The 102596-nt window shown below is 43.4% G+C and overlaps 4 protein-coding genes across 5 annotated transcripts; 1 reads left to right on the forward strand and 3 right to left on the reverse strand.

Moving 5' to 3' along the window:
* Nucleotides 1–5960: 5960 nt before the first annotated feature.
* zbtb37 (zinc finger and BTB domain containing 37) lies at nucleotides 5961–13042 on the reverse strand (the record flags this gene model as incomplete). The annotated part of the gene is made up of 4 exons (XM_084458958.1): nucleotides 12919–13042; nucleotides 7741–8773; nucleotides 7030–7129; nucleotides 5961–6479 (listed from the first exon to the last, which is right to left on the reverse strand). The coding sequence occupies exons 2-4, from the start codon at nucleotides 8751–8753 to the stop codon at nucleotides 5961–5963; spliced, it is 1632 nt and encodes a 543-aa protein (XP_084315084.1). The 5' UTR covers nucleotides 8754–8773; nucleotides 12919–13042.
* Nucleotides 13043–28042: 15000 nt separating this feature from the next.
* Nucleotides 28043–29161, reverse strand: s1pr1 (sphingosine-1-phosphate receptor 1; the record flags this gene model as incomplete). Its single annotated transcript, XM_084459227.1, has 1 exon — nucleotides 28043–29161. One exon carries the CDS (start codon nucleotides 29159–29161, stop codon nucleotides 28043–28045), a length of 1119 nt encoding a protein of 372 aa, XP_084315353.1.
* Nucleotides 29162–46190: 17029 nt separating this feature from the next.
* Nucleotides 46191–68657, forward strand: dph5 (diphthamide biosynthesis 5). 2 transcript variants are annotated; one of them, XM_084459024.1, is made up of 7 exons: nucleotides 46191–46594; nucleotides 47825–47949; nucleotides 52161–52269; nucleotides 55893–56013; nucleotides 57169–57208; nucleotides 59281–59384; nucleotides 68418–68657. In XM_084459024.1, the coding sequence occupies exons 1-7, from the start codon at nucleotides 46460–46462 to the stop codon at nucleotides 68480–68482; spliced, it is 699 nt and encodes a 232-aa protein (XP_084315150.1). In that variant the 5' UTR covers nucleotides 46191–46459; the 3' UTR covers nucleotides 68483–68657. The 2 variants fall into 2 exon arrangements, with proteins under 2 accessions (XP_084315150.1, XP_084315149.1); XM_084459023.1 differs by lacking the exon at nucleotides 68418–68657 and adding an exon at nucleotides 60916–63201.
* On the reverse strand, nucleotides 63347–83896 carry slc30a7 (solute carrier family 30 member 7). Its single transcript, XM_084459022.1, has 11 exons — nucleotides 83756–83896; nucleotides 83211–83312; nucleotides 81962–82075; nucleotides 81661–81748; nucleotides 79630–79762; nucleotides 78160–78309; nucleotides 75879–75926; nucleotides 73505–73640; nucleotides 65163–65253; nucleotides 64617–64766; nucleotides 63347–63751 (listed from the first exon to the last, which is right to left on the reverse strand). The coding sequence occupies exons 1-11, from the start codon at nucleotides 83833–83835 to the stop codon at nucleotides 63704–63706; spliced, it is 1140 nt and encodes a 379-aa protein (XP_084315148.1). The 5' UTR covers nucleotides 83836–83896; the 3' UTR covers nucleotides 63347–63703.
* Between the last annotated feature and the right edge of the window lie 18700 nt (nucleotides 83897–102596).

Consider the following 102596-nt stretch of genomic DNA (forward strand, 5'->3'; position numbering starts at 1 on the left):
TAGAATAAGTGTGATGTCTAATATGCATAGAAAGAAAAAAGCCAGCCATTCACAGTAACACTTAAAGTGCTTTATTTGAGGAGAATTAACTTTAATACGAGTTTCCCATTTGTGAATGATATAGTGGTTATTATGAAGTAACTCTTTTTCACATTATCAAAAACTCATAAATCAAACTTTGGCCTTAAAAAAATACCCCCAAGCAATAAACTTTTTTTCTTCTAAGAACCATGCTATATAAAATGGAACCTCACATATAACCTGCAAGATCTTTCGAGACCACAACTAATTTTGTACCTTTTCTTTAGAGGGGGATTTGTATTGTTGACCCTTTAACTGACCTGATGGTGAATAACATGTTGCTTTTATATCAAATATTGTGATTATCAATGATTTTTCAAGTATGTGTATTTTGTTGTCTAAAACAATATTATTGGATATACATATGCGTTGTACTGTAGAAACATGTATTTATTTTACACAAGACACATTGAAAATAAAGTGAGTAATATCTGATAAGACACAAGAGTTCTCCAGACCGCAATGAATCAGCAAGACAAAGACATAATAGGACAAGAAAATGTACAATATATTAAATGTCACCTAAATTATTATTTGGCATGTTTTGGATCAAATATGTTGATAGGAGAAGCTAAGCCATGTGTGTCATTGAAAGCACCTGATAAAGAGGACATGGGGCTCCACTAAGGGCCCAGCTCGGATATCTGAACTCAACTCCTCTTTCTTCTAGACTTTTCTTTCACAGTTGGACAGATGGGCCATAACAGGTTTTCCAAGCAGTTCAGTAACTAAAGATGGATCAGTAATGATTTCACTGCCTTAGTAAGAAACTTCACAGGACATGTTGAGGTAAGTGGAGGTAATGAGAAGGAACCTAAACGTATGTATTCAAACTGGAGAGGCAACAAGTGTTTGTGTTGTTGATTTGCATTCTCCAGTAACCGTGGCCACACCAGCTTATTCCATTATGTACACTGCAAATACACATTCAATCTTTGTGCATTTAAAGCTCTGATTGAGGAAAATGTTTAAATCATTTGAGTAATAAAAAATAGACAAAATAAACGTCTCTTGAAATAAATGGAGCTAAATCCCATGCGTGAAACTCAAACAAAGCTGCTCTCTGTGGAGCAGAAATACACCGTTCCATATGGTGAAAAGCTTTCTTACGTTGAAATCAGCTGGAAGCTCTTCTGTATACTCAGCTAACAAATGATTGGATAGACAGATGGGTTATATAATGTTTTCACACGTTAAAGTTTCACTGGATTTTGTGATCACTGGATTTTCCCTGGCCATCGGGACGCTCGGGACGCATCCCGATGGGCCGGTTCTCAAGTGGGCCGGTGGGGGCCGGCCTGGTGGCTGTGAGTGAGATATTCCCCCCCCCCCCCCCCCCCCCCGCTCAACAACTTGCCGGCTGGTCGCTAGATCAGTGGGCTGACTGGGGCTACATTGCCTGACCTGCATTATTTGCCCAGTCCGACCTGGTCAAAAGTATTGTCAATTAGCAGATCTCACTACCCCTTTTAAGAGTGCTACTACATGTACTGGAATGTTTCCACCTGTTCTGTAGACATGATCCCTTACTTTTTAGCATACCCCTCAAAGTAATATTGTCTCTAAAAAAAGATACAAAACAAGAAATCAGTAAAAAATCTAAATCTGGTGTCATTTTTGTAACATGTACCCCTTTTTAGAAGATTTCAGAGTATGGACACAAATCTCAAAATAGGACATGGCCCTCAATCCCAGGCATTTGAATTGTAAAGAATGTCATTGTCAATGTTGCAGACATTGTCAAACTTAACTACCATCTTCCAATAAAATATGTTTCAGTATAAGATGAGAAGAGCATCATGGCATTTCTATTCATATCATAAAACATTAATACATATAAGAGCTGTTAAGCATCACTGAATCAAGCTTGATGTGAGATTTGCTGTAGTTCACCTACAAAGGTAGAGGTAAAACCATGTACTGTTGTCAGCTAAATGTAAAGGATAGTAAACTTGTAAAAGTAAACAAAATATACCTGATATCTGAAACAGGTGTCATGTAAACCTGTTTTTGCCTGAAAAGTATCTAGACCGAGGAGTACTGTGATGATCTGTAACGCATTTAGTAAAAAGCAAAACATATAGTCAGGTCCATAAATATTTGAACATTGACACAATTGTCATCATTTGGCTCTGTACACCACCACAATGGATTTGAAATGAAACAAGATGTGCTTTAAGTGCAGACTTTCAGCTTATGATCATATACAATGGTTCAGACCAAAAAGTTGACAAAACTAGCACTTTTGAGAAAGTTGATAATTGCTCTACCACCGTTTAGGTCATACAATGGATGTGGGTGGGCACCTTGAAAAATCATTCAAAAACATGTTAAACTCTCGATTTCAAAGACAAGAAGCTCACCGAGGGGGTAATTGGTGTCCGTTGGTGTTCTGACATCAAATTCGCTGCAAAGTATGAATCCTGTAGGGTTTTATTGATCATTTTATGAAATCCATTGACATGAATTGACGCGACCGTTGTAGATGTGTAGATCAATCCGCAGAGGGGATTCAGGAAGCGGAACTACTTACGGTAGCTATTGTTATTGTTTATGTTGCTAGGCTACCTAGTTTGCACACGTATGTGCTGCAACTAAATAGTTCTATGATAAATATTTTAAAAAGCCTTTCCAGATGAACTAGAATCTTACTTTATGGCGAATTATATGTCAGAACGCCAACTAACACCTCGTGAGTTTCTTGTCTTTGAAATTGAGTTTAACATGTTTTTTTTTAATGATTTTTCAAGGTGCCCACCCACATCCATTGTATGACCAAAACGGTGGTAGAGCAATTATCAGACTTTCTCAAAAGTGCTAGTTTTGTCAACTTTTTGATCTGAACCATTGTATATGATCATAAGTAACCTTAAAACCGGGCTAAACATGATTTTTCCCTTTACTACTCCTTTAATTTGAGGGTATTTAAAATCCAAATCAGGTGAACGGTGTAGGAATTACTAACATTTTTATACATGAGTGCCCCCCACCCTTTTTAAGGGACCAAAAGTAATTGGACAGTTGGCTGCTCAGCTGTTCCATGGCCAAGTGTGTGCTATTCCCTCATTATTTCATTTACAAGGAGCAGATAAAAGGTCTAGAGTTCATTTCAAGTTTGGTACTTGCATTTAGAATCTGTTGCTGTCAACTCTCAATATGAAAGCCTAATGAAAGCAAGCTGTCATTAGAATTAAAAATCAAAACCCATCAGAAAGAGAGCAAAACGGTAGGTGAGGCCAAATCAACACTCTTAAAAAGAAAGAACACACTGGTCTAAGGGTTAGGGTTAGGGTTAACTAAAGGTTACACTAACCCTAACCCTAGCTCAGCAACACCAAAACACCCGGACGACCACAGACAACTGTGGTGGATGACAGAAGAATGATTTCCCTGGTGAAGAAAGACCCCTTCACAACAGTTGGCCAGATCAAGAACACTCCCCAGGAGGAGGTAGGCATGTCTGTGTTAAAGTCAACAATCAAGACTTCACCAGAGTAAAACAGAGGGTTCACCACAAGATGGAAACCATTGGTGAGCTTCAAAAGCAGGACGACCAGATTAGTTTGAAAGCATACCACCTCATCAGTGAAGCATGATGGTGGTAGTGGTAGTGAGGCATGATGGTGGTAGTGTTCTGGCGTGGGCATGTATGGCTGCCAACGGGTTCCCTTGTATTTAGTGATGATGTGAATGCTGACAAGCCCAGCAGGATAAATTCAGAAGTGTTTCGGGCAATATTATCTGCTCATATTCAGCCAAATGCTTCAGAACTCATTGGACGGCGCTGCAGATGGACAATGATCCAAAGCATACTGCAAAAGCAATCAAATAGTTTTACAAGGGAAAGAAGTGGAATGTTCTGCAATGGTCAAGTCGATCACCTGACCTGAATCCAGTTGAGCATTTCACCTGCTGAACACAGAACTGAAGGGAAACCGCCCAGAGAACAAGCAGGAACTGAGGACAGTTGCAGTAGAGGCCTGGCAGAGCATCAAATGAAATTTGAGTCAACGTCTAAATATTTATGGGCCTGACTGTAAGTGGATCAGTAGCTGTTTTTCACTTGCATATACCCTTTTGTTAAAAAAAAAAAAAAACTGTTACGCCCCGTCACCCACAAATGATTCACAGCTCTAGAAATAAAATCACTAACGGCCAAACTAATGTGTTGCCCTCAGAACAGTTTCCAACTTTCTTCAAAGTTAATTAGGTTCTCTTATGCAAACACTATTAAACTTAAATATGCATATGATACACACAACTTTTACATAGTTCTTATAATCAATTTTCTTTCAAACTCCTCTTTTTGCAAGTGCTTGACGTAGCTCGTTCATTTACCCATGGAAGGGCAATAAGACCTTTAGTTAAACCACTCAATTCCTTTGGTTTCCATGAAGCCGCCTAGTTCTACTGATTGATTTCCAGAGAAGAGTCCCACACAGCAGCATGCGTACAAGCATCAGTCTGTCCCCTGGAGGTGATGGGAAATCCGTGGCGTGGGAGGGTGCAGGTCTTATCAGGCCCTTCACCTCCAAATGAGGACTTGCGTTTGTCCTCTTATTACAATCTTGTCTCATTTATACATCCCCCAGATACATTGTCAGAGCTAGATAAAATAGTCAAGCCACAGTAGGCAAAATGTCACTTATCAAAATAGTTAACGTTGTTAACCAGCACATATAAAATGAGGAAAAAAATCACAATTGGAGTGCATCGACCAATCCGCTGTGAGCAGAGCTGTATTCGACCAATCCGCTGTGAGCAGAGCTGTATTCGACCAATCCGCTGTGAGCAGAGCTGTATTGCGTAGTGATGAGTGAGAGGTAACTGAGCTGTATTATAGCTTATCTGAGGTTGAAGACTGTTGAGTTTCCCTGTGTTCTTGAATATAAATATGCATTCAGCAGCTGGTTTCAGAATTTGAAGATTTGATATTTACAATAGGGATTAATACAAACCCATATGCACATTTTTTTTTCCAATTTCATAAAATTATACTGACAATAATCATTAAATGCTATCAATTTTGGCAATATCAAGTCCCTTAACTTATCAAAAAGAAAATCTTTCAATTAGAGGAGCTATCATTTTCTCACGTTATTGTCTTTTTTTTCATAGGGAGTTATTGGCTGATTTTTTCAGCAGCATTTAACAAAACTTTCTGGCACTTTCAAAAGAGCATGTTAAAAGGAGCTGATCATCCATCACTGACTTCAATCACTCCAGATTGTCTCAAGGCAAATAAAATGTACTTTTAGAAACTGTTATTAAACTGAGTATTTTGGCAATGTTGATCAAATTTGACCAAATTCTGACCAGTCAAACTGTTATCTGCATTCTGAACCTGTAATACCAGTAGTACAAAAGTATAAAACTGTAACATAAGAAAATAGACAAGGCAAATAAAAGTTACTGTGTTCAGTGGTGTATGAGGTTGTTGGAGTGTGTGGCTTCTTCATTTGTTAGCTATATCTGTTGGGTTTGTGTTGTGAAGGTAGATGCGTTTTAAAGCGGAAATATCATTTATAAACAACAATATAATGCAAAGTGTTCTATCAAATTACTGCAAACTATTGTTGCATTGCTGTGGAATTCCTGTCTGTTTTGTTGAATTCAGATTTGAAAAATGCTTCTCCCCAACCCAGATGGACTAACCCTAACCCTAACCCCAACCCAGATGGACTAACCCCAACCCTAACCTTTCTAACCATAACCCTCCAAAACACTTTTTCATCTTTTCCTTTCCAAGCAGCTTAAAAAATGAATTCAAAATGAATTCCATCAGGCATCCTCTGGTTGGATAAAACCAAACAATGACCCCCACTTTATTCCATTCTCCATGTCTCTCTACCCTCTATTTCCCTCCCTCGACCCCAGGGTCAATCAGGCCCTGTGGTTGAGACCGAGGCCTGAACCCCTTCTCCAAAGGAGGTCCCTCCACTGCTGCCTCCCTCAGGCTCTTCTTGGCTGGGTGAGCCCTCCTCGTTGTGCCCCCGTCTGGGCGTGTTGGAGACCGTGGTGGTCTCGGGAGAGGCGCTGTGGGACACCTCCTGGGGGGCACAGCCTGGATGGTTCTTGCGGAAGTGCTGGTTGAGGATGGCCTGGAAGGGAAAGCTCTTCCCACAGACGTGGCAGTGGAAAGGCTTGTTTCCTGTGTGCTTGCGGATGTGGTACTCCAGCTGGTCCTTACGCGTGTACTTCTTCCCGCAAATGCGACAGACAAAAGGAGTGATGCCCATGTGGAGACGCATGTGGCGATCCAGGCTGCCCTTCTGGTTGAAGGACTTACAGCAGTAGATGCAGGTAAGTCGTGGGTTGTAGCGGAACCAGCGATCCCCCACCTGCTCGCGCAGATACTCCTCATATCCACCCATGTCAAACACCGCCTGCTCCTCCCCCTGGAACACAAGGAGCAGAACAACACATATAGTGAGTTCTTCTATGAAATGGAATGTGATCGTAAATAGTGGGATTAGTCACAGAAGGACTGGAGTATCCAATTAGGAATTAAACACAGTAACGGAATAATGTAGAGGATCAATTGGGCAGAATTTCTCAGAAAAAATAAATGCATTCCCCTGGACCCTCTGCTACTATTATTAAATGCATTCCCCTGGACCCTCTGCTACTATTAAAAATCCTGTGTCTGGCCTCGGGGGAAGGACGACATTCGGACACATCGGTTGAGAGGTGTTTCCTCGGAGACCCTGATGCATGTGTGTGTGTGTTCCCATGTGTCTCCCATTGCACATGTGTGTTGGAGTGTAGCGCTTCAGACAGTCTTCTTCTTAAAATAGCCTCAAATCTATGGTAGTCAACGCCATCACTGTTATACACCAACGAAAGTGTGTAATAGTGGCTAAATACCGTCCCAAATCATAGCTTTGACACGTGACCCCTAATACCGTAGATCAATGTCCACCTTTGGCTGATGGCTGTTGAACTTACTTGTGAAGTGGGGTGGTGCTGGTCATCTGCGCGGCCGGGCGACTCACTCTTGGCTCTCTGTCGGTCTGGGATGACCACCACACTCCCCGTAGGGCTGAACCTGCCAGGGCACACACACCTCATCTTCAAACCTCAAGTCAATCACAGATTCTGGAGAAACGGGATGAATCACGTCTTATTATCCTTAACTACTCATCCCTAACTACTCATCCCCAACTACTCACCCCTAACTACTCAAAATATGACTGCTTTTTAAGGTCTTTGAGACACATTGCTAGCCTTTTGTTTAAGGTTTAAAAAGCACATGCTAAAAAAAGTACTGGAACATTAAACAGGTCAGAAAAAGAGGAAAAAAGGGTAATATAGTAATTATATAATCTTATATTGTATACACAAAACACACACCACAAATATCTGGGGTTGGGATAGACCAATATAGTTCTATATAGAACTATAGTTCTATTAATACATCCATGGGATAGACATACTGAGCACCAAACCTGGGTTAAATTCGTTGAATGATCAAAATACACTTGAGTTAGTTTGTCAGGCACATTTAAACCAGTCTAATAGTCTATTAAGTGCATAGACCGTTCACTAGATCATGCAAGTTAATAAAGCTCACTATGAAGAATGTCAGAAGACAAATAATGTTCCCACTCAGGTCTGGATGAAAGCATGTAGTGCTGCTGCCTCAGCGCTGTCACCCACCGCTCGGTCTCGCTGAAGCTGCTGGAGGGCTGGGAGCTCTTGGCCCCGGTGGCTCCGGTGACGAAGCCCTCCTGCACCGCGGAGCTGCTGCGTCCCGACGTGTCCATCATCATGGCCGGCCCCTCCTCCGCCCCGCTGCCCTCCTCCGGGGCCTCGGCGCCCATCCACTCCTCCATCGCCTCCGTCTTGATCTTCAGCCCGTCCACCACTCCCACCCGGACGTGCCCCCCCTCCCCCTCCTCGCCGCTGCCCCCCCTCTCGGACTCCGTCCCCGTTTCCACGTACCACTGGCCCGCCCGGTTGATGCGCAGGATGGGCTCCTTGCCCAGCCTGCTGCCCCCCGCCCCGGCCGCCAGCCCGCTGTGCTCCACCATCTGAGGGCTCATGGACTCCCCCGCTGGGCTGCCCACCTCCCGCACCTCCACCCTGCCTCCGGAGCCGCCGCCCCGCGGCCCCACCGCCCGGGGGTGGGTGTGGCCTGGGCTGAGAGAGCTTCTCGAGTCCCCCGACGCGCACGCCTCCCGCCCCCCTCCTCCCCCTTTCACAGACACCAGGGTCCTCCCCGCCCCCCGGAGGCCCTGTGGCCCCCCCTCCGCCCCCAGCTCCTCCTCCACGTCGGCCAGGCTGATCTTCAGGTGGATGCCCTCCAGGATCTGCGTGCAGCGGTCGATGATGTGCTGCATCTGCAGGAAGCTGGCGGCCGTCAGGTAGCTGATGATGTCGGCGAGCTGCAGGCACAGCCTCCCGGTGTAGCAGAAGGACAGGAGCTGCTCGAACACCGTGGGGCTGCGGATAACCGACAGGGACACGGTGCTCATCTGGCTGAGGGACATGTGGTCTCTGAAGTAGGGCGAGCTGGCGGCCAGGACCACCTTGTGAGCGCGGAAGCTCTGGCCCTGCACGTTGACCACGATGTCGCACAGACGACCCTGCATGCGCAGCTGGTTGAGGTGGGACAGAACCGAGTTGCTGAAGTCAGGGATGTCCAGCTGGATGCTGCCTGCTCGCTCCATCCTGGTCTGGTCCCTGAAGGCTGCAGGTCAGGGGATATGGGGAATGATTACTGTCATGTCCAGGAGGAGTTCCTTTAAATTGTGGTACTCGCATTTGGAATATGTTGCTGTCAACTCTCAATATGAAATCCAAAGAGCCGTCACTATCAGTGAAGCAAGCCATCATTAGGCTGAAACATCTAAACAAACCCATCACAGGGTTTTCCTGGCTCAGAATGGGTCTTTGGGGAGGGGATGCGCACAATTGTTTGGGGAAACCTCTGTTTCATGCAGAGTATCCTACCAGCATATAGAGGCCTGTATTCTTCACTGTCCTTCTGACTGAGCTCACTTTTCACAGTCGCAGGAAATCTCCTGACATGATACAAAATGGACATGAAGACAACATGTTTAAGATACTGATAACCTGTCTATTCATTATCTCGATTACGAGTGGTCCAAACCACGGACAATGCAAGAAAGAGGGATGGGCTGCACTTGAAACAAGATATCAAACACATTTGGAGAGGACTTGAATTGCTATTTTTATTCTATATTTTTAGCATTTTGGCTCTGGTGATTTTCCTTTGGCTCTGGCTAATCTCTTTAGGGCCAAAAAATCCTCTATGCAGGAAAAACCCTGCATCAGAGAGATAGCAAAAACATTAGATGTAGCCAAATAACTGTTTGGTACATTCTTAAAAAGGAAAAACACACTGGTGAGCTCAGCAACACCAAAAGACCCAGAAAACCACGGAAAACAACTGTGGTGGATGACAGAAGAATGATTTCCCTGGTGAAGAAAGACCCCTTCACAACAGTTGGCCAGATCAAGAACACTCCCCAGGAGGAGGAAGGCGTGTCTGTGTTAAAGTCAACAATCAAGACTTCACCAGAGGAAAACAGAGGGTTCACCACAAGATGGAAACCATTGGTGAGCCTCAGAAACAGGAAGACAAGGATTATTATTTGCCAAAACACATAAAAAATAAAAACCCTGTACAGTTCTGCAACAACACCCTAATGACAGATGAGACAAGATCAACTTGTACCAGAATGATGGGGACAGAAGAGTATGGAGAAGGGAAGGAGCTGCTCATGATCCAAAGCACCACCTCATCAGTGAAGCATGATGGTGGTAGTGAAGCATGATGGTGGTAGTGAAGCATGATGGTGGTAGTGAAGCATGATGGTGGTAGTGGTAGTGAAGCATGATGGTGGTAGTGAAGCATGATGGTGGTAGTGGTAGTGAAGCATGATGGTGGTAGTGAAGCATGATGGTGGTAGTGGTAGTGAAGCATGATGGTGGTAGTGGTAGTGAAGCATGATGGTGGTAGTGTTAGTGAAGCATGATGGTGGGAGTGAAGCATGATGGTGGTAGTGAAGCATGATGGTGGTAGTGAAGCATGATGGTGGTAGTGAAGCATGATGGTGGTAGTGAAGCATGATGGTGGTAGTGAAGCATGATGGTGGTAGTGGTAGTGAAGCATGATGGTGGTAGTGAAGCATGATGGTGGTAGTGAAGCATGATGGTGGTAGTGAAGCATGATGGTGGTAGTGAGGCATGATGGTGGTAGTGAAGCATGATGGTGGTAGTGAAGCATGATGGTGGTAGTGAAGCATGATGGTGGTAGTGGTAGTGAAGCATGGTGGTGGTAGTGAAGCATGATGGTGGTAGTGGTAGTGAAGCATGATGGTGGTAGTGAAGCATGATGGTGGTAGTGGTAGTGAAGCATGATGGTGGTAGTGAAGCATGATGGTGGTAGTGAAGCATGATGGTGGTAGTGTTAGTGAAGCATGATGGTGGGAGTGAAGCATGATGGTGGTAGTGAAGCATGATGGTGGTAGTGAAGCATGATGGTGGTAGTGAAGCATGATGGTGGTAGTGAAGCATGATGGTGGTAGTGAAGCATGATGGTGGTAGTGGTAGTGAAGCATGATGGTGGTAGTGGTAGTGAAGCATGATGGTGGTAGTGTTAGTGAAGCATGATGGTGGGAGTGAAGCATGATGGTGGTAGTGAAGCATGATGGTGGTAGTGGTAGTGAAGCATGATGGTGGTAGTGAAGCATGATGGTGGTAGTGGTAGTGAAGCATGATGGTGGTAGTGGTAGTGAAGCATGATGGTGGTAGTGAAGCATGATGGTGGTAGTGAAGCATGATGGTGGTAGTGGTAGTGAAGCATGATGGTGGTAGTGAAGCATGATGGTGGTAGTGGTAGTGAAGCATGATGGTGGTAGTGGTAGTGAAGCATGATGGTGGTAGTGAAGCATGATGGTGGTAGTGAAGCATGGTGGTGGTAGTGAAGCATGATGGTGGTAGTGGTAGTGAAGCATGATGGTGGGAGTGAGGCATGATGGTGGTAGTGTTAGTGAAGCATGATGGTGGGAGTGGTAGTGAAGCATGATGGTGGTAGTGGTAGTGAAGCATGATGGTGGTAGTGAAGCATGATGGTGGTAGTGGTAGTGAAGCATGATGGTGGTAGTGAAGCATGATGGTGGTAGTGAAGCATGATGGTGGTAGTGAAGCATGATGGTGGTAGTGGTAGTGAAGCATGATGGTGGTAGTGAAGCATGATGGTGGTAGTGAAGCATGATGGTGGTAGTGAAGCATGATGGTGGTAGTGGTAGTGAAGCATGATGGTGGTAGTGGTAGTGAAGCATGATGGTGGTAGTGAAGCATGATGGTGGTAGTGAAGCATGGTGGTGGTAGTGAAGCATGATGGTGGTAGTGGTAGTGAAGCATGATGGTGGGAGTGAGGCATGATGGTGGTAGTGTTAGTGAAGCATGATGGTGGGAGTGGTAGTGAAGCATGATGGTGGTAGTGGTAGTGAGGCATGATGGTGGTAGTGAAGCATGATGGTGGTAGTGGTAGTGAAGCATGATGGTGGTAGTGAAGCATGATGGTGGTAGTGAAGCATGATGGTGGTAGTGGTAGTGAAGCATGATGGTGGTAGTGAAGCATGATGGTGGTAGTGAAGCATGATGGTGGGAGTGGTAGTGAAGCATGATGGTGGTAGTGGTAGTGAAGCATGATGGTGGTAGTGGTAGTGAAGCATGATGGTGGTAGTGAAGCGTGATGGTGGTAGTGAAGCATGATGGTGGTAGTGGTAGTGAAGCATGATGGTGGTAGTGGTAGTGAAGCATGATGGTGGTAGTGAAGCATGATGGTGGTAGTGAAGCATGATGGTGGGAGTGGTAGTGAAGCATGATGGTGTTAGTGGTAGTGAAGCATGATGGTGTTAGTGGTAGTGAAGCATGATGGTGGTAGTGAAGCGTGATGGTGGTAGTGAAGCATGATGGTGGTAGTGGTAGTGAAGCATGATGGTGGTAGTGGTAGTGAAGCATGATGGTGGTAGTGGTAGTGAGGCATGATGGTGGTAGTGGTAGTGAGGCATGATGGTGGTAGTGTTCTGGCGTGGGCATGTATGGCTGCCAACTGGGTTCCCTTGTATTTAATGATGATGTGAATGCTGACAAAAGCAGCAGGATGAATTCATAAGTGTTTCAGGCAATATTATCTGCTCATATTCAGCCAAATGCTTCAGAACTCATTGGACGGTGCTTCACAGTGCAGATGGACAATGATCCAAAGCATACTGCGAAAGCAACCAAAGAGTTTTTCCAAGGCAAAGAAGTGGAATGCTCTGCAATGGCCAAGTCAATCACCTGACCTGAATCCAGTTGAGCATTTCACCTGCTGAAGACAGAACTGAAGGGAAACCACCCAGAGAACAAGCAGGAACTGAGGACAGTTGCAGTAGAGGCCTGGCAGAGCGTCACCAGGGACCAAACCAGCATGCAAATCATCTGCAACCAAATATAAAAAAAAGTGACAATTTGATTTATGATTGTTAGTTTTCTCCCATTACTTTTGGTTCCTTAGAAAGGGGGGTACCTCATATAAAAAAAAAAATCCTATATCGTTCACCTGTTTTGGATGTAAATATCCCAAATGCTAAATCTGAAAGTCAAGCACATAATGAATGTTTCATTTCAAATCCATTGTGGTGGTGTACAGAGCCAAAATGATTAAATTTGTGCCAATGTACAAATATTTATGGACCTGACTATAGATTAGTATCCACAAAACAACTGACATATGAGCAAAAACATGAAAAATAGATCACAATAATATTGACAACTGAACCTAACCATGCAAGTTGGCTTTAAAACTTTCCCTCTTACCTTAGTGGAATGCAGCAGTGACACTAGACCAGCACTGAAATTGATTAAGCTATAAATGTCAGTACTTCAGCATAACCATAGCAAGGTGGCAGACTAACTAGCATAGGGATGCCATTAGTAATAGAGTGCAACGGAGTGCGCATTATTGCCAAGTAGTGTGAACTGATGCTCATCGCCCAGCGATGACACTCGAATGCTGCAGCCGATCCCTGGCCCTCCTTTCGGTCACTGCAACATACTGCAGCGCGGTGATGAGCCGGAGCCTAGCAGAACATACCCGGCGACAGGGAGGTGGCTGGTTCAACACCATGGAACAGCAAACATGGAGCAAGACTGAATTGCCTACATATGCTTTTCATGACGACTCGTCGCTACAGATGTGGTGATATTCCATTTCTGATGTGTCAGTGTACATTAACTTATCTTTTAATGTTTGTAGCCTACTCGGTTACTTCTATCGCCGCTTTCATTTTCCTCTTTCATGACACGGCAGAGGAGCCAATCTTGGGAAGGGACACTGGTGCGTTGTGGGTAGTGGTGTTCTTCTTCCCCGACAAGACGTCAGCGGGGAACCAGGAGGGGAGAAAAAGAACAGCTGTTCCCAAGATGCATTGGTGAAGTATAAACGGTTATTGTAGTTCCTCTTGCCTCAAGTAGGCTACTTTTTTTTGCTGTGACATCAGAAATGGGGACAGCATTTTTTAAGGAAAGGTTATTTTTTAGAATGTCAGCATTCACAGAGCTATGGTGCCATATGGCCCAGGACGCCCCTAGGTAGAAGTATAAAAAACATGTATTTTGTGCATATGCCTACATTTGTTTACATTTTCGCGAAAATCGACTTTTTAGGACTTTCTTATGGAGGGTGATTTGTGCAAAAATTAAATACAATACACAAATTGAAAAACAATACGCGTGCAACAATAAATACAATACAAAAATGCTTTGTTTTTCAATGTCGGTCAGGAAAATTAGTGCCCAAATAAAAACAACCGTATTGTATTTCGATGTGCGGTTTCGGCACAGGTAACCACGTGATGGTGGGAGTAGAGCAAATGACGCAATTGGACAAATCTCCAACCAATCAGAGCAACGAAACACTATCGCTTTGGAAAAGTCTAGAAAAATGATTGTAGCGTTCCTCTTGGAGACCCGCAGTTCCTCAATTATGAGCAGTAGGGGCAGTGGCTAGTTTTAGCTTGAGCTAAACTAGAATGGAGAATTAAGACAACTCCTTCCCTCCACTAGTCTGGGGGTCCACCTGGGCAAGTGGTAGGCTAGTAGGCCCCTACCCTCTCTAGCCACCCTACCCTACCTAGGGACACGGTAGTAAATCTGCTGCCTTGCAGTGAAGGCCCAGGAAGGCTGACGGCTTTGGGTCAACACCCAGACAGGAAAGACGCTGCTGCCTTGCAGAATGAGCTATGGATGCAAAAGGTTAAGGGACCATCCTTTACAGAAATGGGAGGCTGAAGGAGTTGTGACCCAGCTTAGGCTACTTCAGCAATCAACAAGATAAAAGAAGACAAAGTGAAGGCTTATTACAGGATTACTACAAGGGAAAACAAATCTATAAATTAAATGTTGGCACAGCCAAATAAATTATTAAATAAATAAACAAATCATAATCTGTTGTCTCTTGTTATTGGCTATCTCCATCACAAAAGACACCAACCACCCAGCTACCACCTGTTCACACCATCTCGCCGGAGAGCCGGAATATGGCTGAGCATCAGGTCCTCGGAGGAGAGACGGAAGATGGCTGAGCATCAGGACCCGGAGAGACGGAAGATGGCTGAGCATCAGGACCCGGAGAGACGGAAGATGGCTGAGCATCAGGACCCGGAGAGACGGAAGATGGCTGAGCATCAGGACCCGGAGAGACGGAAGATGGCTGAGCATCAGGACCCGGAGAGACGGACTCATTCAGGAGCAAGCACGACTGATTCAGGAGCAAGCACGACTCATTCAGGATCAAGCATGACTCATTCAGGAGCAAGCATGACTCATTCAGGAGCAAGCACCACTCATTCAGGAGCAAGCACGACTCATTCAGGAGCAAGCATGACTGATTCAGGATCAAGCACGACTGATTCAGCCAGTCTGATACATCGTCGCTTCAGACAGTTTGAATGCAAAACCAGATGAAAGCATTTTCCCTGAGGTGGCTACAGTTGTAGCCTCCCACCTTATATATAAGAAGTAACATTTTGCACTTAAAAAGCACATATGCACCATTATCCACTGAGCTATTATGGTGTCCACTAGCCTGGCTTCGCGACCCTAATCACGTGATTTCACATGCTGAGAGGGGTTGAAGTCAGGCTGGTGGATATGTGCTGTTTAGATAAAAGGTGGGGGGCTGCAGCTGTAGCCACCTCGGAGAAAAAGCTTTCGTCTTTCGAAAAATGTTCCTGAATGTCTTCAGCAACATCTTAGTTGCTTTGATTTGAATGATCATCTGTGGCCAAGGTATAGCTTCTTTGCAGAAGGAACAAGGGTTTTTGGACAAAATATCTTGGTACATGCTGGAGTTCATGGTTTTGTGTATTTTAACAAGGGCCCCAGTGGATGCAAAACAAACCCAAAGTATTCAAAATCCACCACCATGTTTCACTGTAGGCATGAGGAGTCATGTAGGCGCCATCGAATGGTTACCCCAAGATGCCAGGTTGTTTTGGAGATCTTGACCTCGACTGGGATTTCTTTTCGCCCTTTGAACCATCACTCTCACTATATGTGGGGCAAGACAGACTTCTGTCTTCTACCTGGGGCCTCTTCTGGGGTGGCTGTAGCTCAGGAGGTAGAGCGGGTCGTCCAATGATCGTAGGGTCGGCCTCATGTTGAAGTGTCTTTGGGCGATGACGATTGTAGATAAAAATAAATTTGGTCTGAAAAAAAAACGCCATACATACCCCTTATGTTTTTTTTCAGGTGGACATAATTAAATTGTTCACTGCTCGGCCTAGTAATGGACTAGACACACCTGGGTGGCAGATCTATGATCAGAATTGCTTGGCCTACATACCTGTGAATGTTCATGAAGATTGTAGATAAAAATAAATTTGGTCTGAAAAAAAAAAGCCATACATACCCCTTACGTTTTTTTTCAGGTGGACATAATTAAATTGTTCACTGCTCGGCCTAGTAATGGACTAGACACACCTGGGTGGCAGATCTATGATCAGAATTGCTTGGCCTACATACCTGTGAATGTTCATGAAGATTGTAGATAAAAATAAATTTGGTCTGAAAAAAAAAAGCCATACATACCCCTTATGTTTTTTTTCAGGTGGACATAATTAAATTGTTCACTGCTCGGCCTAGTAATGGACTGGACACACCTGGGTGGCAGATCTATGATCAGAATTGCTTGGCCTACATACCTGTGAATGTTCATGACAATTGTAGATAAAAATAAATTTGGTCTGAAAAAAAAACGCCATACATACCCCTTATGTTTTTTTTCAGGTGGACATAATTAAATTGTTCACTGCTCGGCCTAGTAATGGACTAGACACACCTGGGTGGCAGATCTATGATCAGAATTGCTTGGCCTACATACCTGTGAATGTTCATGAAGATTGTAGATAAAAATAAATTTGGTCTGAAAAAAAAACGCCATACATACCCCTTACCTTTTTTTTCAGGTGGACATAATGAAATTGTTCACTGCTCGGCCTAGTAATGGACTAGACACACCTGGGTGGCAGATCTATGATCAGAATTGCTTGGCCTACATACCTGTGAATGTTCATGAAGATTGTAGATAAAAATAAATTTGGTCTGAAAAAAAAAAGCCATACATACCCCTTATGTTTTTTTTCAGGTGGACATAATTAAATTGTTCACTGCTCGGCCTAGTAATGGACTGGACACACCTGGGTGGCAGATCTATGATCAGAATTGCTTGGCCTACATACCTGTGAATGTTCATGACAATTGTAGATAAAAATAAATTTGGTCTGAAAAAAAAACGCCATACATACCCCTTATGTTTTTTTTCAGGTGGACATAATTAAATTGTTCACTGCTCGGCCTAGTAATGGACTAGACACACCTGGGTGGCAGATCTATGATCAGAATTGCTTGGCCTACATACCTGTGAATGTTCATGAAGATTGTAGATAAAAATAAATTTGGTCTGAAAAAAAAACGCCATACATACCCCTTATGTTTTTTTTCAGGTGGACATAATTAAATTGTTCACTGCTCGGCCTAGTAATGGACTAGACACACCTGGGTGGCAGATCTATGATCAGAATTGCTTGGCCTACATACCTGTGAATGTTCATGAAGATTGTAGATAAAAATAAATTTGGTCTGAAAAAATAAAAGCCATACATACCCCTTACGTTTTTTTTCAGGTGGACATAATTAAATTGTTCACTGCTCGGCCTAGTAATGGACTGGACACACCTGGGTGGCAGATCTATGATCAGAATTGCTTGGCCTACATACCTGTGAATGTTCATGAAGATTGTAGATAAAAATAAATTTGGTCTGAAAAAAAAAAGCCATACATACCCCTTACGTTTTTTTTCAGGTGGACATCATTAAATTGTTCACTGCTCGGCCTAGTAATGGACTAGACACACTTGGGTGGCAGATCTATGATCAGAATTGCTTGGCCTACATACCTGTGAATGTTCATGAAGATTGTAGATAAAAATAAATTTGGTCTGAAAAAAAAACGCCATACATACCCCTTACGTTTTTTTTCAGGTGGACATAATTAAATTGTTCACTGCTCGGCCTAGTAATGGACTAGACACACCTGGGTGGCAGATCTATGATCAGAATTGCTTGGCCTACATACCTGTGAATGTTCATGACGATTGTAGATAAAAATAAATTTGGTCTGAAAAAAAAACGCCATACATACCCCTTACGTTTTTTTTCAGGTGAACATAATTAAATTGTTCACTGCTCGGCCTAGAAATGGACTGGACACACCTGGGTGGCAGATCTATGATCAGAATTGCTTGGCCTACATACCTGTGAATGTTCATGACGATTGTAGATAAAAATAAATTTGGTCTGAAAAAAAAACGCCATACATACCCCTTATGTTTTTTTTCAGGTGGACATAATTAAATTGTTCACTGCTCGGCCTAGTAATGGACTGGACACACCTGGGTGGCAGATCTATGATCAGAATTGCTTGGCCTACATACCTGTGAATGTTCAGGAAGATTGTAGATAAAAATAAATTTGGTCTGAAAAAAAAACGCCATACATACCCCTTATGTTTTTTTTCAGGTGGACATAATTAAATTGTTCACTGCTCGGCCTAGTAATGGACTAGACACACCTGGGTGGCAGATCTATGATCAGAATTGCTTGGCCTACATACCTGTGAATGTTCATGAAGATTGTAGATAAAAATAAATTTGGTCTGAAAAAATAAAAGCCATACATACCCCTTACGTTTTTTTTCAGGTGGACATAATTAAATTGTTCACTGCTCGGCCTAGTAATGGACTGGACACACCTGGGTGGCAGATCTATGATCAGAATTGCTTGGCCTACATACCTGTGAATGTTCATGAAGATTGTAGATAAAAATAAATTTGGTCTGAAAAAAAAAAGCCATACATACCCCTTACGTTTTTTTTCAGGTGGACATCATTAAATTGTTCACTGCTCGGCCTAGTAATGGACTAGACACACCTGGGTGGCAGATCTATGATCAGAATTGCTTGGCCTACATACCTGTGAATGTTCATGAAGATTGTAGATAAAAATAAATTTGGTCTGAAAAAAAAACGCCATACATACCCCTTACGTTTTTTTTCAGGTGGACATAATGAAATTGTTCACTGCTCGGCCTAGTAATGGACTAGACACACCTGGGTGGCAGATCTATGATCAGAATTGCTTGGCCTACATACCTGTGAATGTTCATGAAGATTGTAGATAAAAATAAATTTGGTCTGAAAAAAAAAAGCCATACATACCCCTTATGTTTTTTTTCAGGTGGACATAATTAAATTGTTCACTGCTCGGCCTAGTAATGGACTGGACACACCTGGGTGGCAGATCTATGATCAGAATTGCTTGGCCTACATACCTGTGAATGTTCATGACAATTGTAGATAAAAATAAATTTGGTCTGAAAAAAAAACGCCATACATACCCCTTATGTTTTTTTTCAGGTGGACATAATTAAATTGTTCACTGCTCGGCCTAGTAATGGACTAGACACACCTGGGTGGCAGATCTATGATCAGAATTGCTTGGCCTACATACCTGTGAATGTTCATGAAGATTGTAGATAAAAATAAATTTGGTCTGAAAAAAAAACGCCATACATACCCCTTATGTTTTTTTTCAGGTGGACATAATTAAATTGTTCACTGCTCGGCCTAGTAATGGACTAGACACACCTGGGTGGCAGATCTATGATCAGAATTGCTTGGCCTACATACCTGTGAATGTTCATGAAGATTGTAGATAAAAATAAATTTGGTCTGAAAAAATAAAAGCCATACATACCCCTTACGTTTTTTTTCAGGTGGACATAATTAAATTGTTCACTGCTCGGCCTAGTAATGGACTGGACACACCTGGGTGGCAGATCTATGATCAGAATTGCTTGGCCTACATACCTGTGAATGTTCATGAAGATTGTAGATAAAAATAAATTTGGTCTGAAAAAAAAAAGCCATACATACCCCTTACGTTTTTTTTCAGGTGGACATCATTAAATTGTTCACTGCTCGGCCTAGTAATGGACTAGACACACCTGGGTGGCAGATCTATGATCAGAATTGCTTGGCCTACATACCTGTGAATGTTCATGACGATTGTAGATAAAAATAAATTTGGTCTGAAAAAAAAACGCCATACATACCCCTTACGTTTTTTTTCAGGTGGACATAATGAAATTGTTCACTGCTCGGCCTAGTAATGGACTGGACACACCTGGGTGGCAGATCTATGATCAGAATTGCTTGGCCTACATACCTGTGAATGTTCATGAAGATTGTAGATAAAAATAAATTTGGTCTGAAAAAAAAACGCCATACATACCCCTTATGTTTTTTTTCAGGTGGACATAATTAAATTGTTCACTGCTCGGCCTAGTAATGGACTAGACACACCTGGGTGGCAGATCTATGATCAGAATTGCTTGGCCTACATACCTGTGAATGTTCATGAAGATTGTAGATAAAAATAAATTTGGTCTGAAAAAATAAAAGCCATACATACCCCTTACGTTTTTTTTCAGGTGTACATAATTAAATTGTTCACTGCTCGGCCTAGTAATGGACTAGACACACCTGGGTGGCAGATCTATGATCAGAATTGCTTGGCCTACATACCTGTGAATGTTCATGAAGATTGTAGATAAAAATAAATTTGGTCTGAAAAAAAAAAGCCATACATACCCCTTATGTTTTTTTTCAGGTGGACATAATTAAATTGTTCACTGCTCGGCCTAGTAATGGACTGGACACACCTGGGTGGCAGATCTATGATCAGAATTGCTTGGCCTACATACCTGTGAATGTTCATGACAATTGTAGATAAAAATAAATTTGGTCTGAAAAAAAAACGCCATACATACCCCTTATGTTTTTTTTCAGGTGGACATAATTAAATTGTTCACTGCTCGGCCTAGTAATGGACTAGACACACCTGGGTGGCAGATCTATGATCAGAATTGCTTGGCCTACATACCTGTGAATGTTCATGAAGATTGTAGATAAAAATAAATTTGGTCTGAAAAAAAAACGCCATACATACCCCTTATGTTTTTTTTCAGGTGGACATAATTAAATTGTTCACTGCTCGGCCTAGTAATGGACTAGACACACCTGGGTGGCAGATCTATGATCAGAATTGCTTGGCCTACATACCTGTGAATGTTCATGAAGATTGTAGATAAAAATAAATTTGGTCTGAAAAAATAAAAGCCATACATACCCCTTACGTTTTTTTTCAGGTGGACATAATTAAATTGTTCACTGCTCGGCCTAGTAATGGACTGGACACACCTGGGTGGCAGATCTATGATCAGAATTGCTTGGCCTACATACCTGTGAATGTTCATGAAGATTGTAGATAAAAATAAATTTGGTCTGAAAAAAAAACGCCATACATACCCCTTACGTTTTTTTTCAGGTGTACATAATTAAATTGTTCACTGCTCGGCCTAGTAATGGACTAGACACACCTGGGTGGCAGATCTATGATCAGAATTGCTTGGCCTACATACCTGTGAATGTTCATGACGATTGTAGATAAAAATAAATTTGGTCTGAAAAAAAAACGCCATACATACCCCTTACGTTTTTTTTCAGATGAACATAATTAAATTGTTCACTGCTCGGCCTAGTAATGGACTGGACACACCTGGGTGGCAGATCTATGATCAGAATTGCTTGGCCTACATACCTGTGAATGTTCATGACGATTGTAGATAAAAATAAATTTGGTCTGAAAAAAAAACGCCATACATACCCCTTATGTTTTTTTTCAGGTGGACATAATTAAATTGTTCACTGCTCGGCCTAGTAATGGACTGGACACACCTGGGTGGCAGATCTATGATCAGAATTGCTTGGCCTACATACCTGTGAATGTTCAGGAAGATTGTAGATAAAAATAAATTTGGTCTGAAAAAAAAACGCCATACATACCCCTTATGTTTTTTTTCAGGTGGACATAATTAAATTGTTCACTGCTCGGCCTAGTAATGGACTAGACACACCTGGGTGGCAGATCTATGATCAGAATTGCTTGGCCTACATACCTGTGAATGTTCATGAAGATTGTAGATAAAAATAAATTTGGTCTGAAAAAATAAAAGCCATACATACCCCTTACGTTTTTTTTCAGGTGGACATAATTAAATTGTTCACTGCTCGGCCTAGTAATGGACTGGACACACCTGGGTGGCAGATCTATGATCAGAATTGCTTGGCCTACATACCTGTGAATGTTCATGAAGATTGTAGATAAAAATAAATTTGGTCTGAAAAAAAAAAGCCATACATACCCCTTACGTTTTTTTTCAGGTGGACATCATTAAATTGTTCACTGCTCGGCCTAGTAATGGACTAGACACACCTGGGTGGCAGATCTATGATCAGAATTGCTTGGCCTACATACCTGTGAATGTTCATGAAGATTGTAGATAAAAATAAATTTGGTCTGAAAAAAAAACGCCATACATACCCCTTACGTTTTTTTTCAGGTGGACATAATGAAATTGTTCACTGCTCGGCCTAGTAATGGACTAGACACACCTGGGTGGCAGATCTATGATCAGAATTGCTTGGCCTACATACCTGTGAATGTTCATGAAGATTGTAGATAAAAATAAATTTGGTCTGAAAAAAAAAAGCCATACATACCCCTTATGTTTTTTTTCAGGTGGACATAATTAAATTGTTCACTGCTCGGCCTAGTAATGGACTGGACACACCTGGGTGGCAGATCTATGATCAGAATTGCTTGGCCTACATACCTGTGAATGTTCATGACAATTGTAGATAAAAATAAATTTGGTCTGAAAAAAAAACGCCATACATACCCCTTATGTTTTTTTTCAGGTGGACATAATTAAATTGTTCACTGCTCGGCCTAGTAATGGACTAGACACACCTGGGTGGCAGATCTATGATCAGAATTGCTTGGCCTACATACCTGTGAATGTTCATGAAGATTGTAGATAAAAATAAATTTGGTCTGAAAAAAAAACGCCATACATACCCCTTATGTTTTTTTTCAGGTGGACATAATTAAATTGTTCACTGCTCGGCCTAGTAATGGACAAGACACACCTGGGTGGCAGATCTATGATCAGAATTGCTTGGCCTACATACCTGTGAATGTTCATGAAGATTGTAGATAAAAATAAATTTGGTCTGAAAAAAAAACGCCATACATACCCCTTATGTTTTTTTTCAGGTGGACATAATTAAATTGTTCACTGCTCGGCCTAGTAATGGACTAGACACACCTGGGTGGCAGATCTATGATCAGAATTGCTTGGCCTACATACCTGTGAATGTTCATGAAGATTGTAGATAAAAATAAATTTGGTCTGAAAAAATAAAAGCCATACATACCCCTTACGTTTTTTTTCAGGTGGACATAATTAAATTGTTCACTGCTCGGCCTAGTAATGGACTGGACACACCTGGGTGGCAGATCTATGATCAGAATTGCTTGGCCTACATACCTGTGAATGTTCATGAAGATTGTAGATAAAAATAAATTTGGTCTGAAAAAAAAAAGCCATACATACCCCTTACGTTTTTTTTCAGGTGGACATCATTAAATTGTTCACTGCTCGGCCTAGTAATGGACTAGACACACTTGGGTGGCAGATCTATGATCAGAATTGCTTGGCCTACATACCTGTGAATGTTCATGAAGATTGTAGATAAAAATAAATTTGGTCTGAAAAAAAAACGCCATACATACCCCTTACGTTTTTTTTCAGGTGGACATAATTAAATTGTTCACTGCTCGGCCTAGTAATGGACTAGACACACCTGGGTGGCAGATCTATGATCAGAATTGCTTGGCCTACATACCTGTGAATGTTCATGAAGATTGTAGATAAAAATAAATTTGGTCTGAAAAAATAAAAGCCATACATACCCCTTACGTTTTTTTTCAGGTGTACATAATTAAATTGTTCACTGCTCGGCCTAGTAATGGACTAGACACACCTGGGTGGCAGATCTATGATCAGAATTGCTTGGCCTACATACCTGTGAATGTTCATGAAGATTGTAGATAAAAATAAATTTGGTCTGAAAAAAACCCGCCATACATACCCCTTATGTTTTTTTTCAGGTGGACATAATTAAATTGTTCACTGCTCGGCCTAGTAATGGACTGGACACACCTGGGTGGCAGATCTATGATCAGAATTGCTTGGCCTACATACCTGTGAATGTTCAGGAAGATTGTAGATAAAAATAAATTTGGTCTGAAAAAAAAACGCCATACATACCCCTTATGTTTTTTTTCAGGTGGACATAATTAAATTGTTCACTGCTCGGCCTAGTAATGGACTGGACACACCTGGGTGGCAGATCTATGATCAGAATTGCTTGGCCTACATACCTGTGAATGTTCATGAAGATTGTAGATAAAAATAAATTTGGTCTGAAAAAAAAACGCCATACATACCCCTTACGTTTTTTTTCAGGTGTACATAATTAAATTGTTCACTGCTCGGCCTAGTAATGGACTAGACACACCTGGGTGGCAGATCTATGATCAGAATTGCTTGGCCTACATACCTGTGAATGTTCATGACGATTGTAGATAAAAATAAATTTGGTCTGAAAAAAAAACGCCATACATACCCCTTACGTTTTTTTTCAGGTGAACATAATTAAATTGTTCACTGCTCGGCCTAGTAATGGACTGGACACACCTGGGTGGCAGATCTATGATCAGAATTGCTTGGCCTACATACCTGTGAATGTTCATGACGATTGTAGATAAAAATAAATTTGGTCTGAAAAAAAAACGCCATACATACCCCTTATGTTTTTTTTCAGGTGGACATAATTAAATTGTTCACTGCTCGGCCTAGTAATGGACTGGACACACCTGGGTGGCAGATCTATGATCAGAATTGCTTGGCCTACATACCTGTGAATGTTCAGGAAGATTGTAGATAAAAATAAATTTGGTCTGGAAAAAAAAAGCCATACATACCCCTTACGTTTTTTTTCAGGTGGACATAATTAAATAGTTCACTGCTCGGCCTAGTAATGGACTGGACACACCTGGGTGGCAGATCTATGATCAGAATTGCTTGGCCTACATACCTGTGAATGTTCATGAAGATTGTAGATAAAAATAAATTTGGTCTGAAAAAAAAACGCCATACATACCCCTTACGTTTTTTTTCAGGTGGAAATAATTAAATTGTTCACTGCTCGGCCTATTAATGGACTGGACACACCTGGGTGGCAGATCTATGATCAGAATTGCTTGGCCTACATACCTGTGAATGTTCATGAAGATTGTAGATAAAAATAAATTTGGTCTGAAAAAAAAAAGCCATACATACCCCTTACGTTTTTTTTCAGGTGGACATAATTAAATTGTTCACTGCTCGGCCTAGTAATGGACTGGACACACCTGGGTGGCAGATCTATGATCAGAATTGCTTGGCCTACATACCTGTGAATGTTCATGACGATTGTAGATAAAAATAAATTTGGTCTGAAAAAAAAACGCCATACAAGACACTGAACCCCAAATTGCTCCAATGAGCAGGCTAACACCTTGCATGGCAGCTGTCACCATTGGTGTGTGAATGTAAGTGTGAATAGGTGAATGAGAGGCCATTGTAAAGCGCTTTGGATAAAAAGCGCTATATAAGCGCCGTCCATTTACCATTGACCTGGCAGGTTAGCCACTGTTGCTCATTTCCTAATAACTGACACACAGTGGAACAAAGTAACTTTAATTTGTATGGATTTTTTGTAACATCTCCTACTCAACAATATCACCATATAGGGTATAAATAAAGTATCTATCTATCTATCTATCTATCTGTCTGTCTGTCTGTCTGTCTGTCTGTCTGTCTATCTATCTATCTACAGGTATCTATCTGTCTGTCTGTCGTAGAGGTCAATAACCTTTTGCCTGATGCTTTCATGATCACAGTATTTCAAATGTATGCTCCGTCCTTTTTATACTCATGGGAAACAGGAAACCATAGCAGGCCAGTATATAGTTTCGTAACCTTCCTAACCTCAGTGGTCGTCAAATAAGTTGTATATGAAGATTTGTTTTTGTTGGATTGTCTGTTAAAGAAAAGGGGTGTGTATAATTGTTATCCTGGTGTGTATAATTGTGATCCTGGTGTGTATAATTGTGATTCCGGTGTGTATAATTGTGATCCCGGGGTGTATAATTGTGATCCCGCTGTGTATAATTGTGATCCCGCTGTGTATAATTGTGATCCCAGTGTTTTATGGAAGAAAAATATCAATAACAAAAAATATGTTTTTCGGAACAATTGTATTAATATTTTAAATAAGCATAAAAAAGGGACGTGAGGTAGTTCTTACTTTATACTGTTTTTTGTTCATCTTTAGCAAGCGTGTGAATAAAAATGTCCACTATACTGTACAATGACGCGTATAAGTATATAGTTAATTAACAGTTCAATTATTATGAGATTTACAGTACTGTAGTTATGAGGGGTCTACATATATATACTGTCATAAGAGGATGCTAAATAAAAGTCTTCCACTAGGGTTTACAACTACCCTAAAAGAACAGTTTACTTAGTAGTTTTTATTGTCTTTCTCCTTGAAAGTTTAATAAAAACATTTAGGTTGTCATATAATTTCGATCAAGATGAGCTTTCCAGGTATCATGACTTTTTCATGACAAAAATGCAGATGTCATGTCCTATTTCAAATATTTATTAAGAACTAATAAAAATACAAACAAATACACAAATGTTACAATGTGCAAATAAGCCTGGAGGCCACAGAAGAGAGCTACTCTACACATTTGGCAAGAATACAGAAAGATCAGATCAGAAACCCTTTTACTTGGGTGGCCATGGGCAACGTTTGTGATATTTCCTTTCAACATATGGTCAAACTTTGTGTCAAGTTGCTCTTACAGTATGCCTGTGTGAAATGTGAAATATCTGTAATTACTGCAGTGACAACAATATCTCATTACATACGTGATTTAATAATTGCTTTGTGGTTACTTACCATAGAAATACTGTTTAGCAGTTTAGAGCAATAACACAAGTTGAATAGAGACTGTGCCTGTATTCGCTTGTGTACTAACAATAACGCTCCACCATATTTCAATGTAATTACAAATCAATCACAAAATCATTGTATACACACATGTTAACGTGGTTAAAGCATTGTTACACTGATAAAATAGCAACTTCTTGTTAGATGTGCCCAAACTACTACACTTAAGACATCAACATCAGATGTTGCATGCTATGCATCCCTTCAATGTTATGTTAAACTGCTCATGATGATGTTTGGTGACCATTTGCTCTGGGATGACCATATTGAATACTTTAACCTTTAATTTCATTTGCATGGCATTTGAGAGGAGCAGCATGCCTTTTCCTGAAAGTTGATGTGTGTTGTTTTTATGATGTGTGTGTTGTTTTTACATGTGTGTTGTTTTTATGACTGATCCTGTGTTGGGGATGTGGAACAGATGGACAGATGATGTGCTAAGTTGAACACTCTCAGGATCTACAAGAAGCCACAAGGCAGAAAAATAGAAATGTAAAATTGTGAAAGAAGAAAGAACCATAAAATGATTTTCACTGTTTTAAATATAAATTATTACTTCAGCTACATTGCATTACTTAATGAACATTTCACCCAACGAGTCAGAAATGAGACACATTTAAGTACAAAATACATTCTCAATCAAGGGGTAGAATTGGCATCATAGACTTCAGAATTAAATGCAAGAATACAGGCATTTCATTAATTGCGTCTCTTAAATATTTCAATTACAACAATAAGCGTTACAAACTATTACTCTTCCAGCAGTACATTTTAGACAGTCAGCAATGCCTTTGATTTGTTGATGGTTCTTTACAAGCACTTTTACAATAAGTGCTAATTATGCAGCAATCTCAATCTGCATCTGGAAACAAAACATGTTTCAAGTGGTTTGCAGAACTGAATGGTACAAGTGCTTCACTATCTTCCGTACGCGTGAAAACAACTCAGTGCTGTCAATTATTGAGGCATGGAAGACAGACCACATCAAAAAGTCTGTGTGCAGTTCTCCCCCTGTAGTCCAACTCTGTAGCAGTGTTTTCTGGATGTCCAGAGAGATTTACTTTCCTCCAGTTTTAAGCCCTTTGGCATGAGTTTCTTCTCAAGCCTCAAAGACAGACAGACCTCTGTGTGTCTTTGAGACAAAGGTCTGTCTGACAGACAGTTGTCTCTGTAGCCTACACACACACAAACGCACATTACACACATATGTACAGTATATAAACAGTATATATATATACACACACACACGCGCACACACGCACACAAACACACACACACACTCATTATGCAAAATATATACCCAACATTCACAATGCAGTGGCATTTCTTAATCATGTGCAGATGACCTTTTAAGAAGAAGATGTGATATTCCCAGACGACACAATGGTCTCCCTTGGCGAGTACTCGGGCTCCTCTTTATTGGGGTGTGAAGAGTTGTCTGACTTGCTCCGGCTGAACTCAGCGCCCATGATGGGTCTGCTGCACTTCCCGGCGGGCTGTATGCAGACGGTGCAGCACATGAGCGTCTTGAGGAAGGCGCGGCGCATCTCGTTGCTAGTGAGCGTGTAAATGAGTGGATTCATGGCCGAATTGAGTACTGCCAGGGCCAGGAACCACTCGGCCTTGAAGAGGATAGAGCACATGCGGATTTCGCAGGCCACGTCGAGCAGCAGCAGGATGAAAAGTGGCGCCCAGCAGGCAATGAAGCAACTCAGGACGATGATGACAGTCTTCAGGAGGGCCATGGACTTCTCCGAGCTCTTGCTGCTGGCGCTTCCGCCACCGCGGCCGTTGGAGACCTTGCGGAAGACCAGCTTGCGGCTGCGCGTGCGCACCAGGGCGTAGATGCGGGCGTACAAGACGACGATGGCCATCAGGATGACGCTGAAGACGGTGGTGCAGAAGAGGATGTAGGTCTTGTGGTAGAGCGGGAGCACGGTGGAGCACTTGGGAATGCTCTCGATGCAGTTCCAGCCCATGACGGGCAGGCCGCCCAGGACCGCCGCTATCATCCAAACAGTGCTGATGAGCAGGAACACGCGGCAGGTGTTGCCATTGTTGTGCAGCTTCATCTTCAGCATGGTGAGGTGGCGCTCGATGGCGATCGCCAATAGGCTGAAGATTGAGGCGGCCAAGGCCACAAACATGCTCCCCTCCCTAAAGAACCACTGGGTCGGGGTCAGCTTGTAGGTGTTGGCCCCCGACAGCAGGATGTTAGCTGTGTACACCACTCCTGCCAGCAAGTCTGAGAGGGCCAAGTTCCCAATGAAGTAATACATGGGCTTGTGGAACTTCTTCGTCCTCCAAATGGTGACCAGGACCAGAACATTCTCAAGTATGATGAAACAGCACACAATGATGAAAACCACAGAGTCTGCTTTGAGCCTGGGATCCTGCTCAACTTTGCGAAACTTCCCAGTATAGTTGTAGTGTCTGGCTATCAAGTCGGAATACATGGATTCAGCCATGGCCCAGTTCTGTTCAAATGTAATCCCTAGGACCTGTAGTTCGAAATGTTGTCCACTGAGGGGCGCTGAGAGTCCAACGCACAGCAGGCAAAAGTATTCCTTTGCTCTCAACGGCTTGTCATTGCAGACCTTCAAGTCAAGTAGTAATCCTCCTCATTACGGATTATTCTGAGAAAGTTTTTGGAGCCCATCCTGAAAGTCCTGGAAAAAAGAGACACATTTAACATAAAATGAACCACGAAAACTAGGCCTATTATAATTGGCCTATCCTGTTGAGCCCTAATTATCGATAAGAAATAGGCCTACTCTAGTTAAAATAGGCGAAATGCAAATTAGCATTAATTGCTCATGGTGCACCTGATAAGAAATGCTGTTCTGTAGTTTCCCATGATCCTATTTCTCAAACATGAAACATACAAGTAGAGAGCGAACGCAGGGCTCCCTTGAACAATATATTGAATATATATTGAAATAGTTTTTAATAAATGCTATTCCCTGCATAGTGATAAAAAAAACAGGCTGTGAACTAAGTTAGCCAGACATTATGCTACAGCCATTACATTTTGGTAATCACACTTTAATTAGTAAATTCATTAGCCTATAGCTTCTTAAAGATGCATTTTAATGATGATCGTTGATCCAGATCAATTCCTCAAACGATAGGCTAGTCGTGATAGGCCTATGTAATTTTTTTTCTAATGAAAACTCATGAACTTCAAGAGTTTACTCGATCTTGCTGAGAGACATTCATTAGGCTACATTCATGTGCGTTATTAACTTGGATTTCGATTTCATTTGATCAGAAAATATTCCTGTAATATTATTTTATGATTAGCTACTACGAATCAAATGTGTTTGTCTTGTTATCTTACCTTAGTAAACAAAAATATAATAACGAATCCGTAAAATCAAAGGATAGAACAAAGTAAAAAAAAAAATCAATGAATTCAGAACAATAGTTTCTCCGCGTAGAGTGAAAGAGTTATGATGCTCGTTCAGCATCACTCCCGTCGACTAAGTGCGGTTCTCAAGACGGCTGAGTACATTTCTCTCAGTTCAACCCACTAAGGCTGAGTACATTTCTCTCAGTTCAACCCACTAAGGCTGAGTACATTTCTCTCAGTTCAACCCACTAAGGCAATAGGCCTCCCCCTACCTCTGTCGCCTGCCCAATCAAGTTGCTCACAGCCGGGGCATCAATTAACATAGGCTTTATGTAAAGTTAGCCTATACGTATGATAACATGGTTTGGTTCAATGCTAGATGGTGATTCGGTGTGTGTACTCATAAAAGATGATACATTCAAAACTGTCACTTAACCTGTTGTCATACATTCCTTATGTAATAGACAACGTAAATAAATGGTAAATGGATTACACTTAGAATAGACAATGTATGACATTCAGTCTGACAACAGACTTCAGAGACTAAAATGTATGTAAAATAAACTAAGCTTTCTTTTAATGAACATCAGTGTATTACAGAGTTCAGTTATAGATTTATTCATTAATAACTCTTTTGTTTGTGGTGAGATGTCATGAGTCAAGAGGCTCGGACACACAGAGCCTTTGGTAGAAGAGGATCTGCAACCTAAACTATCTGTCCAACATAAAGATTGAATGTGCCTGAAACAGAATAACATTCCAATTGATTAGTGAATATTAGTATATAACAGTTTATTCACATATATAACAGTCGAACCTTACTCAGTTTGTCAACTGACAAAAAAACAAAATTACAGAATGTATAGTGCAGTATGGGCACAAACATAACTTGACAATCTCTAGATCTCAGATGTATTTAACACATTGAGCAGAGTGGCTGGGAAAGCTTTAATATATATATATATATATATATATATATATATATATATATACATATACATTTCTAAAGCAACTAATAATGATGTGAATATTTAATTCCATTCTTAGACATCCTTTTGTTTTCATCTCTGGGAATTGACCAGCTGTGCACACTAGCAGCCCCACCCCCTAACACATTAAGTCAATGTGCTTGAGTAGCCTGCACCCCCCTAACCCCTGCGCCCCCTGCGCCCCCAAACCCCTGCGCCCCCAAACCCCCTGCCCCATCTCTCCTGGCCATTATTCAGACAGGCTGCCCTGTCTACCCAGCTGAGCCGCAGGGGCTGGTGTCAGAGGCAATATGGCATAGCCTTCTTCTGTGTGTGTGTGTGTGTGTGTGTGTGTGTGTGTGTGTGTGTGTGTGCGTGTGTGCGTGCGTGCGTGCGTGCGTGTATGAGTGATGGCTTACTTTATGTGTGTCAATTATTCTAGTGGTTGGTGCATGCTAGTGTTATAGACGATTATGTTGTGTATCCATTTTCTGAGCCTACAAAGAATATGATATTAAGCTGCTTTGACTACATGAACGCCCATTTACATTCAGCTAAAAGTAATGATATTATAATGTTTAAAATAACTGGAAATATTACTGACTATGGCATGTATATTGTGTGACCATGATAGTCAGCTCCATACAAACCTGCATGCATGTGTGTGTGTGCATGCTTACCTGTTTCCTCCCCACCCCACCCCCATATAAGTCACATTTGGGACCTGCCACGGGGCCATGGGGGAAATTGGCACAATATGTAGTATCACAATATGACAAAAACAATGTGTCATTTTGAACTAACACTATTGAATGGGCTCTCAGAGCCCCAGGGAGCACCCAGTGGTCTGGGGCCGGTTTCATGTGAAAGCTAGGATACAGCAAAACCCACCCTGTGTCTTTGTGAGAGGGAGGGAGAGAGAGAGAGAGAGAGAGAGAGAGAGAGATAGAGAGCAGGAATGTGAGAGGAAAATGAGTCAAAGGAAAGAGGAAAACATGAAAAACTAACAAAGGACCCCTTCCTTTATGGGGTCTCTTTGGTTCGTTCTATTATAGGGAGTAGAACATGTTGTAGCTCCACTTAGTTGTCAGTGAGAGGACTTCTGGGACCATGACTGTGAGCTTGGACCACCAGATCAAGAGAGATCAAGAAAGGTTTTTATGGAGGAGCAGTCTTTCATTTTTTGGAAGCTCGCTGCTTCCTCTGTTTATTTCCAAGCCCCTTTTCTCATATTTGTTATCCAGACAAAGGCTTTGCTCAACACTGTCTGTTCCTACTGTAACCTGATGATTTGTCTGCATCCCGTGTATCAACAATGCATGAAAGCACAGATACGTTCTCTCAGCAGTAGCTGTCCAGGAGAGGGGAGGGAACGATACTCTGCAGTATTACAGCACTGGCCACAAAATGCAACGGGAAGAGAGGAGCACTGTTTGCTCACAAAAAAAAGGGTTATTTATGCTAGTAGGAATTTATGATTGCAGCATCCTGTGTAGCCTACCCAACTTGTCGATTATCCTTAAGGTACTGTAGTCTATCTCCTTAAGGTATTGAGGGTTGCAGTGGCCATAAGTAGGCTACACTATCAGAAAACACATCTCTAGTTGATACCAAATATGGGTTCTTCATTTTTGTCCCTGTAGAGGAAACCATTTTAGGGCAGAAAAGCTTTTATTTAGCCTGGTATCAAGCTTCTTTGTAGAATCATGTACTAAAAAAACAATCAAAATACTAACAAAAAAAAAAGATAGGATTTCCTTGTGATAAAGTGCTATTTACTGTAGCACTGACTACAGGGACAAACCTAAGAAGAACCCTATATATAGTGACATGGTTCTAAGTAGCCCCCTAAATGTGTCCGCACACTGTCCCAACCAACATCATGCAACCAACACCAATACTAGATGTTGGTGACTGGTGGCATTGGTTGGAGGTTGATTGGTTTTGCAGCTGAATTTTAAACTTCCAACATTCTAACAACAACTGCCAACTTTGGAATGCTGGGCGTTGGGAGTCAGTTGATTGGTTGGAGCAGTGTGCAGGCACCTAAAGGCTAGCGTACAGCGCAGGGCTGTAGCCATGGAGTCAACATTGGGGGGGGGGGACCCGGAGTTACGGTGGTTTTGCCGTGCGGTCAGGATGTTCAGCCTGAGGCAGCGTTCAGCACAGGTTTGTGAGACTGAAACAGTGGGTTCATGATCCGGTCTGTGAGGTTTGACTGAGCCATAGGTGTTTTGTCTTGGTACCTGCTATGCCTTTGGTGTTTGTAATAACCATTGTTTCCAGGGCTGTGCAGTGGTGTTCGTGCTTGTGGTCAGCAAGGCTGGTTATACATACTGTACGGTATAGCATAGTAAGAGCTCAAGTTTAAAATGAAGAACAAAAAAACAGGTGGGTGGTGGTCCTGGATGTATTGGTGGTGGTGCTATAACCCTGACTTTACGAATGGAGAGCCAGAGTTCAGCGTAACACAGCCTTGATTTACAACTCATTACAAAATGAATGAAAGAATGACCATGTTCTGGCTTGAGAATAGGCCTAGCCTACTTCTGATACCCTGGGGCTGGTCTATGAGCATCATGGTCTCTGGACCAGTTACTGCCTGCTGTGGGACAATTGGGTAGTTAAAAGGTTGACAATAATATTTAGTGGTGCTGGACAGCTTATTACATAGTAAGAACTCTACAACTGTAAAACCAGGGTTGGAGCACAACCCATCCGTTTACCGCTAGAGCAAGAGAATGAAGCAGTTGATTTGACGTGTTTTATGCAGTCTCTATCATTCCAGCGTCATTCTCCCTCCTCCAATACCCATATTACATATTAACTTGTTTCTCAATGGTAAGTACATACCCTGACCATTTCTGAAATTAACTAATTTTTAACTACAGTATAGTAACCTATAATGTCAATTACAAAAAACCAAACATGTAATTTTGCATCTGATTCTGTATTCCATTCAGTTTTTCAAATATTTCCTGATAACCTCCAATCATACCCTCTCTCTTTTTTTAGAGGGGCAGTCCATCCTCCTTGTGGAGTTTACTTTTATACACTGTCTGCCCAGTAGCCCGCCCCGTGGTTTCCCACCAAACCCACTATTCCATGCAGAATGTACATCACCAATGAGTACGATAAGGTTATTCACGTTCTCCTCTCTGTAAAAATGGCCGTCAACCCATACCCCTGTGATTTAATGTGCTACCAGAGTTTTTTGTCCACACGGCTTGTCACCATGGTGCAGAATAAACTATGCGGGGCTTTGAAAAGAGTGAACTGCAGTTGGAGTAAAGAGTCTTTTGTTGAAGGAACGCCCCCTTCACAACTCTCTTCATCTTTTCACTGTTTTTCTCAGTCTTTCTGTGACAAACAGGAAATGGGATTTAGACAGGACATGGGTCTTGGTCTCTTTCTGCACTGCTATGTAAAAATGCACTGTGGGAATTTGATTCAGTCAACCATCTTGAGTTTACCAAGAGTTAATAAGAGTTCAGCTAGCTCCAAACTATCATTTTTTAGTCCATGTTTGGTACTTGATATGTATCCAAGTCCTTCTCAATTGGTTTCTGGGTCAGTGACACTTCAAAACATCAATGACAGATGATCATGCTAAAAGGTCAAGTATCTTCTCTGGGTTCTTGATAACAACTGGTCACTGGAAAACAATAGCCCATCTTTAAAAGCCAAATCACTTTGGGATACTGCCAGCCATGCTGCAGCAATAAGGATATAAAATATATTTTTTTCTGTGTAGATTATTTTTGTAGAAGAAAACATTCAAACAACATTATTTTCTTTGTCAGAATGTTTATAATTGTCCAGAGCAGTTGTCTCAGGATACTGTGGTGACCCCACCTATGACATGTCATTTATGAGGAAAACACATTTTCGCATTATATTGGCTCATATATCACTGTAAAAAAGCAGTAGAGAACAAGTCACTATGTCACTGAGTAGTGTACTGGCAACTGGCAGAAATGTCCTAATAGAAATGCATGCAACATCCGTTTTAGTCAGCAAGGGAAAACAAGCAGGGGAACGACACAGAGGGGAAACTGAGGTCATGCCAACGTTCTGACCGTCTCCTCTTCCAGCCCGGCTTCCTGACCTGGGATCTGTTGGTACACAGTGTCCATGCTGGATCCACAAGGAACCCTAAACAATGGTCTGCCACGAATTGACCGGCTACAAGGTCTGACCCAGGAGACCTGTGCGCGATTGGACAGCTTAGTCAGACAGGAAATGAGGTCACACCACAGACATGTGCCTGAGCCTGATCTCCAGAATGTCTGGAACCTTCCAAGTGGGGAGGAGCAGCTTATTGTTACAGTTACCATGGTTATCATTACCATTCCCTTTGACGTGTCTGATGTTTCCAGATGTAATTTCCTGTTTTGTTTTGTTTTGCTTGTTCTTAGTAGTACAAACTGTACCCCGAGTCCTTTGTTCGGAATATTTGAATAAGAGGCTTTAGTCTATTTTAGTCTCCTTTTTTTCTTTATTTTTTTTCCCCTGAGGGCATTATTCACAGATCAGTCCTTTAAACATGTGCTTAAGCCATTGAAGTTAATAGCAGCAAAGACTGTTGGTATTCAGACCTCTGATAAGCCAGTGCTTAATGCTGTAATTGGCCAGCGCATCTTTTAAATGATCCTGCCCACTAGCCAGGCCTCCTGCCACAGTGCTTCAAAGTCATTTTCCTAGGGTATGTAGGTGGCTTTACCAATAGTATTTTTCTTTCTTTGGCATTTAAATCGTGCATGTACATTGGAACACAAACAAAACATGACCTCATGGCAATATGTCACTATGTTGACATTGCCGTTTTATTCTCTGACAGAATAATTTTCTGTCATTTACCAGGACACTATATACTATATTACTATAAGGAGTTATTAGTCATCTACCATTCTACCATCATGCACAGCATTCATTGACTTTTTTTTAATCAATTTCCAACAGAAACCGCTTTTCTCAATTTCAAACAGGGAATTATGCTGTACCATGCAAATATGTCTGCGTGTTTGAGTTAGGCTGCGCCTGCAGCCGAGCGGACAGGGGAACGCTCTGAGGACTCAGAGGACATGACGGAGGGGACCGGCTTGAGGGGACAGGGGAACGCTCTGAGGACTCAGAGGACATGACGGAGGGGACCGGCTTGAGGGGACAGGGGAACGCTCTGAGGACTCAGAGGACATGACGGAGGGGACCGGCTTGAGGGGACAGGGGAACGCTCTGAGGACTCAGAGGACATGACGGAGGGGACCGGCTTGAGGGGACAGGGGAACGCTCTGAGGACTCAGAGGACATGACGGAGGGGACCGGCTTGAGGGGACAGGGGAACGCTCTGAGGACTCAGAGGACATGACGGAGGGGACCGGCTTGAGGGGACAGGGGAACGCTCTGAGGACTCAGAGGACATGACGGAGGGGACCGGCTTGAGGGGACAGGGGAACGCTCTGAGGACTCAGAGGACATGACGGAGGGGACCGGCTTGAGGGGACAGGGGAACGCTCTGAGGACTCAGAGGACATGACGGAGGGGACCGGCTTGAGGGGACAGGGGAACGCTCTGAGGACTCAGAGGACATGACGGAGGGGACCGGCTTGAGGGGACGGACACTTCAAACATTCCCTTACAGTATATCTGGCCTTTCATCCCATAATCAGGTGAGGTGAAGAACCTTTCGATAAGCCAGCCCTGCATTCACACAAGATTTACAGTTTAATATGTATTTTCTGTATTTTTAAAATGCAAAATATATGTTATTTAGTCAAATACATTTCTTGACACTCATTTTTCATGTATACAGATCTCTGACTGTAGCTATCTACTGAGGAGGAAAGGAGAGGAAACTAAGGGGAGAATGCATTAAGTTCTCAGTCCCAAAAAAGAATTGTGTGTGTGTGTGTGTGTATGTGCGTGCATGTGTGTGTATGTATACAGTATGTGTGTGTGTGTGTGTGTGTGTATGTGTGTGTTTGAGGGAGAGAGAGGGACTTAGATGAAAAGGACTGTTTGGGTCCGGGGTGGAAGATTAAAGGGTTCAGCGGAGCATGATGGGGGACCGGCTCTGGGACACGCCCACAGAGAGACCCTACCCCTGAACCAGACTATACGCCCACAGAGAGACCCCACCCCTGAACCAGACTATACGCCCACAGAGAGACCCTACCCCTGAACCAGACTATACGCCCACAGAGAGACCCCACCCCTGAACCAGACTATACGCCCACAGAGAGACCCCACCCCTGAACCAGACTATACGCCCACAGAGAGACCCCACCCCTGAACCAGACTATACGCCCACAGAGAGACCCTACCCCTGAACCAGACTATACGCCCACAGAGAGACCCTACCCCTGAACCAGACTATACGCCCACAGAGAGACCCCACCCCTGAACCAGACTATACGCCCACAGAGAGACCCCACCCCTGAACCAGACTATACGCCCACAGAGAGACCCCACCCCTGAACCAGACTATACGCCCACAGAGAGACCCCACCCCTGAACCAGACTATACGCCCACAGAGAGACCCCACCCCTGAACCAGACTATACGCCCACAGAGAGACCCCACCCCTGAACCAGACTATACGCCCACAGAGAGACCCCACCCCTGAACCAGACTATACGCCCACAGAGAGACCCCACCCCTGAACCAGACTATACGCCCACAGAGAGACCCCACCCCTGAACCAGACTATACGCCCACAGAGAGACCCCACCCCTGAACCACACTGAGTCATCTGCTAATGAGCTGTCAGTCTATAAAGAGAGAGAGAGAAACCAGTCTCCATAGTAGCCTCTTAATTTATGATACACATATTGCATGAGTATGTTAAGTTGGTTGAATTTGTATCACGATAAACTTTAAAATCAATTCTATTATGAGAAAACAACCCAAAATGGTCTCGGTCTTGAGGTATTGGCCAAAGCCACACCACCTAGCCCAAAGCACAAGTTTGACTTGTATAGTACCCAGACCAAGGCCACATTTATGTAGTCTCATGACCAAGATGCCATCTCTGCAGTGGAACATCAGGAACAAGGATTGTGGTTCAAGGGAAACATACTGATATCGGCTGAACACTGACTGTTTTTCTCAAACCCATCTCACTTCCACCAGTAGTACACAGTAAGTATACACTTTGAGTTGTGTTAGAAGAATCAGAATCAGATTCAATCAGAATCAGAAATTGGTTTATTTGCCAAGTACATTTTCACATACAGTGCAAGGAATGTGACTAGGGGATGGTGCCCGAAGGACTTGCATATAAGAAAGTGAATACATGTGTAGATGTATTATTGTTATTATTATTATTATTGTTATTAACATTAATGTTCTCAATATTATTGTTGTTGTTGTTATCATTATTGTTATTACTATTACTGTCAGTCACATACTGTAGGCTACCACCACTACCACCAATGTTACTGAAATGTGCTATACTTAACCCTATAACCCTAACAATAATCATACAAAACTGTAGTGGATGGTAATGAGGCTTGTACAGTAGTATTCCTACATTATGACTGACTCTTCACTTCCTGTGGTCTCCTTGGGAGTGAGCAGAGGAAAAGTGGGTGGGAGGAAGCAGATTTTCAGTTAAACAGAAAGATAACGTGAGACAAGCTCTCTGGGGTCTGGGAGAGGAGAGGGGGGTTGTGGGTCTGGGAGAGGAGAGGGGGGTTGTGGCTTCCCTCTACCAGGGAGCACAGGAAAACTACGAGACTGCTTACTTTTTGTTCTCACTTCCTCTGATGTCATACACTGCCCTTTCTGGGAAAAGATGTGGTGGCTGGCGGGATGACCACAGGACAGACATATCCCAGGGTCAGGGTTAGGGCTAGGGCCTAGGGTTAGGGCTAGGGCTAGGGCTAGGGCTAGGGTTAGGGCTAGGGCTAGGGCTAGGGCTAGGGCTAGGGCTAGGGTTAGGGCTAGGGCTAGGGCTAGGGCTAGGGCTAGGGCTAGGGCTAGGGCTAGGGTTAGGGCTAGGGCTAGGGTTAGGGCTAGGGTTAGGGCTAACCCTAACCCTGAAACAGCTTATCCTCCACTTGACATGCCACATCACCCCCATCCTGGCCTCCCTGCATTGGCTCCCAGTTCACCTCCGGATCGAGTTCAAAGTCCTGGTGTTCACCCACCGAGCTCTTCACGGACGGACCCCGGCCTACATCTCAGAACTTTTACACTCTCACTCTCTGAGTCGGTCTCTGAGATCATCCGACCAGGGTCTCCTGGCGGTGCCCCGGACCAGACTAAAAACCCAGGGTGACAGAACATTTGAGGCGGTGGCGCCAAGACTCAGCCTCTGTCCTGGGGTCAGGCTCTGTCCTGGGATACTTTATTTAGAAAATAATTAAAGCATATTTTCCCAAAATATCTATAACTTACTAAAGTTTATTTTTTAAACATTTTCGAAACTTCCCAACAAAAAAATGCAAATGTATGTTTTAATACAGCAATGTCACAGTCTGTTTTCTTACAAAAACTTTTAATTGGTGGGTGAATTCTGGGCATTCCAAGGTCAACCATCTGGGATATGACAACAATTCCAGCTGAGACAACTTGGATCACTTCCAGATCCTGTTTGCCTAACTTATGGAAAAGAACTAGAGCCGAATGTGAGAGTTGCCAGCTCTAATAGGTGTCTTATCAGCTGAAACTATAATGTACTTTGTAGATTTGGATAAAAGAGACATTTTGATTAAAACGATCTCTTAATACACCTGTGAATGTTGGTATGGTATAAAAAGGAAGACCATCCAAAACACATGAATGGATCCAAGGCTTTCACCCAACTTACCATGTCTTCAAGCAACACGTTGTACAACCTTTGGGAAGAGTGGGAGTGGAGTGGAATGGAGGAGAGGGGAGAGGGGAGGGGAGAGTGGAGAAGGAGATGGAGAATATGAGGGGAGAGGGGAGAAGAGAAGGAGAGATAGTGAGAAAAGGAGAGAGGGAGAAGATGAGGGGAGAAGGGAGAAGGAGAGATAGTGAGAAAAGGAGAGAGGGAGAAGATGAGGGGAGGCCCAGCACCCCTTCGTTAGCCCCCACAGAACCATCTCCAATTACTACACAAAGGCTCATTCAGGCCCATGGACCAGAACACTGGAGCTTTGCATTTGTAATGAGTGCTCCAGTGAATGCAAAGAGGACCCTGGGGAAGATCTGGGTCCATTTTGCTGGGATGCACTACAGACGGACAGCATGGTGAGCTCCCGCTCCCTAACCCTAACCCTAACCCTAACCCTAACCCTAACCCTAACCCTAACCCTCCACTCCACAACTACACTTCCATTTCATTCATTCTGCCTGTCATGGGCCAGGTTCAGTTGCATCATAGCACACTCACCCGCCATTCTTTGTTGCAAAACAAAATGAAAAACATTACTTTATCAACTTGAAACTGATATAGGTTTTACTTTCATTTGTGTTCTGATCTACTTGTTGTTCAGTTTTCTCTGGAATTAAACTATGCAGGAAACAAAGTGGTGTGCGTCTGGCCCCATAATAACACCAAACACATTCATTATTGGTTTATATACAACTAATACTGTATAACCGTGTTCATTACTGGTTTATATGCAGTTAATACTGTATAACCATGTTCATTATCGGTTTATATACAGTTAATACTGTAAAAACACATTCATTACTGGCTTACTGTATGTGCAGTTAATATGTATAGCCACATTCATTACTGGTTTATATACAGTTAATACCCTCATTCAGTAGCAGCGGTGGAGCTGGGGACTCTCATGGTCTTTGAGCCTGGAGGTCTCAGCACCTGGATTAGATGTCCTGTTAAGGTTGTGATCGAGCCTCCTGTGGTGGACTGGGCAGTGTGAGTGTGTAGTAGTGCTGTGGTGGACTGGGCAGTGTGAGTGTGTAGTAGTGCTGTGGTGGACTGGGCAGTGTGAGTGTGTAGTAGTGCTGTGGTGGACTGGGCAGTGTGAGTGTGTAGTAGTGCTGTGGTGGACTGGGCAGTGTGAGTGTGTAGTAGTGCTGTGGTGGACTGGGCAGTGTGCGTGAGTTATAGAGCCGTTTCCATTACTTTTGGGTTAGGGTTAGGGTAAGACCACATGACCCCAACTCCCAAGCTCACTGTGAAGAGGTTGACTCTCAGAAATAGATCTAGAAATATATAGAAATAGTCTATAGTGGGAGATTGAGAGATGTTTTTGTCGCAGTATAACCTGAGCCTAAATCGTAAATAATTTTGGCACCCTCAGTTCAAATGTCCTTGGTAGGCAGGTTTGGATTGTTGTATAGACTGTTTTAGGCTGCTAGAGTGTGAATTATCATTTGATGATTTATGATTATGCAGTTTCAGTTTGAGTTAATTGTCTTGGTGGTGAAAAAATACACAAGAAACTGATAGGAGGCGGACTTACTGCCGATAGGAGGCGGGCTTACTGCCGATAGGAGGCGGATTTACTGTCTGGTTCCACTGCTCTCACCAATGCTGTTCACATGAAGCATAAATGACTGCATGAATAAAAGTGTATCAGATACTTAGTTGTCATGTTTTGATGTAGTCAAAAATATATAGTATATTGATATAGTGATATAATAAGGCAATATGGGCTAGTGTGTGTCAGATCACCATGAAGTGCAAAGATGCAGGAAGTTCTGTGAAATAAAGGAAATTCTTTCAATTCCGGATTACCCTCAAGCAGGTCTGTTGCACATTCAGAGAGCTCAAGACCAGGAAATGGTTAATGTTGGTGAGAGGGATGTGGATTGTCCCTCACTGCTGGGACAATTTGAGACTGGCTGAGTGGACTCAAACAAAGCCAGGAGGGAAAAAGGAACCCAGGGACAAAAGAGAGTTCCCAGTGGATGCTGGCATGCCTGAATAACCTCACAGAGGACGAGGGAACGCATTACATAATCACCCTCTAAATCAACAATAAGAGCCATTAATTGGGCCCCAATTGAAGGTTTTGGTAGGGTGGGTGGGTCATGTGGTCACATGTTCCAGAGATGAAGCCTGGCTGTTCCATCTCAGGGGTGAACCAGAGAGAAAAACTACAAGGGATGAAAACAACGTGGGCACTGTCACACCAGTGGAGATAACGGGCCATGTATTAATGTGAACACTAAACAGTGTTGCTGTATAGCCCTGTCTGACTGTATAGCCCTGCAGTCCTGTCTGACTGTATAGCCCTGCAGTCCTGTCTGACTGTATAGCCCTGCAGTCCTGTCTGACTGTGCAATTGTCCAAAGTATCTAGAAATGTCTGTTAAAATGTGTGCAGAAAAGTACCAAAAAGGATCCAGGACACGCAGACATGTGAGACATAAACAAACACAAGAAAACCATTTCATTCTTCTTGATACATAAACAAGCTCATTGTACAAGCAAAAGAGCTTCATTCCTCCTTTCTCTCTATCTCCCCTCTCTCTCCTATCCCCCCATTCTCCTCTCTCTCCCCATCTCTCTCACCAGTCTCTACACCTCTCTCTCCATTCTCTCCCCTCTCTAGCCCCCTCTCTCAACTCTATACCCCACCTTGCTCTCTCTCTCTTTCTCTCTCCAGTCTCACTCTCTATCATCTCTCTCTTCCTTCTCCCTCTCCACTCTCTACCCCTTCTCTTTCCACTCTCTATCCCTTCTCTCTCTAGTCTCGACTCTCTCTCTTTCTCTCTCTCCAGTCCTCTCAATCCCCTCTTGCTCTCCCTTCTCTCTCTCTCCCCCTGTTTTCCCACCACTTGAGAGGAGTAGTTCTCATTAAGAGCCAAATTGTTTTCATATGCTGGGCAGGCAGAGTTTCTGTGGAGACGGCAGAGAGACAGGGCGCCGGCTGGCGTGGCAGCGAGGGAGCGGGCGTTCGAAGGGAGAGATCCGGGCACACTGCGAATCCCAGCCAGGGGTCAGTGAGCCCATTTTGTGGGGCACAATGTAAGCTGATGGGATCTTTTCTGTACTTTACAAACAGGGAGGAAGCACCACTGGTGTGTCTTGGACAAGTCTTTTACTGGAAAAGAATCTGTTGCTGCCCTGCCTGTACAGTTTTGTATACATTCGATTGTATACAATTCTCGATATCCATTTCGATACTGCAGCAAAAATACAGTACTTTATTCTCAAATGAGGCCTATGCTGCATCGATAGGCTACTGTATTCGCAGAACAAAATGGTATAGCCTAAAAACAACCCAACATTAGAACAATTTGAGCAAATTATAATCAATAAATAAATAAATGAAATGACAGACAAGTTGTTGTGTCTCCTAACTACACGCGACGCGAGCGAGCATCAGCGACACAATGCGTTCCATTGCTTTGTTTTCTATTATTGTAGCCTAAAAGAAAGTCTCTAAAACAACCGATGTAGGCTAACGTGGCCTAGGCTGTAGGCTATTATTTAACAAATACAGTAAGCCTAGTAGGCTAATCTACATGCTCACAACACGTCTGTGTTCCTGAAGTCCATTAACTGGGAACAAAAAATGACTCGATGCTGCTCTGCTTCAGGTTGCTGACGCGCTTTCTGGTACCAAGGAATGCAGCTCTCACGCAGCAGACTCGTTTGCGTTTTGCGCTCGACATTAGAACAAAGAAATGAAATGTGACAGTAGGCTACAGCCAGGCAACATGTAGGTCTACATACAGTTCTGTTTTTATTCACAGTAGGATACAGTACGTTTATTATTACAGATTTAAATGCAAGTAGGCCTACAGTACTGTAATGAAAATCCCACCAGTAACCAGATACAGTAGCAGGCTAAAAAAAAACAACGTTTTTTAAGCCTGTCCGGTAGACCGGGAGGTTCGGATCTCTGAAGTTCGGATGAGTGGGTCCTACTGAACGGATGAAGTCACTGCATTGCTATGCCAAGGAAATTGTATTATATTCTATACTGCACAGATACTGTACATATGGATATACAGTATATAGTCCCTGTTACTCCTCTGTTTATGCTACTACCCTCGTACAGTATCTAGTGTCTTTTTTGTTACTCTGTATCTAGTGTCCTTTTCTTTCCAACCTTGCTGTAATTTCAACTGCTGAAACATCAGATTTCCCCCTATGGGAATCAATAATCTATCTGTCGGCCGGGTGGTTATTTATATATTATAATTTATTTTTTACCAGCAGGCTTAAGTTCAGTTCTTGAAAAAGCTTGTGGCATTTCCCTATTGGATTTTCTCATATTTTGTTAGCTTACATTTCCATTCAGTCAATGGGACCCCTCAAAAACCAATCTGTTTTTTGTTTGTATGAAATTGCACCTAGAAATAAAATTGTGTTAAACTACCCATATTTCTCTCCATCATACAGGCAAGTGGTTGGGCACTCGTCCAAGCCACCATTGAGAATGCTGCTCCCTGCAGATTGAATTATAATACATCAAATGAATCAGCTAGAATCTAAACTCCAAACACATTCCAGACAGATTAGAGAGACTGTTTGGGGTCCAGTTCCGGAGCAAGGCCCAGTAGCCTATTGGATAAAACCTGACAACGGAATCCATTCACCAAACAGAACAATCAGAGTGACACACACAGAGCAAGCTCATGATCTCCTCTACTTAGTCAAGAACTTACAGGGAATACAGGGTGATACAGGGGAAACTGAGCATTTCATTGTACATGGTACTTTGTTAGTTTGTGCATATAACAAATAAACATCCTTGAATAAACAAATTACTATGTTTGCATTATTGTTCATGTTTTCTATTTAATGAGAACTAGGCCCATAGATGAAATGCATTATGCAAGGTATACATTAGGTTCTTAATTTAAACAAAGATTCCAGTGATCTATTTTTGTTACAGATTACTGACAGATAAAGTTGGTGATATTTATACTGAGGAGTGAGTTTAATGCATTCTAACTTTTCGATGTAGACCGAGATATCATTTTTCAGAAAATGTGCTATGAGAAATCCCATTCATCCTCTCGGCATTAGGAACACAACCACTAGGGGGCGATGAGATTACTTTCCCTATATGACGTGAGGGGGCGGAGTCTCGCCACCTCGCCACGGACCCCACAACTCAGACCTTGAGTGGGCTAGAGACACAGGGTCTTCACTGGTGGGGGCAGGTGGGTGGCCCGGAGAGAGGTACACTGTCCACGACCAGCTCTGACCCGAGGGTGCGGAGTCTCGCCACCAAGCCACTATCCACGCCATGAACTCCACAACTCAGTCCCTGAGTGGGTTAGAGACACACGGTGTTCACCAGTGGGTGTATGGAGATTGCCCGGAAGTAACTGCACTACACCCGAACCGCTCTGACGCGAGGGGGCGGAGTCTCGCCACCAGGCCACGGACCCCACGGCCAATGGGCCTAGGATATAGACAATTAACTACCGGTGGAATGGTGGTGAAGCATCTATCAGGGACTCGTTGTAGGTCCGCTAGCCTTGTGTTATTTGAGTTTATCCCTTACCTTTGTCCAGAAACAGAAGTTGAACCAATTGCAGCAAAATAGCGAATGTTACAGGAATCAACAGTATAACTGCTTTAGCCACTGACCGCTACCATTAATGTTATGGAAGCTGCTGCTAGTTGTTGTGAGCCCATGAGCTTACTGGCTATCCCACTCTCATTGTGCTGGATTAGCATTGGAAGCATTGGAACTGATGTGTCCAGGTGACAAGACCCATCTTTATTTATCAGACATTACCGTCCTACCAGTCCCGCACAGAAACAAGCCAGCCAACACACATAAGCCAGGCTTGACCTGGCCTGGTTTTTAGTATGGTTGCATTTCACACTGCCTTTTTTGTAAGCGAACCTGGACTTCTTAACAAAACCCTGCATGTGCTAATTTCAGGCAACAGTGGTACTGCGCCACTGTGATGCTGTCCCCACCTAAAACCATCTGTTATGCTATCCTTCAGATAAATGCCCTTTTATAAATGACTGCTAGAACATATAATTCAGAAGTCAGATATTATCAGGATGTGTATTGGAAAAAGTTGTAATAATTACCACAAGCTACTTCAAATTGTAGTTTTACTCGTTGAACTATATAGAATAGTGGAACTACTTCCCAACGCTGCGGTTGTGTATTATATCTATTTCATTATTTCTAGCTGGACTGTAGAGTTGTGAACACCCCACGGACCCTTGACTGCCATCCAACTTGCGACTCCGACGTAAAATAAGCTCTTTTACGACAGAACGTATGTCATATCACCAATAAACCAACACGTGAGGGGTTTGCTGACTGACTGCGGTGTGAATCGCCCAGCCAACAGTTTCAGGCGTACTGTACTTTCTAGCTTGTATTGAATCCTCATAGCGAAATAATTTGGTCTGTTATGTTATAGCCACCGCAGTAACTAATGTGTGCTGCACTAACAGTTGCTAGTTGTTAGCCTATACGGTTAGCTACCTGCGACGCTAGCCTGCAACCTAGTTGTAAAACTACGTAAAAACTACTGTAAGCTTACATTACACGGTGCTATTTATTCTATGCGATGTTGTACTTAGTCGGGCTTGGATTGGGAGATGCTAAAGACATCACCGTAAAGGGACTAGAAATAGTAAAACAATGCACTCGAGTGTATCTGGAAGCCTACACGTCCATGTTGACAGTGGGGAAGGATGCACTGGTAGGTTGTACTGCTAAACCGCTTCAGTTTCTGCCATTACCACGAAATGTACACTATATGTTTTGCGTAGCTACACTACACTTGAATGACAAGATCAGCTGGTCAGCGCGTGTCTGCTCTCAGCTGATTCCCGGATGTAGCTACCTAATTGTTATTGTTTAATGAATGACCCAGTTATAGGTTATAACTCTAGATACAATGTATAACTGTATAATTGGGTCAAAAGAAGATGTCTGAGCGTTGCATTGCTATTTCTGTGATGGAGATCTGATAGTATTGTAACTAACATCAGAGTATTAATCAAGGTTAACATGGTGGTCACACAGCACCTCCATACAGTATGCTCTCTGCGCAGTATGTTCACTGGCTAGCCTCAGCAGTGTAAGTCAGACGATGGGCTTAGACCTCTCAAGTCTGACTTCACACTAGCACCGATGTAGTCTCGCATAGCCAGCCAGATCTATCTCCACACTTCGTTTATGCTGTGCCAGCGCCGGAGACAGGTCTGGCTGGACATATTACCATTCTACAATAGGGGGGGGGGGGGGGGGCACAGTATTTCTTTAAACCAATCACAGTCCGCAAAATAGTCTGGATCGAATCTGATTGGTGCCGAGAGAATCTCTCGGCAGAATCAGATTAATTTGTGTCGCCAGACTCGCCACTGATTGGGCAGTGTGACAACGAATGACAAGGTTTATTGCCAAAACCTACATCTGTTGAGCCAGACTAGCCCCGCCGATGTGACCCCAGAGATATGCTGTCGCTCCTCTAATCTGGGGTCACGTATATAAGGATATAGAAAAGGATGACCTGACTATTCCGGGCGGCAAATTTCAAATCTAATGCTCACCATGCATTCCTGTAGATGTCTTTTGTCATGTCGGGGCCTTGCTCCCAATGAGCAGGCTAGCACCTTGCAGGGAAGCAGCCGCCTTGGTGTGTGAATGTGTGTGTGAATAGGTGAATGAGAGGCCATTGTAAAGCGCTTTGGATAAAGACGCCATTAGTGCAGCCCATTTACCATTTACATGTATTTAATTCACAAACCTTGTAGATTTAACTTTGTAGATTTGTTTATTAATGTAATTGAACTAAAATTACATGTAGCCCTTGAAATAATATTATATGTAGCCCTTTTAAGACTCAGTGATTGTAAAGGCCTACCCGTCAGGTGCTCTCAGATCTGCAGTGCTAACTGTAACTGAATCATTTGTGTTCTGGCCTCAGGAGGAGTTCTATGGACGGGAGCTCATCCTGGCCGACAGGGATATGGTGGAGCAGGAAGCAGATGAGATCCTCACCGGGGCGGATGTCAGTGATGTGGCATTCTTAGTGGTGGGTGACCCCTTTGGGTAAGTGATGCCATCAACTAATGTACTGTTTCACTCTTAATTTGCATAAATTTGAAAACGATTTCAACAACACAGTTCTGTGTGTAAAAAAATAAATCATGTAGGCTAGAAAACATTGCCTCTTAAATTATTGGGATATGTTTTACTGTCTTTAACAACAATAAGTTACGCAGTCTATAGCCTATTGGTATAGGCGAGGCAGATAATATATCCCAGGGGTAATCAAGTAAAGTTGTAAGAGGTCCAGTTCGACAAAATGGCCTCAAGCCAGGGTCCGGTGGTGATGCGTGCGTTTTTTATGCCCTCAACACAGATTTGTTTCCTTGCATATTCCTATCAAATTGTTGTATAGCAGCAGGTATGTTACTGTGAAATACGCATGGAAGTTAAAATATTGTTGACTTCAGTTGTACTGTATGGTCCCCAACTTACTTTAAAATCAAATAAAGTAGGCTACATTTCTCTGAACATATGAGAGCTACCCGTGGGGAGAATGAATATAAAACTCGGTCCACTTGATGGAACGCCCTATTTTCAACATCTATTTTCTTATTTTAGAGCACGGCATGTATAGGCTGACGTTACTTCTGTCTTATATTATCTCACTTCCCTCTTCGTTTTTCGTTACGTTTCTCTGGTCATGCAGTGTCCAACTAATATTAGCAAGGAATCGCTCTGATTACAGTAAGGTTAACGACAGCTAGGCTGTCACATGTAGACTGGGTAACGTCAGGCAGTGAACACAGATTCGATTGGCTAGCGACGCGTGAGATAGTAAACAAATGCCGTAATATACTACAAAGGCTGCGCAGGCTCAAACTGGTTGCCTACACCTGTTGGTGATGGCTGATATATCCAAAAGGCTGAATGAATGAATAGGTCGACCAAACAAGTTTACCCTGTTCGGCCCTATCATTATATTGTCTACTGTGCCACAGACACAGGCTATATTATTTTGGCGGGATATTGTTGAAAAGGCGTAAATAACGTCATGCGTATTTTGGAGGGCCAGGCCTACATTGTTGAAAAAGCATAAGTAAGGGCAAATGTTGTTGGAATTCATGAAATGTAGGCCCTAAATAAAGCATTGTTGAAAATAATGTTTTTATTTTTTATTTTCGTAGGCTATAGAGCAAAATGAGATTCCACATTTAGTCCATTGTTGAAAATAATTGAGTATTTTGGTAAATGGTAATGACGTCAAAATGTCATTCATACTCCACATGGTCCTAAAGCTCGCCTTCCGTCCGGCCTCTGCATGATCCTAAAGCAAATTCTCATGTAAATACGATGTCTATGAACGCCTGTGGGCGTTATCATTCTGAAAGGCGAGCTTCCATCTAAGCAGCACGTTTTTCTCTAGGATCTCTCTTTATTTTACTTCCCTCCTGCTCCGACAAGAACCCCGTTTCTGCACTTGAGACACGCCCCCATGCTTCACAGTGGGAAGGTGTTATTGGAGTTATGTACTGTGTTGGGTTTCACCAAACATTACTTTTTTGCATTTAGGCCAATACGTTCCATCTTGGTTTCGTCAGCCCACAGAACGCTTTCTCACATGGCTTTGGAATCTCTGAAAAGCTTTTTTGCTCACCTCAAATGGGATTCAAGGTGGGTTTTTGAGTAATGGCTTCCTTATTGCCAGCTTACCATATCCATGCCAGCATCATGGAGTGCATGGAGGGATGTTAATTCTCTTTGTTGATTTTCCTCCTTGCAGTTTTTACAGTCTGGTCTAGGCATCATCTTGGTGGTGCCATACAACTTCCACTTCTCGATTGTGTTAACTGTGCTCTAGTATTCCAGGTTTTTGAAGTACTTTTGTACTGAGATCTATGCCTTTCAACAGCTTTATCCCAAAGGTCTTTTGAAGACTCCTAAGTGCCCATTGCCCAGCCTGCTAGCTATGGGGCTGGCACTGTTGGAGCACGGCAGTCCAGCACCTGAGAAGCAAGAGCAATCCTGTGGGTCAGTGGTCAGAGATTAGAGAGCCTCTCCAGAGCTGCTTTCGGCTGTCTCTGCACAACAGGAATCGTTGGAACGGAGGAACAGTAGCTCAAAATCTCCCCAGTGAAACGGAAGATCACCTCCGCCGACAGCTACTTCAGTAACTGCACCTCTAACAGCAGTGTCAAAATGAATGACACTATGGAATGACACGTTAATTGTACATCTTTTCTAACATAATGTTGCTAGCTTAGTCAGTGCACTTCTCACTCAGTTGCTTCAACCTGATGCGCCAGATGGTTTGCTGCGCATAGTCATCTGCGAATTCTCAGTTGGAAACTGTTTGGAATAGGGCAGGCACTTTCAAATACAAATTCTTTGCAGGTGATTGGTTGAACCATCTATCACACGCTAACTTCAACCGCTACTCGCTGTCGTCACACCTAAACCTGGCCAGCATAGCTGTTTGTATTTAAAATTCCTCAGAACAAGCCCTGAATGGCAAGATCGTTTTCTGATCTGGCACAAACTGATGTCTATGGAGAGTATCCAGACTGATTTGCGAGAGAAACAGAATGTGAGCTCGCAAAATCAGGATGGTCTCACAAGGCTACTCTTCCTTTGTAACCAAATGAATTCAGAGGAAGGACACCCCATACCATCCAGTAAAAACATTAAAAACTAATCTTAAGATTAGTGTCTAGCTGTGACAATATTCATGATTGGCACAGGTTCTCATGCCATATCGCTTTATTATCATCACATAGCCTTTTTTAAGGACAACCTGTGATTGGAAAAGGACTCATGACTCCCAATTCATTCCCACTTCAACATTTGAGAATATAGTGAATTAGTTGATGCTTTCCTAAAAAGCATATAATGCATATATTTGAAATACAATATTTGAGTGTCTCAGGATGCAATGGGACCATCTAACCTCTATTTACAAAATGTTTTAGTCCCAGTATGTTTCATCCAAATGTAATGAGAGGTTATTGAAATAGAAAAAGTATTCATTACAGTGTCTTATCACCTAATATGTTTGGTATGGCGGTAACACACAGCAGCTCATGGTTTTTGCAGCTGTACTGTGTATGATAGGGGCAGTTTTGGGAGGTATGTAGTGTGACCAACACGGTCCTCAGTCCCATATAAATACAAAAAAGCTTCTGGAAAGATTCACTGTTTTGTGTTACTGCACAGCCATCTGCGAGAGCTAATTAAATGTTACTGGAAAGTCAAGATCAGCAGAATATTTGGCTATACAAAGTTCCACCGCAAAACCACTGACCGATAGGGTATGGAGGAGAGAGGGCCAGTGTAATTCTCCAACTTTCTTCATGTTTCCTTGGAAATGAAATGAAGTTAATGATATTTGAGACCGTGAGTTCTATTCAGGTCAATTTTGTAGCCCATTTAAAAAAATAAGCAATAAACCATGAGAGGCCGTGGGTTACAGTGATTTTATAACAGCTAGGGGGCATTGTTAGGCACGACGCAAAGCGGATGGTAAGATTTCACAAAATAAATGCACAGCAACAGAAAATGACATTAATTATTTAAAGCAATGCATAGCGTTTTCTCTGGTTTTCTCAGAACTGCGCTCCAACAGGCTCTGCGAGTAAGTGCACTGTCGTACTGTCGTAACGTTATCAGATTGTCTTTTTCTTTTTCTGGCTTCCTCCGTGATGTTTCGCTTCGGTTATCTCACCTCCGCCATGATATCATTGAGCTAAAACTTTAGGTGTGAAAGCGCGCTTAGTGTTAGCTAGATTAATGAACAAATTTGTTTTTTGTGAAAGTTTTTTTCACCAATTATTAACAGAACAATATGAGCTAGTTGCTTTATGTAGCTAGCTAGAGATATACCTCGCAAATCATTTTAAAACTTGTTTCATTTATGACAAACAGCCATCAACAAGCGCAGCATCGGGCACTAAGTGCAATGTTCAGAAAGTATTGAAAGATTCTATATATGACATCCTATATATGGTAATAATGTTCCCACATTAGCTACAATAGGATAGAAAGCTATGAATATTTTACAACGGCTTCCAGCCAATCAGAATCAAGGACTGGAACTACCCGTTGTATAATGGACAATGAATCATGCTGCCCAGAGGAAGATGTCTGGGCCCTTTGGAAATCAATGAATAGTGCAAAAAGTATTGTCACTCAAGTTTCAATAGAACCATGAACCCTTGTATTTTTATTTTTGATGTTCAGCTTTTTGTTTAACATGTTTAACTCTGCCTCTGCTTCAGTGCCACCACACACAGTGATTTGGTCTTGAGAGCAGTGAATGCTGGGATACCATACCGGGTCATCCATAATGCCTCCATTATGAACGCAGTCGGTTGCTGTGGGCTCCAGGTAGGTCTACACAGAAACTATAGTAAGAAGAGAACTTACCATTCTATTCAAAATCTAGGAACATTTGTTAAAGGGCTAGTTTGCTATTTAGGACATTTAGCCCTATTTCTGGTCTGTCTACCATGAACCTGAAACATAGAGACCATAATTTCACTGATTCACTGTTCCAGTATTGAGCTAGCTGCAGTTTTTCTGTAGGCTCTCACTGGGCTATAATGGAAATCAATAAGGCACCCGTAAATGTGTTGGAAAAACTATGATAAATGTGCTTTTGCGAAACAGGTGTAATCTTACTGGTCTCATTATGCTCTCCTGTGAAATGTATCGCAATCTGAATATTTTTACATGTTTGGCATGGCTTGGACATAAGCGTCCCCCTGCCGTCTATTTTCTCTGCCCCCAAGGAGGACTAGGTGCAAGTCATGCCAAACACTTAGAATATTCTAATTGTGATACATTTCACAGGAGAACATACTGAGACTGGACGCTGGAAGATTACACCCTGTGCTTCCCATCTCTGACAAGCACATTTATCATAGTTTTTCAGTGCATTTGTGTGTGCCCCATTGACTTCCATTATAGCCCAGTGAGAGCCTGCAGAAAAACCAGCAGCTAACTCAATACTGGAATGATCAGTGAAATTATGGTCTCTATGTTTCAGGTTCATGGTAGACAGACCACAAATAGAAGTAAATGTCCAAAATAGCACACTACCCCTTTAAGGAGGTCATCAAACAGTATCACATCTGGTCCTTGAATCCACCCTCACTGAACATAGTGTCCCATGAAAGTAATCAAAGTCCAAAATCGGTATAGGCAATGAATATCATTGTGGAGTTTATGAACTGAGGCAGAAGAGCAGCGCCAATCACGAATACAAGGCCCAGCCAGTCCCATCTATAACGTGTCCCTGCATTGACCCGTCAGATGGGGGTATTGTGAGCCCAGGGGCCCAGCTGTCGGACTCTGCCTCTGATGGTTAGGTGGGGGGTGGGGGGTCTGTTAGCTCAGACCCCGATTACACGACCACGGCCAAAACGAAGCTCCAACCTGGAGGCGGATCGATGCGGCCGGAGCTACGTTTTGGAGTTCGAAATCCGGAGCTACGTTTTGGAGTTCGAAATCCGGAGCTACGTTTTGGAGTTCGAAATCCGGAGCTGCGTTCTAATGTAATATGCAGATCCGGAGGCTTTTGTAAAAACGAAAGGAATAGAACTACACTCTAACGGTGTGTTCACTTCACATTAAAACAAACAGGTGATTTACGAGTTCAGCTGTATAGTAGCCAATCTTAGCGGATACTATAGTTAATATAAATGTGTAAATAAGAATAACAGGGGTCATGCAAAAAACAGCAAGCGGATAATAATGTAGGATATAACTTAAACTGTATTCAATGTTTAACCTACAGGTTCCCCAAAAAGTAGACATTTCAAATCATAACCCAAACAAGAGTAGACACTTCAAATAATAATATTCTCTCTTCAAAAAAAAGTAACTGGCAAAAAGTTAAAAAGCCTTTATTGAGATATGGCGCTATACTAGGCTCCCCAGCTCAGTTTGTGTTCCCAACCAAATAATTCCTTTATCACACCTGTCTGAACTTCCCAGCACTCCTGCCCTTTTCTTTTTCAATAATATCTCTATTCAATAACGTATTTCAGTCCAAATGTTCCAATATATAGTCCTTATGATCAGTTTATTTCATGTCCATCCATTCCCTCATGTTATAGCTGAGGTAGGCTATTGAATGGGTTTATGTCAGCAATCCTAATCCAGGGCTCAACAATAATGGTTGCCTGATGGCCCAGGGCCAGTAAACTGCTACGTCAGGCATGTTAAAATATAACTGACTGGCCAGTAAAAAATTACTTTCGGCCAGTAGATTTCTGACCCACTTGCCCGACCGAGCAAGTGAAAAAAAACCTTAGCGTTGAGCCCTGCTAATCTGTAATCATTGAACAAAAGCCTAATAATTGGTTTGTTCGCGTGTGAGTCATTGATCAAAAATCTAAATAGGAATTGGATATGGAGTTTTGATGACTGGAAAAAATGAAAAGAGGAACTTAGGAAGATGGAAGGCCCGTCTGTGGACGACCCGATGATGTGGTGAACCAAGTAAGTGTAACCGAGTGAAAACTGGTTCTCAAGTAGGTAGTGAGCTGTTGGTTAAACTCACTCCCCCCCAGTATAAATACCGTCCACCCGCACCAATGAAGAGCTAGCTTTTCATTGGCGCAGCTGGTTAAAACGGTGTCTGTCACGCGGGAGACCGGGGTTCGATTCCCACCCAGGGCATGCCGAAACATATGGGTTACACTGGTGGCTGCGGTGGGTTTCGAACCCGGGTCTATACTGGGGAGTGAGTTTAACCAACAGCTTGCTACCTACTCGAGGACTCAGGAGAACCAGTTTTCACCTGGTTACATAAGGCAGGCCTTCTCTATCTAGCTGCGCTTGAGGATGAAGTTGGGTGAATGGGTGGACTTTATTTTGTAATAAAACAAACCCTAACCCTAAATGCAGCAGCACGAAGTAGATGAGATGGTGGTTGGGAAAGAAAGGGAACTTGTTTAAATTAATGGATACATACATACATACATACATAAGGTGAGCAGTTAGACTATAATATTGTTATCACAGCAGCGCTGGCACCAATCAGATACACAGGTTTTGTAAACAGTTGGCTTTAGAAAATGAATACCTGTAGATGCCAAGGATAGCCTACAATGACTAAAGAGGGGAGATTGGCACCGCAATCAGTGCACTTGCAAATAAGAAAGGTCTACAGTATGACTGATGCATCTCGCTGGATAAATTGTGGTTCTGAATAAAGCTATGTATGCTTCTTTTTGGCTATTTTGATTTCAAATAATTTCCTTTTGTGCTAGAATGTCTAAAAAGGCAAAAAATAAATATCAGCATGGGATTACATTGCAAGTACATTTTTTCAGTATTGGGCTATCACTTTTAAAATCATACATCACATTGTAATGAATAGTGTGCTATGCTTAAGGCTGGGCCCAGTTTTGTAGGGTAAGTTGCCCCAGAGTGACTGATGTGGGACATATTCTATACATGGCTGTGTCCTTTTACTTGTCCTGTGGTCTATATTAGACTGTCCTGTGACACTTATTTCAGATATTTCCTGTAATTGTCTCATCTTTGAATATTACCTAGACATATCTAAGTGAGACTAGACAAGCGAGAGCACAGTAGTTCAAAAATAACTGATTAATAGGAATCCAAGTAGCATTGGTATGTGAAACTGGCATGTTTTTGTTTTCTTGGGAGGTGTTCATGTTTTGCCACTGCTGTGCTGCATGTGTTAGGGTTAGGGTTAGGGTAATCTTAGTGGTAGAGTAGCACAGAGGGCTCTGCAGTGTTTTCAGACACTGGGCACCATGTGATGTTGCCCTGTGAATAACAGGAAACACCTTGGGGCACTTGCTGCTAATCAGTCTTAAGCAGCATTCAGCTACCAAAACTCACAGGAGAACTACAAACTACAACTACAAACTACAAATCCACAAAATAGTCACCCATTTAGACACATCAAGTGCACCTGCATTTAGATTTCTAATCGAATTAACCATACTTTGTTATACACATCTTTTTAACAGCTGTACAACTTTGGAGAAACCGTGTCTATTGTATTCTGGACTGACACCTGGAGACCAGAGAGCTTCTATGATAAAATCAAGAAGAACCGAGACATGGGGATGCACACCCTCTGTCTGCTTGGTGAGTGTTTTTGATAGGATTTCCCTATTCTCAGATTTTGACGAATAACGTGTGTGTGTGTGTTTGAAGACTAGCCTGCCCCTACCCCTGTCCCATTAATCAAACCTTCACATTTGACTCCAGGGAGCCGAGCCAAGCCCCCCCCACGGCCGTCTGTGCTGAAACTACAAACAGTCCTTTTCCCAAGTGTATCATCCCATGGGTGCATATTAAACTGCTCTCAATCTCGACCACAATAGCAGTCAGGCAAATGTGTTTGTGTAATGAGAGGGCGTCTGGGAGGGCGCCGCAGGGGCAGATGGTCCAAAGGCTCGTAACCCAGTTTGATTTGAGCGCTGCTTAGATTTTTGGTTTAGACTCAGGGGGAGGGGCCTTCTCCGCCTTGCAGGACAAGGATATCCTTGTAATTTGAAGTAATGGATACTAGTTCAAGTGGGGACTGCACATTTGGGGTCAATTCCTTTGTCTATAACAAAGTCCCGAATGTGCCCCCAGGTGTGGGCTCAGCTGGGGGAGAGTGCGAGAGTGTGTACGTGTGCGAGAGTGTGTACGTGTGCGAGAGTGTGTACGTGTGCGAGAGTGTGTACACGTGCCAGTGCGTGCAATATTAACCACATTATTGAATAACAAATCAGGGAGATAGCCTGCAGTAGTCTTAGTCACTACCATATCCCTGGTTTGTAGAAAAAGACACATCAAAGACAATCAGCCAGTGAACCGCAGGCTCAGCACAGTTCATGAGCCTCTCCCCATTGGGTCACCTGTCCTTCTCTAGCAGACAGCATGTACTGTACTGTACATGAGAAAGAGACCCTACAATGTTGAGTGGTTTTATTGCCGGATTTGTACTGATGTATAGTTACAATTTATCCATTATGACTGGGATTATGATATACAGTACATACGCACAGACATACAGTATTATCTCAAGGACTAACCTGTATAAACGAAGGTTAAAGAAAATAAATGTGAATGAAACGGATTCCATATGAGCTTTGCATCATCTTGATGGCATAAAACAGCTTTTGCTACTATAAATATACAGAAGTGTATAGGAGATGGCCACTGAAACAAGCATATTTTAACTACAAACTTGACCAGTCTGAGCATTCTTTGTTAAGAAATGGTATTTATTTCATTCCGCTTCCTCTCCAGACATCAAAGTCAAAGAGCAGTCCATGGAGAACCTGATGAGGTGAGTCCCTCCCTGGCTGAGAGATGCTTTCTGATTCACTGATTCACCGTGCCCTGCGCAGGTTAAAGAGATGCTTTCTGATTCACCGTGCCCTGCGCAGGTTAAAGAGATGCTTTCTGATTCACCGTGCCCTGCGCAGGTTAAAGAGATGCTTTCTGATTCACCGTGCCCTGCGCAGGTTAAAGAGATGCTTTCTGATTCACCGTGCCCTGCGCAGGTTAAAGGACTGGGAAGTTGTTTTTGTTGTTTCTGATTCACCGTGCCCTGCGCAGGCTAAAGGAAAGGGAAATTGTTTTTGTTGTTTTGGCACTGTACTCCAGGACTTTTAAATAATATAATGACTTCAATGTGAAAGTGAAGACAAGAAAGGTATTGTCATTCATATTGGATTAATGTAAACATTTACCGAACTATTTATACATGATCCCCCCGATTTGAAGGTGGCAGTTACAGGTTCTATAGTCTCACCATGCCAGACTCATTGCTCTTCCTATAAAAAGTATTCACCCACCTTGGACTTTTAACACATTTTATTGTCTTCCAACATGGAATCAAAATTGATTTAATTTAGGGGTTTTGTCACTGATAAACAGAAAGTACTCTATAATCCTATAGTCTACAAGAGACCGGGACTTGGGAGATCATTCATTTTCCAGTAGGACAATGACCCCAAACATACAGCCAAAGCCACACTGGAGTGGCTTAAAAACCAATATCCTGGAATGGCCCAGTCAAAACCCAGACATCAGTCAAATTGAGAATCTGTAGCAAGACTTAAAAATTGCTGTTCACCAACGGCACCCATCCAACTTGATGGAGCTTGTAGTCTGGGAGTCTCAGCCGGCTATTTTGATGAAGTTTGTTTTGCCGGTTAAATTTTTTTTCTCTGCTGATTGTTGTAGCTTGGGGGGTACCTCTTCAGACTACAGGAGGGTGCCTGGTAATATCCATTGTGCATTTTCATAACGTAATAATAGTAATAATAATAATACATAATTAATATCTGAAAATGTTCAAGCGACATCACGGGGCACCCTCCTACATTTTGAAGAGGTGCCCCCAAGCTACAACAAACAGCAGAGAGAAAAAACTACTCAGCAAAACCAGGTTCAACACCAACATTTTTTGAACAATTTTGCAAAGAATTGGCAACTTGCATCCAGATATGCAAAGCTGATTGAGACCCCCCCCCCTTTTCATGTTCTGTTTATCAGTGACAAAAAAAACAACCATATCCATTTTGATTCCATTTTGTAATACCCTAAAATGTGGAAAAGGTCCAAGGGGGCTGTAAATATGACTAACTGCACAGTAGTCACTGTATTTGTGTGAGTTTGCTAAGCATGGGCATTTAAGTTGAAACCTATGCAGACATGTACTGAACTTACACTGGCTGCTTCAGAAGAGCCAGGCCTGTGAACAGAAAAACAGGAAAGGTTTGGGAGAGCGTGGTTTTCATTTACCCCAAAACCTCTTGATTCTTCTTTAATTTATTGGCACAGATATATTATTACTAGGAAATGGAACAAACACTCTATGATTGTGGTTGAGATTAAATGTTTGCACTGTGAGATGCATACCAATGTTAGCCAAAGGAAAATGAGCCCATATTTTCCCTTAACCAAGCATTTCCTATGGGGTTTTCTCCCTGGTAAAATATTTAAGTTATCAAAAAGATCTCCTGTGAACTGTGTCAGCACTTTCTGAACAGTTGCAAGTGTCCCTTTGGTATATTGTGTATTTTACAAAGGCTCTTAACCAATCAGATTGCGAGGTCGGAACTACCAGTTGTATAACTTGTATTTGAACTTGAACATTGAGCAGAAACCTCAGCATGAAGCTCACATCTACAGTAGTATTTCCAATGCCTTACATTTACTTGTCTAGGGTAATACCAATCTGGTATGTGGTTAGTGATGTCTACGTAACTGCAAATAACATTTAAATTGAGAAGAAAAACCTGGGTTATTAATATACCATGACATTCACGGTATCCCATGGATCAAATTGACTTTAAATCCATCAACCATACCAAACAAGCAATGATGCTCTGAATCTCTTGTCCTTTTAAGGGGCCGCAAGATCTATGAGCCGCCCAGGTATCTGACTGTGAGCCAAGCGGCTGAGCAACTCCTGGAAATACTACACAACAGGAGAGAGAGGGGAGAGGACTTAGGTGAGTGACTCGCTCGTTTCAGTGCCACTTTCTCCAAGGTCAACAGACATTATTTATAGAACATTCAGCCACTGTACGTTAGATATAATTTTCAGCTTATTACCTGTGTCTGAGACGAAACTGTTGCTAACACTACACTAAGTAGCCCTTCTATCTATGGAAATACACATGTATTAACAATTGCTCTGTAATAGGGTTTGGTGGGGGTGGGGGGGGTGGGTCAGAAAAGTAAAAATAATGGATAGACATGGAATTGAATCTGCTTTGTAATATTTGCAAGCTACTATGTGCTTCTTTTACTTGTTTTGCACAAAAAATCATTAGGCTTATCTATTTGTAGGCGAACCAGCTGGGTTGGCCGACATGATTGGATTTCTTTTGTAATATGGGAGGGCAGGGCACAAATCAGTTTCTTCTCCAATCCAGTAGACCTTTCCGACCTGTCAGTCACTCAGAGAATAATAACCAATAAGGTTGCCTGATTTCTTAAGACCGCGTCCCTTGTGACAGTGCCGCCATGATGTCCCACAAACAAAGCTTTCTCACGTTTTGTGTTCATAGATTAGACATTAGTTTGAAGAAAATTGTTCTTAGATGTGCTTAAGGAACATTCAGTAATGACCAGAGAGACTACAGAAACTTAAAACACAGAAAAAATGTTTTAAGGCTTGTGGAAGGCCCCATACAGTTAAGCAAACAACTTTGCTCCTAGCCCATCAGTTCACTACTGATATCTAGCAGCTACATGCTATCACAGCTAGCTAACCTATAGTCAACACTATTCTGACATGTCAGACCATTAAAACATACACAAAAACGGTCTGCAGCTGCTATACCATAATCTTATAAGAAAATGAGCTGTATGATACTCTTAACCTCCCTCCACACACTAGTTTAACGTTACAGCAGCGCCGACACAAAAAGGTACGAAGCTAGTAATGTTTGGTGCTTGATGTACGTAGCTTATTAGCCCGTAGCTAGTAGTTAGCGGATCATTCTCACAGGCCATTGTCTAATAATGGATGCCACTAACTTACTGACCCTGCTTTACATGTGCAGTAAGACTCCATGATTTATTCCTGATGAATTTCAATCTGGAGATTGTGAGGCGTCTGTGCCTTCCGCATAGATCGGCTAACATTATAGTACCAACTCATGTCACCTGCTCTGTCCAAAAAACAAATCTCATGGATACATCCTTGTGTAAAGTAGTTCAGGCCTTTCTGTAGAACTCTCTTAGACAGTAGTGGCAAATAAAATACAGCAATATTGTCAGGAATCCTTGAGAGAATCATCAGGTAGGTTATGTGCTGTTCAGTCGACATTTTAGTAAAGTGCTCCAAAGCTTGTGGGGCATAGTAACAGTAACTCGGGGGGTGGAACTTGCCGCCCGAATAGGAAAGGTCTATTGCTCTAGTAGTCTAGGACAAGATAACACTCCTGTTATCAGCCTTATGTGAAGTGATGGGGTACTACAACACTGGCTATTGGTAGCCATTATGACTGGAGTTCCTATTCCATGTTCTTATAGCCATCACAGAGGATACCATTTGCGTGGGCCTTGCCAGGGTGGGAGCTGCGGACCAGGCGATTCACACAGGGACTTTACGTCAGCTGGCGTTATGTGATCTTGGCAGTCCGCTACACTCCATGATTGTGACGGGCCACCTGCACCCACTGGAGGTAGACATGCTGCGCCTGTCGGCTGCTCCCAACGCGCTGCAGGACCTGAAGATGACTGACAGCTCCACATACGTCTCCTAATGCACATCTCAGGCTGGCTGTCCACATATTCATGTATGTACACACACCTCAAGACTGGAAGGTTGGGCGCACACACCTGGACTCAACTGGTTGTCACGTTCACTCAATGATCCACACCTGTACTCAGAGCTTCAAGAAGTATAAGGGACTGCCACAAGCCATATTTTATGTGAGCGTTTATAACTTACAGATGAACTGATACAGGATGGTAATCATGTAAGACGTTAAGTTCTCCTCCTTATGCCATTATAAATGTCTCCAAATGGTCATAAGGAAATTAGGTAGGTCTAAGAACAATGTCTGAATATCTGGAGTGGTGGAGGTGAAATAATAAGAAAGGCATACACCCCTTTATCAGTGTCTGCGCAATGTTACTTTTCAAAAACATTCAAGGTAACATTCATTATGATACCAAGCTGCTAGGAAGGCACAACATTTGTCATAATGTTGCTGATGCAAAACTCTGAACTACAAGCCCCAGATAATTGCCCAGTGGCTATCTGTGAAGTTGGCTCCATGATTGTAGTTCATTTTGTGACTTCTGGGCCTGAAAATGTGGAGGAAGGGGCGTGACTTTGGTAAACTACAAGCCTACTATTCAGCTGAGGGACCATGCATACAGTACTACCTGACTTCCTCTTGGAATAAACGCGAATTAAAGGTTCTTTAAATCATAATAAAGGCTGTAGGAGATGATACCACCTAGAAATGTCTTGCCTCCTGATTTTTTGTACTGGAAGTTACTCTCCTTTCGGTAACATCACATCAGTGAACATTTGTTATATCATAATTAATAATTTTAATTAATTTCTAATTTACTTGAGTAAATGTCAGCATCCCAAAGATCCTTGACACATCAGTTTTACATAGTCCGCTTTCTCAGATAATAGGATTGAAGTCCTGACTGACGAGGAGTGCCAGTCATGAACGGACTAAACTGATTAAGAATGTATTCAAGGGAGGGTTAGAGGTTAGGTTTAGGGTTGGCCCTCCTACTCTGTGTTGATACCTGGACAATAAAGACCGTTTTTAGGATAAATCACAGAGATGTTCGTTTAGGTGCAGTGATATTCTTTCATTAGTTTCTGTTTATTCCACGTCAGTGATCTAGTGTTTTGTGTCTCACACAGTCCAAGATGTTACTGTGGCTGGTTTTCCGTTTTTGTCAAGCACAGTACAAATTTGTGGAAAAACATAAGCCGGTTGGCATGGACTGTACTATTCTGTTGAAGCAATTATCAAACCTCAAAAGATAAACACTCAGGCACATAAATTACAAAATGAATCTATTTAAAATGATCATGAGTTTAATGGAATTTCATTGACAAAGGCAACTCAGTTTCCCTTACGTACCAGAAGTAAACATTTCTCCGATATGTTATATTTTACCAATTGATCTGAAATTCACAAGTGGAAATCCAAGATGACACCTGAAATAGTGATTTCTTTATCTCCTGATCCATTACCCATCCTGTCATAGCAAGAGGAAACGGAGATTTGAAAACCTTTGCCTTAGGTTAACCATGTAAACCTCCATTTTATCTTTAATACATTTCAAAATGTTTGAACTGGCCAACTGCATACTTGTCAAATAAAAAGGACTGATTAAGAAACGTAATCTTAATTTTCACATCTGTCAATCAATTTAAGAGTCATACAACTATAAAAGGTTGGTCTGACAAAAGGGTTGTTTACCCATCCGCCATTTCATATGAGTGAATCGGGGGCTTTTGATAATTATGGTTTGAGAATGTTTCTAAAGTAGAGATTCATAATAGTGGCATGTAACACTTAAGTCATTCATGACATGTTGGGCCCAGGGAACGTGTTGGCATAAACGATTGGTTGAGGAAGTGTGACCAAGTTCCCAAACTAGGAATGGGTTGGAATGTCTAAAACCAATAATAACGGTCTGTCTTTTGGAGGATATTATTCTGCACTTGCACGAATAAGATCACTCAGATGAGGATCTGACTTAAGATTGTCAATGATTTTATGAAAAAGGCACTTAAGAAACCCACTATGACCATCAAATCTACAAAGTGCAACTAAATGGCAAAATGGAATATGTCCCGCTGTAATGACAGTCATGATTAGAGTTTAAGTACAAAAATAGACCTATCAATGGACCATAATACAGTTGTGGGGCTTAGCACAAATGTCCATTGAAACGCAACCCTAGTCTCGGTACTCGACACGTAAGCGATAAAAACCCAATCTTGATGGAAAAAAAAGGTGAAATTGAAGGACCTGTGAGGTAATAAACATAAGGACAAAAAGAAAAGTTTGGTGGAGGGAAGGGGGATTTGCACGTCCATAGCACGGTTCAAGTTCATCACACATTCATCACGTAATTGGCAAGTTTCTCCCCCCCCCCCCCCGTTTAGTATTCCTGATCAAGGTTGCATTGTGCTGTTCCTGTATCTGCGTCAGTCTTCCTCCTTGGTCTGTGATGTGGATGCAGAGAGATGCAGGTTGCCGGGGGAACGGGGCAGGAAGGTTCACAGCAGCACTCAGGGCTTTGGTCCCAGATATCCCAAGGAGATAGAAGAGGTCTACATTGCTGCTGTTTCAATCTGGACGTACAGTTGCCGAATTCCAGCCTAAAGACAAAATTAATGTTGGAAAAGTGTCAGACGGCGCACTTTGGTTTATAGCCACTGGTATCAATAAAGCACATGGCAGACATTCATTTTCTGCGACGACTTTTTCAAATTGAACCAGATAAAGCAATGTGTCTATTTTCAGTCCAAGACAAAGCAAAGCAGCTTACAAAACAAAGCTCTACATTTAATCAGGATTTATTACAGTTAGTTTATTACCAAATTAACCAGGGTCAGTTCAGAAACAGGAGAGGCATCAATGTTAAAAAATATGGTTTAATGACGGTGTGGAGTTTGCATGTTCTCCCCGTGTTCACCAGGGTTTCCTTCCTCCCAAAATAACCCCAATATAAAAACAACGCTCTCCTGTCCAGTCCCTGACCAAGACTGGACATGAGCACTTGGACGCGCGGCCCATGCAGGCGCCCAATCCCGGACGCGCGGCCCATGCAGCCGCCCAATGCTCGCTTGTGGGCTTCCTAACATCTGATAGACATGTGAGGAGGGGAGTGCTCAAGCACTGACCAGATGACAAATGGACGTTACAAATCTGAACTCTAAGCCACGAGTCGCCTTGAATTTACATAAAACATGTCCAACTCGCTGTCTATTCTAGGGAAATTTAACTGCAAAGATTACATGATATGATAGACATGATAAACAACTTCCTGCAAGTCTACACACTACAGCATCATCTTGATATGCATGTGTGATTGCGTGAAAAATATTTGTTATATAACCTAATCGTTGTTACCCTGACCAAAGGCTGCCCACACCACCAGGAAGTGGGGGTTGATGCACTTACATTTCTTCAACTGTCTAATGGACCTGACGTGTGTGTGTGTGTGGCAGACGTGACTCTTACCTGTGTGAAAATATTGTGCGTTTGGCTCAGTATCCAGCGGGCGTCGGCCTCGGGAGCCACCAGCAGCTTGAGCGTGCCGATGTACACGTCTGAGCACAGGGTCCAGAAGTGAGGCTCCTGCAGGTTGTACACGCCCTGCAGCTGCTGGACCTACACACCAGCAAAGAATATTTTATATATATTCATATTTTCACTCTCTCTCACAGACACAGACACACCAACATCCGCTTCCAAAAGGCTAGTGGTTGTTCTTTCACTGTGTCCTCCTACTTAGCTACAAAAACAAAAAAAGTGTTCTTACAAATGACTAGATGAAGTGCAGAGGAAAGTCCCCCACATTAGCACTATTAGAAGAATATATTAATTTATCAAATACATTTCTACTAGGTTCAAGCTTTTGCAATTGCTTATACGTTTGTAGAAAGAGGGGTTTTAATAAGATTGATCAACCTGACTGGAGACGCTTTATTCTAAGAGTGCATTCTTCGTTCAAAAATATTTGATGTTTGATATTTGATTGTGGCTGCGTCCCTGTGCAGGACATACCCTCTGGTAGCACTCTGGGAGGGCGTTGTCCAGGGCGGGCGGGGTACGTTGCATCAGTATCCCTATGGACTGCCTCAGCAGAGGAACCACGCTGGACCCACGAAAGGAAGGGGGAGAAACAGAAGGTCACAACAATATAATTATGTCTTCCTCCTAGAACATTGATATTAACCTGGCACATTCAGAAACAAGACATGTCAAGTCTGGCTGAACAGATATATGGTGCTGATGGAGCAGGAGTTGAGCTGAATAATAATAATAATATGAATGAGAAGAACACCAGAGTGGGAGGGAGAAACCCAGAACTAACTAATGGAAAACATGTTTCTTTCAAGGTCAATTATTTTCTGTACAAAATAAACCTCTTGGTAATCAAGAATTCCTCCCGAAAGCCAAACCAAGGTTGAAACGAGAGGGCATGTCCATCCAGACTACTGTGAAGGTAAATGGAAGCGACCAGCAAGAGAGCAGTACTAGAGAAGTAGCCTTCTCACTACTACTGAGGCAAAGGGCCTTGTGCCACTTTGCTGTGGACAATGGGTTTATACTTTTATATTTATATATTTATTTATACTTCTTAACCAAAAATCTCCCACACAATGCTTTGCTGAAACCTAGACTCCAGGAAGTAACCCTCTACTGTCTCCCTGAGTATAAAAGCAACTGTCTCGTTTAAGTTTCTACCCCCACTGACTGACTGACAATGTACAGTTGGTACAGTTGATTCACTTACTCTAGGGAAATTTACTTTTAGTAAGTTGCTTTGGATAAAAGCGCCTGCTAAATTACTAGAATGTATATGTAAACATAGCTCTGCGAGTGCAAACTACTACTGCAAGAAATCCATGTCTTTTTTAGTTTAATATAAATAAGAAAACAATTCTGCAAACGAAAAAATACTAATAAAAATGTAGTGACAGTAAAATAAAACTTTGGGAAAGTCCCAAAGATTAGCGATGACTTCACATGAGGCCAGGGGGACTGATGACTTCACATGAGGCCAGGGGGACTGATGACTTCACATGAGGCCAGGGGACTGATGACTTCACATGAGGCCAGGGGGACTGATGACTTCACATGAGGCCAGGGGACTGATGACTTCACATGAGGCCAGGGGACTGATGACTTCACATGAGGCCAGGGGACTGATGACTTCACATGAGGCCAGGGGACTGATGACTTCACATGAGGCCAGGGGACTGATGACTTCACATGAGGCCAGGGGACTGATGACTTCACATGAGGCCAGGGGACTGATGACTTCACATGAGGCCAGGGGACTGATGACTTCACATGAGGCCAGGGGACTGATGACTTCACATGAGGCCAGGGGGACTGATGACTTCACATGACTAGCCATGAGGCCAGGGGGACTGATGACTTCACATGAGGCCAGGGGACTGTGGCACGCAGCTACTTAACTCCCTTTCTGCCTTCTCTCTTCTGTTGACAACCATTTTGTGGCTGCCGTCTCCCAAAGCCCACCTCTGGCAGAAAGTGCCATGGCAAACTAGTCTCCCAAAACCACGGGCCACCGACCACCACTGCATATGTGAGCCATTAGATGGTTACTGGGGGTTGGCGTCTCTCCCCATCCCTAAAACCAGATTCTCCTCCTCCCCACTCCTCCATTCCCCTTAAACACCGCTTAGCACCCTACTTGGTCAGTCAACGTGGGCACAACTCCCCCTGCTCCACGTGAAAGAACACAGCTCTACACAAGGTCAAACAAAAGTATTCACTTAGGTTTTGATGACTCAACCTCTAAACCAATCAGTCTTTGACTGCCACATCATCACAAAACTACAAACTGAAATCAGTTGGGTAAAATGGGAATCTTCTGTTCAAGATATGCTACAACCACATTATCTTGACATTTTTGCCTACTCAAAGGACAATATTTTCTCAAAAGATATTTCTCAAAATGGAGAGACAACTAAAATGGGAAGTCATGATTGAAATTACAGAGGTAATCACAATTATTAGTTACACACTCATCTTGTGAAATAGTGATGTGACTTCCTCTTCCCCTTTTACCTCGTTATTAAGGTATGGGGAGCCATTGGGGGACTAAAGCCACCCTTACATTAGCAGTAATGAGAAGAGTTTAATGGCCAGTAAACTCAGTGGTCTAGAAATGGTAGAAGCACATTTGAAAATCCAGTGCACACAAGCATTCTATCTGTGGTGTACCAAGCACTATTATCTTCTGAGCACACAGCCAATAACCTTCAGTCTATATTGGGCTTGTACTTGGTTAGCTGCCTTTTGAAAAACAAAACCTTTAGGTTCAAAATGTTAACGCTATTATTGCGTTAACCTTACTTGACATTGAAACCTTGCCGACATCATTATTTATGAATGACTGTACATGGTCACCTCATGTTTGCCAGTTCTCTGGACAATCAAATGAAAACAGGAAGGCTACCAGCACGAGGGGACTGCCCTGCTCCCACATCAGCCCATTGTTTCCTTCCACCCTAACCCTAACCCTACCAGCACGAGGGGGCTGCCCTGCTCCCACATCAGCCCATTGTTTCCTTCCACCCTAACCCTAACCCTACCAGCACGAGGGGGCTGCCCTGCTCCCACATCAGCCCATTGTTTCCTTCCACCCTAACCCTAACCCTACCAGCACGAGGGGGCTGCCCTGCTCCCACATCAGCCCACTGTTTCCTTCCACCCTAACCCTAACCCTACCAGCACGAGGGGGCTGCCCTGCTCCCACATCAGCCCATTGTTTCCTTCCACCCTAACCCTAACCCTACCAGCACGAGGGGGCTGCCCTGCTCCCACATCAGCCCATTGTTTCCTTCCACCCTAACCCTAACCCTACCAGCACGAGGGGGCTGCCCTGCTCCCACATCAGCCCATTGTTTCCTTCCACCCTAACCCTAACCCTACCAGCACGAGGGGGCTGCCCTGCTCCCACATCAGCCCATTGTTTCCTTCCACCCTAACCCTAACCCTACCAGCACGAGGGGGCTGCCCTGCTCCCACATCAGCCCATTGTTTCCAGCCTTCCTGTGTAGCCGAGGCAGCCTCACAAAACAAGACCACCACAAAACCCATTTTTATGGCATTAATATTGTTTCAGAAATATGTACGGCAAAACCACTTTTTCTAGTGACATTCCCATGTTTTAAGCTTACACAGAGGTGAGGCACACCAATCCTTGTTTTCATTTCATTGCAAAGGTAAATTAAATATGGTCTTATAGCAGTAACATTCTGTCCTGTTTTTGTTTGCCCCTAGTGGTAGAAATCTCCAGATGGAATTCATGCACTTTTGGTGCTCTGCTCTTACATGGCCTTACATGACCAGCCCTCACCTGAGACTGTCGGATGGCCTGGCCATGACCAGCCCTCACCTGAGACTGTCGGATGGCCTGGCCAGATCAACCAAATCACAGAGACAATATAAACACAGGATCTTCAAACATAGGCTATCCAACCATTCCACATTCCAAAAGGCAGTATACAGTGTATTCATATGAAAAGCAAAATAAAGTGACATACCTTGAATGAAAGTGAAATTTGTGGGTAGAAATTATGAAATACCCATCCCACAAGAGACAAATGTCTCCATAAGAAGCATGTCAAATCAACATCTGCTGTTACGGTCAGCTACACCAGATTGGCATGTAAGAGAGGAATATAAAGTCACAATCTCCATTGCTGCTCTGACTTATTTACATTTTAGAATGTTTATTAAAATATTTGTAGTAATTTCCAAATTACATATTGGGATTTCTATTTTATATCAATCATAGTAGTTTTCTTTGACTTTCATCTACATGTATATTTTGGAAAGTGTATTCAAAATGTCTGTTTGACAGACGGTTTGAATAGAAGGAGATGAAGTGACTTGTTTAAAACCTTGTAGCATTCATTTGGTCATGCACTCCAGCTGCAGTTATGATATAATATCAGTAATCCAAATAATCTTAGTGGCACTGTATGACCATATAATTATGACTAGGAACACTGTCTCTATACAGGCACATCATCTCCTCAGAAGTGATCTCCCTTTCATGCAGGTCCCCAAAGGTCCTGATTAGTGATCCTCATTTACATGATGCCACATGTCCATTTATGCTAAACACACGACTTTCACCCCGGAGTCATTACCGGGCGTCTGATCTCCTTTCATCCAGCAGTCCGGACACAAGGGAGGAGAGGAGCGTGGCTGTGGTTCCCAGAGGCAGCAGGGCCCAGCCCAGGCATGCTGGAGCCCCAGAGAGAGAGAGGTGACAGGGCCCAGCCCAGGCATGCTGGAGCCCCATAGAGAGAGGTGACAGGGCCCAGCCCAGGCATGCTGGAGCCCCAGAGAGAGAGAGGTGACAGGGCCCAGCCCAGGCATGCTGGAGCCCCAGAGAGAGAGGTGACAGGGCCCAGCCCAGGCATGCTGGAGCCCCAGAGAGAGAGAGGTCCATGCTCCATGCTGGAGCCCCTCTAACCACCATCCTCCAGTCAGGCTCCAGGGCTCTGACCAACAAGGCTGGCCCAGGGCTCTGACCAACAAGGCTGGCCCAGGGCTCTGACCAACAAGGCTGGCCCAGGGCTCTGACCAACAAGGCTGGCCCAGGGCTCTGACCAACAAGGCTGGCCCAGGGCTCTGACCAACAAGGCTGGCCCAGGGCTCTGACCAACAAGGCTCTGACCAACAAGGCTGGCCCAGGGCTCTGACCAACAAGGCTGGCCCAGGGCTCTGACCAACAAGGCTGGCCCAGGGCTCTGACCAACAAGGCTGGCCCAAGGCAAAAACATCAACAACGTTTGTACATGTGACAAATGCAAAGGGTTCTGCAGCTCATCACCAATGAAGGAGCACGTCATCAACCCATCAAATGTTGTCAATGGCAGAAAAGGAAAATAACATTTCAAATCAAACAATTGGGAGTTTTAGAGATGGGAACACAAGTGCAGCAATATCCAATCAGACTATTAGTTTCAAACGAGGGACTGCTATGTTTTGATTTCTCGATAATAAAATAGTATATCAGCGAGCCGACTTTCTCCTGTATGAACCAGGCGTCCTACGAGGGATGATGACCTTTCCAAAGATTGTTAAAATATACTTCCAACTAGTGCTGCGAGCAGCAGTGAGCGGGCCCTCGCACCCCACGCGTGTCGGGGTGCTGCGCCGTTAAAGGCTGTGCTATTCCGGTGTGCAGTACTGAGAGAAACTTCCTGTCACCAGTAGGTGGCGCTCTAGGCGTGACTCAATACCGAAGCATAGATGTGTTCAGGACGGTACCTTGATGAAGCGTGAGAAATGTTGAGTAAATCGGATAACGTATGTAGGAGTTATGAGGACTTCCTGTTTCACCAGTAGGTGGCGCTGTAAGTGTGACTCAATACCGACACATAGATGTGTTCAGGACAGAACCGTCATGAAGCGTGAGCTATATCGGACAAATTGGATAATGTATGGAGGAGTTATGAGGACTTCGTGTTTTATGGCGAAATGTCAAACTTTGGCGGGGCGCCACGGCAAGGGTGTTTGGTGAAAACTCAATTGTTTTGATAACTTTTGATCACAAAGGTCTTAAGATGGAGCTGACCCGATATGAAGTTGATCGGATGACATCTGTAGGAGGAGTTCGTCGAAGTACGAGGCATGGAAATGGTCAAAACAAGGACAAAATGGCACATTAAGAGCAAAATGGCGGACTTCCTGTTGCATGTTGGGTATAGCTCCAAGAGACATTTAAGTGTGGCTCGATGAAATACATATGCCCACCGAATTTCGTTCGCCTACATCAAACTGAAAGGTGGGGCTCGCCATTTTAAATTTTCCAGGGGGCGCTCTTGAGCCGTTTTGCCACGCCCATTTCCGTCACCCATGAATCATCAAATTTTTCACCGGGACTGACGTATCTGCAAAGTTTCATCCGTTTTCATCGATGTTTAGGCCGCCAAAAAGGCATTTGTTTGGGGAGAAGAAGAAGAAGAAGGTAGAAGGTAGGAGAATAATAATAATTCTTCGAAATTCAATAGGGCCTCGCACCGCCAGTGCTCGGGCCCTAATAATTTAGAATTGTCTTCCTTAGTCTTTTATTTGAAGTTTGTTGGTTAAGTAATGCAGAACTTTCCAGAGCTCCTTTTTAAATCAAGATATCACAATGAGGCCCCAAAGGAATTCCACACCACCCTAACCCTAAACTAACAGGAAGTTGATTACAATGAAAACAAATTACAACATCAAGGCACATTGAAACGTAGCTCTGCCATCAGGGTGGAGCTTCGAATAAATGATGACCAAGGGGAAATGTTTTTAAATCCCTGGTGAACAAACTTTCGTTCTGAATTATGCTCCTTTCCAGAGGATACAAAACCTTCTTAAAGTAGCAAAATACCCTTACAGCTGAAGATTGAGTGCATTTTCTTCAAATATTTAAAGGAAATAAATCTGTTTTTGATTATTTTATGTACTGTAATGGCTTCAACTGGCAAGACACACATTCTTCCTTCAATTGCTCCATATCACGCCTGTATTGAGAGGGTTCACCCACACGTACAAGATTGGGGTTAGGGTTCAGGTACTGTAGGTAGGCTACAGTATGTCCCACAGAATAGGTTAGCGCGTCCAAAATATTGTACTTAAGTCCAAAATGCTTAAGCCTCAAAAATACAAAATCCCACTCAAGCAAATGAGAAATGGCTTTGTTCAGACATATCTGACCACATAGTCACTACTCCCAACAGCATGTTTGCAAAAAAAAAAAAAAAGTGGTTGAAACAGGCTTTACAAAGTCATGCATTTCAATACACAGGCCCTCTAATTTTTTTTCCCATATTGTCAGATTCATCTTTAGCAGAGCATACCACAAAGCGTGTAGAGGAACGTCTACCTTAAAGCAGACTTTAGATTGTCCTCTACACGCTGAAAAATAGAACCACACAGATCTGATGGTCCTCACAAAAACATCTGTTCTACATACCAATGCAACTTTTATTGGGGGTAACGATTCAATATAATTATTCTTGATGGCGTTATACCTTCTTAAAACCAAATTACACACTAGGTGGCATACGGTAAACAACCCCCAGCTTTTACAATTGCAAGTTCATAGATTCCAATAAATGTATAATGATGCTGTCTGCTATTGCTGCTGTGCCTTGGGGGTCCCCTCCTATGTAGTAGTACTGTAGCCCTCCTATGTAGTAGTACTGTAGCCCTCCTATGTAGTAGTACTGTAGCCCTCCTATGTAGTAGTACTGTAGCCCTCCTATGTAGTAGTACTGTAGCCCTCCTATGTAGTAGTACTGTAGCCCTCCTATGTAGTAGTACTGTAGCCCTCCTATGTAGTAGTACTGTAGCCCTCCTATGTAGTAGTACTGTAGCCCTCCTATGTAGTAGTACTGTAGCCCTCCTATGTAGTAGTACTGTAGCCCTCCTATGTAGTAGTACTGTAGCCCTCCTATGTAGTAGTACTGTAGCCCTCCTATGTAGTAGTACTGTAGCCCTCCTATGTAGTAGTACTGTAGCCCTCCTATGTAGTAGTACTGTAGCCCTCCTATGTAGTAGTACTGTAGCCCTCCTATGTAGTAGTACTGTAGCCCTCCTATGTAGTAGTACTGTAGCCCTCCTTTGTAGTAGTACTGTAGAAGATGTTCAAGATGGAAAAAATGTATACAAACATTTGTTAAACGTTTCCTACAAATCTTTCCCCATCATTGACACATTGGGAATGAATTGACCCTAACCCTTCATTATTGAAGAGGTTTCATGAGATACTACATGGCATAACATAATTTATAGCCACCTATATTATTTTGCTATATAAGTGTGGAGTCATTGACAAAAGGCTAACTATTTCCTGACAACTGATCTGCCCGTTAGAAAGCTGTCAATGCAGGACAGATACAGGGCCTGAAGAATAGATTTTTATTGAGAAAAATAAAAGCCAGATAGGCCTACTCAGTGGAATCAATTTTCAAAATTCTTTGAGCCTGAAGCTGACACAGCATTCACATCTACTTTATCTCCATGCAGTCGGTTTGAAGAGATCTTGGGATGCCATGTGTTCTGGGCACTCCCCTCCCACCGTACTGGTCCTATAATTCTGCCTCTCACAGTGGTTCAAGAGAGATTACCAGTGGCCAGTTTCAAGTGGTAAGAGAGGAACATACTGAAACACATGCTGTCTTTTCTTGTCTTCTCATGGTTGAAACCAGGGTGGGGCTCAGTGGTTAAGACGGCCAGATGGAAAACTGACCAACAAGAGAAACTAAGGGCAACTACACTGAAAGGCACTATTCAAGGGAGCATATGAGCAAAGCTACTGTCTAAAAAGTCTGAAATACAAGACTTAAGTAGTAGTAATATCCACTCACCTGACTCCAATGAGAATGGAAATGAGCATGGAGCAGATGGGATCTGCAATCATCAGGTCGTACTTCTGCATCAGGAGAGCTGAGATGATCACTCCAATGCTTCCTAGAGTGTCCGCAACAATATGCAGAAACACTCCTGCAAAACAAGATCAACAGGCAGCCCGTTAGCAGTGTTCCATCAGTGCCGGCAGATGGCCAGAGAACCGGTTAAAGGCTTCCTACACCTCATAAATCACTTATCATTTAAGAATTGCAATTGGCTAATAAATGCTGTGAATTTAGCCCATGGAGGTCCCCGGCCTCCAGCCCAGAGCCCATGGAGGTCCAGGGCCCCCAGCCCAGAGCCCATGGAGGTCCAGGGCCCCCAGCCCAGCCAGGATCAGGGGGGCCAGATGGGCAGTGCCGGCCCATGGCTCGGTATCCAAGCTTGTGTGTGAGGGGCACAACTTGAACAGTTTAACTCACAGATTGCTAGGTTTGTGCCCATGATGAAAATCTGTTGGAGTGACTACAAATTCATTTGAAAAGTGCAGGAATAAAAGAAAAGCCATAGAATCTAGTAAAAGTAACAGGCATTACCACATAATTTCACTTTAGACATTAAAGTAATAGTTAATCATTCATAGGCCAAGTGATCTGAGAAAGGAAAGCAACGTCGGACATTCCCTTACTTGCTGGCGCATTCTACAATACATTTGATATGGTTGAAAAGTTCAACTCTCCTCTTGGATACTGTGCAGATAAGGGTGCCTTTGTCAAGTCTGCTAACTAGCTACAGTCCTGGAGCAGGTCACACATCCATATGAGATCTAATGCTCAATGTCTTGTTTACTTTCATTAAAAGCAGTGCTCCAAAAGCTGCTCAGAAATTGCATTGCAATTTTCCTTACACTTTGGGGTTGTTGTGCTGTAAAAAATTTGCTGTCTCAAATTATTTAACTATAGACTAAGATTTTATTGCCAAAACTTCGTACTCCAAAGAAAAAATTGTGCTTTGATTTTGAGGGGGTCCTTGAAGAATTTGCTCTCTTAAAGCAATACATAGCGTTTTCTCCGGTTTTCTCGGAACTGCGCCCCCACAGGCTCTGCGAGTAAATGCACTGTCGTACTGTCGTAATGTTATCAGATTGTCTTTTTCTGGCTTCCTCCGTGATGTTTCGCTTCGGTTTTCTCACCTCCACCATGATATCATTGAGCTTAAAAAACGCATGATATCCATAGACGCTGGAATAGTTAGCTACTACTGTGTTGTTTAAGCACAACGTTGCGCATGCACACTTCAAGTGAATGCTGCGTCCCGGGGGCGCGAGTTTTAAAAGGTAATAAATGTCAATGTTTTATCTTTCTGAGTAGACTGTTTGGACGATTCGGCTTACTTTCAGTAAATCTAATTGTAGAATTAGCACCAGACATGTTTGTAAAGGTCCAAATATCGCGATGTATTGCTTTAAAAGAGATCCCTATGACAAAATAACACTGAGCATTATGAATCCCATCTTTCTGGTGTACATTTTGGCCATTTAGCCTAAATAAGCTTAATCAGCAAAATTGTATCTAAACAGAAATCCACTGGGCATCAAAGACAGGACCAGTCTCCTGGGTTCTGGATTGGTCTAGCTTCACAACAGTTCACCCCACGGCAGAGGAAAGGCAGTCTACTATGGCAAAACAGGACAGGGGTTATGTCACCTCCCCCTTTCCCTGGCTTTCTTTCTTCTACCCCCCATCAGCCTTTACCCAGAGCCCCATACGGCCCCCAGCTTCTGTGTGGCCTGTGTTTCCCCTGAGGAGGCCTCCCAATGGGCCCATTCTCTTTCTCTCTCTCCCTCCCCATCTCTGCGGGTGAAAGGGACAAACTACTTTCTCTTCTCAGCTCTTTCCCACAGACGCCAGGACAATCACATTTAAAGTGACAGTGTTCCTGGACATGACGTAAAACCACGAGGTCCGCAGGCTCCAAATGCTCAGTCACATTCCATAAAACAAAACAAAAAAGCACCAATATCACAGCTATCCTCTATGCTTTCTGGCACCTAGGATGTCAGAAGAATGGCCATTGAGGTCACAGATCAAAGGTGTACAAATTGAATTTGATTCCTAGTGTTTTAAATAAATCAGGATTGGGAAATCACAGAAGTTTAAAAATTCAAACACTGGTAGTCCAACACATTCACTTTTGCTATTTGAATTCTCTGTGAGATAGACTCTTAGGCCACCTGGTGGGCAAAGACTGCACTGCATCAAAGCTCTATACAGGAGTCTGGGAAAATACACTGGTATAAAGGGGAGTATTACATCCACAAGTAACAATTATTTTATTGTTTGAATTAGGCTAATTACATGACTGTGGGGTGTGGTTCTCTGGCTATGGTACCTTCTAGAATCTGTTTGCTGGAGCCCTTCCCTGGCGTGTGCAGGTCATCTGGAACAGAGGAAGACAACCATTACATACAGGAGACTAACATTTGACTGATCAGACATGCATACACACACAGAACAGAACTACTTTTATTTTCTTTCTCAGTAGTGCAAATGGTGGCAAACATATCAACAATCTCAAACAGCTACTGTACATCTCAGTTCTTGTGTCTCTCTTATAGAGCCATGGCTCTAGACATTTGTTCCTCAACTTGTCACTGTTTTAGATCTTAATTGTATTATTGTTGTAAATTGCTTATGTTTTGTTGATGTTTGTGTTTGCAATGATAGTTAGGAGCAGGAAAAAGCTGATAGCCAATTGATCGGCCGATAGCTATATACATATTATATATATATATATATATATATAGCTAACCACTGTCAAATAAATTAAAAACCTAAATAAATACATATGGATCATCAAACTCAACGTAGGCTAAAAAGCAAATAATAATGAAAACTCAGGGGGATCAGGCCTACCTGTCATGTTTCTTAACTTCAGGCGTTTAAGCCTCTACTACCTGCACACACCTGCCCTCTGTCATCTCTGAGGCCTACATGCCCAACAGGGCATAACATATCAGAATCAGTTCATTTCCTTCACTATTAATTTCCTCTATGAATAATTGTGTTTCACTGATGAGAATCGCTCAGAATGTCTTCCTCACAGCCCAGAGTAGAAGGCTATATCTTCCTCACAGCCCAGAGTAGAAGGCTATATCTTCCTCACAGCCCAGAGTAGAAGGTTATATCTTCCTCACAGCCCAGAGTAGAAGGCTATATCTTCCTCACAGCCCAGAGTAGAAGGCTATATCCTCCTCACAGCCCAGAGTAGTAGGCTATATCCTCCTCACAGCCCAGAGTAGAAGGCTATATCTTCCTCACAGCCCAGAGTAGAAGGTTATATCCTCCTCACAGCCCAGAGTAGAAGGCTATATCTTCCTCACAGCCCAGAGTAGAAGGCTATATCCTCCTCACAGCCCAGAGTAGAAGGCTATATCTTCCTCACAGCCCAGAGTAGGTTATATCTTCCTCACAGCCCAGAGTAGAAGGTTATATCTTCCTCACAGCCCAGAGTAGAAGGCTATATCCTCCTCACAGCCCAGAGTAGAAGGCTATATCTTCCTCACAGCCCAGAGTAGAAGGCTATATCCTCCTCACAGCCCAGAGTAGTAGGCTATATCCTCCTCACAGCCCAGAGTAGAAGGCTATATCTTCCTCACAGCCCAGAGTAGAAGGTTATATCTTCCTCACAGCCCAGAGTAGAAGGTTATATCTTCCTCACAGCCCAGAGTAGAAGGCTATATCCTCCTCACAGCCCAGAGTAGAAGGCTATATCTTCCTCACAGCCCAGAGTAGAAGGCTATATCCTCCTCACAGCCCAGAGTAGAAGGCTATATCTTCCTCACAGCCCAGAGTAGGTTATATCTTCTTCACAGCCAATAGTAGAAGGCTATATCTTCCTCACAGCCCAGAGTAGAAGGCTATATATCTTCCTCACAGCCCAGAGTAGAAGGTTATATCCTCCTCACAGCCCAGAGTAGAAGGCTATATCTTCCTCACAGCCCAGAGTAGGTTATATCTTCTTCACAGCCAATAGTAGAAGGCTATATCTTCCTCACAGCCAATAGTAGAAGGCTATATATCTTCCTCACAGCCAATAGTAGAAGGCTATATCTTCCTATATCTAATAGCTAATTTTGGTTTTTAATAGATAAAATAAATTAATATGTAACAGTAGCATCCTTAAGTGTGAAACATATGTAACATCCTTAAGTGTGATTAGGTGGATCAGGCCTATATTGTTTGAATAAGGTCTATTTACACTGGGCGGAGGCGGCGCAGCCATCGGCCACTATCAGAGCCTAGTTCAGCCCATAACAATAGTTGTAAAGACGTCCTATCGGCACCAATTAATCTGCAAAACCGATTTAATTGGTCGACCTCTAATATTTAACAAACATGTCACTGCGTGGATCATAAACTGTTGCTGGTAAGCAACAAGGACAAACAATTTTAGATTTAATCTCATGTGAGCTCAAGGGGAGGACATGCTACTAGCCAAGCAGACAAAACAGAAATCTGCTAATTTCAATGACACCATAACTAAAGCAGCGTAGACACAGCTAACATCCAGTACTATGGACTGTGTGGAAACACCGCCCCCTTCTGCAATAATGTGAAAATGGCACGTGCATTGCTGTTTTCTACAGCTGGTAAGGGAGCTGCTTCCTCACCATGACATGGCTCATCATGAGAGTGTCCGTGCCCTGCGTGGCTGTGCCCATCTCCATGCCCGTGTTTGGACTCATGTTCATGTCCATGCCCCCCATGGCTGTGTCCATGACTCACGCTGCCATTGAACAGAGCGTGACTGTGGCCATGACCTGCAGAAATAGATTAAAATGTAATCAACAAAAAAAGAAAATGTAAACATATAAAACTCATTGTATCTTACTGTAACCTACTCACTATTGTGTGAAAAATGCATCATGTCGGCAATACACATCCCACTTCACTGTGTTATTAGTTGACTTGTATTACAGGCTAGGGTAATCTCCAAGAACTAATATATATATAATACACATCCCACTTCACTGTGTTATTAGTTGACTTGTATTACAGGCTAGGGTAATCTCCAAGAACTAATATATATATATATATATATAATACCCATCCCACTTCACTGTGTTATTAGTTGACTTGTATTACAGGCTAGGGTAATCTCCAAGAACTAATATATATATAATACCCATCCCACTTCACTGTGTTATTAGTTGACCTGTATTACAGGCTAGGGTAATCTCCAAGAACTAATATATATATATATATATATATATAATACACATCCCACTTCACTGTGTTATTAGTTGACCTGTATTACAGGATAGGGTAATCTCCAAGAACTAATATATATATAATACACATCCCACTTCACTGTGTTATTAGTTGACCTGTATTACAGGCTAGGGTAATCTCCAAGAACTAATATATATATAATACACATCCCACTTCACTGTGTTATTAGTTGACCTGTATTACAGGCTAGGGTAATCTCCAAGAACTAATATATATATAATACACATCCCACTTCACTGTGTTATTAGTTGACCTGTATTACAGGCTAGGGTAATCTCCAAGAACTAATATATATATATATATATATATATATATATAATACACATCCCACTTCACTGTGTTATTAGTTGACCTGTATTACAGGCTAGGGTAATCTCCAAGAACTAATATATATATATATATATATATATATATATATATATATATATATATATATATATAATACACATCCCACTTCACTGTGTTATTAGTTGACCTGTATTACAGGCTAGGGTAATCTCCAAGGAACATGTCAAATGTAACTTGCCTATTACAGGTTATTCTAATGCAAAATAAATTAATTACTGAAGACTTCAAACCATCTACAAGCAAAGATTAGAAAAAGAGAATGTAAGGGGACAAATTAGATAATGGATGTTTTTAAAGAGTAGAGAGAGAGAGAGAGAGAGAGAGAGAAAGAGAGAGTGAGAGAGGTGGTGTTTTGAGCAAACAAACTTTGGACCAGTGAAATTCAAACAAAGTGTAGCATAGTGTGAAAGTAAGTGGGGGAGTAAGTAGAACTAGTCCAGAGAGCTTGTAATGTACTACAAGTAAAGCAAGTCAAACAAGAGCAGTCCTTGTGGTAGCACCTCCATCCTCGCCATGGGAGTGTCCGTGGCCTCCATGCTGGAACACGAAGATGCCCACCAGGTTGACCAGTAGCCCTGCAACGGACACAGGAAGCAGGCGCTCGTGATGAACGTCGGGTGGCTCCAGAGCCCTCTGTCAGGTGGCATGGGAAAGAGGGAGAAGTCACAAAGTCCAAAACAATCAACATCAAAGTCATATTGAAATTGTTTTTTTTCTTGAGGTGTTGTTAAACAGATCACAGTGCTGTGAAAAGTTAGTAAAAACTCTATTAGAACTATAAAAACTCTATTAGAACTATAAAAACTCTATTAGAACTATAAAAGCAGCAGCACGACAATCCTGTTCCAGCAGCTGAAACATAAGCATGCAGTGGAATGGGAGCAATGTGTCACTTCGACATTCTGAGGCCAGCTCCTATCCCACAGTAACAGAACTATACATAGTTGTGAAACAGATCAGACCGGAGACAATCAAAACTACCAGGAACAGCATGACAAACCTGTTCTACTAGCACACAGTAGCACCTGAACTACAGGTGGCGAAATGGGAGCAATGTGTCTCTTCAGCATTCTGAGGCTCCGGTCCCACAGTAACAGAACTATACAGAGAGAGCATACTAATACTACAGACCTTTCAGTAACAGAACTATACAGAGAGAGCATACTAACACTACAGACCTTTCAGTAACAGAACTATACAGAGAGAGCATACTAATACTACAGACCTTTCAGTAACAGAACTATACAGACAGAGCATACTAATACTACAGACCTTTCAGTAACAGAACTATACAGAGAGAGCATACTAATACTACAGACCTTTCAGTAACAGAACTATACAGAGAGAGCATACTAATACTACAGACCTTTCAGTAACAGAACTATACAGAGAGAGCATACTAATACTACAGACCTTTCAGTAACAGAACTATACAGAGAGAGCATACTAATACTACAGACCTTTCAGTAACAGAACTATACAGACAGAGCATACTAATACTACAGACCTTTCAGTAACAGAACTATACAGAGAGAGCATACTAATACTACAGACCTTTCAGTAACAGAACTATACAGAGAGAGCATACTAACACTACAGACCTTTCAGTAACAGAACTATACAGAGAGAGCATACTAATACTACAGACCTTTCAGTAACAGAACTATACAGACAGAGCATACTAATACTACAGACCTTTCAGTAACAGAACTATACAGAGAGAGCATACTAATACTACAGACCTTTCTTGCTCAACAAAAATGTAAAATGCAACCTGTTTGTTGTAATAGGCTATATTAATTGTGAATGTTTCTCCAGTCATGACCTACCAGTGGTGCTTTATTTTATTTTAAATATATATTTTTGAACAAATAATGCACAGACACCATTTGCAAGGGTTGTTTTTTGCTAATGTTGTTGTTTGTTGATATTGATCATACTGTTTTAATAAAGAAAACAATTTTTGAATCATTTTGTCTGGAGTTCATGTAAACAGAAAGAAAATATATTAAAATTGTGACGTGAATCCTCCGTAACACTTGAAAATTTGGGCAATATCGCCCAGCCCTAGTTGACCAATATCCTTGGCCGATATTATGTTCAGACTCTTTATCACATCAGATGTTACAGCTGTTCTATTACCATACCAGGATTGCTTCACCAAAGTTGCATCCAATGCAGTGGTCTTTCCTTCATTTACACAATGCAGTAATATTTGATAATACAGCCTAAAACTATTTGTGGTGGTATTATATCAAATGGAATTATTTTGATTTAGTAATTTGTTAAAAAATAAAGAAGAAATTATCTCTGAGTATTTTCTGTAGGGCCGTTTTGAGCCCAGGCCATAAAGGAAAATGTGTATTACTCATTCCAGGTCTCGAAATCTAAATCTCAGAAGATTTTTGTATGAATTTTACACTGTAACTGGATACAAAAATCCAATATCAGCCTGGATATATTTGATCTTAAATTCAAATCGAATCAGATAATATTCACTTAGAAATATAACGACTTGTTATTTGGCTTACCTCTACTCCCTCTGAGAAAATGAAGAAGGCTGTGAAGATGAGGAAAAGGCCGTTCACAAACCCAGCCAACACCTCTGCTCTCACGTACCTGAACATCCACACCAGTGAGGGGGACAATGAAGGTAAACAAAGGTAAATCATTTTTCATTTTACATCTGATGAACCACAGTACTAGTAACAAAATTCATGGTTCCACAATCATGGTTCCACAATTTTCTACCTTGCAACATCGATTCTAGTCATGGGCAACAAATGCATTTGTCAATAGGCAATGCACTCAATCTACATCTATAGTACTTACCCATATGAGAAGGAGTCATTCGACCTCCACCTGGAGATTACTGAAGCTGCAAGTCCAGCTAAGAGTGCAGTGCAGTCAAAGAACATGTGAAAGGAGTCTGAGATCAAACCTAAACTGAGAGGAATGAAAGATAACAACCCATTAAATAACGAAATCACCAGTTCACATTTGCCTGCTTTCCACCATCTCAATAAGTTGTGAACCACTACTTTAAATGTCCTGCATAAAATAGTGCTGTGTAGCCCCTTTCAGGACTGTTACTATCTGGCTGCTATGTTATGCTATGGCAGCGGCATCATCAGACTAATTTCAGTCCGCCTGGTCAAAAATGCGAAACTCCCAGATAAAGTGTAGCAGAGAAATGTCAAAGGTACTCGCAGATGCAGGAGGGTTGTGTCTTCCACCCCGGGGGTTTTGAAAGCCAGACGATGATAATAAACGTGTTTAATCTGTAGCTAAAACACAAATGGAAAATCCATTGACCGAACTGTCTTCTCTTCTCCTACTCTTCTGTTATTGAGCTCAAGATGTTATTGTTGCCCGATAGCGAGGGCTGTGATCGCTGAGCCCCCGTGGCAGAAACATACCGAGCTCAATGGCAGAAACTCACAAGAAGCTTTTTTTGTTAGTTTGTTTTTTATCTTAAGATTAAAGATGTTTATTAGCATCGACTGGCTTTCAAACCCAGCTGGGTGGAAGACAACCCTTGTGGGTCTGTGAGTACCTTTCACATTTCTCTACTACACTTAGAGGAGTTTTGAAATTTTAATTGCTCACATTGTGCTACACATTTGTGGTTTAAATCCTAAGCAGCCTGTCTGGTGGTGAGTACAAGTACAGTAGACCAACACAGATACAGTACTACTGCAACAGGTGTAAGCTGTGTGCTGGAAACACCTTGTTAGTTGGGAAAGTTAAGGTGAGTTAGGGTTGTGGTGTGAACTGCCTGTCTTATGCCATAAGGAAGTCTAGGAAATCTAACAACATAGACTGGCTTAAAATAAAATTGGCTTATTTAAAACACCTTTTATCTGAAGTGTTCTCAACTTTCCACAACAGATCTTATTCAAATTAGTTCAGAGTAACTTTTAATATGCCTTACATTACATACATTAAAGTTGACTAACTACAGTAAAATTAAGTATTAATACATTTGTATTGCCTGGGTTAGTTTGCTTTACACGTGGCACATCCTGAAATTAACTGCCTGTGTTTTAGGGGTTCACCCTGTTGATGGTGCAGAACTTACCTATTGCTCCATATGCCATACAGTAACTCCACAAAAGCAAAGGACAGATTGAGACAGAGGAAGAAAAAAAGATTTCTGGACGTTTTATCGGCGAGGATGGATCTGAAACATAACATAGGAAGTAGCTTATATTAACTTTATGCTACCTGGCCAGTTTTGCGTGATGTTAGTGGTGCATCATTGCTGAATGGCTAGTAGCTAACTTAGCTGAATGAAAGGCTAGCCATAACAGACTAGTTCCTGGATCTGGTTAGTCACTTCAGCCACGTAGCATAGCTAGCACTAGCTCAAATGAAGCAAGCTAACATGGAAGTGGATATCACTGCTGTAATTCATAGTGCTAACTTATCATGCTGATGAAACAAATCCGCTTGGGGCCTCAATTCTATTCTTCTACTGCTACTGTTTACCAATCAGCTGTTCTACTAGCTAGCCAGGTTAGTGCACTACAGGTGGCTAAGCTAGCACTAGCTCTGTTATTGGAAAGAAAATCAGCACCAACAACAATACCCCCATAAATGGCTCGCTATATAAAAATAATTTACCTAAACCATCCTGAAAACTTGGCAAGGAGATTGAACTTGGCAGGTTTGTACTCGTCGTCTTTTATAGATAAGGGTAACATTTTAACAAGCCCGAACAGCTACTTCCCGGTGAAGTGCTAGCTAGTTTTGGTTGGTAACTCGTATGTACACGCCAGCTAAGCAGTCCCCGCCTCACTTCCGGGATCACTAGGAAAAGGAAACGCGTGTACCGGTAAATATATATACGTAGGCCCAATCACAAACCAGCCCTACCCACCCCCACTCTCTTTTAATTTATTTTATTTAACAACATTGTATTACATGTTACGTCAAAAATATCAACATGAATATATACAATGTATAAGAAGGACAACAGCAATGTGAAATAAAATAAAATAAAGAACTTGTAACAAACCAATACTCAGGGCAATGGAGAGGCATGAACAACAATGTCAAGGTCCAGGCAATCAGTTAGGCTAGAAAAGATATAGGCTAGGAAAATGTAACCCTGGCCAGGGGCTAAGAATACTACACACATTATACTACAAAGCTACACATGGTATACATGTAAAATAGCTACACAGCACCCTAAAATTGGCTAAGCTAACAGTAAATCCTGGCCAGGCCGACACTGCAAGAAACAGTGGAGAGAGAGAATAACCTGGTGGCTCAAAGCAGGCAACAAAAACACTTATTTGTACACGAGATGTTCAGCCTCTGGCAGAGCCCCCAGCTCTCACTCCAAACCCACCTTTCAAGGAGAGTCCCTCTTTTATATCAGTCCATTGCTGCTGTCTGGCATGGAATTCAATCAGTTCAGTTAGGTGCACCCAATTAGGCTACGTGGATGTGGCAGATAAACCCCATCCCTCACACTACCTCCGCCCTTAAAGAGGATGGCGTTCATTATATGTACTGACATTCAAAATCAGCCAGCCACAGTGGAGGTCTGCGCTCCCTGTGAGGCCTGCAGAGTTAATCTTACTCACTAAATACATAAGAAATCACCCACCAAGGACACCATATGCTTGTTTTGAATTCCTACTTTATTCTTAGAAATTATATTCACAACATATTCTTAAAAACATTCTAGAAATATTATTATAACAAGATGGACTAGACTAGATAGTATGCATAGTAATAAGCAGATAGGCAGCATAGTAATACGCAATAATAAGTATTAAGCATTCGTCTATGTGTGTCTGTCTATGTGTAGGCCTATAGCTGTCTGTCTATGTTTACAGCTGTCTGTCTATGTGTATAGCTGTTTGTCTATGTGTATAGCTGTCTATGTGTATAGCTGTTTGTCTATGTGTATAGCTGTCTGTCTATGTGTATAGCTGTTTGTCTATGTGTATAGCTGTCTATGTGTATAGCTGTTTGTCTATGTGTATAGCTGTCTGTCTATGTGTATAACTGTCTGTCTGTGTATAGCTGTCTATGTGTATAGCTGTCTGTCTACAGTATGTGTATAGCTGTCTATGTGTATAGCTGTCTGTGACTAAATGACCTCTGTATTTCAAAAATCCTGTGTATGGCCTTGGTCCTGAATGTTTCAGAGGGCAGATGATAACCTTCTTCTAATCAAGGAACAGGCTTTTATAGCTCTGTCTGCATCACTACACTGAGGTGACATTTTGGTTGTACTGTCTGATCACAACACTAGTTAGAACTATAGTTCTAATTTTTAACCTGTCTGCCTGTCTGTCTGTCTGTCTGTCTGTCTGTCTGTCTGTCTGTCTGTCTGTCTCTATCTTACATTGTCTGTATCTGTTGTATTATTGTATCTGAGGCTTCACATGTTTGGTGATGGGACCTCAGTGGGTGAGAACAGACATGCTGAATAGACATAAAGATGTAGGCATGGGCAGCATCTTTCCATCCATTTAAAAATAAATATGTATTATTTTATGCCAACCTACATTGTCTAACCCTGACCCTAACCTCTTAGAGTGCATGAAGTGTCGGCCAGCTGTGTCGTGCGTGTGTGTCTCCATTCTCAGCATCAGTAAGTCCAGTTTGATAGTTCACCAGGGCCAGCAGACTAAGCAGAGCCTCGACTCAAACAAGCTGTCCTGAATGGTCTCCCAGGTCACCCACCATCACAGCTACAACAGTGACACCAACAACCCTGTCACTCTGCTACAACTCTGGTCAGCTGGCAACTTCAACCACCACATCAGACCAGTCTGCCTGACAGCAGCGGGCACCACCTACCACCTACCCACCAGGCTAGCACAGGTAAACCTACCACCTACCTACCAGGCTAGCACAGGTAAACCTAGCACCTACCTACCAGGCTAGCACAGGTAAACCTACCACCTACCTACCAGGCTAGCACAGGTAAACCTAGCACCTACCTACCAGGCTAGCACAGGTAAACCTAGCACCTACCTACCAGGCTAGCACAGGTAAACCTACCACCTACCTACCAGGCTAGCACAGGTAAACCTAGCACCTACCTACCAGGCTAGCACAGGTAAACCTAGCACCTACCTACCAGGCTAGCACAGGTAAACCTAGCACCTACCTACCAGACTAGCACAGGTAAACCTAGCACCTACCTACCAGGCTAGCACAGGTAAACCTACCACCTACCTACCAGACTAGCACAGGTAAACCTACCACCTACCTACCAGGCTAGCACAGGTAAACCTACCACCTACCTACCAGACTAGCACAGGTAAACCTAGCACCTACCTACCAGGCTAGCACAGGTAAACCTAGCACCTACCTACCAGACTAGCACAGGGAAACCTACCACCTACCTACCAGGCTAGCACAGGGAAACCTACCACCTACCTACCAGGCTAGCACAGGTAAACATACCACCTACCTACCAGGCTAGCACAGGTAAACATACCACCTACCTACCAGGCTAGCACAGGTAAACCTAGCACCTACCTACCAGGCTAGCACAGGTAAACCTACCACCTACCTACCAGGCTAGCACAGGTAAACATACCACCTACCTACCAGGCTAGCACAGGTAAACCTACCACCTACCTACCAGGCTGGCACAGGTAAACCTACCACCTACCTACCAGGCTAGCACAGGTAAACCTAGCACCTACCTACCAGGCTAGCACAGGTAAACCTAGCACCTACCTACCAGGCCAGCACAGGTAAACCTACCACCTACCTACCAGGCTAGCACAGGTAAACCTAGCACCTACCTACCAGGCTAGCACAGGTAAACCTAGCACCTACCTACCAGGCTAGCACAGGTAAACATACCACCTACCTACCAGGCTAGCACAGGTAAACCTAGCACCTACCTACCAGGCTAGCACAGGTAAACCTACCACCTATCTACCAGGTTGGGACAGGTAAACCTACTCTACCTACCAGGCTGGCACAGGTAAACCTACCACATATCTCCCAGGCTGGCACTGGTAAAGTTCTGCTCACTGATTGGCTAACAACTTCAGACATGAACTACGATTGACCTTTTACTGATATTGATCAATTATCAACACAATCATAGCCTTTTATACCCACTAACTCCAGATGACTTGGGTATTGGAGGGGTTTGCAGGGAATCACACATCCAGGAAAAAGGACAAGAGTCACAAGAGACAAAAAAGCCCTCTACCTCCCTCTTGTGGCTATAGCTGTAAATAACCTTCTGTTTCATAATTATATTTCCAACAAGTCACTAAGTCATCTTCCTACTGTGACCTCTCTTCATCTCTGTTGAATATATATTCGTCAGCAACATTATATTAGTCAGTCCTCCTCCTTTGGCATTCCCAGAGGTGTGAGACCACCACAAACAGCTCACTTCTGCTCAGGTCCAATGTTTTCTTGGAGCCCTTCTTGCTAAATGAGTAACTGCCAAGAGGACAAGACCTTCTCAGACCAGCTACTCCACATCTCTTTGGCCTGGGTGCAATGATAACACCAACTCTAGCAAGAGAATGAAGTGAAACACTCCTGTACCTGTAGCAGGGATACTCATTTTCTTCCCTCTCATCTCCAGTCACGGTTGCACTCCCAGAATTCCCTTTTTGGCATAAACCCCGCCCACTAACCCTAACCCTAACCCACTTAGGGAGGAGTTTGAATATGATAATATAATACCGCACTGCTTTCTGGGTATTCACCATAATCAAACTTTGTACCTTTATAAAACAATGAGGAAATGAGATGGAAGGCTGAAACCAATGCCAAATGAACATTTAGTTTGGGATACATATTTTTGGAAGATAATATTAAATTTTTTCATTTTTTCACCATGGGTGTGTTTGCTGTTCAGTTTAATTGGGTCCCCTAGTGGTTTACAGCAGAGTCAAGGCCCGACGATGCTCGAATCCGTATTGAGTATCCTAGGGCCTTCATGTCTGTCGGTGAGTTTCTTTGAACAGTGTAGGAGCCGAATTCAGGGGTTTATGTGGCATGCCCGCAAAACTTCTCAGGGAATACCGCACTGTCTTAGACTCTCATACGGGACTTAACCTTCAGCCGGTAGAAGCTTGTGGGGTGGATGGTGAGACTCACCACCACCCCTCCGCCGGATGTGGAGGTTTAGGGTTCAGAGACTTATAGATAGAGGAACCTCTCTTGAGTCTTCGGCCGGTAGAAGCTTGAGGGGTGGATGGTGAGACTCACCACTACCCCTCCGCCGGCAAGGAGGCACAGAGAGGGACCTTTCTCAGGCTCTGGTCGGACGGCTGTGGCAACCTTACGGTGACAACAAGCAGTTTGTTTGGCCAGGGGGTAAGTATGCGGCCCTCCAGGGTTCCACTTGGAACAGCACGCTGGATGTGGTGGTCCAGGGCATCAGGACCTTGATCGTTGCCCAGTCTTCTTTGGGGGTTAGCCCTACCCATGCACAGTACATTTGCACCACACTCTTCAACGAGGGAGCCCCCCGGCCTGGGGGCGGTAAGTCCTGAAGTCTGGACCCAGTTAGCCATCAACTTAATGGCAGTTTTGAAGATGAGGGAATTTATGTAGGATTGGTAGTTGTCCAATCACTCAACCCTAATCAGCTCAGGAATGGAGTACAGGGTTAGGGTGTTTCATGAGCCTAAGTCCATACTCCCTTTCAGAAAGGTTGTCAGTTCATTCTCTGCTACATTGGTTTTGGAAGTGGGATGGTGGCAGTAGGGCCATTGGAGAGGCGCATGAGGATGTGAGGGACTTGGTATAGTGTAATGGCCCTCTATGGCCTGTTAACAGCTGTGCTAAGGTAAATGGCTCTCTTGGTGTTGTGGTTAGTGAGCCGGGTTTGGAAGTGAGAGGTCAATGGTTCGAATCCTGCTTGGGGCGACTTCTTTCAAACAAACATAATTACACGAGGCAGCATGCCGTCTTCCTTTTTGCTCCCCAAAGCTCTTCTGAGTTCGAGCCCACTCCACTTTGCCCTGGCTGATTGCTCATTCAGCTCAGGTGTGCAGATCAGCTAGGTGCAAGCACTCAGCTCCTCAAACTACAGCCTGAAGTGTCCTAGTAGTAGCCTTTATTTAAACTAAAGCTTCACCTCATTTTCAAGTGTGTTGAGTTGACCAACATATACTAAGCAATAAACAGCTCCTGGGAGCTGTAATTGTAGGGCGGCTGCAATTTTGCCATCAGTAGGCTTCCCCTGGTGGCCATATCAGGGATTGACGCCCCCAGCTTGCCACTGGTCTAACGCTCCTTTTTTCATTTGACCCTAACCCTCTATGACCTGCTAACAGCTGTGCTAAGATAAATGGCTCTCTGGTGTTGTGGTTAGTGAGCCGGGTTTGGAAGTGAGAGGTCAATGGTTTGATTCCTGCTTGGGGCGACTTCTTTCAAACAAACAATTACATGAGGCAGCATGCCGTCTTCCTTTTTCCTCCCCAAAGCTCTTCTGAGTTTGAGCCCACTCCACTTTGCCCTTGCTGATTGCTCATTCAGCTCAGGTGTGCAGGATCAGCTAGGTGCAAGCACTCAGCTCCTCAAACTACAGCCTGAAGTGTCCTAGTAGTAGCCTTTATTTAAACTAAAGGGGCCACATTAAGGTTTTCACCTCATTTTCAAGTGTGTTGAGTTGACCAACATATACTAAGCAATAAACAGCTCCTGGGAGCTGTAATTGTAGGGCGGCTGCAATTTTGCCATCAGTAGGCTTCCCCTGGTGGCCATATCAGGGATTGAAGCCCCCAGCTTGCCACTGGTCTAACGCTCCTTTTTTAATTTGACCCTAACCCTCTATGGCCTGCTAACAGCTGTGCTAAGAAAAATGGCTCTCTTGGTGTTGTGGTGAGTGAGCCGGGTTTGGAAGTGAGAGGTCAATGGTTTGATTCCTGCTTGGGCTTTCAAACAAACAATTACATGAGGCAGCATGCCGTCTTCCTTTTTCCTCCCCAAAGCTCTTCTGAGTTTGAGCCCACTCCACTTTGCCCTTGCTGATTGCTCATTCAGCTCAGGTGTGCAGGATCAGCTAGGTGCAAGCACTCAGCTCCTCAAACTACAGCCTGAAGTGTCCTAGTAGTAGCCTTTATTTAAACTAAATGGGCCACATTAAACGTCACAAGGCCCTTTTGAATGCTAATGCTAGCTAGCTACCGTGAATGCTAATGCTAACACTAGCTAGCTAATGCCTTCGCTAGCTAACTAGCTAATGCTAATGCTAACACTAATGCCAATGCTAGCTAGCTAAAGCTAGCATTCGTGTTAGAATTAGCATTATCTAGCATTAGCATTACCGCTAGCTAGCGAAGGCATTAGCTAGCTAGTGTTAGCATTAGCATTCACGGTAGCTAGCTAGCATTAGCATTCAAAAGGGCCTTGTGATGTTTAATAAAAACAATTACTCAATTACTCACTTCCTTTGCCTCTACCCTTCTCTGGTTGCATGTATCCATGTGCATCCCTCGCTCAAGACCAACTGAATGTTAACTGCAACTTGCATTTGCGTTCGGTGACATTTGAATACCAAAATCTAATTAAGTCCAACTGGACATCTTGGCCAAATATGTACAAATTCTGTCAAGCCATTCATGTTCAGCAGGCCAAAAACACCTTTTGTGAGGTCAAGTTACCCTTGACCTTTGAGCCCCACAATGTGATCAGTTAATCCTTGAGTCCAATTGGCCATTTTACCCAAATATGAACACATTCCATTAAGCCTTTCTTGAGATTGTGTTCATCAGGCCAAAAACACATTTTGTGAGGCCAGTGACCTTGAACTTTGACCTTTGACCACCAAAATTTTAATCAGTTCATCATTCAGTCCAACTGGCCATTTCGGCCATTTCATTCTAGATCATCTAACATATATCCTGACCATAGCTCTACTCTTCCTTGTCCTCACTGATGGCGCCCATGATGGGAGTTATGAGACCATCTGGAGGTGGCACGTTCCAGAGTTGTGGCTGAAAGTGTAGGGTGAACAAGAAGCGTGACAGTACAGCCACATCTGACAGGCAGCCCTGTAGTCTGGCTTACTGTGGCCTGCCTACCTTGGAGCTTCTCTGTTAGCCAGAGGCAAGATGGTGTTCAATGGACTTGAAGTCAAAATGTGACTCGCTGTGCTTCCCGGCCTCCGGGTGCAAGTAAACTCTATGAAACAGGGAAATCATTCCACGTTGATTCAGGCCTGGTATGTGAGCTGCAGGGGGTCCAGGGAGACGCTCACTAGGGGCCTAATGTGCTGCAGTACCAATCAGACCTTAATGATGTGATATCTGTGCCACTGGTCTGTAGTTGACACTGGGACATTCTCCTTTTGGGCACCAGAACGATGCACAGCTGTGGCACTTAAGGGCTAGAGACTGCCGCATGATTAGGCCGAGTAGCACAAAACACTAGCTTTACTGTCTTTACACTCTTGAGGACAAACACTTTGTATAAGAACTCCTTATCTGCCATCAGATGCCTGGAACAATGTCTGTTCATTTAGCTATACCATAGGTCCAAGTGAAGAGTTATTAAACTCTCACCGCACTAAACTGTAAGAAGTAGTGCGGTCAACACCTCTTGGCCTTTTCCTGAGTTTACTTTGCAGCAAAAGAGGCCACACCCTTTGGCACTGTAAAGAAGCTGCTACCTGGTCAAAAGCATTACATTGACTCCACCTGCCTCCCTAAATAGAGGTACTTGGCTAATATGCTTGCTTGCTTCAAATGCCTTTGGAACACATTGGGCGGCTGTGGCTCAGTGGTAGAGTGGGCTGTCCAATCATCACAGGGTCGGTAGCTCGAATCCCTACTTCTGTCCACATGTCGAAGTGTCCTTAGGCAAGTATCCTTAAGATACTGAGCAACACATTGCTCCCAATGAACAGGCTGGCACCATGCATGGCAGCTGCGCACATTGGCCTTATGCATCCATTCACACCATTGTAAAGCGCTTTGGATAAAAGCGCTATAAGTGCAGTCCATTTACCATTTACGCTATTGTTCACAATATTGAATTATTTTCTCCAAGCTTCTGACTCTGGCCTTATTTTTATTCTAACAGCCTTGTCAGCCTGTATATCCATCTGATGAATCTGTCAGCTGAACCTTCCTTACCTTTTCTTCAGTCTTCAACTGGCTAAGGCCTCCAACATGCTCTGGACTACTAGGTTGTCCTCAGATGAGCCCTCCATCAGAGCTTCTTATCATCCCAATCCTCCATACATCTGGCTAGCTAGCCAGTACTTTCCACTCCTGCATTTTGAGTATATCCATGTATGTTGGCGTGGGATGGTCTCACACGTCTCCGAGCCTCACAACTAAATACATGGACATCAGTGGCAAACTAAACCCAGTAGCTGCCTTTTTATATCCAAACACCACATTCCTTTTCTGTATTAAGTGTTAAAGTAAATTCCTGATACATGCACCACTTACAGAGTATTAGCTTTGTGCTTTAGCTTTGTGCTTTTATAGACAACACTTCTGAGGCCGTCTCTCAAAGAAAAGGCAACATGAGAAACCTTCCGACCCCTCCCCTCACACACACTGGTTTATCTAACGTGTCACTGATCTCTGGCCAGGAAAAAGTATCTACAGACTCTGGCTGTAGCTTGCTTGGATTGATAAGCATTTCCTTGCCAACTTACTGAGCTTGGAAAAGTTGGTTTGATACCTTCCACTATAAGTGGGTCTGGTCTGTCAGGGGACAAGTACGTTGGCAGTTCTGATTTTGTCTTCCTCAGAGGTCTGGGACTCAGAGGGACCAGCCACTGACTTCTTGAACCTCTGACACAGGTTCAGCATCTTGGGGCATCCCACAATGAACTTAAAGATCCTCTTGATGTGCAGTTACAGGCACAGCTGTACCTGACTCAGGAGGGCACTTGTCAGACAGACAGACACTGTAATAGCTCTCTTTTAGTGTCCACATTGTCATGTTCTACCAGTCATCTAGAACCGATGGTCTACAGTGACTCCATGTCTAGGAGTTGACGGTCCTGGAAAAGGTTACATCTTGTGCATTGGTGCTGAGGCAAGCATCTTCACTTAAAACATCTAAATGAAACTTGAAATGAATAAACATGGTGTGCACCATTGAAAATGCATCATAATGGGGTACAAATGTCAAAATGAATATCTAAACAAAAAGATCCAATAACAAAGATGACATTAAAGGGGGAAACGACCAAAGAAACAGTGAAGTTAAGCCCAATAAAGGGGCTGATTAAGTCTCAAATCATAAGGTTGGATGCTGAAATCTTCATTGAGACCGTTAGGTGCTAGAGTTCAGTTCATAGATCCATGCCAGCTCACGACAGTAAGAGCTCTCATGTTGCCTCCTCTCCGCAGTGAGCCGACTTGCTCAATGCCCATAAACCTGAGTGATGACACGTTGTGGTTGAATAGTCTGAAATGCATGGCCACAGGGCTTTTTTCATCGCCATGTCTTATGGAGATCCGATGCTCTAAAATCCTGTATTTTAGAGCTCTGTCTTGCCCACATACACCAAGAACATGAACACCGTAATAAATAAATAACGTTACACAAGTTGATCTTCAAAAGACCCCCCAACTTGAGACATGTCATGTTAGTACACAGACCTCCCTCCCATCCCCAGAACCACCTTTTTAGATATTAGACCATGTAACAGACCCTGTGGCAAATGCACCCAGTGCAAAAGATGCACAGAGTTTAGACATCCACGAGCATGTCTTTCATATCAGATAAAACAACACAACTTGCTCTTCCAAGAACGTTATTTATTTATTACGTATTATGTTAGTGTATGTTGGCAAGACGGAGCTCTAAAGTCCAGTATTTCGGAGCTCCATAAGACATGGCGATGGTAAAAAGCCCTGTGGACATGCATTTCAGACTATTCAACCACAACATGTCATCTCAGGTTTATGGGCATTGAGCAAGCTCACCGTGGAGAGGAGGCAACATGAGGGCTCTTACTGTCGTGAGCTGGTATGGATCTATGAACTGAACTCTCTAGCACCTAACGGTCTCAATGAGGATTTCAGCATCCAACCTTATCTATGATTTGAGACTTAATCAGCCCCTTTATTGGGTTTAACTTCATACTGTTTCTTTGGTTGTTTCCCCCCTTAAGGTCATTGTTATTGGATCTTTTTGTTTAGATATTCATTTAGACATTTTTACCCCATTATGATGCATTTTCAATGGTGCACACCATGTTTATTCATTTCGAGTTTCATTCAGATGTTTTAAGTTAAGATGTTTGCCTCTGTACCAATGTACAACATGTAACCTTTTCCAGGACCGACATGGTTACTGCAGTAGTCTTTCACCACCACCAGATGGTGGCAGAGGACTGGTTACACAGCTGTCATCGATCAGAACTGATTGCCTGATTGCACTGACCCTGTATAACTGACCATGTGTATAAGTGTACACTGTTAGAGTAGGCTACTTACTTATTGACCAAGGTGATTGCTTATGTGAAGTCCCTACCTACATATGTTATCCATGGCTCATGAATCTAATGGTATTGCTTAAACTACCATCACATGAATCGATCAGTCACAGCCTCTCTTAAAATGCTTCTCCCAAGTGTGTGCGTGTGTGCTCCAATGCGCTCTGTCAGAGCGGTGCCACTTGATTTAGACCTGTTTGTGCTCACAGCTCAAAGTTCAACTCCTCAGTGTCAACTCACACACGCATTCCTCTTCAACCCCCCCCTCCGGAGGAAAGGCCCAGGTTAGACCCTCTTTAGTCGACCTGGTTGGACGGGCCTAATCACCCACTCCTCTGTTGATGGAAAGAAGTGCCTCTCTCTCCTTGCAAGCTGTTTTTTGAACCCCCTTCCAGGAGGGCAGGGTATTGATGTCATGTCTCTTTGGGTGAACACAGTCCTTCTCTCCTCCCTGGCAGATTTACAATCCCTGCATTCAACATCTCTCACTCAAAGCAAGACATCACGGAATAAATGTCTAACATCTTATTAAATATCCTACTTTAAGCATTACCTATATACTCACAGTTGATACATGGATACATTCTCCAATCATTATTGTCATTACTGTCTCACACGTGTACGAGGTTACATAGTCGAGATCAACTAAGAACAGATACATGACTTATAAATGTCTACTACTTTAAGTGATTACATTTCCAATAAATGATTCACTCAACAGTTACTTGATTACTCCTTCTCCTTTTAACATCTATTTGCAACCTCATACAAAAGTTGTTTGTCTTCAGGCAGTTCATCCAACACTATCCCTTTGTTCCTTCTGATAAGTGCCAGACCCTCGCTAGAGAGGCGGGGGGGTTCCTTAACCTCAGAGCTAGCCGGGCCCTTGTCAGTTCCGTGTGTGGACCATTCATTATTCATCCATCCATCCGTTTTTTTTAGAGGGATCCACTTATAATATTTTATTACCTTTCCGGCCTGTCCCAGGTGCTTGGGCCGGATCTGCCACCGTAGGCCTCGTCTCATGTCTGACTCTTGGGCCTAATGTGCCAGCCCTTGGTACACTTGGCAGTCCACCTCTTGTGTGTTTGACTTGACCAAGACCTGAGGGTCGAAACGTTGGAATAAACACTATACTCTTTTGCACTCACGATTGCCTTGGTCTGTGTGCGGGTTCTATTCTACTTTTTCATGAATACCTGTCAACCCAGCACACAACAAACGATGTGCATACGACTACCATATTTTCAACCCTTATTCTTCTGAAATAAAAAGAGCCTATTTCAACACTGTTCTGAAGACCCAGTGAGTTCAATTAACTGAATGACAATTGTTTATTTTTTATTAAACACAATGAGAACTGGCTCTTGAACATTGGATCAACCAGTAAAGAGAAGAAAGTGGTCTGAGTAAAATAATTCCACAAAGTTAGCAAGTCTCATTTTCCCCTCAATCATGAGTCTCAGATGTACACGACTTATGTGGATCAGGTTTCTTACTTGTCCAATTCAGTGATATGGCATTCAATGACTTAAGGGTGGACTCCTCTAGTAGGACTTTACTCCGGATCTTCTTGCTTTCCCAATTAACGTCTACTAAAGGGCAGTTTGCATCACGGTCCTCCTTGGTGAAGTTCTCTTTGAACCTTGTGTTCTCTGCAGATTGCAGATGTCTTTGTGATCTTGCAAACTCGTCCTGATATCGACGCATAGAGAATTGCATGATCATCTGTCACTGTCTACTCCTCTTTCCTCCCGATCCGAAGTCCACTACATCCTCCAACTTTGGTGACGGTGGGGGAGCGATCTTGCTAAGGAGACAGAACGTCCTAACTCGGATTTGTCTTCCTTTCATTCCATTAACCCACAAGTTCAATCTTCTCAAGCTCTGACTTTGGTCTTCACCTCCTCATTGTCTCAGGAGTGATGACACTTGTTTTTTGAGGTGAACAACTTTCTCTGCTAACTAATCTCAGCATTAAACTCTACTTGCTCACCCTATTTATCGGGATGGGTTCTCTTATTGCAACATGAATGTCTACGAGTTCTGTCAAGAGTTCCATCCTGTTTGTCAAACCTTTCTCTGCAAACTAATCTCAGCATTAAACTCTACTTGCTCACCCTATTTATCGGCATGGGTTCTCTTATTGCAACATGAATGTCTACGAGTTCTGTCAGAGTTCCATCCTGTTTGTCAAACCTTTCTCTGCAAACTAATCTCAGCATTAAACTCTACTTGCTCACCCTATTTATCGGCATGGGTTCTCTTATTGCAACATGAATGTCTACGAGTTCTGTCAGAGTTCCATCCTGTTTGTCAAACCTTTCTCTGCAAACTAATCTCGGCATTAAACTCTACTTGCTCACCCTATTTATCGGGATGGGTTCTCTTATTGCAACATGAATGTCTACGAGTTCTGTCAGAGTTCCATCCTGTTTGTCAAACCTTTCTCTGCAAACTAATCTCAGCATTAAACTCTACTTGCTCACCCTATTTATCGGCATGGGTTCTCTTATTGCAACATGAATGTCTACGAGTTCTGTCAGAGTTCCATCCTGTTTGTCAAACCTTTCTCTGCAAACTAATCTCGGCATTAAACTCTACTTGCTCACCCTATTTATCGGGATGGGTTCTCTTATTGCAACATGAATGTCTACGAGTTCTGTCAAGAGTTCCATCCTGTTTGTCAAACCTTTCTCTGCAAACTAATCTCAGCATTAAACTCTACTTGCTCACCCTATTTATCGGCATGGGTTCTCTTATTGCAACATGAATGTCTACGAGTTCTGTCAGAGTTCCATCCTGTTTGTCAAACCTTTCTCTGCAAACTAATCTCAGCATTAAACTCTACTTGCTCACCCTATTTATCGGCATGGGTTCTCTTATTGCAACATGAATGTCTACGAGTTCTGTCAGAGTTCCATCCTGTTTGTCAAACCTTTCTCTGCAAACTAATCTCAGCATTAAACTCTACTTGCTCACCCTATTTATCGGCATGGGTTCTCTTATTGCAACATGAATGTCTACGAGTTCTGTCAGAGTTCCATCCTGTTTGTCAAACCTTTCTCTGCAAACTAATCTCAGCATTAAACTCTACTTGCTCACCCTATTTATCGGCATGGGTTCTCTTATTGCAACATGAATGTCTACGAGTTCTGTCAGAGTTCCATCCTGTTTGTCAAACCTTTCTCTGCAAACTAATCTCGGCATTAAACTCTACTTGCTCACCCTATTTATCGGGATGGGTTCTCTTATTGCAACATGAATGTCTACGAGTTCTGTCAGAGTTCCATCCTGTTTGTCAAACCTTTCTGAGCTTGATCCCTTCAAGTGAAGTTGGGTTGGAGACCTAGACATTATGGTATGTCATTTTCTCCATCTTTCATTCTCTTGGCATTACCGTCTTTGATAGGAGTAGGCTGTGATGAATCTCTGACGGATCTAAAAGTAGACGGATCATAGTCCTGCTCAAGTGCTTGGCACTTACTTTCGCACATTGGCTTTCAGTGACGCAGCTAGCGAGCTATGAGTGAACATTTTCCAGTTGACGTTGCATTCAGCAGTACTGAACTAACCCTAACAAGCTCAGTGACCGCATGTGCTTAGTTTTGTCATCTTCCCAGAATTCCAACTACCAAATTTGTAACTAGTTAATTTCATTTGTTTAACTGAACCCTAACTTAAAGGAACAAGCCAAAATGTTGGTACATTCAATTATTTGCCATCTTCTCTAGAGTCAGACAAAGACACACCCTTCTCTTCTCTGTGCACACAATGGGAAGTATCGAGGCCTGTGCTATTAGCCCATCTAAGGCTAAAGGCAAAGGTGTCGATGTTTCCTATTGTATGCATAGAGAAGAGAAGGGTGTGTCTTTGTCTGTCTCTGGGGAATATGGCAAATAAGCGAATGTACCAATTTTTGGCTTGTTCCTTTACCCTAGGGCCAGGTGGAGTCCCCCAGGGCCAGGTTTTATGGACAAGACCACCCCAGCTGTTCCCTAGGGTTAGGGTTAGGGTTAAGACCACCCCAGCTGTTCCCTAGGGTTAGGGTTAGGGTTAAGACCACCCCAGCTGTTCCCTAGGGTTAGGGTTAGGGTTAAGACCACCCCAGCTGTTCCCTAGGGTTAGGGTTAGGGTTAAGACCACCCCAGCTGTTCCCTAGGGTTAGGGTTAGGGTTAAGACCACCCCAGCTGTTCCCTAGGGTTAGGGTTAGGGTTAAGACCACCCCAGCTGTTCCCTAGGGTTAGGGTTAGGGTTAAGACCACCCCAGCTGTTCCCTAGGGTTAGGGTTAGGGTTAAGACCACCCCAGCTGTTCCCTAGGGTTAGGGTTAGGGTTAAGACCACCCCAGCTGTTCCCTAGGGTTAGGGTTAGGGTTAAGACCACCCCAGCTGTTCCCTAGGGTTAGGGTTAGGGTTAAGACCACCCCAGCTGTTCCCTAGGGTTAGGGTTAGGGTTAAGACCACCCCAGCTGTTCCCTAGGGTTAGGGTTAGGGTTAAGACCACCCCAGCTGTTCCCTAGGGTTAGGGTTAGGGTTAAGACCACCCCAGCTGTTCCCTAGGGTTAGGGTTAGGGTTAAGACCACCCCAGCTGTTCCCTAGGGTTAGGGTTAGGGTTAAGACCACCCCAGCTGTTCCCTAGGGTTAGGGTTAGGGTTAAGACCACCCCAGCTGTTCCCTAGGGTTAGGGTTAGGGTTAAGACCACCCCAGCTGTTCCCTAGGGTTAGGGTTAGGGTTAAGACCACCCCAGCTGTTCCCTAGGGTTAGGGTTAGGGTTAAGACCACCCCAGCTGTTCCCTAGGGTTAGGGTTAGGGTTAAGACCACCCCAGCTGTTCCCTAGGGTTAGGGTTAGGGTTAAGACCACCCCAGCTGTTCCCTAGGGTTAGGGTTAGGGTTAAGACCACCCCAGCTGTTCCCTAGGGTTAGGGTTAGGGTTAAGACCACCCCAGCTGTTCCCTAGGGTTAGGGTTAGGGTTAAGACCACCCCAGCTGTTCCCTAGGGTTAGGGTTAGGGTTAAGACCACCCCAGCTGTTCCCTAGGGTTAGGGTTAGGGTTAAGACCACCCCAGCTGTTCCCTAGGGTTAGGGTTAGGGTTAAGACCACCCCAGCTGTTCCCTAGGGTTAGGGTTAGGGTTAAGACCACCCCAGCTGTTCCCTAGGGTTAGGGTTAGGGTTAAGACCACCCCAGCTGTTCCCTAGGGTTAGGGTTAGGGTTAAGACCACCCCAGCTGTTCCCTAGGGTTAGGGTTAGGGTTAAGACCACCCCAGCTGTTCCCTAGGGTTAGGGTTAGGGTTAAGACCACCCCAGCTGTTCCCTAGGGTTAGGGTTAGGGTTAAGACCACCCCAGCTGTTCCCTAGGGTTAGGGTTAGGGTTAAGACCACCCCAGCTGTTCCCTAGGGTTAGGGTTAGGGTTAAGACCACCCCAGCTGTTCCCTAGGGTTAGGGTTAGGGTTAAGACCACCCCAGCTGTTCCCTAGGGTTAGGGTTAGGGTTAAGACCACCCCAGCTGTTCCCTAGGGTTAGGGTTAGGGTTAAGACCACCCCAGCTGTTCCCTAGGGTTAGGGTTAGGGTTAAGACCACCCCAGCTGTTCCCTAGGGTTAGGGTTAGGGTTAAGACCACCCCAGCTGTTCCCTAGGGTTAGGGTTAGGGTTAAGACCACCCCAGCTGTTCCCTAGGGTTAGGGTTAGGGTTAAGACCACCCCAGCTGTTCCCTAGGGTTAGGGTTAGGGTTAAGACCACCCCAGCTGTTCCCTAGGGTTAGGGTTAGGGTTAAGACCACCCCAGCTGTTCCCTAGGGTTAGGGTTAGGGTTAAGACCACCCCAGCTGTTCCCTAGGGTTAGGGTTAGGGTTAAGACCACCCCAGCTGTTCCCTAGGGTTAGGGTTAGGGTTAAGACCACCCCAGCTGTTCCCTAGGGTTAGGGTTAGGGTTAAGACCACCCCAGCTGTTCCCTAGGGTTAGGGTTAGGGTTAAGACCACCCCAGCTGTTCCCTAGGGTTAGGGTTAGGGTTAAGACCACCCCAGCTGTTCCCTAGGGTTAGGGTTAGGGTTAAGACCACCCCAGCTGTTCCCTAGGGTTAGGGTTAGGGTTAAGACCACCCCAGCTGTTCCCTAGGGTTAGGGTTAGGGTTAAGACCACCCCAGCTGTTCCCTAGGGTTAGGGTTAGGGTTAAGACCACCCCAGCTGTTCCCTAGGGTTAGGGTTAGGGTTAAGACCACCCCAGCTGTTCCCTAGGGTTAGGGTTAGGGTTAAGACCACCCCAGCTGTTCCCTAGGGTTAGGGTTAGGGTTAAGACCACCCCAGCTGTTCCCTAGGGTTAGGGTTAGGGTTAAGACCACCCCAGCTGTTCCCTAGGGTTAGGGTTAGGGTTAAGACCACCCCAGCTGTTCCCTAGGGTTAGGGTTAGGGTTAAGACCACCCCAGCTGTTCCCTAGGGTTAGGGTTAGGGTTAAGACCACCCCAGCTGTTCCCTAGGGTTAGGGTTAGGGTTAAGACCACCCCAGCTGTTCCCTAGGGTTAGGGTTAGGGTTAAGACCACCCCAGCTGTTCCCTAGGGTTAGGGTTAGGGTTAAGACCACCCCAGCTGTTCCCTAGGGTTAGGGTTAGGGTTAAGACCACCCCAGCTGTTCCCTAGGGTTAGGGTTAGGGTTAAGACCACCCCAGCTGTTCCCTAGGGTTAGGGTTAGGGTTAAGACCACCCCAGCTGTTCCCTAGGGTTAGGGTTAGGGTTAAGACCACCCCAGCTGTTCCCTAGGGTTAGGGTTAGGGTTAAGACCACCCCAGCTGTTCCCTAGGGTTAGGGTTAGGGTTAAGACCACCCCAGCTGTTCCCTAGGGTTAGGGTTAGGGTTAAGACCACCCCAGCTGTTCCCTAGGGTTAGGGTTAGGGTTAAGACCACCCCAGCTGTTCCCTAGGGTTAGGGTTAGGGTTAAGACCACCCCAGCTGTTCCCTAGGGTTAGGGTTAGGGTTAAGACCACCCCAGCTGTTCCCTAGGGTTAGGGTTAGGGTTAAGACCACCCCAGCTGTTCCCTAGGGTTAGGGTTAGGGTTAAGACCACCCCAGCTGTTCCCTAGGGTTAGGGTTAGGGTTAAGACCACCCCAGCTGTTCCCTAGGGTTAGGGTTAGGGTTAAGACCACCCCAGCTGTTCCCTAGGGTTAGGGTTAGGGTTAAGACCACCCCAGCTGTTCCCTAGGGTTAGGGTTAGGGTTAAGACCACCCCAGCTGTTCCCTAGGGTTAGGGTTAGGGTTAAGACCACCCCAGCTGTTCCCTAGGGTTAGGGTTAGGGTTAAGACCACCCCAGCTGTTCCCTAGGGTTAGGGTTAGGGTTAAGACCACCCCAGCTGTTCCCTAGGGTTAGGGTTAGGGTTAAGACCACCCCAGCTGTTCCCTAGGGTTAGGGTTAGGGTTAAGACCACCCCAGCTGTTCCCTAGGGTTAGGGTTAGGGTTAAGACCACCCCAGCTGTTCCCTAGGGTTAGGGTTAGGGTTAAGACCACCCCAGCTGTTCCCTAGGGTTAGGGTTAGGGTTAAGACCACCCCAGCTGTTCCCTAGGGTTAGGGTTAGGGTTAAGACCACCCCAGCTGTTCCCTAGGGTTAGGGTTAGGGTTAAGACCACCCCAGCTGTTCCCTAGGGTTAGGGTTAGGGTTAAGACCACCCCAGCTGTTCCCTAGGGTTAGGGTTAGGGTTAAGACCACCCCAGCTGTTCCCTAGGGTTAGGGTTAGGGTTAAGACCACCCCAGCTGTTCCCTAGGGTTAGGGTTAGGGTTAAGACCACCCCAGCTGTTCCCTAGGGTTAGGGTTAGGGTTAAGACCACCCCAGCTGTTCCCTAGGGTTAGGGTTAGGGTTAAGACCACCCCAGCTGTTCCCTAGGGTTAGGGTTAGGGTTAAGACCACCCCAGCTGTTCCCTAGGGTTAGGGTTAGGGTTAAGACCACCCCAGCTGTTCCCTAGGGTTAGGGTTAGGGTTAAGACCACCCCAGCTGTTCCCTAGGGTTAGGGTTAGGGTTAAGACCACCCCAGCTGTTCCCTAGGGTTAGG

Source organism: Borostomias antarcticus, assembly GCF_949987555.1.
Source record: "Borostomias antarcticus genome assembly, chromosome: 26".
Taxonomy (NCBI): Eukaryota; Metazoa; Chordata; class Actinopteri; order Stomiiformes; family Stomiidae; genus Borostomias; species Borostomias antarcticus.

Excerpts from the sequence above, each read along its gene's own strand:
- dph5 (XM_084459023.1), top strand. The coding sequence starts at position 46,460 with ATGTTGTACTTAGTCGGGCTTGGATTGGGAGATGCTAAAGACATCACC. Across the intron at positions 47,950-52,160 it reads GTGGTGGGTGACCCCTTTGG|TGCCACCACACACAGTGATT; the intron begins GTAAGTGATGCC and ends CCTCTGCTTCAG. Across the intron at positions 56,014-57,168 it reads GCACACCCTCTGTCTGCTTG|ACATCAAAGTCAAAGAGCAG; the intron begins GTGAGTGTTTTT and ends CTTCCTCTCCAG.
- slc30a7 (XM_084459022.1), bottom strand. The coding sequence starts at position 83,835 with ATGTTACCCTTATCTATAAAAGACGACGAGTACAAACCTGCCAAGTTC. Across the intron at positions 64,767-65,162 it reads TCCCAGAGTGCTACCAGAGG|GTCCAGCAGCTGCAGGGCGT; the intron begins GTATGTCCTGCA and ends GCTGGTGTGTAG. Across the intron at positions 63,752-64,616 it reads CGCACAATATTTTCACACAG|GCTGGAATTCGGCAACTGTA; the intron begins GTAAGAGTCACG and ends TTTTGTCTTTAG.